General features: G+C 38.0%; 3 protein-coding genes across 9 annotated transcripts; 2 read left to right on the top strand and 1 right to left on the bottom strand.

Annotated features, from left to right (window-relative positions):
* Positions 1 to 44,175: 44,175 nt before the first annotated feature.
* Positions 44,176 to 106,701, top strand: LOC128019729 (contactin-associated protein-like 5). Its single transcript, XM_052605896.1, has 24 exons — positions 44,176 to 44,469; positions 63,016 to 63,126; positions 66,163 to 66,356; positions 73,236 to 73,383; positions 76,371 to 76,574; positions 76,771 to 76,955; positions 78,593 to 78,736; positions 80,219 to 80,492; positions 82,803 to 82,946; positions 84,189 to 84,360; positions 91,422 to 91,528; positions 91,975 to 92,094; positions 92,928 to 93,128; positions 94,322 to 94,478; positions 95,296 to 95,423; positions 95,606 to 95,776; positions 97,678 to 97,896; positions 98,041 to 98,280; positions 99,770 to 99,994; positions 101,336 to 101,469; positions 101,770 to 101,854; positions 102,377 to 102,580; positions 103,527 to 103,601; positions 104,054 to 106,701. Exons 1-24 carry the CDS (start codon positions 44,388 to 44,390, stop codon positions 104,248 to 104,250), a joined length of 3,921 nt encoding a protein of 1,306 aa, XP_052461856.1. The 5' UTR covers positions 44,176 to 44,387; the 3' UTR covers positions 104,251 to 106,701.
* A 1,142-nt stretch (positions 106,702 to 107,843) lies between these two features.
* LOC128019355 (uncharacterized) lies at positions 107,844 to 108,740 on the top strand. Its single transcript, XM_052605331.1, has one exon. The coding sequence runs from the start codon at positions 107,844 to 107,846 to the stop codon at positions 108,738 to 108,740; it is 897 nt and encodes a 298-aa protein (XP_052461291.1).
* A 10,542-nt stretch (positions 108,741 to 119,282) lies between these two features.
* Positions 119,283 to 121,483, bottom strand: LOC128019736 (zona pellucida sperm-binding protein 4-like). Of its 7 annotated transcripts, XM_052605916.1 has the most exons (10): positions 121,162 to 121,483; positions 121,036 to 121,122; positions 120,784 to 120,993; positions 120,521 to 120,708; positions 120,349 to 120,446; positions 120,120 to 120,277; positions 119,857 to 120,049; positions 119,626 to 119,773; positions 119,471 to 119,543; positions 119,283 to 119,398 (listed from the first exon to the last, which is right to left on the bottom strand). In XM_052605916.1, the coding sequence occupies exons 1-10, from the start codon at positions 121,454 to 121,456 to the stop codon at positions 119,322 to 119,324; spliced, it is 1,527 nt and encodes a 508-aa protein (XP_052461876.1). In that variant the 5' UTR covers positions 121,457 to 121,483; the 3' UTR covers positions 119,283 to 119,321. The 7 variants fall into 7 exon arrangements, with proteins under 7 accessions (XP_052461876.1, XP_052461880.1, XP_052461878.1 ...); XM_052605920.1 differs by lacking the exon at positions 121,036 to 121,122 and having other exon boundaries at positions 120,784 to 120,954; XM_052605918.1 differs by lacking the exon at positions 121,036 to 121,122.
* Between the last annotated feature and the right edge of the window lie 413 nt (positions 121,484 to 121,896).

A 121,896-nucleotide genomic window follows, 5' to 3' on the forward strand; every position in this document is an offset into this window, starting at 1 on the left:
TTCTGAAAAAAATGAGATGTTGCTCATTATAAATGGTTATACGCAGATAATATTAATAATTAATTTGTCTGATAAGTAAAACATAACACACAACATTATTAATATAAAGGGGATGGTAACGGGGATTGTGGTTTTACAGAGGGGATGCTTTTTGCCATTTTCTTCAACCAGGGGGATGTCACATGTCGAGCCCCGAAAATACTACACACCATGCTCAAATGCTAAGTTGATTTTGTTGTGTTTGAATTCATGTGAAACTAAAAACTTCAAGATTATTAAGCAGGATCTGCAGCCCTGCTTAATAATCAACTATCAAGTTGCACAGATAGGTACGACCACAAGATGTCATCCAAAACAAGCTAATATGATTTTTTTGCCTTTGTCATTGAACTCTTTTTTTCTGTCTCTCTCTCTCTCTCTCTCTCTCTCTCTCTCTCTCTCGTTGTATGCAAAAATAAAAATTAAATAAATTAAATTAAAATACAAGTTCTTGTTATGCTGTTGGACAGTCTTTTATGTTATGATGATATTAGATATGTGCATTTTGGACACTGGAATGTGTTGGATTATTTGAAATATGACCTTAACATTAATAGAGTACATGAAATTGATCACATTCAGTTGACACACTGGGCAGCTCACTTTCCCTGTAATGAATTTCTCGTAAGCCAATTGAAGTGAAATCTTGAGGTAAATGTTAATCATGTATTGGAGAATGAAAACAAAACAAACAAACAAACAAAAACTATTGAATATGTCTGTTCTGTTCAGTATTTGATCTGAATGGTCATTTTAATTATTATATGTTTTTCTCATTTGTCAGACTAAAGTTGAGCCAGCTTCTTGATCTAAAATTAGGATGTTTTTTCCCCCTAATATTTTTCATATTTTATTATAAAACTTAATTTATTTTTATTATTATTATTATTATTATTATTTAAATCATTGTTACTGAATTTGATTAGTTTGACCATGCTTTTAATGAGTAGTAAACCAAAATATAACCGATATCAACTGATTAAATTATTTAATCAAATAATTTAGCCAGTAAAACCTGAAAAGTTTTGGACCTGAAGGTATCCTAGCCACTGACATATATCTCTTGAAACAGACACACTCTTTCTGCTTTTCTTTTTAAGGGCTCAATTAATGAGCTCATTTATAATTAAAGAGCATTGATTTTGTGCAGCTGCTCTGATAATTTGAAACACTCTTTGTGAAGCCTTTATTTCACATGCTTACCTTGTCAAGCTTTTGTTGCCCTGCAAGACAGACTAGAAGAAAGCAGATCAATGCTCACTGAATATATATTATGAAATTTGAGGTCATAATATAAAAGTCAAATGCAGGTTTGGTTCTTATACCCCCTGACGGGTGTCGTTAGAAGTGCTCTATGAGAGAAAGCCTTTTGATGAACAGCAATGACTGTTGGATTATTTTGAACTCTGAACCAGAATCTTGAAAAGCATATCAACAGTGACAAAAGAATAAAAGAAAAACATTGACATTGATTGACATTTAGAGAAACAAAAACATATTAATAACTTCAGAAAAATGTGCTCCATTTCTGATAACATCTGTTGAAAGGAGAATTTTGTCAAAGTAATGAAAGAAAGACTTAAAGGGACACTGAGTAGGAATTACTCCCATCTAGTGGTGAAATTGTATTTTGCATTCAAACTAATTTTGCTCTCCAGCGCCTCGCTTTTTCAAATGCGCATTGCATCTGTGTTATTTCAAACAAACTGCAACATGACAACTAACAAACGAATGTTACAGTATGAATTACTGACTGTGGAAAACATGAAATATTGTAATTAGTAGTTATGTCTAATTTATTCGTTTTTTTTTTTAATTATATTCTTTGTTAGATATAAAAAAAAATATTATAATATAGACTGTAACACTGACTTACCTGTCGAGAAGAAAACTGGCCACTTCAGCATCTCTTTTGAAATCTTTATCAAGCATTAGCTCTTTCCACCTAGAAAAAGCTTCCCCGACATTAACTCTTGTTTTCTGTAATCTACGGTCACGTTTCCTTTTACGTTCTATTTTTTACTGTTTTGGCGACAATGTTTTCTTCTCCTGTGGCGCGGCATATGTATGGTCCATAATAAGAATGCAATCCAGACTTTTAAACTTGCCGGTGCAGTTTCAAGCGCCTCTCACTGCTCTGCACCTGCGTTTCTGGCTCTGACCGAAAACGCGCTGTGGAAACGCGTTGGCTTAGTACTTTTTGTCCCTCTCTGCTATTATAGTTTTGCAAGATGGCGGAACTACATGGAAGCCACCGTCGACCTACCCGTCCCATGTATATAAAGATAATAAATTCTTCATTTACAAGGATTAGTTTAAACATTGGCATAGGTATTTGTACACCATTGAGGGCATATTTATGAATAAAAATATTGATTTTAGATAATAAAATACCTAAAAAGTTACTTATTGTCCCTTTAATGAAATATGTACTGCCGAGAAAAAAAAAAGTAGTGGAATGCACCGCAATTGTGTGGGTAGTCAAATTGCCAGTGGGATTTGATTTCCAAGACCAGAAACCATGCCTGAACATTTATCAGCCATTTACAGAGACAGTAGTGAAATTGCATTGTGAGGTGGACTCTATTTGCTATTATCATTGGTTAGGTTTTAGTATTACTGTATGTCAGAGCAGTGTGCTTGTAATCGAAAAGAAGTGCCAGTTTCTTCTGCCCATGGTATAATAATCATAGAGTTTATTAACTTGATGCACTAATGTATATCTGTTGGCAGTAATACTCACATTATTAAATTGCACATGTAGATCCTTTCCTTTCCTTTCCTGTCCTGTCCTGTCCTGTGGGCTTAGAAAGGAAGTGATTTTCCTCACCAGATGTTAGAAAATATTCTAATCCCAATTGCTCCAATGTTGTTAATCTCTGGGGCTCTATTGTCCTCAGATGTTTTCTGCAACCATAAATGGCACCATCTGATTCATCCTTCTAGGACCAGTTCATTAGATAAATCAAGAGTACTGCTCAGTTGGAAGAAACACCTGTGGACAAACGGCACTAGTGAAACTGCTCAGGCAGGAATACACAGAGATTGATTATTACATGCCACCTTTGTGAGCAGCTGGATGTGGACGAAGGGTGGATGTATAAAGACAACTTCCTGGATGTATAAAGACGACTTCAAATATTAGTTCAGGAAACTTTGAAAGAGTATTTTAGCATCTCTTAGATACTCTTTACATACTGATGCATGTTGAGTGATGTTACAGGTGCTGCTTATATCACCTGTTTCTAATGAAACCTTCAAATGTTTAAGGGTATTTAGAGCTGACAGATCATCTTTTATTTTTTTGCTTCACAGCTGCTTAAAGCCCTATAATTTCTCCCCATATCCCAGTAATTTCTCCTCGGAACTGAACTCAACTGTAACTCAAGCCAGGTTTATTTTTAGACATTGACCTCCACTGTGTGAGGAGTCTGTAGCAAACAAAATGATTCCTGCCCCTGGGGGGGTCTGGGTAAATTTTGCTTCCTCTGAGCTGGAGATCTCAGCTTGATATTTAGCTCTCACCTGCAGCCTTCAGTAGCTGAGTAATAAAGCTCACTGCCAGACCTGTTTTACACCATAACTCAGGTGCCGGAAGAATGAGGGGGCTGAAATCTTCATGAATTTTACACAAGGCACTGTAATAAAAAAAAAAAAAAAAAAATATATATATATATATATATATATTTTTTTTTTTTTTTTTTTTTTTGCAGAAAATGCATGCAGGAAGATTTGTGCATATAATGAAACAAAGATATCCCTGTGGCTTCATAAGTGAGATTTATGGCTAAACAGCTAAATGTAATATGACAATCATGATTCCGTTTCAGTAATAATAATAAATCCTCCCACACAAGCACTGCAATCCACCCCTAAAATCTTTTGATGAAAATTAAAATCTTTTTTTCCCCCCACACTCTTTGTGCAGTGTATTTGGACAGTGATGCTGTTTTTGTTGGTTTGGCTCTGAACTCCAGCAGAGTGGAATTGAAAAAAAAAACTATGCTGGATTAACGGTAAAGTACAGCCTGTCAAATTTACAAGGTATTTACTGCTACAAACTGTGAACGTGGAAAACTTGCATTCAGAGGCCATGTCCTCAGATGCACACAGACGGCATATGAAGTAGCACTGTGGTGAGCCAGGAGCAGTGCTAAAGGTGTGAAACTGTTCTGTCAGGAGAGTACAGAAGTGAGATCAGTGGTGAAATAGCACTTTCTCAAACAGGCTTCAGGTGGTCTGAGCCATTGGCATCGCATGTGGGGCTCCTGGTGTAAGGGGAGCTGGCGAGACATGGCGTTCTTCTGAGGGGGCTGAAAGGTTCCTTAACTTCAACTTCTAAATTAAAACCATTCAAAAGGAGTATGAGATTAATCAGCTCGATCAGGGGAAAATCAAAAGATCACAGCTGATCATCAAGACAGGAAGATCACAGCGGATCATCTCATCATCCAGTCCCAGCAGAAAGCACACACTTAAGGCTGGTTCACACGGCAGGATAATTGGGCCGATTTTAGCCCCGATTCAGCCCTTCCGACAATCTTAGGATGCTCCGATTATCGTAAAATAATCTGATCAAATATTCCTGCCGTGTGTGGTGTGTTAAGACTAATCTCCTCTGCTCGGAAGAATGTCGGGACCGCTCCGATCTCAAATCGGGGATATCCAACATGTTGGATTTATTTTGCCCGATTTCTTCTCGTGTGTGGTGTCCCCCGAGGACAAACAATCACGCAGCCTGTGGACTGTGGCGTGTAGCCAATCAGAAAGCGAGGTGACGAGGCAGTGATAGTACCGGGAAACAAAATCAAAACAGCCGGCGTATATAATATAACAAATACAAATAAAGTCGATGGGCATAACTACATCCACAACTGCAGTCCACCAGAGTACATGGAAACTAATATATGAACGTTTATTTCAACGGTTATTAATCTGTGTAGTACGTAACAACATTTCTATGAGATAAAACAACAACTTATCTCCATATCATGATATAGCAAGTATAGTCCATGCTCGCGTCGTCTCCACCTCTTTGACCATCGCCTTTTCTTATTTTTCTTATGTTTTTTTCCCCGTTAAAAACAAAGCACAAACTATGGCCACTGCATCCTCTTTGTCCGCCATGATTGTTTACTCTAAAGTCACGTTTGATCTCGAGGGATTTTGCGAGATTTCCCGTCTGACCTGGGAATGCTCGGGAGTCAAATCGGTTCGTGTGTGATGTGTTGATATTGCCGTGTGGCTGCACACCACACACGGAGCGACCAAAACTGTTAGACCCGTGATTTTTTATCGCCGTGTGGGGTCTCTCAGGTTTGGAAAATCTGCCGACAATTTTAAAATCGTCCCGTGTGAACCAGGCCTAAGACTGGCACTGAGCCAGCTCAGCTGGTTAACTGGCTCAATGAAATCCTCCACATACTGCTCCAACCTCCGACCGGCCAGCTGCAAACCCCACAGCTCATCCTCAGCCATCATCATTTAATGGTCCGATCTTCAGTCACACTTCACTTGAGCAGGGGACGAGGAGACTAGGAATTCTTCAAATAACATATTTTATTGCTCCAAACACAAAGGGAACACTGGTAACACAGAATGACATTCAAAACCAGACACTGGACTAAACACAGGGAACACTATCTGTACACAGAACAGGAAAATAGGAATACAAGACATACGTGGGATCAATATAAATTACACAGGGGACACCTGGAATGAAATCAATCAACACAATGGGGACAGTTTTCATTTCTTGTTGTGCAAAAAAGCAGGTACTTCTGACAATAGTAAGGAACTGTGAACACATTTTTCCTTATATATATGTTTATATCAAAGCATTTTTTGCCCATTGTTTGGTACAAAAACAGCATTAAAGTCAATTAATTATTTATTAAATTATTAATGTATTGGTCCTTCAAATTTGTTAGCATTTCCAAATTATGATTAACCTCTGATGGGTTTCATTCAAAAGTGGAAGTCTGCGGCATTTATTGCTATTTCTTGGCTTTGGAGATCAGCCTCTCATTAAAGCAGAAATACAAAAATACAAGCTCCTTTATCGATTTAATAACAAATGGGTTATACTATTCAGTAATATTAAAAGGGTTAGCCATTATGAACTAACAATGAACAATTTTATTTATTTATTTATCTTTTAATACCAATGTTTATATTTTCTTGTTGGATCATAGTACATTATGTGACATTATGAACATTAACCTACATTGATAAATGCTGTAAAGATAAAAAATAATTGTTATTTCATGTTATAATAAACATGCTGTAAAAGTAGTATTAGTTTTTTCATGTTATTACAACTTTTCCAATAACTGACCTTTACGTACATAACCTTATTGTAAACTCATAATAAATAACCTCAAAACAGTAATTGATATGCTTTTCTGTCCATCTGTCCACTCATTGTCAAAACGGCTTGTCCTGCGTGCTTGCAAGAATGCTGGAGCCTATAGTTGAAAAACTAGCTAAAATAAAATAATAGTCAACGTAAATTTGTTTTTATAGCCACCAAGCACTTATCACATGATTTGGTCCTTTGTTCCATCTGAGTCAAGGATGTTAATAAGAATGGATGTAAATGGGCCTTTGTACTGGAGGATGTCCAGTCAGTAATGCTGCCCTGATCATGATTCAGGGCGTATTTGTACGGTCAGATGGGAAATAAAGATGGGTTCTTTTGCAAGACAATCTGTTCTGTTAAGCATTATACAAAATGAAACCTATTTGTAGCACAGGGCTTTGTTTGCATCATGAAGGGATGTTTTATTTCTTAATGGTCTTCTCATGATGGCAACTCTCAAATCCAGGAGGACAGCAAATTAGTAACAGGCTGAATTCTGTGAACAATGCTATCACTCCTGAGATTGTGCCTATTTTTCAGTCACACATTTCCTAACAATTAGTTAAAGCACTGTGACTCTCTAAGGAAGGGAGAATTCATTTAAAGCTCCAGCATGATCTCTTTGATTAATTGTTATGAGAGGCAGCAGATGCATGAAAACCCCATATTCATTTTACTGGGCAGATGAGGGTTATTTTTAGACCAGACAGCTGCTGGGACAAAATCAAACCCACCAAAGTGTCAGTATTCAGTGACACTAAGCAACATATCCTTCAAAATGATAGTTTACACCAAACGCATGACAACTGACACCATGTAGATCCGTGCTTATTAACTGACAGGATCTGCCCCCCATCAGATCCATGACTGAGTAATTGTCTACTCTGTTTCAGTCATATGTAGATGGCTGAAACAAACAGAAAGTAATTAGATGGATATGAATAGCCAATTCGACAGACCAGTTATAGTAACAGCAACGTGATTCTGTATTCTACCTGAGATGACACTAATTTGAATATTACAACATTTTTTTTTTAATAATTAGATTTTACAAAAAAATTATTGTTTATTATTTATGCATATCTTATGGCTGAATGTGTTTTAATTTGTGAGTAGTAGTTTACATATGTTTAAATATGCATAAAACTATATAATAGAAATCTTTTGTAACATTTTAAACGTCTTTCCTTTCTAAAACTTTTAATTAAATAAAAGTATGGTCCCACTTTATATTAGGTGGCATTAACTACTATGTACTTAAAATATAAGTACAATGTACTTATTGTGTTCATATTGTATTGTAAAACACTTTTGCTTCTATTGAGGTGGGATGGGGTAAGGTTAGGGAGAGGGTTGGAGGTATGGGTAAGTTTAAGGGTGGGTTAAGGTGTAAAGTATGGGTCAACAGTGTAATTATAAATGTAATTACAGAAATTAAATACAGATGTAATTACATGTCGTTTTTTTTTTTAAATATAAGTACAATGTAAAAACATGTATGTACACAATCAGTACATTGTACTAAATTATGTACTACTTATTTTTGTATACTTAAACCAGAAATTTGGATGGTTTTTACCTAATTTAAACATTGATAATAATATGGAATGTAATGTTCTATATTTTTATTTTATTTATAATTAACCCCCCCCCCCACCTTGTATTAATAATGTATAAAATGTTTATATAATTTATATTCTATATATATATATATATATATATATATATATATTTTTTTTTTTTTTTTTAGCAAGATGTTCAGTCTGTTCAGTCTATAAGAGACTGTGTGAATGTGTGTCTCACAGGGAGGTATGCCACAGAAAATACATGAATAAGCAGAGACGGGTGATAAAAAGTGTCTGCACGAGTTAAGTCAGCTAAGATGGAGCCAGGAGGCAGCCATGTCTGACCTGTTGTCAGATGTATGGAGAGGACAGCCGAGTCATTCAGGCTATTCCCAGGGAAGCCGTGACAGATTCAGATACCATTTCCAATCCATCTATTTTATCTCCATTGTTTTGGCCCATGGGGTCAGCATGCCGCTTTAGTTCTACATCAGTACTACACACAAAAAAACATCTTTATGGCGTCTATTAACCAAACATTGCCAAGAAGGAGGTAAAGAAGAACAGATAAAATGGGGTGAAAAACAGGTTACAACAGAGGGAGTTATTATGATGAGAATATATTGTTAGGGGGAGTGCAGCGCTTGTTTGAATGTTCATGCTTTTGCAGAACCAAATCTATAGTTAAAACTGTTTATCATTTGTAAATGTTTATACATGTTTACTAATCATTAGTACCTCCATGAGCAGTCATCATTACAGCAAAAAGCGTCCCGGATGACCTGAATTCACCCTATTTACTCATCTTTACAAATCATTTATTAATCATTTGTTCATGTCTTTGCTGGTTGAGACTATCACATTTCTCATATCAAGCATATCGCATAATAACAATTACTAAAATAAGAATAAATATTATATAATTATATCATTGGAAGCTTATTGGGTTTATTCATTAACCAAAGCTGTTTGTCTCTCAGTCAGTGAGTGTGTTATATTTAAGGTCAGTGAAGTATGAATCAGCAGAAATAAGTCTGTTCACAGAACACCACCACCTGGCAGATCTGTCATCTAAAGAAGTGCTGAGATGGAGGATACAGCTAATAACCCAGAGACAGTGAGCAGCATACATAACCAGTGTTCTCTAATTTATTCAGAGTACTGAGAATGTTTGCTTTACAGCTGCGTTAGTGGATTATCAGTGATATTACAGAGCTGGAGCAGATGACCTTTAATAGATCATTCAACTGATATACTTTTCATGAAGGGGAAGCAAAATGTCATTGGCTATCAAATGATAATAAGTATAGACACAGAATAATGAATGAATACTTTTATTCAACAAGGATGCATTGAAATTGTTCAAACGTACAGTAAAACATTTATAATGTACTGACCACAAACTTGGAAAGGTATGATCAACTTTTAAAATGATATATTTTTTTAGATAAACAACATGTAATCTCTTTGTTATTCATCATACAAAGAGTTGTCAATCATCTTGCATAGCTGTGTATGAACATTAGATGAGATCAACACAACTCAGTGAAGCAGATCTACAGATCTCTTTTTTTTTCATTCATAGTAACTTGTGACAAAAATAATAAAAACACACTTTACAGGATTTCCAATTTGAGTAGGTGGACATTTAAAGTCATTTGCAGTGGGATTTTAAATAAAGCCATTATGACCTGGATTTGTTTAATTCAAACATAGATAATCATTGAGTCTGTTCACATGGTCCACTGAGCAAATCCAATCATCCTGGCACCATTCATTTGGTCTTCTTTTGTGGTCTTTATCCATTCCAGCATGACAGTCTGAAAGAGACGTGAGATTAAGTGCTCTTGAAATAGTGTGTGGGTCTGAACTAATGGTATCTATGAGCCTTCACATCAGTTCATAGATGAACCTCTGTTACACCATGACTACAATAGACAATGTTAAGACATCCATCATAACATTTCTAATTTAGAAATATGCATCTTCTACTTACTGGTAACACTTTACAATGACAGTACATGAATAGTCATGAATTCATGTGTGAACACTTACGCCAAAATGTCCAAATATTTAAAATAGCGCATGAACAGTAAATTATGTGGTTTGATAAAATTTTAATGGGATTGCAAAGTCTTCACACATCAATTTCATATTAGGTTTTGCCGCTGTTTTACATTTCCCTTAAATGATGTTGTGTATATTTAAATGATAGCATGTAGACTTCCTGCTATGAACTTTAGTTTCATTTTTCAGGTTCCCTTGTAAAATCTTTAATATACAAAGAGAGTATTAGCATCATTTTTAACATATCATCTGTTGTTTTTTTTTTAAGTGATGATCAAAGTGATGCACACTTCTTACTTTAACACGTTTGTGTGATGTTAGTAATTAATTGTCATCGGTGTGCTATTTACTCACCTTTTTTATAAATATATGCGATAAAATAAAACTTGATATTATATAATTTTTATATGGAGAGAGAGAGAGAGAAATTTCCTTTTTTCTCAAGGGTGACTCATTAACACTGACTACATTTTATAGTGATTCTTGCGGAGAAAAAAATACATGAAACATTGCAGTTTATCACTTGATGACAATGGGAAGACAGGTTTGACTTGCTATTTACATATTTTGTGTTGACTGAAGGTGAACATCAGAACTATGAAATGCATTGAGAATGGAGACACTCAAAGGGTATATATTACCTGATGTCTTTAAGCAAGCAAACAGACCAAATTAATAAATCAAATCGAAATGGTCTGGGCGATTTCTGTCTCAACGTCTCAGTGCTGAATACACTTGTCATAACGCGATGGCCTCGTAATGTGTTGGGCCCCTTGTCTGACAACACTTCAACCAAAATAAACTAAGCCCAAGAGGCACAATCCATCTCACTGAAATGGTGCAATGAACTGTCTGTGTAATTTCACTCCAAACTAGCAGGGTTTCTTCATGCTCAAATGACAGAGAGATGAAGTCATACATCACTTCAATCTGATCAGAATGTGTGTGTGTACAGGTTTTTCTATGTGGAGATTTGAAACATGAATACACACCAACTCATATGGGGACTTGTTTGTTTGTTTCAATATCCATAATCACATACTGCACATCACAATCCCATTCATGGCAACATCAGTGTTAATACTGCTATAAACAACAACAACAACAACAAAAGCATTTACACCTTGGTAAAATTAGAAACAAATAAATGTGACTCAATAATCTTAGAACTTAAAAAAAAAAACATTTTATGTACCTAAAACAATGATTTAAATTTTAGACACAATGCAATTAATAGTAACATATTCTTTCCTGTTCTAAATAGTGGTAACTGATTGGGAGAATTCACACAGGACATTTCAAGAAATTGATGAGCCTCAAGATAGATGCATTTAGCTCAATAAACCAGTTTCTCAGCAGCGTAAGTGGTTATAGTTGGGTTAATTCTTATTTACTCAAATAGCAAAATGAAAAACTCTACAATAGCATTTTCACAACTTTCAATCAAAGAAAATAATCTGTCAGAGACTGATAACAGCAGTCAGAAGAGAGAACAATGTCAAATTTAGCATCCCTCCCAAAGACTCTTGGATTAGAAACACCCTTGCATTAGCATTAACTATTTTTTTCTGTAATTTGATATGAATGTGATATATTATATATATTAAATTGTCTCAAGGTGCACCAGATTGTGTGCGTGTGTGTGTTTGTGCAGTGGTGTAATGTAACAAAGTAATAATACTTTTTTACAGTACTTAAGTATTTTTTGGGAGAATTTGTGCTTTACTTGAGTTTTTATATTTCTTTCAACTTTCACTTTTACTCACTTCATTCCCTAATTAAAATGTGTACTTTTACTATTTGTTACGTACTACAAAATTAAGTTGGAAGAACACAGATTGCAAGAAAGCAGGTTTGACGAATCATTGGTCTGGCGCTTGCAAGTGTAGACTACTAAAAAACACATTTACTTATGTGCAAACAAGTGCTCGCACAACTGCTGTTGATTTTATTTTCTACTCAATTCTTAGCTGTGCAACATACAGTATACAGTATCGTCTGTGATGATAATGTAAGTGGTATTTTAATGATGTGCAATCTGACAGTATCTAGTATATCACAAAAACACACAGAGAGTACACGCATACATTACGTGATTTAGTCTATTCAAATGTATTAAGAATCATACAAATTCAAGGCATTCTTAATTGTGATGGCAAAATGCTTCTGTGTGTCTTTTAAATTTATATAATTTAATAGTGTATGAATGTAATCTATGTCATGCGAAGAGTGACATTTTTCTCCAAATATCAGTATGTTAACAAATGATTGTGGCGAGTGGGGCGGGGCCGAGAGGCGTGGGAACGAGGAGTGAGGCCAGGTGTAGTGATTGAAGATGAGCTGCACCTGCGCCCCACCGCCAGTATCGAGTCCCAGGTAGGAGATGGAAGGATAAAACTGGAGCGACTTTAGTGAAGGACGAGAGAGGACCAGGCCTGGGACATTATTTTATGTGTTTGCTTTTTATTTATGTTTTGTATTTATTTTTGAATATTAAAATTATGTTTTGATTGTGCGCCGGTTCCTGCCTCCTTCTTCCCGATGAATAGGAAGTTTGTATCGTTACAATGATTTTATACAATTTTAATAAAGTTAGCATTAAGTGACTTAGCTGCTCAATTTTATGAAAATAGTTCCACACAAAAATCACAACACTGTTTTGTGTGCCTGAGCAACACACAGGAAGGTGTTGAACGAATCTTTTGACTGAATGATTCAGTGATTCACTCATTAACACAATCAAATGATTCATTCATGAATGAATCAGCAATTTGAATGAATCAATTCTCTGCCACCTTTGCAGTATTAAGTTCACGGTTCAACTATTTATGAAATAATTTCAAATATCAGTATTCAACATTTAACATGTTTAACATGTTTAAAACAAAGCATTATTTATCCATTTGTAACTGCAAGATTTCAGAAATATTTTCTTATTTTGGAATGAAAGAGATGAAGTGGCTCTTATGCTAACCCAAAGATACAAAATGGAAGAGGGTTAAAACTGAAGTCGTTTTACCAAAGAAAATTCTACCAAAGTCATTTTCTAGTTAGAAATCTGTACTTTTACTTAAGTGTGGCTTTCAGATTATGTAAAAGTAGGTTCACTATAGTGAACACATTAATGGGATATTTCACTCAAAGATGATAATTCAGTCATCATTTACTCACCCTCATGTCATTCCAAATCTATCAAACACATAACAAGGTATACGGTGAAAGTCAAATAAAAGGTGAGTATTTTATGAACTAGTCCTTAATTGTACAATAGAACCTTGTCGTAGAGTGTTTTTTAATTGGCTAAATTCTTAAATTATTTATTTTCCTGTGTCTTAGTTTAGATGAGATTCTGCTCTCTTCTGACTGCTTGAAAAGTCGTCATGGTAGCAGTGATTTGTAATTAAAGAACAAGAAATGGATGGGTGTCACTTTCTATTTTTGTGTGAGGAGTGTAATTGAACCAGACAGCCAGAAAAAAAAACCATTATGGCCAGAGCTCAAAGTAATGGTTATTTGTCACATACTTTGATGCAGTTGTGCCAAGTGACCTTACCGTTTAATGTTACCCCTTCCTGTTTTGCTGGCACTGATTGGTTTGTGGATTTGTGTTCAACATCACACTTGTTTCAGCAATACATTTTGATGATTACTGCTGTTTGACAATGGCAGTAGCACTATATTTAGCGCAATGTAAGTTAATATTGATTGATTGTTTTCCTGCAGTAAAATAATTATTTACCTGATGCCATTTCTATAGAATTCCACTTATAAAGTAAATTAGTTTAGAATAATTTGTTATCTCTCACTTGCTCAAGGTCCATGAGGCGGATATCAGTCATAAGTGTATCTGCAGACAGTAAATAATAATAATAATAATAATAATTTGTCTTAGCCTAGTCTTGAACCTATAGAAAAGTGCTTTGAGTGGTTCGCTTGACTGAAAGTGGTTCAGTGCTTTTAGCCTCGAGCTAAAAAAAAATATATTATACCTTTAAATCAATCTAAAACAGACCTTGTCTGTCAAAATCTAAAGTGAAGTTTAAGACCAAAACTAGATTCACAAACTACAGGGCAACTTCTTCAGGCCCCAAAGTGATTCTATTACTGGGAGAGAGATGAGAGCAGACGAGAGTTTCTTGGTTCAGGTACTAGTGGAATAAATTATGCATGAGCAGCTGTCCTCTCTGGCACTTGGATCTTTCACAGCTGTGTTTGAACACCATTTATTGTTGCTTTTTCTCCATGCAACACACAGATCATTGCATGTTGTAATGGCAATTGGAAAGGACAGCGCATGCTCTGAAAGAGGGTTTTCATGTCTTGCGTGTGATCTGATTCAACGTTTCACACCTCTGCCTCCTATAACTGGCAAGGTCAGCTTGTAGACATGCCCTAAAGTCACTATATTCAATAGCCCATTGGGAAATATCAATGACACCAATAATGTAGATGAGGCTTGCAGCAAACATGCCTTCACTAGTGACTTTGGCATTTTTCTCTCATTATGGGCTCAGGGTCTGCCAAGCTCATGATTGGGTCTTGGCTACCTCGCTCACTGACATTTCCTCAACACACGAGAGAGCCGAGGTTGATTCCACACAAATAATTATTATGCTGTGCATACTAGCACCAAAATAACAAAAATGTTTAACTATGCTCAGTTGCATTGTGATCTCCATGCATTTTCCCTGTGTGTTTGTGATGACGTAAGGTGACTGCAAACGCACCTGGGTTCGATACAACGATTGAGTGTGAAAGCAGACCAATGTTGCAGGCGGCGCCGGGAACAATCGCGCTCAGGCTCGGACAGCAGCAAACGAGCCCAGTGTAAAAGCCCTCTGTGTGTGTGTGTGTGTGTGTGTGGTGAGTCCTTTTAACCAGTGCAGGTGGAATCAGAGACAGCTTGTGATTAGATGATTGGTGACAATGTGCAGGTGAGAAGCAGAAGGGATGATGAGAAATTAAGTTCAGACTAGCTGACAGAACTGGTGACATGTATATGTATGTATATATACTGTTTGTATATGTATGTATATACTCCTTTATTTTAAATTCACACAACAAATTCACAGTTTAAAAACAAACCCTCTGAAGACTCATTTTCCCTTCTCAGTTCTCAAAGTTTGTCCTTGTTCTCTGTGCACATGTGGTTGTTGTTGCTTTTAATCATGTGGGAACTTGTCATCCAGATGCTGTGTGGTGCTCAGTGGTGACACGGAGATGTTCTTGGCACAGCTGGAACTGTGCCTCTCTATGGACTCAACCAATGAACCGATTTAAAGAAAGTGACTCAAAATGAGAAAGGCAGAAGAGAACAAACCTGAGGGACTGTTCAGAACCAGCATTAGCTGTTTATTGGTACAACCAGCAACATTGTCCTGGGCCTTGTAGTTAGGGAACCCACTAAGCGATTTGCGCAGCCTAGTGTACATGTGACAGGTGGAAACTATAAAAACTTTCCCCCAGACAGTGTAAATTCAAGTGAAGAACATTATTCTGTATTAATTGCTGATTTCTGTTTTATTATAGTATTATGGTATTTGTATTATAGGGATCATACACAATTTATTTTGTTTTGGAGTTTGGAACAGCTTGACTTCCTGGAAAAATTGCACAATTTAATCAGGGGTGCACATAATTTTTCAGCCTGGTCCTCACACTGCACATAATGTGACCAATTAAATTTAAATATACAAAACAAATTAATAATAGTTATAATATTATTCCATTATATTTTTTTAGTAAATCAATAAACAAAATAATAAAGTGTGATAATACTATTATATTTTAAAATAAAAAGGGAGAATTAAATACAAATACGGTTATTTTATAGTAAACTTAAAAATAAAAATATTTTTTTTTATTAAATTTGTGTGAATTTTCACGGGTTGCCGGTAAGTAAGTATATGCGTTTCCGGGTTTAGCGCTGCCAATTGAAGATCATCAGTGAAATAAATTTTTTGCATTGTGCTTTGAAAATGACAGCCTAGATTTGTGCTTTCAATTAGAATAGAAGTCTTAGACAGTACAGTTTTTCATGGTCAAACATGTCGGTACACAAATGCGCTGTCAGAACTTATTTCTACTGTGCATTTTTTATTTTGGTTGCGAATGCGGGCCGGCAAACCACTTATGTGAACCCATATAATGCTTTATTCTTCTTCTCTGTAAACATGTAGCTAACAAAAGTTTGGCTTTATATATAGCCAATGCTTCACTATATAGGCAGTAGGACTCTTAGAATAGAAATTATGATAAATATATTAGCCTAATGGATAGAATTTGCAGGAAAATAACAACAACATTTGCAACAAACAAAACAATTTCAGTCTGTTAATATCAAACTTAGAGACATCCGAATGCAACACCCTGCTGATCTCTCTATGTGGTCTATTATGACAAATTAATTACTCTATATTATGTTATTTTGGGTTAAAATTACTCACACCACAAATGCTCCTGCATTGCTCTGTTTGAATATGAGGCAACAACTACACAAATTGATTGATTCATCTCCTAAAGGTCATTTTCCTCCATTTCCTTTTACGCAGAACTAAATATGGTAATTAACCATAACATTAGCGCTGTGTTTCTGATGGCACATTTTCAAATGCTACATCTCATTATCCTGTGGATCTGAACAGACATTTGAGGTATTACTGTGCTGAGCAAATGAGCAGTAATAGCACTGTAGACCCTCTCATCTGCTAATGGACTATCTCGTGTACCCTAATGCTACTATTATCAGTGTGATGTGTACCGATGGTGAATTAGTCTGATCTATATAATGGCTTCGTTTGTTCTTTTCTTCAAAGATGGCTAATTGCTGAAGGAGATCTTTACTGCTACTGAAGTACTGAAAGGTTTTCATGAACTTGATAAATTAAGTTAATGATTGGTGCCTTAGCATGTTCTCCTGTTTGCGGCAATTTATAACAACATGCTGTTTTCCGCTGTTTTATTGACCAAAACATCTGTACTTTACACCAGCATGTAAAAATAGCAAAGAAAAAGGAAAGCTAAGTCACTGAACATGCTGTGAACTCACAAGAGACAGCTCAGTCTTTGTTTTGCCCAAACTTCTCCCTGTGTCCCCTATCATCAAGGCAGCAGGCAGATGTGTGCTGCAGCTGGGAGATGGTCCAGGGGGGACCACCATGTTCAGTGTTACCATGGGCCTTCCTTAATCACAGCCATTGCCATCCATTCGAAGCAAAGAACACAGCAGCACTCTCACCTCCCAGCGCTTAAATGGACACAAGAGAACAATCTGCAGTTTGTCCATTAGCAGTCTGCTATTCCTTCACACACTTGCTGTGGCCTGGCTGTAATCTAGACAACTGTACTATTTGAGTTAAATCTTGGTTAAGATAAATTAAATTCTAAAGATATCCTTTATATGTTTATTTCTAGATTCTTCAAAAGTCAACAAATAAATAACATTACAAAAATTGTTTATAAATAGGCTATAAAAAAAAAAAAAAAAAAAAAAAAAAAAAAAAACATATACCAGTGACAGAGAGACATCTGGTGATTTTACCCCCTCATGGCTAACCTTCGCTTACACAAATTTCTTCCAGGGTGACTTGAAGCCTCAGGGCAGAGTAAAAAGCATTTATATTCCATTCACAAGCACAGAGCAGCTTAACGGGCTGTTGTTTTGCCCAGGGGGGTGCATATGCCAAAACAAGACACTTCGAGCCCTTACAATATGTGTTGAGCACATATTGCTAAATTAATGGTGAAACCCGTGCAATGCATTGTACATTGTACAGTCACTCTGAGCGGGGTGACCTCACAAAGCAAGACAAGGTTAATTACAGGAGCTCAGAGTTCACCTCTACATTGATGCAGGGGCACCTTTTGAGTTTTAGTCCTTTCGTTGCTTTTCTGAAGTGCTCAAGGTCAAGTATGACCCATGCTCTTTAAAATCTGTTAATCAAACTTGTGAATGTTTGTTTTCTTTTCAACAGATAAATGACAATAAATGCATGAGTAAAAAGTTTTACTCACAGGTTTTATTTGCCATTATTTAGTAAACTTAACATAAAAATAATCATGAATGTATGGTTATTTTACATATATTACATATTATACACTCTGGTGAGTGACTGCATGTTTGATGTGCCTTCATAATGGTTGACATTATCAGTATCAGCAGCTTTAGTGATGATTGACCTGCCAGGCAGCACTTTGCCTTTATGGTTACAGCCATTTTTACTCCCTTTACTGCAGGATCAAACTTTCAAACCTTACCGCTCTTGCCCTTGGGAATATATAATGCAGAACAGTATTTATTACAAAATTTCCTTTTAAAATAGAAGATGTTTTGCCTTCTTTCAAAAGCCATGCCTACACAGTGAGACCGGATGAATCATGCGCGCTTCTCCTAAGTGAACAGTGTCAATCAGCTACCTGTCAAACCTTCACAAAGTGTGTGGAAAGTTAATTAAGGTTAATTAATCTTATACATGAACAGATGGGGTCAGACTGAAAACCACAATTTTCTCATTTAATCTATCTTTGGATTCTGTTGACAAAATGTCCATCATATCACACTCTGAGCTGCGGTAGGTCTGGAGCAAAGCCTGCAGTCTCGGGCTTTATTAATAAGGCTCACAGAGGTAGGCTTTGAGGCCAACCTGAGCTCTCTGGAGACAGGAAGAACAGGCACAGAGTAAAAACACAGAGAATGGGGTGCAGTGAGTAGCCGATTTTAAAATAGTTTGCCTAAAAATTTCTTTCATAAATTATTCATCACTCATCTTGTTCCAAACCTGTATGACTTTATTCTTTGGATAAAATACAATATTTTGTTTATAATGAAAGTGGGATAAAAAAAAAAAAAACCTGAGACATTTTTTAAAAACGGTTTAAAATCAGATTTTTAGACTAAAATTTTGAACTTAATTTGAACATAATATAATTATCTGAAGTTTACACAAATAAAAGTTTGAAACTGTGTGTGTTTGCTTAAAGGAATACTTCATTACAACATTACATCGCTGTGGGAATAACACCACTCCAGTAAAAAAAAGTCCATCCCTTGTTTTCCTCTCACATCAAAATCCACCAGCATATTAGTTTAGAACTGTTTTGCACTATATTCGCTTGTAACCAGTGCTTGATCTGTGCATATTTCTCTCCCGATTCAAATGAGATTAGTTTTTCGCTGAATAATGCAATACTATGGATATTTAACTGGACTCATTTTTAGCTGAAAGCAATGCAGTTAATGTCTTGATGATGAATTAGTTTCTTACACGCATGCAGCTTTACAGCACCCATTCACTGTAGAGGATCCGTTGGTGAGCAAGTGATGCTGAATTTCTCTTAATCTGTTCCAAAAAAAACAAAAAAAAAACACATCTATTACTTGGACGACCTCATTTTTGGATGAAATGTAGCTTTAACAATTTAGCTCTCAATGAACCACAAACACATGTGCAACTAATTAAGAATATTGTCTACATTTCAAGAGTTCTGTGTTATGTGTGCATATTCAGAAAAGGGCAAATTTAATGTCACTTTTTCTTTCAGTTAATAAGCTCAAGCTAATTTACTCCATATGCTTCTGGAGTATGTTTTGTTGCTTTAAAAGCATCTTGTGGGGCTGACAGCTCTGTTGAGAAAGGTGTCTGTGACTTATTGATCCTCCTGTGGCCTCTCAAAGTCATTCAGAGTCACTCTGCTCCAGGCCTGACAAGCCAAGCCAAGGTTAGTGAAATTCTCTGTTAATTGCACTCTGTGGTTGGAAACAGAAGAGTGAAAGTGTTGTGGGAAGGTGGTCAGGGCTTTTATTTAGGAGATGACACTTACAGAAGAAAAGGTCATTGTCCTTGCTAGTGACAAATGTTGGAGCTGTTGAAGATACTGAGTAGTGCGCGTTTACTGAATTATGCTGTACCTCATTATGTTACAATTAAAGTTGAATGTAAATAATTTTTTTATAAATACTCATTTTCACAAGGTATCTAGTCTGTCGATCAGTGACTGTTCAGCTGGTTATCTTGAACCATGTGTTATTGTTTGGGAAATATCTCAACTTCAAAAACCAATCATGTGTAAGCATTGCATTACATGGCTTCTTATTTTCTCCTCTCTCTTGCTTTCTGTGTCTGTGTCAGTGTAATTTTTTTCCCTGTGGGTCTTCTTTTCTCAAAGATATCTTTTCTGTCAAACGTCAAACTATTAATAACGATTAATGGCATATAAAATAAAGGTTTTTGTTTACATAATTTGTTTGTGTACTGTATATTTGTATTATGTATATATAAATACACAATCATACTGTACTTATATATATGTATTTACAAAATATTTACATGTATTTATATACATGCATAATTTTTATTATATATAAATATAAATATTTTATATATAAACAAAATTTATTTTTCTTAAATATATTCATGCTTGCATATCTAATTGTATATACATAATATACACAGTACACACAAAATCATACTGTACTTATATGTATTTACAAAATATTTACATGTATTTATATTCATGCATAATTTGTATTATATATAAATATTTTATATATAAACAACATTTATTTTTTCTTAAATATATTCATGCTTGCATATCTAATTGTATATACATAATAAATATACACAGTACACACACATATATATTATGTACACAAAAACTTATTTTGGATACAATTAATCGTTTGATAGCACTAATCTGTTTATTATGACTTGTCAGTTTGTATCTTATTATTGTATCTGGTGTTGGTTATATTTCCCAATCAATTTAACTTTTCTGTACTGATTTGCACATGATTTAATTTCTCATCATGTGACATCGCAAATATTGCTACAAGGTCACATTTGAATGCAAATGAGCTTTGTGGTGAAATATATACGTCTAGCGACTATTAGGGGAAAAACATAATTGTAGTTATATTGTAAACTTCAGGTAATGACTCAGTGTGTGTTCTGTGCAGAATCTCTCTATCTTTTTCATCAGTGTCATTTAGTCTGAAGTCTACTGTTGTGTTGCTATATACCTGACATTTAGCAACTAGGTCAGTGCAAACTTCTTTTAGACTATTTGCAAGAAATGCATTTATGTTCACATTGCTGTAAATACATAATCTAAGGAGTGTACTTTTATTAAAATGCATTGAATAAAATGTGCCTGTGCCATGAGTAATCGCCTCCGTGGAAGAGCGCTTTTCGCTGCTTAGAGACCATGGCGCCCATGGTATTTGGATTTTTATATGACATCGCATCTCTCAAAGAAAAGTAGAATACAATAGTTCTTCAGGATTGCTTAGGACTGGAAAAGGCCCTGACTCATGGAGACTCACGGGATGTTGATGGGCATGAATTGTTTGAAGTCCTCCAGTTTTGTGAGCTAAAGAGTTGTGTGCATATGTTTAGTTTTATTCTGTACACTTTCTATTAGTGTCACACCTGGACTCATTTAGTGTGTTTTTGCCCGTGACCCAGTTTCTGTCTTTCCGTGTTTGGTTTGATTAGTTCCCAGGTGTGTCTATTCTATTCCTCATGTGTTCCATGTCCCTGTTAATTTAGTCATGCCATCCACCTGTGTTTCCCCAATTATCCTTTTGTACATAAGCCTTGTCCTTTCAGTTCTGTTTTGTCGGGTCTCCTCACTTGATACTCACGAGCTACTTACGTGTGTCTTCCTCCGTGATCCATGTTTGGATAACTCCTATGTTGGATAATAAAACCTTATTTCGTTTATCCTCTGCTCCGTGTTCCTTCCGGCAGCGCAAACCGTGACAGAAGACCCGACCTCAAAAAAGAAAGTAGAAAACTGCGTGTTTTTCCCTCCGTTTTGTTTTCGGTTGTTCTACAGTCTTTTCTTTTCGTAGTTTCTATGGATCCCCTCTATAGCCCCGGATTCCTCCTCCTCATGCTGGGGCAGGAAGGACGTTCTCTCGAGGATCATACCAGACGGTTTCTTCTATTAGCCAATGACACCAGCTACCCGGACGACGCGCTCTGCACCTTCTACAACACCAGCCTGAACTCCAAGTGCAGAGCGTTGTCGCCCGAAGATGGTCCTCGGGAGGATCTCGCCGCATACGTGGAGTGGACTCTGGCGAGAAATGGCTCATCTTTCACCGTCAGCCCCATAGAGGATCTCGCCAGTCCCACTCCCGACCCAGAGACCAGCCAGCCACCATCACGCCGCACGGAGCCAGAGCCCACCGCAGCCGCAGAGCCCGAGCCATCCACTGACAGGGAACAGGATCTCGAGAACGCGACTGACCAGGTGTGTGAGCCGGCAACACCGTGCATCGTGGGAGTCCTCGTGGAGATCGAGGGCGTGGAGGAAAGCCCTGCCCACACTCCTGCGACTGAGGGTGAGCCGTATACAGTCTCTGAAAGTCATATGGAGCAAGTTCTGGATCTGATGGACTGGTCAATGGAGGTAATACCTTCTATATCTGTTTCTCCGCTGGTTCCGTCCAGCCCTGACTCCCCTGTTTGCCCTCTCAGTCTCCCACTCCTACCTCCTCCAGTCACTTCCTCTGCTCCATTCCCGCTGGTTCCATCCAGACATGAATTTTCTGTGTCTCTGCTGGTTCCGCCCAGCTCTGAATCTTCTGTGTCTCCGCTGGTTCCGCCCAGCTCTGAGTTTTCTGTGTCTCCGCTGGTTCCGCCCAGCCATGAATCTTCTGTGTCTCCGCTGGTTCCGCCCAGCCATGAATCTTCTGTGTCTCCGCTGGTTCTGCCCAGCCATGATTTTTCTGTGTCTCCTGTATTCCCTCCCAGCCTCCCTCTCCCACCTCCTCCCAAACCTGCTGGTCCCTCTGCTCCACTTCCGCTGGTTCCGTCCAGCCCTGATCCTCCTGTCCTTCCTTCCTCTCTGTCCTCCTCCTAGACCAGCCAGTTCCTCGCCATCCCTGCTGGTGCCAGTCAGTCCCGCAGCTCACCCTCAGTTCCCGCCATCGGGGCGCGATGGTTCGCCACTGGACTGCCAGTCTCCAGCCCTGCCTTTGCGCGTTAAGGCCCTGTCTCCGCCTCCAGCCTCCGAGCCCTGGACTCCTCCTCGGTCCTTCGACCCAGCGGCTCCGCCTTGGCTCTTAGCTCCCTCGTCTCCACCGTGGCCTGTCATCCCACCTGCTCCACCGGGCTCCCTCGTCCCTCCGGCTCCACCTTGGTCAGTCGTCGACCATCCGCCGCCGCCTCGGGACTCCACTCCTCTGGTTCCACCTCGTCACTCCATCCCTCCGGCTCTGTCAGGCTCCTCCTTCCCTCCGGTTCCACCTCCATCCTCGGTCGCTCCGGCTCCACAGCGGTCTGCCAGGACCCCGCCTCCACCTTGGTCGCCTGAGCCTTCAGCTCCACCTAGGCCCTCCGGATCTTCGACGTCACCCTGGCTCTGCGGCTGTCCTGCTCCATCTTGGGCTCCTCACCCACCGGTGCAGTCCCCGCCTGTCAGCCCCCTGGTGTCGTCAACCCCTCCTTCACCATGGCTCCTCCTGCCGTCGACTCCACCTTGGATCTCCGTCCTGGCTGGTCTCTGGTGGACCATCTGGCTCCTCCTGCTCCTGGCTCCTTCCTCCGTGGTCCCTGTCTGCTGGCCCCCTCCTGGGAGTCCGTCCTCCACCGGAACCTCCTCCCAAGTTCCCACCCACGCCTCCCTCGGTTGTTTCTACGGTGCGAGGACGCACCTACCGGGAGGGGGGAGTACTGTCACACCTGGACTCATTTAGTGTGTTTTTGCCCGTGACCCAGTTTCTGTTGCATTGTGTCCCTTTTCACCTTTTTGCAGAATGAAACAAAAAAACTCTGAAAACATGCTTGCACGTTTTTATTTTAGTGTAATTTCATAGATAAAAAAAAAAAAGTTTTTTACATGCATCTTAAGGATCCCTAATTGTGAATGTGGGGTGGGGGCGGCACGATTGTGCTCTGCCTAGAGCGGCATTTGAGCTTGCGCCCGCCCTGCTTGGATGAATATAGATAATAAAGGTTTTCATAAAATTCTTCAGCAAGTTAAGAAGAAAGATTCTTTGAAAAGAAATGCTCTTTTGTAACAGTTTTCCATAGCATGTTATTGACAGAAAATTATCTTTTTCTTCTATAACATAAAAAGCTGATCCCCAGGACAACAGTGGCGGTGACAACTCAGCAGATATAATACATCTGAATTTGATTTAAATTACCCATATTCATACAATTTAACAAGTAAGTTTCAAAACAAATAGAAATTATGCGATTTTTAACACAGCTAGTCTCTCTGTTCTTTTTTTTTTCCATTCTGAAATGATAAAAATGCTTTAATCACAGTCATTCACTTTCAATTCTTTAGATGAATTCAAGTCCAAGTTTATGTTTAATGAATAAAAACACTGGGATGGTAGTGTCAGATTCTTCCCTTGGCTAGTAAAGACCCAAACCTGCTTACATATGCACATTGTGCTCTAGACTGCCGAGACATCAGCCGCTGCCTCTGATATGGGAACAGTCAGTGGATATTTAGTGTCCTTTGGCAGGCACTTACATGTTTATGAGCTATCCTGGGCACTCAGCATTTTTTTTTATGCCACCATCCAATAATCTCACATCTTATTAATAAATAATACAGCTTCACTGATGCACAAACTTTTATATGAACCACCAGTTTTTAGGTAACAGAATTTAGGTCTAATTAAAAATAAATTGAGTTTTTGTATTATGTGCCACACATTACATTACTCTGAAATCAATAGATTCATATAAAAACATAATTAGCATAAAGTCAATATTTTGTGCATAATATTAAGCCATTATCCTCTTTGTTTCACTGTTTTAAACATAATTATGAGCAGAGTGATTATCAAGACAATTTGGATAGTCTCAGGCTTTTCTCTGAACTAGTCTTCCAGGTTAAACTGCTCGTGAGTAAAAAGACATTGAGTCGTGTATGGAAATCGTCCCCTGTGAGCATCAGTTATGTTAATGAAGGGATGTTGTAAGATCAAGACAAAAGGCCGCAGACAAGATGGAAATAAATCTGGCTCAGGCTGGGTATTAAGACAAATCTCCTGGCGAATGGGAGCCAGCTGCGCAATACATCAGAGAAGATGATTAGTGGAATGTTTCAAATCGGAATTCAATTGAAGATACCAAAACTCTAAATCTATCTCTCTTTTTCTTTATGCTGTCCTTGAAACAGATGAGGTGCCAAACAGTTGCAATGAGACCATCAAAGAAACATTTAGCTCTCTCATTGTCCCTGTGGGAAGGAAGGTGACCAGCAGTGGTTTTTCATCAACAGTGAGAAATTCACATTTCAAATGTGCCTTTATGTGTTTTATGTTCCCGCATACAGTGCAGAGTATAGGCAGATTTTTTATGTAATCCTGCCTACATTTACTATTTTCGGGTTCTGTATGTTGGCAGACAGCAGCTGAGTGTCTGTAACAGTGCTAAAGCAATAAGAAGTCGGTTCTTGTCTCTGACTCCTGTCATTTATAAGTTCACACATATTCTGGTGATTGACGGTTGCCTTTTTAAAATGATCCAGTGACATTTGGCCAAAAATAGAATTTAATATTTTGGAGATTAAACATTTACTTCTCTGTAAAGGGCCGGTCACAGTGCACTTTTCATTTTATTGACTTCCATTCATACGCAAATGAATGCAGAAGGCAGAAAATGCAAGGTCATGCGAATTTCACTGCGTTCAAAATTCAAGTCTGGTGAACTCTGCCCTGCCACATCATATCATGTGATTGATATGTTGCAGCGAGATCTCATAACTGTATTAAATTTTTTTAAATCTGCAGGATTGCAGTGTTGCATTTAAGTGCAGTAGACTGCATATGTTAAATTGTATATATGTTGAATAAATACAACAGAGTGTGACTTATTATATATTACCACCATTGCAATGTCTGTGGAAATTTCTCCTACTCAAAGTCTAGTGGGAACGTGGCTTTAGCACCATTTTATGGATCCCCTAAAAAGGGATCCTCAAATCTGGCCCACGAGATCCACTTTCCTGCAGGGTTTAGCTCTAACCCTAATCAAACACACCTAAGCGTGCTAATCAGTGTCTTCAGGATCATTAGAAAATCACAGGTAGGTGAGTTTGATCAAGGTTGGAGCTAAACTCTGCAGCACATTGGCCCTCAAGGATAAGATTTGAGGAACCCTGCCCTAATGGGACGTGGTGAAAATGGTAAAAAGAATGGTTCAGAAAATACCAGATACATTGGTATTTTAATGGTTTTGTGTTCCCTTTAGAAAATTTGTATTTGTTCACAAAATTTTTGCATTCCTCAATGCGCGTTCCTCAATTTGCATTCTTCATTCACTTGCAAAAGTTTAGCGTTCCTCAAAGAAATTTTACATTCAATCTCAAAGAATGCAAAGGCATATATTTTTGGTGGAACATAAACAAACATTATTTTTACACTTATCATTAGTTCTATTGTTTTTGAAAAAATATCTCTCTTATTTTACGTTCCTGAATGCTGAATAGATTATATAGAATGTAAATGTGGGCAGTCATCTGGACCTGTGTTTAAATGTATTTATCTGTTTTTGCAAATTTAAGTTTTTTTGTACCTTGATCTTTTTCCCCACTGGAATGAAATGTCTGAAAGTTCAGAAAGTTCCAGCATATTTCCATAATACTGTACACTCAACTTTTTTGTTTGTATAACCCCTCATGGACGACTAAAGTCCAGGCCTGCTCCTCTCTCGTCCTTTACTCTCGTTACTCCTCCTTTTATTCTTCCAGAGCTCCTCCGTGGGGCACGTGACCGGTGTGTGGCGCAGGTCTCACCCATTATCATTCACTCCTCTGGCCTCTCTCCATTCCCATGGCTCTCGGCCCCGTCCCACTCTTCACAGAAACAAAATCTTCCAGCCTCATATTCACTTCTCTTTTCATGTAGCATGGCATGTCGTATTAGAGCTTTATTGACCATCTGTCAGTGCAGGCCTCAGATGTTACAGGATGTGTCTGTGTTTGACTGACAGCTCCTCTGTTGTGGTGTTTGTGTAACAGCGGTCTGTCTTCACACCCATCTGTGATCTGAGAATTTAAAAAGATCATGAACCCTCATTGATGTGCAGAACTCAAACTGCTCCACAAAATAAATGATGAAGGCCAACACTGTTATGTAACAGTGCTGCAATACAGAACCTGGTCATCGGTCATTTTGAGTTGAACACTCATCCAGTAATGTAAAATGAATGATTTGAGATTCTGGTACTCTGATGTGAATAATGTGTGCATTGTGTATGGTGGTAGATTTAGGTGGGCTTATGGATTTTAGGGTCAAGATTAGTTCACTGTGCTGGTCTTTCATTGCCACGTACTGTATATGGACCATTTTTTCACTCAGTGAGTCAGTTAAAGAGTTCTTAGGGCTAAGGTTTTTATTTTAGAGCCTCAAGATGTTGTTTTTACACATATTTTGTATTATGGAATCATTCAGAATTTAATCACAAAATTCTATATAAGAACTGTACAAGAACTTTGATGTTTCATTTAGTGTAAAAAAACGTAGGGGACAAAAGCTTGCTTATATTTTTTGCAACTTTAGGCAACTTCGCCCTTGGCATTATGGTGTCTTGAATCAATCCATGCATTTCAGTAAAGATCAGCATTGTCTAAAACTAAATCTAGACACATCCTAATTAAAATGCCCCTGAGAGCAGCAGAAATAACTTATTGTTTGTAAACATTTGTGTACAGTCATCCTGTGGAAGTATATGATAACATGGCTAATTGTTTGAGGGCATTTGTTTGGTTTAGCATCACTAACAGCCTCACAGTTACAGCAATTAAATATTACACATCCATGCATATCAGTAACAGCTTTCTCCCACTCAGCACTCATTTGAATAATTTACTTGCTCAACAAGCCAATTAGAACTTCCATGTTAAAGTTGAGTCTTTATTGCCTAAATATTACCTAATAATGTAATGTAAGAATATAAAGAGATGTGAACTATTCTTAAGTCAAAATATGTCACATGTAAACATGACATAAACTATTTTAAAGATGTGGATTGGCCTCTTAGAGAATTACAAAAAAAAAAAAAAAAAAAAATTATAATAAAACATTTTTAAATAAATAAATAATGCATGAAATATAAAATGGACCTTGGGCTTTATACTTGTAAAACACACACACACACACACACACACACAGTAATCCAGAGAGAGTAAGCATGCTTCGGTGCAGCTACTGTAGCATTTTGAATCCCAGATCTGTCACTGTGGACAGGAACAATGAATATTAATTATATTTCCTCTGCCAATAATCTAGGGCAGTTTGAAGACTACTTTAGACAGGACTGAGCCTCAGGAGACATTGGACAATGAGGTCTACTGACCTAAAGAGTGCATGTTCAATAGAAATTTAGTTACTGACATTATAAAAATAAAATTGTATGTGTGCAATGCTGAGCTAAACTAAAAGCATCTGACAAGCTGTCATGAATTTACTCTGGCTTTCTTGGAAAGATGATTTGGATTACAAATGCTAATGCTGGTAATTAAAAGCAGAATGCATTCATTCCCTTTCACAGTTCTGCATCTGGATGCACTTATAAATCCACTCAGCAGGCTTAGAAAATATCAAGATGCTTAATGAAGTGGGTTCTCATCAAAGTTTTTAACAGGCAAATCTGTTGTAGTATTTACAGTGTGTACTGTAGCATATATAATGAGTTTCTTCAAAACATGCTTGATTTTTTTATTATTATTATTTAAATGTACTAGTTTATTTGATTTGTCTATTAATGATGTTCAGCAGTGGATGCAGTACATACAATTCAGTGTAAAGATATCAAAATGATGATGGAAATGACAGAAAACTATTTGTTCACATTGTAAATATTTAAATATGTCTTTAGTTTATTCGGCTTAGATTATATCAATTAAAATGTAATGTTAATGTTTTTATAATGGATCATAATATTATAGGATATAATGTAAAACAGTCATTTTAATATTGTACAAGACTTCAGAACAATCTATAGATATTCATGTTTGGATCTCCGGATTGAATATGTAGGCCTCTGTAAAATATGTGATTTATTATTTTTATTCCAAGGTTAAACAGTTTAATTGTTGACTTTGTGATTAAAATCTAGATTTTGTTTTGTTTATCCGTTGTTGTTAGTTTATTTAAAATGCAGACAGATGTAAGAACCAATAATAATATTTATGCAATGACTTGGCACCCTTTAGCTTAATTAAACTGTTACTGGAGCATCTGTCAGTACCATGTAGTGGCATGCAGTTCATGTAGTTAAGTTAGTGCAGCAGAAACACCTACTGCTCTGGTACACAACACTTTATACTCAAAGCACAATCACTGCAGTCAAATCGCTGTCAGCAGCATGATTTATGTCTCCCATCACGTCGAGATAACACTCATTTCACATCACACTTACCACACTGACATTGTTCAGGTCTATAAAGTCTCAGTTTCCCTCCAGCCTTCACTTGTGTGGTTTCATTCCCAAAATGGCTGCAGGTAATTTATCCATTACAGTCAGTCACCCACAACACACACCTGACTCAGCAAATGTCTCTTGACGAATCTAGCTACCGGCATTTTACGCTTACCACATCCAGATTGGCTAATAGTGGCCAGAGAGGTCCTGTCAAGATTCTGACCTCTCAATGAAAGGCTAAATTGTTGCTCTCTTAAGGTTTAAATGAACTTGAAACTGGTATCGCTACCATGTCTTTACAGCATCATCTTACAGTACTTACCATATAGGGGAATAATAGAGTGGTATAATAAACATTATTCTCAAGGTCAGGCCAAAACACCATTTATAGTGTCAGTTATAGACTATGTTAATAACAATGGATGTTAATGGGACACTGTGCTGGAGGATGAAACCGTTGGGAGTCTTGGATGTGCCCCATATGTCCTGTCAGTAACCCTGCCCTGCTTTCTCTTCCCCAAGTGGCAATGAAGCCCAAGAACGAATGGTAATTCTTAAATGGTGTTTGTGAATTGGTTGTTGGTGGGCCTTGGAGCTAAAGTCAAATTATGAAGTATGTAGAGGATCTTATTCATTTTTCTTCTGGGCAAAGTTATTATTATTATTATTATTGTTGTTGTTGTTATTGCTATTATCGTCATCTATTCACTCTCTGCACTCTCAAGATAATCATGATAATTAGATAAGAAGTCAATTGCACAAGTCTTGTGAGATCCCGAGGGGGAAGTTCAATCATATTAATCATATTGCAGAACCTGATTAAGAGGCTGGTGAACTGTGGGTTGTGGGAAGCAAGATAATTGTATAATACAACCTCCTGGTCATACAAAACAACATTAAATAATGCCGCCGCTGCTGCTGTTGCTGTTTCAGATAACAACAATTTTTGAATTATTTTTCAATTAGGACTTTATAGTTTAATAATCTCAAAAGAAACATGGATGCAGTGCATAAGTTTGCAAGCACACATGAAAGTCACTGTCATTCATGACTTCATTGTCACATCTGACAGTAATTAATGCACAGTGACACCTGCAGCAACTTGCTTATCTTTCTCAGAGGAGAATGAAGTGTGAAAACACTAACGTAATGCCGTCCTGTATGATTTTATGGTTGCCTTTAGCACTGATCTCTTCCTTAGCATGGTAAAACTGATCCAATATATTTCTTTACAGCTTTGCATATAAATAAAGCCATTTGTCACATTGCAGACACTGATAGCCCTTCACGTTCAAAGGGGAGCCCTCTCTCTGAGGTGTTTAGATTTCCCATCTGGCTCTTCTGGGTGATGGCTGGGTACTGCAGGAACAGCTGGCAGCCCACCTGTCCCCCCGCCTCCAACTCAACTTCTGTGAGAGACGAGAATAGAAAAATGAACAGTGCTTTGCCTTATAATTTTTTTTGTAAAATATTTCGAAACAAATGGAAGCCTTTCACATATGTATGTTAGCAGGTGGATGAAAAAGATGGATGCTAGATTTTAGAATGGCAGTTTTGTTGAGTCAGAATATAAAGAATACAATTACATGTATTTAAATAATATCCACATTTACAAGAAGTGTTTTAAATCTTCCAGGGTATTTGAACAGAACAAAAAACAAAACACTGCATTACAACCATTTCAAGTTTTGGCCTTGTGAACAGTCCTTTTTGGTTTACTGTAACAGTCCTATCTGAAACTATCTATATATTATATATATATAATAACCTTGCCTTTTAAAATTATTTTTAATATTTTGTATAAAACTTCAATAAGCTATTCCATTAAAAACATTTCTAAACACATTTTTTTCAGACTTTAAATGCTCACTTAAGTGGGTGTTGCATCCATCAATCCAAAAGAGGTTAAATAAAAAAGAGCCATAAAAAAAGTGTCTCACACGGCTCTTGGGGGTGAACAAAGGCTTTCTGTGGGGCATTGATGCAATTTTGTAAGAAACATATCCATATTCAAAATGTAATCAGTTCCGGACAGATGACGTATGTTTCCTAATTTTTCTGCCTTTCACAGGTATCAAGGGGTAGTTTATCAAAAATTTAAATGTATTTTTTTTTATAAAATTAAAAATTTACTCTTCCTGTTGGTTCAAACTCCAATGCTGTTATTTTACTTTAGAAAACAAACATGTATTTTTAAGTATTGTTGCAGCTCTAGAAAATTCATACATGTTTGGAATGATATGAGGAGGAGTGGAATAAGTCATGGAATACATCATTTACTGAACCATTTAGTTACAGTACATCTAGAAATGAAATGTTGCTGCAGTGTTGCTCAAGGCATGTGATAGTCGATTTGAGACTTTTTGTGGAAACTAAACTAGGCAAAGTAACTGGCTATTCTGGTAACTATTTTGGCTGATTACTGGCCTCACTGTGGCTGAATCACAGTCGTGACTCGTGATAATATTTGGGATAATAGCTCTCTTTCTCATGCAATATTTATGCTATTGCTCAATTACCATATAATTTACTTTTCTTGCAGGATAAGTAATGTGAATGTTTAATTTACTGTTTTGGTAGATTTGTCATTTAATGGCAGAATTAGTCAGTGCATATTATCTAGGGTCATTCTTTTGTACAGATATAATTACAGAAAAGCAACAAGACACAGTGATGATTGTGGATGCCAGGTTTCCATAGAGTCTTTCTTTGGTCGGGGCAGCTAAAGATTAGATATTTTCTTTAATCTGGGGAGAGAGGAGAGAGAGAGAGACAACTCAAAGACATCTCTTTTGTTAGTTAATTCCAACTAATCACTTATTTCTGCAATGGGATTAGATAGCACACCGAACTCTTTAAATAATGATTTATGATCTTATGATCTTGCAGAGGTCTGCAAAATAATGTTTGCTGTTTATTATTCAGGTGGGCAAAACAGTAACAAATTTTATTGCAAAAGAAAAAAAAAAACAATACTTTCTGGAACTCAAGTATATATTCTGTATAGTTAATAAAGAAGATTTTGTTTTGCTAAAAACCTACATATAAAGAAATAAACAGCATAAACATTTAGAAGTATAATTAATACAATGCACACTTAAAAAATATGAAATCTCCAGTAAATAGTCTTAAAAAACTAATGTTTTGTTCATTTAGATGTATGTACTGTCATTTAAATATATTTTCAAAAGTTAAATTTTTCAAGTAAATTAGGGACTTTTATTTTTAATGAGGATAAAAGTACTCACCTGAGTTCACCTTTAAATATATGACCACAAAAATGTTCCTGATAATTCACAAATTCAAGTGAACTCTCTACCAGAGGCATCAGTGACTGTCTCTGAAAAACCTGAGAACACCACAATCTCCTGGACATTCATAATATTTAGTGTCAACCTGTAACAAATGTGTCTCTGCTCTGAAATAGCAAATGCATTTCAGCATTGTTTGAGCATTACTTCTTCCTCACCCTGACACTGGCCGTCTCGTGTGATGCTATCTGTCAGTAACTGCTATTTCAGAAATGATGGGTGTCACTGGAGTTGCTATAAATCAAACTGATGAGTCCCTTGCCTGAAATTTGCCAGTGAGAGTTTGATTTCTCTCCTCTTTTTTCAACCTAGAGCTACAAGTGAAGAATGGCTGGATTACGTTAGTCAACAAACTCAACCTCTCCCAATGGATTCAGTTTGTGTAGTGTGTAGTGTGAATATATGTCCATTCATGCAACAAACACACAGTGTCAGATGGAATTCAATCTAGTGCACAAGAGCCGGACGTGACTTGTGATGAAGGTAATTACAGGAGAAAGATTTGTTCCTTTTTCATCATTAACATATGGAAATATGACTTTAGTACTAAATTAAATACAACAATAATAATCAAGTCTTGGAAAATTGAGAAATGGTTCGGCTTAAATGTTTAAATCTGTGTTTTTTATTATTTATATATTATTTATTAATATTTTGAATTAGCTTTAATTTTCATACTTTATGCTTTTATTTTATTTATTTTTATTTTTGTGATTTCTTTGTGTTCTGTTGTATTTTTTATTTTATTTTATTTCTATGTGTCTTTAATTTATTTTTATTTCAGTTTTAGTTATCGTAAGTTTTATTTTTTATTCTTTTTTTTTTTTCTTTTTTTTCATTTAAGTTTTTACGTACTATGTCTTAAATTGTTTAATATCAAGATATTAAGGTTTTTTTTTTTCCCCACAGAACAAAACAATGTAAATTTCAAAATAACAAAACAAATTCTAAGACCTGAAACACGCTGTTACAAATGTTGGCTCTTTAAAGGTAGATAGATACAGACAGCTGTCTCATGAAGGAAATGTACTCTTTGGAGTAATGTCTGTAGTTCAGAGGCTCACACATACCTGACTCATGACAGGGCCAGTGAAGGTGAAGACTTGTCTGGAGAGGTGTGAGTAATGAAGCAGCTCGTGTCTGACATTGTGCCGAGAATGAAGGAGACCAGAGCAGACAAAATCCGACCCTTGCAATGGATTCCAGAGATGATTTGAGGAGACTTTTTTTATTTTTTACGTTTTACTTTTTTAACAAATATAACAGTATATGAATCAAATGTTGGTTTGACAGTATCGGTAAGTGCTTTGTATTGATCTTTAAATGTATATATAACCAACACTGTGGAATTTATTCTTTATATATTTTGACGATTTGTGCCGAAACATACGTTTTTTTATGCATAATGTTAAGCCATAGTACACTATTTGAATTTATCAAACCAGATTCCCAACCTCTGAATTCTATATTTCCAGGAATAAATGGCATATGGACAGTACCCAAGAGCTCAAGATCATTGGACATGGGAAAGGATTGGTATACAGCTTTAAGCATTCATATTCTTCATTGTGGTGAGATTGCATCTGTTTTTGAGTGTGACATAAGAGATCTTGAAATATTTAATATCCTGCAACCTTTGAGACTTTACAATAAACAATATATTTTTAATGGTTTACCATCTTTAGGACGGCGATGTTTAAAGGGGGGGTGAAATGCACGTTTTCACTCAATATCCTGTTAATCTTGAGTACCTATAGAGTAGTACTGCATCCTTCACAACTCCAAAAAGTCTTTAGTTTTATTATATTCATAAGAGAAAGATAGTCTGTACCGATTTTTCCCGGAAAAACACGACCGACTGGAGGCGTGACGTGTGGGCGGAGCTAAAGAATCAGGAGCGCCAGTAGGCTTTTGCGTTGAGAGAGTTTGGAAGCTGTGACCGTGAGGAAACAACATCATCCAAAACAAACCATGGCTAACAGTCAGATTCAGCCGTTTATTTATGATCCAGAATCAGATCCCGAGGCTGAAACTGAACGAGAGCAGCAGCAGCAACGACTCGCTCCGAGCGGGGCTCGAACCCGGGTCTCCGGCATGGGAGGCGGACGCACTAACAAGGAGGCAGAGATATTTGAAGCAGTTTTACTCACCGCCTGCGGTTCCAACACACGATCGTGACCCCTTTTCGTTGGGATTGCATCATCCTTAAGAAATAAACGATACGCAAATCCATCGTCAAACTGGGCCTTGTTTGTAAAACAAGCATTTTCGAAATGCAGGGAACAAACACTTGCACAACTCCATTGATGCTCTGTAAAAATAAACTCCATCCACTGGTCCCTTAATGCTGTTTTTTCTTTAGGTAATTTGTGCAGGGTTGTCTTGCCCTGGCAACCAAAAACACTCCTTTTGTGACATTTCACGATACTCTCGCTCTGATCAGTGATTGTCTGTGCACAGCCTCTCTCTGCTCTGCTATACGGGAGCGCGCGCTCTTCCGGCAGAAGTGCCTTAGGACCCATATAAGGAAATTCCGCTCCATCTAACGTCACACAGAGCCTGTCACGGTTGGGTTAAGGGAAAAACACAAGGAAAGGGTAAGATCCAATAGCAGGTAAGGTTTATTGCACAAACAGGTTAAATACAAAATAAAACTGTCTTGAGAGACAAACCAAACAAAAAGGGAACCGGATGAAACGGGGAACTCGGAAGAACGAGAAGGTAGAGGAAGTCTGGGGAAACGAGAGCATGAGACACATAGGGTAAGGACTCCATAAAGACGACAGAGAAAGACAGCTCTATATAGGGAGACTAATGACTAAGGATAGTCAACACCTGTGCGATCTAATTGGAGTGCAATTACTGTGACGACATGACCAGACAAGCGGAATTAAAGTGCCTATGGTGAAGTGCCTAAGGAGAAGTGCGCTCACTAGGGGACACCCAGGAAACAGAGACTGATAGCGTGACATTACCCCCTCCCCTACGGAGCAGCTACCAGATGCTCCACCTGAAACCCCGGAAAACCCAACAGAAAAAGAGGTAGGAGGGAGGTGAAGCGGAGGCGGACTAGGGGGAGGGACGGAGGGTCAGAAAACAGAGACAAACAACCAGGTGGAATGGAGAGACAGAGACAAAGACAGGACAACCAGGTAAAATGGAAGAAAAGAGACGGAACAACCAGACGTGATGGAAAGGTAGAGACAGGAAGGTGTAACACAAAACAAGGAGTCCAGGAGGGTGGTGGACCGGCGGAAGGAAAGAGGGGAGGGACGGAGGGCCAGGTCCAACGGAGGAAAATAGAAAAAACAAAAAACAAATGAAAACAAAAACATTGGTAAATGGAGGACATTAGGTGATGTTCACCCGGGCGGAACAGAGGGCCATCACCCCCATGTGGTCAAAGCAGAAGCCCCCCCAGGACGGAGCGGAAGGCCACCACCTCCACGTGGTCGCGGCCGAAGTCCCCCAGGGCGGAGCGGATGACCACCACGTCCTCTTGGTCACCGCCGGAGTCCCCCAGGACGGAGCGGATGACCACCACGTCCTCATGGTCACCGTCGGAGTCCCCCAGGGCGAAGTGGTCTCGGGCACTGCATCGGGAACGGCCTCCGGCACCGCATCGGGAAAGGTTTCGGGCCCCGCCTCGGTCTCCGGAACCGCAACGGACACCGCCTCGGCTTCGGGCCCCGCCTCGGCCTCCGGAAAAGCATCGGACACCGCCTCGGCCTTGGGCACCGCCTCGGCCTCCGGAACAGCATCGGGCACCGCCTCGGGCACCGCCTCGGCATCGGCCTCTGGAACGGCCTCGGGCACCGCCTCGGCCTCGGGAACAGCATCGGCCTCGGGAACAGCATCGGGCTCCGCCTCGGCATCGGGCACCGCATCGGCCTCTGGAACAGCATCGGGCACCGCCTCGGCATCGGGCACCGCATCGGCCTCTGGAACAGCATCGGGCACCGCCTCGGCATCGGGCACCGCATCGGCCTCTGGAACAGCATCGGGCACCGCCTCGGCATCGGGCACCGCCTCGGCATCGGGCACCGCCTCGGCATCGGGCACCGCCTCGGGAACTGCATCGGCATCGGGAACAGCCTCGGGCACCGCCTCGGGAACTGCATCGGGAACAGCATCGGCATCGGCCTCTGGAACAGCATCGGGCTCCGCCTCGGCATCGGGCACCGCATCAGCATCGGGCACCGCCTCGGCAACAGCATCGGCCTCGGGAACAGCATCGGGCTCCGCCTCGGCATCGGGCACCGCATCGGCCTCTGGAACAGCATCGGGCACCGCGTCGGCCTCTGGAACAGCATCGGGCACCGCCTCGGCATCGGGCACCGCCTCTGCATCGGGCACCGCCTCGGCATCGGGCACCGCCTCGGCATCGGGCACCGCCTCGGCATCGGCCTCTGGAACAGCCTCGGGCACCGCCTCGGGAACAGCATCGGCCTCGGGAACAGCATCGGCCTCGGGAACAGCATCGGCCTCGACCTCTGGAACAGCATCGGGCTCCGCCTCGGCATCGGGCACCGCATCGGCCTCTGGAACAGCATCGGGCACCGCCTCGGCATCGGGCACCGCATCGGCCTCTGGAACAGCATCGGGCACCGCCTCGGCATCGGGCACCGCCTCGGGAACTGCATCGGCATCGGGAACAGCCTCGGGCACCGCCTCGGGAACTGCATCGGGAACAGCATCGGCATCGGCCTCTGGAACAGCATCGGGCTCCGCCTCGGCATCGGGCACCGCATCGGCATCGGGCACCGCCTCGGGAACTGCATCGGCATCGGGAACCGCCTCGGGAACTGCATCGGGAACAGCATCGGGCACCGCCTCGGGAACAGCATCGGCCTCGGGAACAGCATCGGCCTCGGGAACAGCATCGGCCTCGGGAACAGCATCGGCCTCGGCATCGGGCACCGCCTCGGCATCGGGCACCGCCTCGGCATCGGGCACCGCCTCGGGAACTGCATCGGCATCGGGAACAGCATCGGGCTCCGCCTCGGCATCGGGCACCGCCTCGGCATCGGGCACCGCCTCGGCATCGGGCACCGCCTCGGCATCGGGCACCGCCTCGGGAACTGCATCGGCATCGGGAACAGCATCGGGCTCCGCCTCGGCATCGGGCACCGCCTCGGCATCGGGCACCGCCTCGGCATCGGGAACAGCCTCGGGCTCCGCCTCGGGAACTGCATCAGGAACAGCATCGGTCTCGGGAACAGCATCGGGCTCCGCCTCGGCATCGGGCACCGCATCGGCATCGGGCACAGCCTCGGCATCGGGCACCGCCTCGGGAACTGCATCGGCATCGGGAACAGCATCGGGCTCCGCCTCGGCATCGGGCACCGCCTCGGCATCGGGCACCGCCTCGGGAACTGCATCGGCATCGGGAACAGCCTCGGGCACAGCATCGGCCTCGGGAACAGCATCGGGCTCCGCCTCGGCATCGGGCACCGCATCGGCCTCTGGAACAGCATCGGGCACCGCCTCGGCATCGGGCACCTCCTCGGGAACTGCATCGGGCACCGCCTCGGCATTGGGCACCACCTCGGGCACCGCCTCGGGAACAGCATCGGTATCGGCCTCTGGAACAGCATCGGGCACCGCCTCGGCATTGGGCACCACCTCGGCATTGGGCACCGCCTCGGCATTGGGCACCGCCTCGGGCACCGCCTCGGGAACTGCATCGGGCTCCGCCTCGGGAACTGCATCGGGCTCCGCCTCGGGAACTGCATCGGGCTCCGCCTCGGGAACAGCCTCGGCCTCTGGGACTTTCTCCAGGCCTTGAGGGACGGTCGACGCCTGTCTCCTCCTCCTCCGTCCTCCACGATGGCGAGTCGGCGGCACCTTGTCTGGAGACTCAGGCGTTGAGTCGTCCATCTTAAGCTGTGGCTCTGGGCTGGCGACAATCCTGTGCTGTGGTGCTAGGCTGGCGGCCATCTTGTGCTGTGGCGCTGGGCTGGCGGCCATCTTGTGCTGTGGCGCTGGGCTGGCGGCCATCTTGTACTGTGGCGCTGGGCTGGCGGCCATCTTGTGCGGTGGCGCTGGGCAGGTGGCAGTCTTGTCTGGAACTTCTGGTGTGGTTGTTGCATCCCACTGAGCACGATGGTGCAGGTATTTGGTAAACCCCCAAAAGTCCAGGATCTCTAACCCCTTCATCTCCCATTGAGGTAAAGGATCATCCAGGCAATTATTAAACAAATCTTTAAGTGCTGCATCATTGTAACCTAACCCGACTGCCAAAGTCCAAAACAATTGCGCCAGGCCACCCACCTCGCTTCCCTTTTGATGAAGGGTGGTTAAGTTCCGGAATCTCCTCCTCCGTTCCTCCATGGTGGCTGGGGAACAGATTTGAAATCTCACACCGCTGGATCTAGGCATGATGGAGTCCTTCTGTCACGGTTGGGTTAAGGGAAAAACACAGCATCGGCCTCGGGAACAGCATCGGCCTCGGGAACAGCATCGGCCTCGGGAACAGCATCGGCCTCGGCATCGGGCACCGCCTCGGCATCGGGCACCGCCTCGGCATCGGGTACCGCCTCGGCATCGGGTACCGCCTCGGGAACTGCATCGGCATCGGGAACAGCATCGGGCTCCGCCTCGGCATCGGGCACCGCCTCGGCATCGGGCACCGCCTCGGCATCGGGCACCGCCTCGGCATCGGGCACCGCATCGGCATCGGGCACCGCCTCGGCATCGGGCACCGCCTCGGGAACTGCATCGGCATCGGGAACAGCATCGGGCTCCGCCTCGGCATCGGGCACCGCCTCGGCATCGGGCACCGCCTCGGCATCGGGCACCGCCTCGGCATCGGGAACAGCCTCGGGCTCCGCCTCGGGAACTGCATCAGGAACAGCATCGGTCTCGGGAACAGCATCGGGCTCCGCCTCGGCATCGGGCACCGCATCGGCATCGGGCACCGCCTCGGCATCGGGCACCGCCTCGGGAACTGCATCGGCATCGGGAACAGCATCGGGCTCCGCCTCGGCATCGGGCACCGCCTCGGCATCGGGCACCGCCTCGGCATCGGGCACCGCCTCGGGAACTGCATCGGCATCGGGAACAGCCTCGGGCACAGCATCGGCCTCGGGAACAGCATCGGGCTCCGCCTCGGCATCGGGCACCGCATCGGCCTCTGGAACAGCATCGGGCACCGCCTCGGCATCGGGCACCTCCTCGGGAACTGCATCGGGCACCGCCTCGGCATTGGGCACCACCTCGGGCACCGCCTCGGGAACAGCATCGGTATCGGCCTCTGGAACAGCATCGGGCACCGCCTCGGCATTGGGCACCACCTCGGCATTGGGCACCGCCTCGGGCACCGCCTCGGGAACTGCATCGGGCTCCGCCTCGGGAACTGCATCGGGCTCCGCCTCGGGAACTGCATCGGGCTCCGCCTCGGGAACTGCATCGGGCTCCGCCTCGGGAACAGCCTCGGCCTCTGGGACTTTCTCCAGGCCTTGAGGGACGGTCGACGCCTGTCTCCTCCTCCTCCGTCCTCCACGATGGCGAGTCGGCGGCACCTTGTCTGGAGACTCAGGCGTTGAGTCGTCCATCTTAAGCTGTGGCTCTGGGCTGGCGACAATCCTGTGCTGTGGTGCTAGGCTGGCGGCCATCTTGTGCTGTGGCGCTGGGCTGGCGGCCATCTTGTGCTGTGGCGCTGGGCTGGCGGCCATCTTGTACTGTGGCGCTGGGCTGGCGGCCATCTTGTGCGGTGGCGCTGGGCAGGTGGCAGTCTTGTCTGGAACTTCTGGTGTGGTTGTTGCATCCCACTGAGCACGATGGTGCAGGTATTTGGTAAACCCCCAAAAGTCCAGGATCTCTAACCCCTTCATCTCCCATTGAGGTAAAGGATCATCCAGGCAATTATTAAACAAATCTTTAAGTGCTGCATCATTGTAACCTAACCCGACTGCCAAAGTCCAAAACAATTGCGCCAGGCCACCCACCTCGCTTCCCTTTTGATGAAGGGTGGTTAAGTTCCGGAATCTCCTCCTCCGTTCCTCCATGGTGGCTGGGGAACAGATTTGAAATCTCACACCGCTGGATCTAGGCATGATGGAGTCCTTCTGTCACGGTTGGGTTAAGGGAAAAACACAAGGAAAGGGTAAGATCCAATAGCAGGTAAGGTTTATTGCACAAACAGGTTAAATACAAAATAAAACTGTCTTGAGAGACAAACCAAACAAAAAGGGAACCGGATGAAACGGGGAACTCGGAAGAACGAGAAGGTAGAGGAAGTCTGGGGAAACGAGAGCATGAGACACATAGGGTAAGGACTCCATAAAGACGACAGAGAAAGACAGCTCTATATAGGGAGACTAATGACTAAGGATAGTCAACACCTGTGCGATCTAATTGGAGTGCAATTACTGTGACGACATGACCAGACAAGCGGAATTAAAGTGCCTATGGTGAAGTGCCTAAGGAGAAGTGCGCTCACTAGGGGACACCCAGGAAACAGAGACTGATAGCGTGACAGAGCCATACTCGAAAAAAACTTTCCGAAACTTGTGACAAACCGGAAGGAGTATTTTTGGAACAGAAATACTCCTTCAAACATACAACTTAATTTTTGAAACTTTGTCCATGTTTAGCATGGGAATCCAACTCTTTAACAGTGTAAAAAACTCATTATGCATGAAATCGCATTTCACCCCCCCCCCAACCAAAAATCAGATTTGTATGACTAAAAGAAAGTGTCAAAAATGGCCTTGTAATTTAATAGCAATTTAGTATAGACTAATAACGTGACATCCGACAAGATAAAGCTCAGGGTAAGACCTTAGGGGAGAGTCTATTGAGCTGCTAGATAAATGGGAACTGAATGCATTCATGCAGATGGTGGAAATAATACCGTCAGTAGAAGGCAGGGCGCCTGAATCACTTTTTTTTTTTAAACATTATGCACATGACTAAATCTTTTGACGCTCAATACAACTTATACTACTAAAGTGGTTTTGCACATAGATTAGGTTATTTTTTAATATTTATAAAATGTTGTATAATGATTCAGGAATACATTTTCTAGAAACCCTTGTTACATTGAAAATCTATTTCCATCACAACCACTGGAAAAGAAAACAAGAACTAGCACGCATAGCTGAATAGTCTTCATATGGTGATCAGATATAGAATGTGTAATACTATCATCCTTGTGGCAGTGAGATTGTGAATCTTTTTGCACTAATTAGACCACAAGCATATTTATTGCACACAATTGATGCTTAATGATGCATTTAGTATTGATCCATGTAATATGAAGGAGTGCAAATATAGAAAAAAACTGTTTCAGCTCATGAATAAGATCAATTCATTGCAAACTGCAAGGGAAAAACACCCTGGGTGGACATGCATTTACTTTAGGAAACCGTTTCATGAGAAATATGTTCAATTCTCATTATCTGATAGCATCATGCATGGTGTTTGCTAATAATTACTGTTAATTAATAAGTAATTGATGGAGAGATATTGAAGTGCTGGTGACTTCACTCCTCTCTTAATGCTTCATAATGCAGGTCTTTTGTGTTTTGACACATGGGAAAATGAACATCTGATCTGAGAGGGTCATACTTTAAATATTAATGCCATTATCACTGCATTCTGTCCCTTGTGAAGCCTGTTTATATTCTCTTATGTGATAACAGGCTTATCACTCATCCCAGTGGGAGTCCTGACCGCATCATTAAGCCATCGGACTGTTGCACAAACACACTTATCATCCAACTGTCTACCACCGGCTTTGAACTTCCTTTGCAATGTTTTCACTGAGCTGTCCACATTTTTTCTCATGAGTATGAGTCTAGGAAAATAAGGTGACACTGTATTGAACAAGAATCTTGAACATCTGTGGTGATTTACTTTCGGTCACTGGTTAGTTTAAGGTTGTTAAACCCACCTAATGTTGATCTGGCCAATGATGCATGATTTGAGCAGGTAAGACTAAATTACCAATTGAAATGTAATTGATTTCATTTACATTTATGCTTTTGGCAGTAATCAAACCCATGACTTTGTTGTTGCTAGCGTCATGCTCTACTCCTTGTGCTACACAATTAAATGAGATAACAAAGCTGGTTTTATTAAAGGTTGATACTTGACTTTAAATGTATCAGGTACTAAAGAAAAGCGTTTCATGTATTGATTAATGGAATCTGAACTTTTTTTTTTTTTTTTTTTTACCACTTCCTGTTCATTTTTTCCATGTAAATCATTTAGTCCTCACTAAGGATAATGGAGCAGCATTTGAGTGAGTAAGTGGGCAGGTGTTGTCATCCCATTTAAAGCCTATGGGTGTCACCAGCTGTCTAGTAAAGTAAGATGGATGAGACCCAATTACAACCACATACACATACAATAACTAAAAAGATAGGAGCACAGGATGGGACCTACTAAAAAATAAAATAAAAAATAAAATAAAATTTTATATATATATATATATATATATATATATATATATATATATATATATATATATATATATATATGCAGAACATCCAACTTTATTCAGACTTATGAGTGGTCAGTGACACTGATGGTTAACTTCACTATTGTTTAAGGTATTACAAGTTATTACAAACTGTCCTCAAATCAGGTTTGTCATTCATAATCGAATGAAGTGGAGTTTGGCCACTAAAATTAATACTTATTAGCATCCATAAATCACATTTTCACAAATATTGTCTTGATTATTGACTATGATTAATATGATGATTGTTACAATGACATAATTACATGAACAACTGAAAAATGGTGGGAAATATTCAGAACTGTATTTAAATGGTTTACATGTCCAGCACATAGCCTTTGGCAGTCTTTCCTCCATGCTTTATAAACCACCTGGAAAAATGTCAACTAGAAAGTAAAGGTACATTAACTAAGCTTAATTCATTAAGCTTGTAGCTTTGTGCTGGAACACTAGTCATGTCTAGCTGTTCTAAGGTAAAAATTAACTGTACTTAGCTTGTCTTATATAAAAATTGAATTAAAGCGTCTGCTAAATGAATAAATGTAGAGGTCTAACCAAGTCATTAGCTGGTTATGTATACTAGCTCAACCAGCTGTTTACACTAGTTAAAGATGGTCAAGCTGGAATATGATTGCTGGTCAACCAGCTAATAAATCACTTGCCAACCAAAAAATTACCATCTTTGTCCATCTTAGAACAGCTGGAAACCAGCTACCACGTTCTCAATCATCTACAACAGTATGTCCTGGTGGAGCTGTCCATGGTGCTGAAAGCTTGTTGGCTCACAATTCACTGATGAAATCACTATGCCCCGATGAATATGCCACATACAGTTTTCCACATCGTTCGCCTCTATTACTTCATAACAAATGTATATGTCATATGGGACTGACTTCAGATGCATTTGGAACTCAACCAGTGTTTGTTTTGGAAAATGAGGGGCGCGTGGCAAAGGAGGGAGCGCGTTGTTTGTGTGTGTGCGCGTTGGAGGGATGATGATGACGGCGTTTGGGGAGCTGTGAGTGTCTTTAAGAGCTTCTCTCTGCTGCTCACTGGTGTCAGGATAGAGAGGCACGAGCCACTGAAATACTCGCGAGAACAAAGATAGGCGCGAATCGTATTGGAAATACGTTAATTTTCATACACATTTAGGATATACTGCAATCGGTAAACCTGGACAACATGCAGTTGCCAAAGTCACGGGCTTTTCATGTCAGTTTGACGCTGCTGTCCGTTCTCAGCTCGACAATGTGCGCCAGTCACTGTAAGTACCTGCAGTGCCGTTCAGTATTGTATTAAAAGTTAAGTTTTGTTTTCTTTAGGTGCGTTTTTATTAGACCAAGTGGTTTCATACAGATGCTAAACAATCGGAGATCTTGAAATCAATTCAATTGTTGAAAGAGTGCAGGGTATTTAAAGACGACTCCTGCTAATGTAAACTTTTACTGCATCAGATGAACCCGTAACAATTCACGATGAATGATTATCATGAGTGGAGATAGTGGAGCAGGTGTGAAAGATTGATCATTTCAAATTAAATCGCTGTATCAAATTGAGGCTTAAAAAGCATTCATTGAGACTAATATCCTTTCTCGATTAGGTATCTAGAGGAGTCAGAGCGATGTTGTATCATTTTATTTCAACGTCTGGTAACTCATTCTTCTTCGTCTTCTTCTTTGTTTTGTTTTTATTTATTTATTTTTAGGTGTGTGTCTCAAACTTTGGTATAATATTCGCATAATTGTCTGCTGCAAAACAGTTTACAAATCTACTAATCTGCCTAAATTAATATCAAGTACAGAGAGAGCTGTTGTGAAAATCTGTACATGGGAATGCCTGAAAGGCTGTGAAGCTAATGAAGGAAGGATTTTTTTTTTTTTTTTAAGTTTGTTTGTTCATAATTATATAATTCCCCACTACCAGCCTCATTTTGTTGAAAATATTTTATAGGAAACATTTTAAATCACAAGATTAAGTAAAATTGTAAAAAAAATTTAGAAATATGTAAAACGTAGAAAACTAATTCTAAATGCATAGGTATGTGTGTTTGTCACAAATTTTCATATACTGTCCCATTTTGTTACAATCTTCTCCATCTGTTCAGACATATTTATAGTTATTTTTATGTATATGTCAGATCTGTATATAAGAGAACCTGCTGATTTAAATATACCATTGCTGTCATTTGACGTTCATTAATCAATGGCATGCTCTTGAATTAAATACCTGGTGTGAAATTATTCTTTCTTGTGTTGGTTGCTCTTTAGTCTCCTCTGTGCTATGTTAATGTTGTACTTTTAGTTATGTGTGCCAAAAAGTCAGATTTACACTTTTGATTTCCATTGTCATTCCAACACACTTCATTATATTTTCATTACTGAGGCTGATTGTCTTTTCTCTGCATGAAGCTTGTGCGTCTAAAGCATTCTCACTCTTAGTCGGTGCATCCTCAGCTATGATTATGTGAATCAGGTACATATTCTGTACTATTAACATGAGAAACATGCGATGGGACGTATCTGTAGGTTTCACTAGACATCTGTCATTTTATGTGTTATGAGTCATTCATGGTTCTGCTCTGCATGAGATGTGCTTTGTGGACTGGGATCAGATGAAGTGAATCCTCACTGAGGACATGAAAAGAATATTCTCATATTTACCAAAGGGGTACCAGAATAAAGCTGGAGATCCATCATGCCCTTGTCATCTGTGTCAGGTAACAGATATAATGGTTGCTTCTGTCTCTCTCAGGAGCCTCTGGCTCTGCTCTCAAAGAGGGATAACAAGGGGATGTCCTTTCAGATCTGGTGTCCCTGGAAGAACAACTTCATCCCTTTTACTGTGACCCAACATGACACAAGATGAAGCCTTGTTTCACCTGGCTAAGGCAAACAGTCGGTCAGGGCCCAGGGGCTCAGTGTTTTCTGACATTGTCTTTGGACATGATTGTATTAAAAATGTCCAGCACTTTTTACTCTAAAAATAGATCAATGTAGACATGCAGAATGGCTGATTTAAGACACTTTCTGTAAGTCATGTTTGTGAATGCACAAGAGACTTGCATGCATGTTTTAGCTACCTCAGTATCTTTTGAACACACTGTGCTGAATTTCACACCAGCTGGCCAGTTAGTGAGAAGAATAGTCAAATAACCCCTTCAAGGACAGTAAACTAGACACTGACATTGCAGCACTGGTTGCCATGTATGTATTTGCTTTTACTCGCTTAAAAATAAGGCGCTGAGTAAGAATCCTTGATTGATGTCTTATAATAACAATTTCTTGGTTCCCCAAAGAACCTTTCTCGAAAGGGTATGTGTCATTATCTGGTTCACTGAACTTCCATTAATTCATCACAAGGGGTCATCGTCCACAACACAGACTCTCACACTACACAGTACACCCTAGACTACATTTCCCATGCTCCATTGCACCAATCACATTCATCTGATAACAATCCCACCATGCACCTGAGACCAGTCACACACACACACACACACACACACACACACATGCACGCACGCACGCACACACACACCAAACACAGCACAATCATCAGACACACTTTATAAGCACTGGACTTCCCCTCACACACTGCCGAGTATTGTTCTGCACATATCCATCTCTTAGCGATAGCTGTGATACGTAAGCCTTTTCCGTGTTAGTTTCTAGTTTTCATAGTTTTGTCTCTGTTTCTAGTTTTCATAGTTTAGTCTTTTTCTTGCCTTGCCCAGTTACTCGTGTTTTGACCCTTTTGCTCTGGATTATGGATTACCCACTCTTGCTTAGCCCTTTGGACATTGTATGCTCATCGCAGTCCCACACATGCCCTAGGATTACTCTTGTGTCTTGCGCTCTATATACCTGTTTGCCATTGTTTGACCCATGCCTGTTATGATCACATCTCTGATCAATAGAAACTCACATATATATCTGCACGTCTCATCAGCTCCCACATTACAGTATGTATAAGTGTGGCAAACCATTTCTTACAACTGGTATTTTTTATTTTTTTTATTTTTTGCAAAAGGAAGCTTACATGCACTCTTAAAACACTATTCAAAATAAAAGTTCCATTTTAAATTCCCCAAAGATTCCCAGTCAGTTTATTTAACAGATCTTAAAGAACTTTTTGTAAAAAATTATTATTACTTTTTTTAATCTGAAGAACCTTTTGTGCCATGGAAAGGTTCCATGGACGTTCTTCGGAACTCATGATTTAACTTAAGATTTTTAAAATCAAGAAAGGGGCAGAGATTAAGGAGACACCACGACTGGAGAAGTCTGCCATACATCACCATAAAACTAAGTGAGTGATGACATTTTGATTGAAAATGTAAATATATATATATATATATATATATATATATATATATATATATATATATAGATAGATAGATAGATAGATAGATAGATAGATAGATAGATAAATTGTTCACAATTGTATTTTAAAAAATAGACTATAATGCCTGAAGCTTAAAGTTCTTTCTAGATTTCTGTCTTTGAAGTTTAACTTCAAGAATGAAGTGCAAAATTGGTGTATTGACCCAAACAGGACACCGATATTTATTCAGTTTGAATGCATGTCCAGAGTGCTGTTGTGGTACAGAAGGACTGTTTTAACATTCTAACTACAACTCCCCTCTCAGTGGGGGAGAACGGAGCTTTGTCGGGCATTAGCATGATAGAGTCATTTATTTCAACTTTCTTATGAGGTCAAACACAGGAGGCTTTTTAAAGGAGCTCTCCCGTGGAGCTGACCAGATTTCCTGTGGGCACTGAAGGGGAGGGAATCTTTGAAGATTTTTTTTTTTTTTTTCTGTTTCCAGTATAATAGTTTGGCACTAGAGTTAAGGTAGATGAGACATGACCGTTTCATATTTTCTTTCAAATATTAATGCATAACCAACTTGCTTCTGTTATAATGTATATAAAAAATGATTAATTTGCACTGAAACACCTTGGATAGTGATAAAAAGGATGATAGAGAGAATGTCATTAACACTTCAGTGTGCAATATAAATCGCCTTGAAAGGCTAGAGGCGGTGAAGAGCATGGACAGTGTTGTCCATATTGTTAACTTGACTTCATCTCCATGCTGATTTATGCTCTGTGGATGTCAGAGCATGAAAATATTGATTAATCAAGGCTTTACTCAATCACTAAATCACTGCATCCCCTGCTTCATATCTGCAGATAGAGATACATATAAAATAATGAAATAGATTCTTGCTGAATTTCTGATGCTGACAAACTAGGCATGGCAATTTTTCGTACTGCAAGTTAGTGGATAGTCAGCAGATTCTCTCGATATTCTGTTTACAATCTTATGAAGACACATTTTCATTAACCTGTGTTTGTCCCGAAATGCTGACATCGACTCGTGTGCTCTGTCTGCAGTTATTGTCTGATGATCTTAGACAATAACAGCATCCTTATTGGTTCTCCTATGCCTAAATCATAGCGTAGATTATTGCAGACCGACATATTCTTGTAGATCATGCATCTATTATCTATATCTGAACTGAGATGAGCTGTGTCCGGTGGAGCTATGACCTCTTTGGTCATTCAGCCAGTTATATAAGAGTCATTGTAAAACATACGCTGTCTCATTCACTCATTTGTTCTGATTAGATGAACAACATTTTTGGATCATGAATTTAATCAGTGTTTTTTTTTTCTTTTTTTTTTTTGGTACAAGAATGAATTGCTTTTGCAGATATTAAAATTCAGTTGCAGTTGCAGCACACATATAGTTCTACCTTTGTTCTTACCTTTGTAATAATCCAACATGATGTTTCTCTTCCTCTTCTTCCCTCAGTGTAAACATAAATATATAACAGCTAGTTTCTCTGGAGTCAAAGCAGAGTCTGTTCTCTCGTTCTTTTTAAAATATGGCTCATGAGCGACTGAGATAATGTTTACAGCATTAGAGTGTGTAATTTTTATTCAAGGAAAGTTAAACATTATGTTTAAAGTACATGCCAGGCAAGAAAAAGTAGGTCAAATGTTATTTTATATTCTTACTTAAATGTAAAGTTAAAATAGCTACTTTAATATGATATGAAGCACTTTTAGAGTGATGCTTTGAAAATAGTTGTAATTGTCAGTTTGAGATGAGCACAAGTAAGGAACCAGAACACAACTGTGGCCTCTCATTACTTGTTTGCTTTCATCTGATCTCTTTTGATGATAGAATCTGGAAAATGATCAGTCCTAAATTAATGAAGCTTTTGAACGCAGGCTTTACTTGAGCTATTGGCAGGACAAACACTGTTGCTGGTCTACTTTCATTTATTTGAAAATAATTTATGAGAAATGCACATTAAATGGTGGTTTGCATTGCTTTACAGCTTGCGTTCTCTATTCTTCCATCCATTATTTGTCTCTAGTGAGCTCTCAGTATTAATTATGTATCTCAAATCTTCATGCAGTTGCCACTCCAATAAATGTTCTTATTTTATCAGCCATGATAATGCATGCAATCAACCTTCCTTCATGTGCATTCAATATTCCTCTCCAATTAAAACGTGATTCTTAAGCAGATAAGACATGTAGACATGAGTATGTACTATAACTTGTCAGAGTTAAGTTAGATAGTATTTCATTTGATTTCTTTGACTATAGTGCCTCAGTTTATCTGCAGCACAGGAAGAATAGAACAGAAATGTAATGCAACAATGGCTCCATCTGGATGTTAACCCTGAAGCTTTTCTCTGAATATTTTAAAATCCCTAAAAAATAAGGTTTTTTTTTTTTTCAACCACATACTTGTGTTCCCATGTTCTTCAAGGTAGGCACACCAATATTCACATGGAGGCACACCAACGTTTTTGATGTCTTGATAAATATTTATATACTATTGTTCAGAAGTGTAGGGCTGAAGATTTTTTATGATTTTGAACAAAAGACGTCTCTTTCTCCTTTTTTTGACATTGTGAACTATTATTCTAATTTAAAATAACAGTTTTGTACTTCAATATTATTTTGAAATGTAATTTCTACCTGTGATGACAAAACAGATTTTTCAGCAGCCATTACTCTAGTCCAGTGCTTCCCAAACCCGAAAACAGTTGTGTTGCTTATTTGTGTTGATTTTTTTTATTTTTTTTTTTTTATTCTTTGGTAAGTAGAAAGTTCAAAAGAACACCATTTAAGTAGAAATATCTGTATGAATTAAATATATTTTACTGTCACTTTTGACCAGTGTAACACATCCCTGCTAACAGAAATATTAATTTCTTTAAAAAAAATAAAATAAATAAAAACATAACTGACCTCGGATTTTTGACCAGCAGTGTATGTAATTATTTGATTAATAGTATATGCACTTTTAAGTGATTGTATTGAAGTGTAATATAAATAAGTGTGTTGTCTCTCCATGTGGGCGTTTGGAGAGGCAGAGATGCCGCTGTTTTAAACAGTATGCTTATGCAATATCTAAAGTATTTAGTATATGCCACTTCTGTGCTGCTCTCTCTTGATCTCTTTCCCTGCACCAAATGCCCAGTGGGATGATTTTCAAAATACTTTTTTGCCAGTTTCACTCCCTGAACCTCCCTGAGAGTGTAAAAAAAACAAAAAAACTAAAAATATATATATTCTGGGAAGGACTTTTATCCTATGCTCCTTAGTGTTAAGTTTACCAAAACATGCTTTGAAACACTGGATCTTTTTTGAAAAGAAAAGAGTCCCATGTCCCATTCCAAATTATTTAAACTTTCCCTGTTAAAACCTCATTCCATCCTGGAATCCAAAGTATGTTACTCTGAAGTTCTTAAACTGTGACATTATCATGCTCTTTGAAGGCTCACACTGAAAAACATAGATTGAAAGGCCGCACATCAGCATCTTTTTTGTCTTGCATTTTTTTTCTCCCGTCATGAACCAAATGCTGGGCAACCTTGTGACATTTCTGTGAGCCAGCTGGGGGGCAAAGCGTGTGCCCTACCATCTGGGGTGATGGGTTGGAAGGAGCCCAGCTGTCATTGTCCTGTAACAGAAGACACACTTCCCCTGATGTGATATTAACCAGAAGTTCACAAGACAATAACCTCAGGCCTTTCCTCACTATGTCCAACATAACAGGTTAATGATGGTCTAGCTCTGGGACTGGTGTCAAGATCCACTATTTCAGACTAGAAAATGTAGGAATCAAGGAATTAAGTCACCTAGCCATTGACCAACCACTTCTTCAAAAATGGTCTGGCATTTTGTGCCATTGGAGACATTTTGACTATCTGTTTTTACTATCATGATCTGTGGTCAATGGTTCATGTCTGTGCTTAAAGCTGCTCTGCATTTTTCTTCTTGCACTATGATGCTTGATGTTGCATTCTAACCGTCATTTTCATTCCTAGGTTTTCACGCTCAATGTTTATTGAAAAAAAAGGTTGATCTTGCCATCAAAAAAGGTTCATGCTTCATAACAGAAGTCTGTATTGAAATCTGCCATGAATACTTGAGCTACTTGATCTTTCTGTGTTGCAAGACACCTCATTCCATTCATTTCTTTTTCAGAGCTTCTTTAGAAGCATGCCAGTAAACGTATTTTAATCTCATATACCAAAACATCTCAAAAATCAATCTTTTCAACATCCATTTCATCATGTTCTGCATTATAACAGAGTTATAATTTCTAATCATCTTTTGTCTTTTAGAATCCAAACACAACACACCTACCTGAGACATTTGCTTTTGTTCTGGCTGAGGTACAGTAGATGCAAGAAGCAGAAATCTTTTTGCTGGGAGACAGAAAGCAATTTGTTGACATTATTGACTCAGATCTCTTTGTAGAGCAATGTTTGTTTTGGTGAGTGCAGGCTGCCTAATTAGGGACCGAGTGATGCCAGTCTCCCGTATAGCTCGGAGGCCACAGAATAACAGCTGTTCAAAAGCTATTAGGAGGAAATGCTGACCAATAATGCTGAAAAATGAGAGCTGGCAGAGTAGCCAACACAAAATACGTCTTGCAGCCGAGGAAAGTGGGGAAATTGACAAGAGACATTCATCAAAATCTATTTAATTTACAAAAATATCATGTTTTAATTTATTTAGCAATGTCAGACAGTATGTTCATCTATGGGCCATCTGACAAGCCGAGAAAGTCAAATTGAAGACATTTAGTTTAGTAATGAATTATTCTGAGATTATCACAGTAAAACCAGGCATACTCAGAGACATCAAGCCTATTCAAACCGACCTGCCCCCACAGAGTTTTGGTCCAAATGGATTTCAAAAAATAAATATTTTTACATTATTGAACGTGCAAATTTAAAAGTAACCCAAAGTTATTGCCTTTTGGTTAATTTTGCTGTTTTGATGCCAAAATGATTAAGTGATTCATGCAGATTTCGTGTGGGATGGTTAGGGAATCTGTCCAAAATGTTATAAAATATTAATCTGACAGCATACTGAATATTTTTAGAATTTAATGGTATACGTGTTATATTTCAGTTTAAATGTCACACTCACACTAGGGAATCTGTGTGGCATGTGACTCACATTAAGGACTACAGAGAACAGCCTCTGTTGCTGTTGCACTCTCAGACACCTATGCATAGATGAAAATGCAGCATACTATCTGGTAGTGATGATCACTGGCAGTCTAGTTCATTTTATTATAAAAAAGTATATTATTATCAGGATTTGAATCCAACCCCCATGCACACTATAAAATGACACCACAAGACTATCATGACTCACAGTCTCACAAAGAAGTGCCAGATATGTCACTGAAACCTCCTCCAAAAAAAGTAGGTGCATGATGCCCCTGGGCATATTCCATAGAAAACAATTATGCATTGTCTTACGAAGATTACTGATCTTACTTACTGAGATTACTTTATATGATCTTTTTGTGATATAATGTGTTGTACTGGGGCTTTGGGGAGCGTTCAACCTATCCACTTATATAAAAACATCCTCTCCTGTGTAAAATACTTTGGCATGCTGGCTGGCTGCCTTTAATTATGAGCAGTTGTGCACTCAGGGTGTAACATGCTGTTTTACATCCTTTGCTTGAGTCTCATGAACAGCTTGGGTGATGCTAAAAATTTACTCAGCTAAGTTTCCTGGTGGGTGATCTTCTCCTGATTAATTTAGAAATGATCTTGACCAAGTGGTCCCTACACTTTTCTGGCAAACATCCACATAATTAGCATGAACCTCTTTTATTTTAAGTTGCTCTATGGCTACCTACTATGGTTTTTCACATAATATGCAATGCATTGAGCTCTTTGGACTGTGCTGTGTCAATATCTTGCTGATAAGATTTTAGTCAATCGAAGTTGTCATTGACTAAGTTTACAGGCCTGGATACATATAGTTTTTCTTTGCAACAGTATTATCATGCTAACTGCTCGGCCACCTGTGTGCATGCAGAGCTACTGTTTTAGGACGTTACTCACGTTCTCAAAAGTGACCACACAAGCCACTAATGACAGTCTCCAAACTGCTGCTGAAAAGAAAAACATCTCAGAGCAGTATGGAGCTTGTTTTAGATAAGCAACACTGTTTACTTTCTGGCAAAAGCTTGCACAAGCTGTTACTGGAATAAGACAATGTCTATTACTGGCGCTGGCCGGTTAGGCTGGCTATTGTTGCAGGTACATGTAGACCCTCTCTGTAGTAATGCCAAAACCAGCATCAAAGTGGCCAAAACATAAGGCCCCCAAGCATTTTCAGTTTTAGAATGAGAGAACTGAGAGACCTGTTTCATCCAAAACAAAATCAGACTAACCAATGAGATAAGCTTTTGATCACATTTCCTGGGCTGCTGTGGCTGTATAATCCACCTCGCTGATGGCACTAATGCTATATGAGACACCAGTAGTGGAGTCTTTGTCTGGTCACTGGAAAGTCTGCTAATATTTGTGCATATATGTGTGCATATAAAATTGATGTTCATAAATATATCCTTGCAGTGGAGCTCCATTACTCGCATAATGCACACACAAAAAGGAAATATGTTTCTCAAATGCAAACATACTTTCCCCTGCATTTTATGGACTTAATTTCAAAACTATTAAAATATGTGAATTATGTAATATGCTGATGTGCCTCCTATATTTTATTATACTTGGTATATGTACTCATAATTTACAACATTCATTATTTATTTATATGATTGTACCTTGTGTACTATCATGGGATCTCAGTTATGTTTTGCAATTAATTTAAACTACACTTGTAAAATGTCGACTACCGTTCAAAAGTTTGAGGTTTATACGATTGTTTAATGTTTTTGAAAGAAGACTCTTATGCTTACCAAGGCTGCATTTATTATTCCAAAAATACAGCAATGTTGTGAAATATTGCAATTTCATTTAACTTTCTATTAAAATATATTTTAAAGTGTAATTTATTTATGTGATTAAAAGCTGAATTTTCTGCTGCCACTACTCCAATCTTTGGTGTCACATGATCCTTCAGAAATCACTCTAATATGCTGATTGTCTGGAAATTTCTTATTATTATCAGTATTAAAAAAACATTATGTTGTAATATTTTTAAAAACACTGATTTTTTTTCTTTGTCATGTCATTCTTTGATAAATATGACATTTAAAAGATGAGCATTTATTTAAATTTGAAACCTTTTGCAACATTATACTGTTTTGAGTGTCACTTTTGATCAATTGAATGCATACTAGCTCAGTGATAGCAATGGCTGAGAGAGAATACTTGTTCAACCTGCATTTAAGCCTGCTGAGATTGTAGAAAAAACACTGAGCTCAGATAGACTGTCAGTATATAACTTTCTCACTTGCCAGCAGTGTAAGTCTCAGTTGTAGGCTACACTAGAACTACACAAGCATTCAGTATTATTAGGGACTTAATACTGTCTTGCATAATTTTTTAAGCCTCAACAATTTGCGTTTTTAGCCTTAGCATTGTGCGTTGACCTCTTGATTACACTGAATGCTTTCAAAGGTCAAAAGACATTTAGATGCAGTCAGACACTTTATGACATGCTGGCAACCACAAGTGTCCTCGTTAATCTGCTGACAATTGTGAAATCTAATTAAAGCAGCCAGCATCTGTTTGGGCTGCAGTCTGTGACAGTGGGAGTCAATGGCTTTAAAGATGGATGGCTCGCTCTAGACTGATGCTGATAGAATCAGATACTGAGAGCTTTCATTTCCCAGCATGTGTCGGAGTGAGAAAGCTATGTATGCTTATCATTGAGAGCAGGATAATACAATTACATTGATACCAGATACATATTATCACAAAGGGCCAGTTTTTGACAATTAATCTTTTGCTAACACAAATACACAGACTGAGGAACAAAAACAAAAGCCACTTGAGCTAAATGAAAATGGACATTCTTTGAGAAAAGAAATGATGAGAAATGAGAGCAAAGGTCAGGAGAGACACTGAATTACCAGCTAACATGTAAATCTAAGCAAAACTATTAACTGCAAGGGCCTGATTTGAATGAAAGTGTGTGCGATTCACATACAATATTCACATGAAATTTGAAAGTCAGTGTATTTTTCTCTGGTGGATTCAAGTAAACATACATGCATTCAAGACATGCACACACTGATTAAACCATTAGAATGCTGTTAAACATGTTCACATATTGAGAAAATTGGTGTAATATGGAAAATTCTTGGTAGTAAAACATGATCAGCATACAGATTTTTGCCCACATTGCACTCTGTGATCTGGTGGTTTATTTGATGTACAGTATGCATGTCTCATTGCATTCAAAAGTCAAGACCAATTAGAAACCATACACACTTTCTAGATATTTTCTAATAACAAGCTATGATGTAGCACCCACCTCAAAAGTCGTATTTGTCTCTCTGATATGTTAAGTTAGAAAATCTGAGTCATTCTGTTGAACCAGTCCGTTTGTACGGTTTTTAGGAAATTAACAGATACACAAAACTGAGTCACTGATTTGACTCACTGTATCATGTACTATTGTTTGGATACATATTAGGGTGTTTTGTTTTATTTAGAAGCTTGTAAAATTACCTTACTTGAATAAATGCTCAAACAAAGTGTAGTGTTGTAATATGAATTACATTTCTCACAGCTAATGATACTTTTTAATTATGATGTAGAGAGAAATGAGAGGAATAGAGATCAGTCAGGAAGAATGAATGGGTTAAATCATAAAGGGCTTGAATGGTGCTGTTAGAGCGTGTGATCAACATAATCCCAGAGGAGCTATGATGCATTACGGCTGATGTGTGATAGACACGCCGGGAGAATAAGACACTCAGATGTATGAAAACAGCTTGATCCTTTTCATTTGGGAGTTAAATCAGTATTACAGGCATCTGTTCACATACATTATATGAGTGCAGTCAGGTCACTCAGAGGGTTTTTGCAGTAATATGGAATGATATTTTACCTCATCTGCACTCATCCCCTGTTTCTTCATTGAGCTGAAAACATTGTTCAGCTCCCTCCAGCCTGTCGTAGACACAATTTGAAACCAAACGGATCTGCTAAATGAACATAGCTCTCGACTCACAGATGGCTGGAATGCAGTGATTATTGTAATCGCTTGGTGGCCAGTTTTCACTGTCCTCACATGCTCTACAGCAGATTAGAGCTTCTTGCTGTGCACTGGCGTGGAGACGAGGAACAATGGGGAGAGCAAAAGAGTCCAAGCAGATCTGCACCCCTCCCTTATCCTGGATCAGTGGCCTGTGAGTGCTGACACGCTCAGATTGCTGTACTCATAATCTGTCACTCCATGCTGGAGGCACAGTATTCTTAAATGCAGCTCAATGAGCACACAGGGAGAACCATGCAGGGCCGCTACAGGCTTTCTCTAAAATGATCTGTAATCGGCCTTATAAGATGTTGATGTAATGCGAAAGGAAATTCCTTTCCTTTCATTAAAAGATTCAGATTTGTTCAATTATTTGCACTAAATTCCAAAATAACATGGATCTGTCTCTGAGGTTTATGTAAATTACACTGATACTAGTGAGTTTCAGAGAGGACTCAATAATGAATTTCCTTACATTCTGTAAAAAAATAAGCAACTTGGGCATTACCTCTTGGATTTTCTATGTCATCAATCTTTCCATCTTGCATATGCCATACCACTGTTTATGTGGTGAATTATGGTGAATGGCACAGGGTGCACTACAGGGGACAGGATCGATTAAATTTGAGCTGTGAAGTTCCTCGAAATACAGTTTAGAATTCGGCCTCCAATGACTATGAAAATACAGTAATTGAAAAAATGTGATTATTGCACCCTATTCTGCTCCCTTTCTAGCAGTGCGCTTTTGCTGTCATATAACTTTACTTTTGCAAAATGGGACGTGCTTGATTAGATTCATTCATGTTTTTAAACGCGTGAAAGATAATGCACTCCGACACGGAACAGAATTCAGACATGTATAAATTAATCTTTCAGCTTGAGGTGCATCCATAAGTGGTCAAATACAGGCAAAAAAAGTGTCAAAATGCGGCTCTAGGTGATTATTATTAAGTGAACGTAAACAGTTGAGAAAGAAAATATGTGTGTAACAGTAAATTGGATCCATGCAGATCTTAAAGTGACAGCAGGCATTTCCTGCTGTAGACTGTGATTAATATTAATCAACAATTTATTATTAAATTAAATTATTCCATATCTGTAGTGAGCTGTCAAATGAATACTTTGGACTTGCATACAATTTAAAGCACTGCTTGTTGTTTAAAGTCAAATTTTTTAGTCTAACTATTTTCAATAATATTTTAGGATATATATTTTTTTAACTAATATTAGTTACCATAGTATTCTGCTTTGGTATTGAAAATTGTGCAATTCCGCTGGTCTCTAAACTGTAGATGTCATAGCAACCTTATTTTAAAAAATATATATTATAAAAAATATATATTTAAAAAAATATATATTATATATATATATATATATATATATATATATATATATATATATATATATATATATATATATATATATATATATATATATATTGCTATCTTGTGGTCATGTGCCCCACTCATAATCGTGTTAAATATTTGTGATTACAATATTGACCAAAATAATCGAGATTATTATTTTTGCCATAATCGAGCAGCCCCAATGTAAATGTGAATTTGATTGATGTGAATGAAGTCTTGTTACACATTGTCATGCAAACCACTGCAGTGCACACACAGTCTGATCGGGTCCAGAGACAAGATAGCACAGAACGGATCATATGCGTAAGCTGGCACAGACCACAAAACATATTGGACCCATTTGATTTCTTCGCAGAATGCTATATTTTATAGCAAAATGGGTGAAATTAGGAGGAAAAACATCTAAGGTTACGGAAAGAGATGCTGCGTCGATGATGCTTTGGAGAATTGGGGTGACGTCTGTGAATGACGTGTGTAATCAGTCCAATGGATGGGCGAGACATCATAGGCGGGTGATGTCAGAGACCAGGAAGCATAAAAGCACGAGTGGCGAAGCCGGCAGCCAGCCTCAGAGGATGAAGCAAGCGCCAGCCAGAGATGCCGGAAGTGTGGCACTGCGACGCAGCGTCTCATTCCCTCGAGGAACCAGGGTTACATACGTATCCTTAGACATTCCTCTTCAGGAACTCAAGCTGCATCGATGATGCTTTGGGGAACGAAAATGCCCACGCCGCCAGACTTTCAAATCTCTGCCTAGTGTGGAAGAGTCTAAACCTCCAAGAGAGGGGAGATCAGAGGACTTGAGGCTTAGGATAGCATCCTGATCACCTCTCAGCATAAGCTTCTTCTGGCCGGAGCCGGAGCCTCAGTGAACCATGGAGGAAACATGTAACCAGAGTGTTTCTGCCCACTGACTGGCCATCAAAAGGGGAGCGGTAGGCCGCCATGGCCGCCAAGTAGACCTTCAAGGTGGAGTGGGTCAATCCTGCGTAGAGCCTGCCTGCAAGAACTCCAGCACTGTACCAACCGGGCAGTTAACTGGGTTGAGCTGGCGGTCTCCGTACCAAGAAGTGAAAAGCTTCCACTTCAAGGCATACAGTTTCCTCGTTGAGGGAGCTCTGGATTGGAGAAATGGTCTCAACAACCTCGGTGGAGAGACTGGAAGCTAAGAGTTGTGCCTCCTCAGAGACCACACCAGGAACCATACCCGGCCCGGCCAGAACGGGGCTACTAACAGCAGCCGGACTCCGTCCCAGGGCACTCTCGCCAGAACTCCCGGGAGAAGAGCAGTCAGGGGAAAAACGTAAAGATGAAGCCTCTGCCATGTCTGTACCATGATGTCCAGCCCCAGTGGAACTGGATGAGTCACAGGAATCCAGAGGGGACAGTGCAATGTCTCTCGAGATGCAAACAGATCCACCCGAGTCTGGCCAACCTTTGCAACTCTGCTTCATCACCTCGGTGTGAAGCTGCCATTCCCTGGAGCTAGCATATGCGGCGACAAAGAGCTCCCAGCACCGGGCCCTAAGACAAGAACCAAGGTTTTCTCCATATGTCTAAGGCACGTAGGCACCACCGCATGACCTTTAGCATGCGAAGTTGGTTTTCCCTCGGGGAGAACCCCATGGTCTTGAGCCACAACTCTAAGGGTCTCATGTACAGCAGGACAATAACATTCACGTTGGACGCAGCAGCCATCAGACCCAGCAATCTGCGAGACTGCTTGACAGTGAGTGACTTCTCTCACTCTCGCGACTGCAGTGTGGATCAACTCGATCCAAGCAGGTGACATACGTGCCTGCATTGTGGTCGAATCTTACACCCCACCCAGATAAGTGGTTCTCTATACTGGAGAAAGCACACTTTTCTTGGCTTTAAGTCTTAACCCCAGCTTTTTTATTTGAGCAAGAATGACACATCGATGCCGAACCGTCATCTGCTCTGATTGAGCTAATTTCAACCAATTGTTAAAGTGGTTGAGTTGTGAAAATGTGGGGTAAGAGTGCAAGGCCAGAGGAAGATCCGTATTGGTAGGCTTTTGCCCCCAAAAGCAAACCTCAGGAACCTCCGAAGAAGAAGGATGGAGATTAGTTCATCTTTTTGATAGATCGTGACACACCATTCCTCGGACTTGGCCTGTGCAAGCATGCTGAACTTCAGTCCCCTGACTGAAAGGTTCAAAAAGTGCAGATCTTAAAAAGGACACAACACCTCATCCTTCCTCGGAAACAGTGAAGTACCGGCTGCAGGACCCGTGCCTCAGCAGCAGCGCAACTGCAACAACAAAATCGCATGCACGGACACACTCCTCGGAGTGTGCCTGGTGAGAGAGCATGCAGCAGCGAGCTTCCGAACCCCTGAGAGCAGGCGCTGGATCTGGTGGTTAAGGAAGAAGATAGGCACTTGCCCGTCTACATTCCTTCCAGCAGATCCAAAAGTGAAACCCGCGAGCACAACCACCGCTCCACCTCGGCAAAAGTGGGGCTGGCACAGCAAGAAACGCCAGTGAAGGCTCCCTCCTCAAAGAGAGCCTTCTGAGAGTGAAGCAAAACGCTCGCATCGCAACCGTCAACTCCATTGAGAGCTGACACTGCACGCTTCACTCTCAAGCAGACAACACACGAGCTGTGTGTGTCCCTACTTATTTTTTTTCTTTTTTTTTTTGCTGGCAGAAAAAAAAAACAGCCTGAACGCTGACTGCTCTCGCCCAAAACTTCTCTTGATTGAAGCTTTGACAAATGGAGTTTATCAGTGGACAAACAGCACTAAATAAGACTTACAAACCGATACTTTTATCGTGCTTTTGTGCTTCTTGGTCTCTGACGTCACCCGCCTATGACGTCTCACCCATCCATTAAACTGATTACACACGTTATTCAGAGACGTCACGCTGGAGGAGTTCCCCAAAACATCATTGACGCAGCTCAAGTTCCTGAAGAGGAACTGTTAGACAGACTTGGTATTAGAAACAGCACTGTTGAGTAGAAAAGATTTGACATTTTCCGACGTTCCAGTATGGATGAGAAACTTTTAGAAAACGCTTGAAAACGCTAATGTGGATGAAAAGCGTTTTAAAACAAAAACTCAAATGTATTCGGATTAATGTAGAAGTAGCATTAAACCAATTTTCAATTGGCTCTTTTAATCAGAAGGCGGGGCTTCCTTAGTTAGAAAGGCCATATTGAGTGTTGCATTTTTTCACATTCAAAACTACAGGAGTGTCTTGGATATATTTTACATCTTTGGTTTCAAGGCACTTTAGTGGACCTTTAAGCACACTTCTTTTTTTTACAAGAGGCGTGAAGATTTCTTCTCACGTTTAGTGAAACACAAACAGACATGTCAATTAAACATGGTGAAAGAGGGGGGTTGGGGGGGGGGGGGGGGTGTTGGTGACCTGCACCATACATAAAAACCCTTAAAAAATGATTATGAGTAAATCTCATACAAGTGTACACCATCCTCTTCACAATAGATCAATTTGTTTCCTAATGTGTAAAACTTTTTCAATTAGCACCAAATTAACTGAATGCACCTTAATTGCTTACTGTGTATGGAGACTATAATAGCCATCTTTATAATAAATGCCAAATACAGTTTTTTCCTGTTAAATGTCAATGTCGTGCCTTACTTAAAACTCAAATTCCCATAAATGGATGAACGTTTATTACTTTCATCTGATAGAATTCATGCTAACTCAGATTTGTAGAGTCTGCTTTTCATTCCTTAATGATTAACGTTTCATGGCAGCCTTCACAAAAGTGGTTTTGTTCACAAAAGTGTTTTTTTTTTTTTTTTTTTTGGTTTCATCACTGAGAACCTGCATAAGTCAAGAGAGTTTGAACATAAGAATATGACAAGAAGAGATTCAGACACTGCAGCGACTTCACATATGTATGAATGTCAAAAGTGGTTAGTGCTTAGCAGGAGGGTAATAGCTGAACATATGTCACCTAAATTTAAAAAGAGGGGTTATCTGGAGCATGCAGCATTTGTCTGTGGTGTTTTTTTTTTTTTTTTTTTTTTTTTTGCTTATACATATTCAAAATGTATAGATCAGAGCCTGTGAGCTTAGAGCAAGTGATGATTGTCATTTGTGGAATACAACTCTGGTAGGGAGCAGACCGAGAAATCCCATGTGTAATTATTGGTATTCAGTTACCCCTTCATATCTCTTTCTTCCTGCCTCAAGGCCTTTGCTTGCAATGCAAAATAAATTCACATAATATCATAATATATCGCATAACCTTTTCCATCAAACAGCAAAGTCAAGACCCCTACTGAGTTTTAACCCTAATTATGACACTTTACCAAAGTATAGAGATATATTTTGCGGTTACCATAGACACAACCTTCAGAGGTTGCTTTCTTGACCCAGAAACCTATTTTTCTCTATATCTCATTTTTAGGCTTCTGACCATGAAGACATTAGTTTTATTATTATTATTTATAATTACAACGATTATACAACATTCAAAACAAGTAAAACCATGTCAATGCTAAACTTTCATGTGTGCATTTGTTTAATTATTTTCAAATAACTGCTAAGCTTAATTTCAGATTAGATCTGTAAGTAGAATTATTTATTTTTTATTTTTTTATTTTTTTGTTCTTCAGGTAATAGAATGTTGCAAGATCTGAAATTATTAAGAAAACAGTTCTCTCAGTTACTCAAACTCTCAAAATGTTGCAACTTGGTTTGATATGAAGAAAAGAGGTGCATAAATGTGGATTTGCCATGAAATCATTTTCCACACTATCGGGATTATTTGAAGGTACCATTATGAGTGAAGATATCTCACCTGTGTGTAGGACTATCTAAACAGAAAAAGATTTGTCTGAGGAAAATCTGCTACACATACGTAAGTAGAGGGGTTTGTTTTCACATTAGCTAATATTTGTCTGTTTTGTTATTGTGTTATCCAGACAGTTGTGATGGATCTCTGGCATCTCTTCTGCCTGCAACTTCCTTTCAGAGCTCTTCACATTTCTCAGACAGTCGGGCTGCGCACTTTGCCAAATTAAACAAAAGAGATGGTAAGTTCTACTTTGCATGTTAATTCATTCATGTGTGTCAGTTAAGGAGACAAAATAAATTACACTTGGGAAATTTAAGCCTTCTTAGTGTTATAGGAGCCTTTTATTTATGAACTCTTTTAACCTTTAATAGACTATATGTATGTGAATGTGACACTGACGATTGGAGCAATGGCTGTTTAAAATTCAGCTTTACCATCAGAGAATTATAATTAATGTATTAAAATAGAAAACAGTTATTTTACGTTGTGATAATATTTCAGATTAAATAAATGCAGTAAAAAAAAAAAAAAAAAAAAAAAAATATATATATATATATATATATATATATATATATATATATATATATATATATATATATATATATATATATATATATATATATATATATATATATTAGTGCTGTCAAAATTAGCGCGTTAACGCATTCGATTAATTTGAAATATTTAACGCGTTAAAAAAAAATAACGCAATTAACGCGGTTGCAGTTTTTTTTTATTTCCAGTTGTGGCCTATGTGTGTTCAACGTGCAAATAAATATGGATAAGACCAAGGAAGGACTTTTAGACGGAAAGTTTCAGTATAAAACTCTGCCGGGTTACTCTTCAGTCTGCCACAAGAAACAGCAACATTAAAATCATGAACTCAAATGTCATTGTTTAAAAAAACAACAACAATGACTGTAACAGTGCGTAAATCAGACATTTCTGTAACGCTAACGTTAATAAGCTTAAACGAAAAAACGAAATAATTGTGTAGCGGAGTATTTTTTGTACACAGTGCCGCGAACTGTCAATCACTCCTGTGCGCGTGCATCACTGTCCTCCTCGCAGCTGCAGCAACTTGCGCTCTCTCTCTTCATCAAGCTTTAAAACAAAAAGGGGACAAAAAGATCATATTGTCTTTGTGCATAGGCTATAGATTAATTAGATAAATGAATATCTAAATTTGTGCCTTGCCGTCTACGGTATTTTTTTAGAACTTAGAAAAAAGATGCTGCAGCCAATGAACAGCCAGCGGGGGCTGCAGGACGACTCAACCTCCGCAGACAGTTTTTAATGTTTATCAGACAATAAATACTCAAGATTTTGCTTTAGTATAACTCACAACGAGTTTCACACACCTTCTCCGGCCACGTTGAGTTGTTGACACTTAACAGTGGGAAAAGCGACACATGCGCTATTCACTTGTATAACTTAAGGGTGAATGGGTAATGTAGTTTCTGCTCTGGGTGGGATGAATTAGGAAGCTTGCATTGTGAAGGGCGCTCTGAAAATCGGCAGTGTAGGTAAAAGATTAAAACCTCTATTAAAACAGATGTCCAAATGAGCGTACCGGTACGCTACAAGCACGTTCTGGGTGCACGGAGAGGTTGCGGTACGCTCAAGAGCTATATTTGGAAGTAGCGGTACCAGTGCATACCGGCCCACTTAAGGCACTGGCAATTACTATACTTTGGAATTTTTTTGCAGTCCACTTAGAATTCAACATGGAAATCATTTTTGTTTTTTATTGGCATTGATTGTTTTGAAATTCAAATGGTACTTACATGCCTGTGTTTTTATTTCTGTAATAAATATGGCTTTCAAGCCAACAGTTAATTTGGAGGATATTGATGGTTTATTGCAGGTATGTTGTTTACATGAGAAAATCTGTGTTACAAGTTAAACAAAAATTCCAATAAACAATCATATTTTGAATTTAAATAGTTTCTTTGTCTTGAGTTTACATTAATTATTTACATTTTACATTTACCTATCCAAAAAGTTTCAGTCTTTTAATTGCGATTAATCGCGATTAATCGCGATTAATTTTAAAAAATTGTGCGATTAATTAGTTAATTTTTTTTAATCGATTGACAGCAGTAATATATATATATATATATATATATATATATATATATATATATATATATATATATATATATATATATATATATATATATATATATATATATATATATATATAACCATAACCATATATATATAACCAACCCCATCTGCATGTCTCTGAGCTATTTATAACTGTGACCAACCTTAACCGCATGCATCTTTAACAAACTAAATGATTCCTCTCTCTAGGGGTTCTGTTCAAATACTGCACTTTTCAAGTGAGAGGTCCCCTGTTTAAGATTCTTCTCTGATCTGCTCCCGTGGTGTCCGTAGTGCTTGAGTAATGATCTTCTCTGCCTGAGTCAGACCAATTTCTCCATGCAGTGAGCTGGAGGATTGTGGAGGCAGAAATGCATCTTTATATAGAGCACAGGTGCTGGCAGCCCTCTCTGATCCAAAGTGAATGTTGTACATGTTAAGCGAGGTCAAGAGGTTGAAGCTTTTTGGCCTGTTTTGGAGTGGAGGCCGTCTACTGATTGACAGCAGCTCACATTATGAAAATAAAACCAAATAGAATCCAAATTGAAATGAAGTTTTGATAGTTTCATGTACTTGCTCAAATGAAAGCGAGTGCCAGTTCTACCAGAAAGACTCGGAGAAGATATTGAAACAATTCATACATTTATTTATGACCCAGCAAGCTGTATGTTTGTATTTGGCGTAGGCCCCATTCGTAAATAGCTGTCCGAGGGTACGGATTCAGTATTTCCTGCCTGAAGATGAAGGCAGGGGCGCAGCCGACCCCCGTGACGTTTTAGGAGGGACCATCCTGGTGGTGGTGGGATGGTTGGAGGGGAAGAACATCCTGTGGTGGTAAGGGAGATGGAGAGAAGATGCTTGTTATTGTTGAGGGAGGAGCCAATCTTGGTGGTGGAGGGGTGGGTGGTGGCGAGTGACGTGTTCAGCATCTGCAAACTCAGACAAGTGTAAGCACAGGTTCTTTTATACTTCTATTATTAGAACGTGATTGGACGATTGAAAAGGTAATAGGTGACGCTAACAATTGAGTCTTCCTGGCAGAACTTATGCTAAAGCTTCCATTTTCCTTTCCCATTATTTTTTCTTTCAGCAAGGACATCATATGACACTCAAAATAGAAAAATGTTTTGATAAACATTGACAGAGGTCTTATGGGGTTCTCTAGGAGGTGGTGGGTGGAGCCCAGAGTTGATGGACAAGTCACCCTGGCTGCAGGTTGACCTCCAGGACCGAGTGGAGGTGACAGCGGTGGCCACGCAAGGTCGTCACGGTAGCACGGATTGGGTCAGTGCCTACATGCTCCTGTACAGTGACACCGGACGCGTCTGGAAGCAGTACATGTTAGAGGACATTGTTGGGGTAAGTGTGTGTATTTTGGTACCACTTCACCCTGCTGGGGCTTATTTTACAAAAATAACTGGCTGTCTGTGCATTATCCCACTTATTACATGGCTGCTTATCTTATATATATAAAGAAATGCAAATGAAATATGGATTTCGGTCTAAATTATTTTATTATGTGGGAGGAAATAGACCGTAGAGTAATGAGATACAACAAACTACCACAGCTATAGGAAATAGACTTTCTGGGGCAACTGTAAATTATAAAGTTTAGCGGTCATTATGCAAAATTATTATACAGTGCACTAGAATACTCCATTCTGATTGGTCATTTGTGGCCTTCTGCAGTTGAATATTTTTGTGGAATGATCTCTAAACTGTTTATTTCACTATTGTCCCTGATAACCAATTTCCTACAATGGGCTAGTTCAATGCTTCTCATATCACTCTGCAGTCTCTTTTTTCTCACATAATCATATCATTTCAACTCAAATCAATATTTTGTGTCAATTTCTTTATTTATTTGGTGAGAAGTGGTATAATGTACATTCACCCGGTCATTAAGGCAAAATAAACCCCTTCAGGGTGATACAAGAGTCTTTTGCTTTGTGTCAGGGTTCTGATCACCCTGTTTGGATTCAATTTCCAAAGAGCATGTGAAAGTAAGGTCATTATCCTTTCGATAATATCTTTTAGCGGCTGAATTTTTACTGATTTAGTTGATTACGCATCACCTATGGTGCTGCAGAGGAAAATGAGAGTCTTGTTTTTAACATCTTTAGTGCAGCTTATTTTCATGCACTGAAAAGTTCTGATCCCATTAACTGAACTCTGAATTCAGTTACGAACATATGAATTGCTGCTAGCAATTTCTGAGATTCCTGAAATAGATTGTTCTAATGATGTTGAACCTGCCACAGCCTCTCAATAATTGCCAGTGTTTGAAGAGATCTTGATGCTGCTCCACCAACGCATCTATTGTTTTTGTCCTCAGGCTTGGCCTCTACGCTTAGAATGCTTCTACAGAGAATTTTCATTATCCCCTGTTGCTGCTTTGTAATTATATACAAATGATGAGACTGCTGCTTTATTAAAGATATAATGGCATTAACAGAGTGTGTTTAATGAAAAGAGAAGATTACAGTCGAGTAAGATGTAATTAGCCTTTAATATGGAGGAAATGTGTTGATCAGAAGTGTAAAGGTAACACACTCAGCAATGTGAAGCGATGTGGGAATAGTAATGTCTGGAGACACTCTCAGCTTTATTAATATTCAAGCAAAACTTTTATTTGATACACAATAGGCTCATTATATAAAGCTCTGAATGTTTGACATGATATACAATAAGAAATGGTTTAAATTCACTGTCATTCTGAGTCATGCTTTGCTCTCATGTGTAAACGATTGATTTAGTAATCTTTATATAAATGCTTCTGAAGAACCAGTCGATTGCGTTTATTTATATTCTGTTTATTTTTATTCTGGTGTCATTTACCAGGTTTAGGGGATTGATCCTTTCCCTTTTACATAAGGACACATCGATTCTTCATATAGGCTGAAAGATATTCCCAAAATATAAGCAACAAATAGAAATATATTCCCATAAGTGAGGTTTTGAAAATATACAGACATTTTCATCAATGGTAATTAAAATTATGTGTAGTGTAGACATCCATATAGTGAGTTGCAACACCAGAATTTGTTGCAGTGCAATGTTTAGCTTTAAATCTTATACATTCTGTAAAATCTATGTATTTTCACACCAAATGAAAATTAAATTAATGTAATATTCATCAAAGAATCTTGCGGGGAAAGTATTACAGTATCCACAAAAACATTAAGCAACACAACACATTTCAGTATTAATAATAGTAAGAAATGTTTTTTGAGCAGCAAATTAGCATGTTATGAATTTTGAAGGATCATGCTGGATCTGCTGATAATTCAGCTTTGCATATCAAAATGTATAAAAACAGAAAACACCTATTTTAATTTTGTTATAATATTTCACAATGATGGCATTACTGTGTTTTTGATCAAACAAATGCAACACTGCTGACCATTTTGAAAGAAGATATTTGTTTTAAAAACATAAAAAAGAACCCAAACTTTTGAACAGTAATATATGTTTGATTCTCCAGCTGACTTAATTTTTACTTGGGTATGATGACATAATATTCCCATAGTTTTTGTTATTATTGTGAAAACCCACTATGCAAAGATGGTACATTAGGCTGATATTTTTCCCAGCAACAAAGGCAGATCAAATATTTACAGTCATCAGATCCTCATCGCTCCTGTATTAGCAGTCCTGAATGCATATTTAAAATGCAATACAAGACGCTTTTTATAAACTGTATAAATATAATATAAATGTAAAACTGCATTTCTTTCTTTCTTTCCTTCTTTCTTTCTTTCAACCCAATTTTAAAGAATAAAAGGGTATTATACAGCCTCCTTCACAAGAGTGTCACGTTCACAGTGTTAAAGTGTAAAGATTTGGAAAAGAAGGTGTCTACTAAATGAAAAGGAAAAAAGCCCTCTTAATTTGTTGTCAAGATGGTGTTTTTACTTAATGAGCGCTGTGTCTGAATCTGCTGGGGAAAGCTACCAAATGTTTTGGGCTATGAGGGTGGCCCATCCGCAGAGCTTGTTTGCCTCCACTGTATGTCAGAGGTCTTCCTGTAGGACGGTGTGAATGGGCTTCCCGAAGTGGCAGATAATTGCTCTCTCCAGTCAGGACTGCTGCTGCTGCTGAGTGTGTTGATGTGTAATAGCGTTTGCTGTAAGTCAGAAGCGGATAGAGAGTAAGGAGCAAGTACCTTTTGTAAAAGCATACATTTATTGTATCTTTAATCAATAACCAGTCAACAATAACAGTCAGTTTTATGCATTAGACAGGTGTTCGTTTTTGGTTAAGTGTTTGAGATATGAACAGCTCATGTCACATTACATGTATGTCTTAATATTGTGGCACTGGTGACCTGAAGACAGGCTAGCATTTTAAAAGCAGAAATAGCTGTTGACATGTATCTTGCTGGAATTTCACTGACACATTTCATTCTTTGTCTTCATCTTCTATTGCCATCAGCTCCTGGCGGGGAAACAGGATTCGCCTACGTTGACAGAAAAATGCTGACTGCATAAGCTTTGTAGGGGCCTCACCACGGTCATTTCTTTCGTCTTATAGCCTGTGGGGCTTCGAGCTATTGAGCTGTGTTCATGCCGTCCTTTGTCATTTTCTTTTCACAGACTGTGTGTGTGTGAGTGAAGTGTGCTAGTGTTTCTGGGATGCGAAAATGATAGCCAGAGGATTTTTTGGATTGATTCTAACAGGAAGGATCTGCTCTCTATAATGACAGGAATCAAATTGGAAAATGTTAATTTGTATTTTCTTTTTTATTGTATCTTTCTTTCATTTTCTCTTTTCACCATCTTTTTTTAATTATTATTTTCTTTCTCTGTCCTTTTTTATTTTGTTATTCTCTTCTTCTTTCATTTTCTACTGACAGATTTCAAGCTTGGATTCTCACCATCAATGTATAAAGCCTGCTTCACACCACACACATTATTTTAATTTTTCATATTAAAGGGGGGGTGAAATGCTCGTTTTCACTCAATATCCTGTTAATCTTGATTACCTATAGAGTAGTACTGCATCCTTTATAACTCAAAAAAGTCTTTAGTTTTATTATATTCATAAGAGAAAGATAGTCTGTACCGATTTTTCCCGGAAAAACACGACCAGCTGGAGGCATGACGTGTGGGCGGAGCTAAAGAATCACGAGCGCCAGTAGGCTTTTGCGTTGAGAGCGTTTGGAAGCTGTGAGCGTGAGGGAAACAACATCATCCGAAACAAACCATGGCTAACAGTCAGATTCAGACGTTTATTTATGATCCAGATCCCGAGGCTGAAACTGAACGAGAGCAGCAGCAGCAACGACTCGCTCCGAGCAGGGCTCGAACCCGGCTCTCCGGCATGGGAGGCGGAAGCACTAACAAGGAGGCAGAGATATTTGAAGCAGTTTTACTCACCGCCTGCGGTTCCAACACACGATCGTGACCCTTTTTCGTTGGGATTGCATCATCCTTAAGAAATAAACGATACGCAAATCTGTCGTCAAACTGGGCCTTGTTTGTAAAACAAGCATCTGCGAAATGCAGGGAACAAACACAAACACTTGCACAACTCCGTTGATGCTCTGTAAAAATAAACTCCATCCACTGGTCCCTTAATGCTGTTTTTTTTTTTTTCTTTGGTAATCTGTGCAGGGTTGTCTTGCCCTGGCAACCAAAAACACACTCCTTTTGTAAACATTTCGCGACACTCTCGCTCTGACCAGTGAATGTCTGTGCTCTCAGTGCTGTGCTATACGGGAGCGCGCGCTCTTCCGGCAGACGTGCCCTCAGGACCCATATAAGGAAATTCCGCTCCATCTAACGTCACACAGAGCCATACTCGAAAAAAACTTTCCGATACTTGTGACAAACCGGAAGGAGTATTTTTGGAACAGAAATACTCCTTCAAACTTACAACTTAATTTTTGAAACTTTGTCCATGTTAAGCATTCGAATCCAACTCTTTAACAGTGTAAAAAACTCAGTATGAGTTTTAACAGTTTACAGTATTCACAGTGTGAACAAAATGATTGATTTTTATCTATGCTAAAAATCATTAGGATATTAATTAAAGATCACGTATGTGAGGAGCTATTTGTTACATGGTTCCTGTGGCTCAGTGGTAGGTCGTTGTGTTAGCAGCGCAAAAGGTCATGATTTCAATTCCCAGGGGAAACAAAAAACTGATGAAAAAAAATGTATAGCCTGAATGCACTTTAAGTTGCTTTAGATAAAAGCGTCTGCTAAATGTAATATAGTTATACTGAAAATATTAGTATTTCAGTTTGAACTAGTGCATTCATTTTAGTTTACGGAAATTATGCATTTTACAAACAATATTGACTTTTAAAGACTTTTAAAGAATTTATGTTCAATGCTTTTGTATGCAGCAAAAAAATAATCTTAATTTCAGAACTTCTCTGCAAAGATATGCTAATAATAGGGAATATTTGTTTAATTAATCAGCATATTATGTAATTATGTATTAGATTTTTAATTGATTGACAGACGTAAATAACACTATTTTGCTTGTCAGTATATCTTCTTATGGTTCTCAAGCACAAATCACATGACATTGATAATGGGTATTTAAATCAACCCATTTCTTTCTATGTCCCTCTTTCTCACCCTCCATCTCTCCTCCGTACCTCTCAGGTCTCACTTTACACAGAGGCTTGAGCAGCCCCATAGCAAATCAATAGATGGACCAGTGGTTTGTTAGATTAGCTTCCTTAAAGCATGAGCCTGGTGGCCCATTTGGGTGCCATAAAATATAACTAATGTAAAAGTCTGTGGTGCATTCAGCAATAGCTGGCAAGAATTAGAATCGCAGAAGTGTGTTTGATAAAAATCACCTAGTGCGTGAGTTTTCACTTCTCTCTTACAATGATGAAATCATCACTTGCCAGGCCTTTGGATCTCTTTAGATATTTTATCTGTTTTCTGCTTCACTGAATGACTGTAAATAAAGCATGTATGACGTCTCCTAGTGCAGGCAATGCAGAGAGGGAAGGAAGAGACTTCTTGTCTGTCGTCTGGGGACAGTTTTGCTGTCTTAGCTCTCATTTAAAGATGGTCACAGAGGCACCGAGGTGCTGTCTATTTCTGACACCCTCGGGCCCTTGCTTCTCCAGGGACAGAGTGCAATTCATGCTTAGAGTAGGTCAGTGGAAGCTTGATTCAACACTTGGGCAATGAAGAAAATGATTTCTGTTGATACAAAGTTGTTAAACATTCATGGTGTGTTATTTTAAAATTATACTATCGAATCCCAAAATATTTTATTTTATTTAAAAAGTTTTTAATAGTTTTAGTTTCAGTTATACAACTTTGGTTTGCTATTTTAATGAATTGTCTCCAGTCTTTTATAAGAGACATGGCATGCATGGGTGTAATCGTTAAAGTAGGTCTTCAACAAACTCCAATGCATTGCTCTTGCTTATTTACAAATGTGTTATCCTTAGTACTTTTGGTTAGCACGGTCCTTCTTCTTCCAAGTATGTCTGCTGGCAAAACAAAACAAATGTCAGATTGTTGTTTTTGCTAGCATCATAACAGCATTTCTGGGCTGTGAGTGGCTCACCAGGGGAGGTGATGATAATGTTGCTGTTACTTATCTCAAAGGGACATGGACAAGTCTATCTTTGAAAAGAGTTGATGTTTTCTTTTTGTGATTCATCCCTAACCATGTGGCGTTTTGGCCATCGGTTCTCATGTTCCATGCAAGTCTCAACTGTGAAGTGACTCGGATGCAATTTACTGTCAGATTATGAATGCTAGCAGATGAAAATGAGTTAACATTTACATAAACTGTCATGACCTTCAAAACAAATACTGCTCTTTGCATTCAACTGGATTGGCGTATTCTTAAATAGCATTCCATCTGCACAAAATGTCTGATCAACAGGAATGTTTTAAAATATTATAGGGCACTTTCCAAAAATGTGGTGTAAAATAAGACTTGAAAATGTGATTTTACTTGGTAGTTTTTGTCAATTGTTTATTTGAAACCCCTGGTTTGTGGGATTTGTTGTCTAATAACAATAAAAAATAAAAAAATAAATGGCCTGATAATTAATAATGATCATAATGAATTAAAAAAATAATAATTTTTAAAATAATTAGCCTTATTACCTTTAATAATCACATTGTACCTATTACTTCTCACAAGAAAAACATGGATTTGTGCCCCTGATGCTTCAGAGGACTACTGAGACAACAAAGTGTACCATATTCATGAAAGGTGAAAACCATTTTCTTTTTTGTGTGTTTGCAGAGGTTGGTGGGTAACGTGAATCCAGACAGTGTGGTCCACCATAAACTCAGCCAGTCTATCAGAACCCGGTTCCTCCGCTTTGTTCCTCTGGATTGGAGCCCCAGTGGTCGGGTGGGCCTTAGATTGGCTGTGTATGGCTGTGCTTACCGTGAGTGAGAGTATTTCATGATTAAAACATAATATTACAAATGTCAAGCAGGCATTTTACTTTCTGAGATATAACAGTTACATGTCTTGCATTTATTTTTTAGTGAAAAGCACTATTTCTGTGATCAGCTTTACAGTTGAAGTTCAGATGTACACAAAAAGGTGTTGATTTTCACTCAGAAATTGCTAGTATATGTCACAATTAATTACTAAGAAACAGTGAGAAATGCACTGAATTAAACATTCAATTTAAGTAGAAAAGTTGAAAAGCTGAAATAGCGTTTTCATGTAAAACATACTCCAATATTTTTCGTGGTTGCACTTTAGGGACCAATTCTCACTATTACCTAACTAGTTGCTTGTTAGCATGCATATTACTAGCATATTGACTGTGTTTCCCCCTTTTATTAAGTACATATTAATGCCTTATCCTCCATGATCAAATTCATATTCCCTTAATCCTACCCAGTACCTAAAATTTTACAACTACCGTATTTACTATTAATAAGCAGTAATAAGGAGTTTATTGAGACAAAAGTAATAGATAATAGTTATATTAATTGTGAGAATAGGACCTTAAAATAAAGTTTGTTTTATTTATACCACTGAAAAATATTTTTTTTACACTGTAGATTTTCATATTATGCAGTTAACATGTTTTTTATCATTCCATGAGAGATCTGTAAGAACAGTAAAGAAAAGAAAAGAAAAGTTGCAAAGAGTTGCATAAGAAGGATTACAGAAACCTCCTACAGTAGATCCGATAACAGTTCACAGAGCACATTTCCACAGTCTTGGTAACAGGGACAATAAAATACTTGTGACCCAGTATGTAAGGTGATAACATTACCCATAATTCTTGCTGCTGATCTTCACATGCCCTCTGTCCTTTGTCCTTTTCTAGTCACATAGCATTGACACAGACAATTCATTGCATGACAGGAGCAGTTTTCCTTTAAATGAAGGTCGTTTGATGACTTTCTTTGATGATACTTTTCAAAAACTGAACAAAGATGTCCAAATATCATACACTTATTACACGCCTGTGTTAGCTAGGGGGGAAAAAAAGTCCCTTTAATAATATCAAAATCCTTAAAATGGATCAGTTGTTGAATTACAAAGCATTTATAGAACGGTCCCTCAGTGTGTGTCTTCATTATTCCGTGGCATGATCCATGTATTAAACCCGAATGAATGTGTGCTTTGCAGATAAATGCTGCATGAAGAATTTCATTTCAGATGTCTGTCCTAATCAACCACAGAAACTTAAATAATTCACATGCAAATCGCATGACAAATCTGAATTTATATGATGAATCTATAAGCACTGACTAACATAAACTGGATCTTGAGTGCCGAAAATAACCTTGAAAGAAGATCATAAATGCTATTTTAATTATATATGATTTGATGGCTAGTGCTCACTGGTAGTGCGGTGATTGCACCTAACACCTCAGACTGAACCACATATCGCATAATAAGCAAAATACTAATACTAATCAGCCAACTGCTGTGACATTTGAGAACTCAAGCTGAACCTGAGAATGGCGCAATACTAGATAAGTGCCATTATCATGACTGCAAGATTGCTATGCCCACACTACGTCCCTCATAGCTCACAGCATCCGCATTTGACCAAACAGAGCAGTTGCTTATTATCATCAAAAATAGGTCATTATTCAATGCTGGAATATATGCAGGCTTTTCTGCTTTGCTTCACTAGACCGAAAAAGGAGAAAAACTCCTTCTTTCATTCATTTTTCGGTAGGCTTTAGGGTTTTACATCATTATGAGTGCCAGCATACAGTAATGAACTGGAACACCAATAAAGAGATTTCTGCAAAACAACTCCGGAGACATGCATGAGAGTTTGTGTTCTTGATCCTAAATATATTTAGACTGTTTTGGTTTATCTAAAGCCACATTTTGAAGGACAACAAAGTAAAATGTTTAAACTTTTGTCTTGGGACACTGGGTCACACTGGCTCCATTGCTCAAATGGGTAATAAGGAATTGAGACTTAATAATGCTACTGTATAAGATGATCTTTATAGTTCATTCGTCGTTTCGCCAGAATTTAATATAGAATTGAGGATGGGCAGCAGCTGCTCTCATGACGTTATGTCATTCAGATACTAGATTTAAACATTAGTGAAATGTGTGATTCAATAAATATGTGCTGTGAGCTTATGAGCCCCATTAACCTCAATGGAGAACTGTACTGATATCTACAGAGATTCCAGTCATTTTTTGATGGCCTCCAATTATACGTAGCTCAGTTAGAACTCCAGTTTAAAGCTGAAATATGCTACACAACTTCTGAATGGATTTTTGTACCAGTTTGCATTCTGGACAAGTCGAGATTTGCCTAAAATTTTTTGGAAGTCAAGAGTCGACAGATTTCACAAAAAAACTGCGTAGTGTATGATGGGCACAGTTTTTGCTTTAGACTATGATTTTATCCAGTAGATCAGACATGTTTGATTTTTCAGCCTATTTTAAAAAATAATTTTTCTTATGTTTCATGCATCTCCCAGCAACCAAGCACATTTTATCATGAATCTGTTGTATTCAAATGGCATGAAAGTCTAGTAGTGTGCAATCCTGATTTAATTTGTGTATTATGTCCTTTTTTTACTTTACAAAATCAGCCAATTTAAGATGACTGACGTATTAAACATTTTTCATATTTCAAAATTTGGGGAGTTAATTCTAGCCTTGGGTTTCATAAATTACTTTTTCCTGTTATACTTGATTGTGAATTTGTATTGTCAGTTTGTAAATATGTTGTTTCCTAAAATTTTCCCAACAACAAATTCAAGGCACCTGCAAATCATGATTTTTATTATTGTAAGAAATATGAAATAACTCTCCAATTATTCTGCTATTCTTTGTAGCATTATTTTTATTTTTATTTATTTTTTTAATTTTGAGTGAAATGGAAATATCTTCAGCAGGTGTTTCACAGAAAATCTCATGTGTTTATAGGATCTTATGTGGCTGATTTTGATGGCAGAAGCTCTTTGCTCTACCGATTCAACCAGAAGTCTATGAGCACAGTGAAAGATGTTATATCGTTGCGATTTAAGAGTCGACAGGCAGAAGGTGTTTTACTGCATGGGGAAGGCCAGCGAGGAGATTATATCACTCTGGAGCTTCATCGTGGCAGATTGGCATTGCATCTAAACCTGGGTGAGTTACAGTACTGGGGGAAGTTAGCAGCTTCAAAGGTTTAAAGTATTCATTATTTAACCGAAGTTACTTTGGAATGGAGAAAGACCATTGATGGAATTCATAGTCTATTATTAAAGAAAATATTAATACATGCTAATGAATATATGTTGTGCTAGTAGCATATGACTCATGAGATACCTCTTCTGACTGGCAGATGACAGCAGGGTGAGATCCAGCAATGCTCGTATGGTGGTCACTCTAGGAAGTCTCTTGGATGATCTGCACTGGCACTCTGTTCTGATCGAACGCTTTAACAAGCAGGTCAACTTCACTTTGGACAGACACACTCAGCACTTCAGGACCAAGGGTGATGGAGACTCTCTAGAGGTCGACTATGAGGTTGGTTTCTGGGATCCTCTAATTTTCTCTTTTTTTAAATGACTTTGAGGTGGCAGACTTTATACCTGTGGAATTTGTCTGATGGAGACACAGTTGTATGCAGCTGAAAGTTGGCCTTTTAAATGGTCTGTAGTCCTTGAGATAAATAAAATAAAATAAAATAAAATGTTAAGTGTGTCATGATCCTTCAGAAATTATTCTGATATGTGAATTTAATGCTCATAATAACTCCTCTTGACTTTTTTTTATCACTAACTATGTTTAAAACAGTTGTACTGCTTAATCCATTCTATATTTTTTCCGTATTCTTTGATAAATGAAACATAAAGAACATAACTGAATTCATTTGAAATAGTAAAGAAATTTTAAATGTTTCAAAAGAATTCTGTCACTTTTTATAAATTGAATACATCCTTGCTGAATAAAAGTTAATCAATTTCTTTTAAAAACATATTACTTACCCTAAACATGTGAGAGTTTTTGTAAATCAAACATGCGGATATAAAATTGAATTAAATTGAATGGCCAATGTCCAATCATAATTAATTAATTGAACGCCTTTTGAATAGGGCTATATATATATATATATATATATATATATATATATATATATATATATATATATATATATATATATATATATATATATATATATATATATATATATATATGCATGATTCTCTTCATTACACAGTTTTAGTGTTCGTGGGGGATAGGAAAAGTAAGTACTAAATTTTAAAGACCCATGAGACGCTGAATTTCAAAACCACACACACACACACAAAAATGCATTATTGATAACTGAGGGGAAATTTCGACTTCATAAATGCACTGTGATGGAGTATCTTCCTCCCCTCGGCTACCACTGAGACGATGACCGCCTGGCCACAGACTGACCTCTATTTGCCACAGCAGCAAGGACTCCGTTGCCTTGTCAAGCTTCCTAATTTCATAATCATCTTGTTCAAGCCCCAGTGATCCTACTGTTTTTGAATGGAAACTTACTTGTGTCTTCTTTATAAAAGCACATGACTGGACTAGATATTCCCAGTGTCTTTTCAAAGAAAGTTTTGTGGACAGATGTGCTGTGTAGAAAGCAAATTTTTGCAAAATAATTAATAAAAATGTTCCAAGAAAGAAAAACATTCAAAATAGTTTGAAACTGCCCTGTGGCTGTGCAGCACAACAGAACAACTGATGGAAAAATTAATTCTGGACTGTGTCCATAAATTGTATACAACCATGTCAGATTCTCCATACGTTGAGATGGAGCTTAACATAAAAAAAGGCTCAAACAGCGTAACAATGATCCTTCACGGAATCTACAACTAAATGGCTGAGTTTGAAGAAATTTCATATTTGGAAAAGCCAAGTCAAGTCCTGACCTTATACCCATTGAAATGTTGTGGCATGATCTTAAACAAACCATGCAAGACAGCCCAGAATACCAAAGACAAAGGCATTTTGTTTACCATAACGGTGTGCTAAGCTAGTCTCAATACAATGTTCAGAAGCAGTGTTTAATTTTATGGGAGCCTGATAGATAGAAATACAAAGCAAGCACATTTGATATAGATTTTTTTTATGATTATATATGTTTAAAATGAGATATGTGTTTTATTCATTCTCTAAATCAGCTAAGCTTTGGCGGGATCCCACTGCCAGGTAAACCAGGAACTTTCATTCGACGTAACTTTCATGGCTGCATGGAGAACCTCTACTACAATGGAGTGAATGTCATCGACCTAGCGAAACGGAGAAAACCTCAAATATACAGTGTGGTAAGCAGTTGGTTTATTATGAGAAGTGGGTTCTGAACTTGTGATGTTATGATCCTCTCACTCAAAAGCTGTATGTACAGTATTATAACATGTTCAAACATATTATTACTTCTGCCATTCCGGTATCAGCAGGAAACTTTAAAGGTGTGCACAAACTGTGCCGAGATTCACACATTAGCCTTTTTTTTATTTTTATTTCTTTTCTCAGCAATTTCACGAATCATAATTGTCTGTCTCATTTGAGTTATATGTATATTTCCCTAAATCAAAATGACAAGACAACCACGACTCAATCACTTCATAGGAGGGATGACTGGCATTCGGTCTAGCTCTGTAAAATACAAACATGTGCTCATGTTACACAGCTTAGGGCTGTCAGGTTGGAGAAGGTCTGCTGAGGCCTCAGTTCAGCAGACCGGTGTCTGTACAGCCCTGTGGCACAGGGATCAATGAGGTGTTCACCTCACACTGCAGTAACCTTTTCACGCCTACGTGAGCTTCTGTCCTGCGGATGTGCTCTCTGTGCTTCTGTTGCTCTCCGTGGAGCTGTGCTGGTGACATTTATTCAGCCCGCCTTCTGCCTTTGTGAGTTTAGCCTATTTGGCTCTTAGCCTCTCCAGTTCTCTTGTAACCCTTCAGCTTGTTTCTACTTTTCCTCTTTTTTTATTCTTTGACATAATTTCCTGTGCTACCAGTTTTCTCGTTGCATCTCGTAGCATACTCTTATTTTTAGTAAGGTTTTCAACTGCAGTTTATATGTACAATGACTTGAATATATATTTTCCATGATGAGCCTGTTTTATTATCTGTACATGATTTAAATTCATTCAAATTTATTTGTAAAATAATGTTTATTGTAATTGTATTGCATAATTACAACAATTTAAATATTTGAATATTTCATGAATATTTCATGAATAAATATTTCATGAATAAATTAATAGTAAAACTGCAATGAAATTTACAGTGAAGCATTATACATAAATATATAGACTAACATGTATTCAAGATGAAAAGAAAAATGGGTTGCACTTTATTTTATAGTACGTGTACTAACATGTACTTATAGTGTACTTACAGTGTATTTATCTAAGAAAGTTCTGGTAACACAAGGTGACTACATGGGGTAGGGTTAGGTTTAGGGGTAGGTTCAGAGTTAGTACCTAGTTATTACATAGTTATTGTAATTACTATAATAAGTACATAGTATGTACATGAGGAACAGGACTGTAAAATAAAGTGCTACCGAAAAATGTTATTACATTTTACATGATAATTACACAAAATCATCTAATACAAATTCTAAGTAGAAGTAGTGAGTTTTTAAGAATGTAGCACATTTTAAACAGTTAATTATTTTTATTTATTTTTTTTTTTTATTTTTTTTTTTTTAAGAGATATGCATTTCTTTATTGTGATCGCCATCTGGTCATTTCCTGCTTGCATGTAAGCCCATGCTTTGGCGTTCTCCTTCTCTCACAGGGCAACGTGACATTTTCCTGCTCTGAACCACAGCTGGTGGCCGCCACATTTCAGAGCTCCAGCAGCAGCTTTCTGTTGCTGCCAGCACCTGCACCGATCCTGGAGGACCTTTCAGTGGGCCTGCAGTTTCGCACATGGAACCCTGATGGCCTACTGCTGTCCAGTCCACTGATCTCTGGTCAGGAACCCCGTTACCTGATTTTGCAGATCAGCAGTGGGCGCCTCCATCTCACACACCAGACATCAGCGCTGAAGATGTCAGAAGTGTCAGCTGGTGAGGAGACCCTTTCTGATTTTCAGTAGCTTGACTTTAGATGCCAGTTGTCTCAAATATACAGTTCAGAAAGTGGCACTGGGGGTGATTGGTGAACAAACCCTGCTGAAGAACCATGTTAAACCAGTCTAGGTTTGTTTGCTGGTCTTAGTCGGTTTCCCAGACTTGGGAGTGTTTCCCAAAAGCATTGTTAACCAACTATGGTTTTAGTATACATATATATATGGTAATATAAAATTGCACAAAGATCTAGAGGGGCTACAAGATTACTCAAAAAAAAAAAAAGAAGATATTTCCCACTAATAGTAATAAATTCAGAAAAGAAAGCAAACAAACAAAAAACTGTCGATTCAGTAGTATTTCAAACAATCTGACCTCAATCATAATACAAAAACCACAAACAATGGTTGTATCAAAATTTTACAAAAGAAAGAACACAACCAAATTAAAAGACAAAAACAATGGCACAGATGACATGGAACACAAACCGGATGAGCGTGTTTTCCAAACGAATCTCCGCAACCACACTCAATGTACTAATTTGGGCAGAGAAGTCTAGCACGCTGAACAATCACACTTCTTGTTTGGTTACGTTCGAGTCCTGAAGCCTCTGGCTAACTCCAAATGCATATGCCTGAAATAAGCAGAGAGAATCATTACATAATTGCACACAACAAGAGTGAAACTGCAACAATCGATCCCTTATTAGAAGAAAGAACAACCCCTGGGATAACCAGAATTGATGCGCCCTGACAGTAACACAAAAATAGATTTATACATAATAATACAATAAATAAGCTTTCAGTTTATGTATGGTTTGTTAGGATTAGACAATATTTTGCCGGATAAAACTATTTCAATATCTGGAAAATCACCTTTGTCCAAATGAAGATCTTAGTAATGCATATTACTAATCAAAAAATAAGTTTTGATATATTTACATTAGAAAATTTACAAAATATCTTCATGGAACATGATCTTTACTTAATATCCTAATGATTTTTGGCATAAAAGAAAAATCCATAATCTTGACCCATACAATGTACCCCAGCGACTTAAGACTGATTTTGTAGTCCAGTGTCACATTTATCGGCGGACGATTGCCCCAACTTCCATTCATTCAAAATCAGGGGAACTGAGTATCTGCTCACACACAAACTGAGTAAAAACAGTGGTCAACAAACCCAGTCACTTTTGTTGCTGGTGTAGTAAAGTAATTCAAATGGCATATAGTCTTTTTGACATTCATTCTTTAGCTCAACAATTTAACATGGATCAGGCAAGTTATAAAAGGTATAAAACTCTAGCCACTGAAATGACTGCTTTGAAGGAGTCTAATTGGAAATGCTGCTCAGTTTCAGCAATTATGTGCGCATAGCTATCAAGGGTATAAACGTCTGTCTTTTTCAGCTCAGCCAGCCTGGCAATGCAGAAACTTCCTATTACTTACACAGCACAGAATTGCTTTTTATCCAGTCCTCTTTCACACCACTAAGATGTGAGCATAACAAAAGCATTTGTATAAAAGTCAGCACTTACAGCTTATCTTGTCACCCACAAATGCAATAATGGCATTTTTATTTTTTGTTCAGCATTCTGGACAAAAGATGAAAGGAAACATACATGCTGGTCTAAACAAGATTAGTGTCTCAGACAGACAGTTGTGTGTTTCAGTCTAGTGAGGAAACCTGATGTTCGACAACAATCGACACGCAGCAGGGAGAAAGAGGGTGCTCTCTGTCTGTTGTGCAGGGCCAGTCTGTGTTAGAGCGGTTGTTTTATCCTACCTGAAACCAATATTTTTGGGTCTAACTCATGTCATAGAAGTGTTGGCTGAGATAGAGAGTGTTGTAATTACCGGAGCAGAAGAAGTGAAGCGCTTGAGCTCAAACTACAAACAGATGGCTGGCACTGGGGAGACTGTAGACACACAGCAGCCGAACACAGCTTGGGTGCCCTTCACATGTAATGGCCAGAATTAATTAAATCAAACCTCAAAGAGAATTTTTCCTTTGGGGACAGGGGTAGAGGAGGGCAGTTTTGGGGGGATTTTTTGCCAGGAGATTTGCGGTTTTTTGGCACTCTGTGCCAGAAATAGAAACAGTTTTCTGTTTCATCATGGCTTTGAATTGTGTGAGATTTGATGGTCCACATGATGATTGTTGTCTTGGGTGACTTTACAGTATGTGTGCAGTTTGTTTGAGATCATAATAAGGTTTATATGACCATATCTTTCTGTTTGTTGCACTAAAATGTGTTTAAAGTTCATATATGTTTATTTAAACAGTATGTGGCATTTTTGATTGACAGGTCAGAGGGTGAATGATGGTTTGTGGCATTCTGTGAGTCTCAACACTAGAGGTCTTCAGATCATCATGATCCTGGACAGTGAGCCTGCCTCCACCATCCAGCTCAAGAGCTACTTGCAACCAAAAGACAAACACTATTTTGGAGGTAAAATAAAGCACAAGTGTTTTCTGAAAGGACTAAAAGATCATTTCAGTTACAGTTGGGGTCAGATTAGCTATTTGTGGGCAGTTGTGGCCTAATGGTTAGAGAGTCTGACTTCAAACCCAAAGTGCCGGCAGGGATTTAAGGTTGGGGGAGTGAATGACCACCGCTCTCTTCCACCCTCAATGCTACGACTGAGGTGAGACCCTTGAGCAAAGCACTGAAACCCCAACTGCTCCCCAGGTGCTATAGCAATGGTGTATAGCTCATGGTGTGTGTTCACGGTGTGTGTGTTTTCACTACTCAGTGTGTACTTGGAGGGCATAAATGCACAATTTCTGAGTTTGGGACACCATACTTGACTACACCTCACTTCACTTTCACTCGCTTTTTTGCATTCAAAACTTTGAGTATGCAACTCTGTTGTTCAGTTGCCACTTATTAACAAAATATAAAAGATCACAAAGTTAATATTTAAAATAAAATACAATATATAATATAAATCAGCCTGTACTATACCATGATAGTATTTATTGATATTTTAGCTTTTATTTTTATACTTTCAGTTTTTATTTTAAGTTGGTTTCAAATTTTAGTAATTTTGTTATGAGCTTTTGCCAGTTATATCAAACATTGTTATTATTATTTTTTATTTTTTTTATTTACAATTATTGTATTTCAGTTTTAGTTTTAATATTTTTTTTACTTTTATTATTTCAGTTAGTTGCCAAGGAAGCATTTTTAATTTATATTTTATTTGGATATTTATATGTATTAAAAAAAAAAAGTTGTTATATTCTATTTCAGCTTTATTTCAATTAAAATCAGACTATTTATAAAATACTAAATAGTTTTATGTTTAGTTAATAATAACACTGGTAAGAGATAATAGTAAACTCAATAATAGTAAATTAAATGTATGTAATGTATACAGTACAATATTAAATACTATATGTACAAATCTATAATAGCAATGCTCACAATGGCCACGTTTTTATATATATTGATATATATTATTTTATTTTATTTATTTTCTGTAATTTGTTGATTGATATTTGTCAATTAAGCAACAGAACATAATGTGCTGGAGGCCTTCAAAGTAAAATTTATAACATATAAATTACATGTTTTGTTTGTGTGAGTGTGTGTGTTAGTTTGATCTTTGAAACACTTTTTTTCTCAACATTTTATTGTTTTTATAACATCCATATCTACAGTCAGGTGTATTTTCATCAATTCTTTCAGGATGTCCTGTATCCCAGAACGACTCTAGCTGCCTGAATCCCACGATGGCCTTTCAAGGCTGCGTCCGGCTCATCCGTGTCAACAACCAACCTGTTGATCTTCTCTCAGTCCAGCAAGGTCATCTAGGAAGCTACGATCAGCTACAGTTTGACTTGTGTGGCATTCGTGACAGGTGCGGTTTTCCTCATTGAGCTGAATATATGCCTGATCCATATTTCTGTTGCTGTTTTACATTTTGCAACCACAAAAATATTGACTGGATTTTATTTTATTTATGACACCTTAGAAACTTAAAAATGTCAGAGCTGTTCTTTGTCATTAAGGCCCCAGGTCGAGCTGGCTGAGCTGGACTATCAGCAGAGCCCTAATTAGAACTGGAGAAAGTTCATTTGTACTTTAATTTAGGTTTGCGGCCAACTAACAAGCTCAGTGCTTTATTTTGTATTTCTCCTCATTAGCACATACTGGAATCAGAGGCCTCGTCGACCCAGAACTGCACGACCCCTGCTGTCCCCTAGGTCTAAATTAATATAAATATAATATAAATTCTATTTTGAAGGGGTCAAATTAATCAATTTAAAGTTTCCTTTTAGTTTTTGTATTGTTTGTAGCACAGTTAAGATATTCCTCCATTTACAATGCATTGGATAGCTGGCCAATCAGAGCACACCTCACTTTTCAGAACGATGAGTTTGGAAAAATCGTCGTGTTTCAGAAAAGCGTATAGAGGAGCAACAATAATGTACAGTGTGTGGAAAATAATGTGTTTTTGAACCATAAACTGCATGAACACATTTCATTACAACAAATACACAAACTAATGTTCTTTTTAGCAACGTCATATGGCCCTTTAAGGAAGAGAGATTTCTACTCTTGTCTCCTTATTTACTCTCTTTTGAGTAAATAAGATAAACGCCAATGATGGGTAATGATATCTTGTTATAATTACCAGTTATACATCTGTTGGAAAATAAGAGGATGTACACTATTGTTAACAAGTTTTTTTGTTTGTTTGTTGATCATTATGAAAGAAGTCTCTTATGCTCACCAAGGCTGCATTCATTTGAACAAAAATACAGTAAAACAGTAATACTATGAAATATTCTTACAATTTAAAATAACTTTAAAATAAAAAAAATATGTATATTCTAAATTTCTATTATAACAAAGTATTTTAAAAGGCATTGGTAATACATGATCAGTGTTAATTATCAGTTATTTTTGTATTGCATTTTATTTATTTACATGTTTTAACATGTTTTATGTGTCCTCGCTGAATAAAGGCATTTCATTATTAAAAAAAATGTATTGACCTCACACTTCTGAACTGTAGTGTCAACTGTAGTGTTACCTACAATATTCATTATAATTATTCTAAAAGATTCTTAAACCTAAGTTATTTTAAAAATCTAATTGCTGAATAAAGGAATAGTTCACCCAACAATTAAACGATCACAACACACAATAGAACTTGAATTGTTCTGAAAGGATCTGAACTGCAGCCTACATAATTTTCACACAGTTAATGCATTATGGGAAATAAAGAGTTCCTCCACCTTGGACACAAAAAAATATTTATTATATATTATGAAATAAATAAATAAAATATACAAATGTCTGTAGGTGGTGTTTAAAATCCATATGCTGTCTGCATGTTTTGGAATTTTAATTCTACTTCCTTACATTCAAATTGCAGTTCTACATACTGTTTGCTACCTCAAGTCAAATTCAGAAACAAGCCTGAAACTATCCTTTAATTCTAGTATATTTTGCACTATTCAGAATCACCCAATTGCTCCACTTTAACTGGCTCACAGTACTTGCTTTTATTCAGTCTCTCAGTGTGTTTTTATTTAGCGGCAGGGACATGTCCCACTGGCTTGTCTGTACAGCGGGATTTTATTAATAGTGAACTTGTATGAACATGACAAGCCCCTCCATCAGTGGCAAGTTTAAATCATTCATGAGCAGCTGCCATAGTCTGAGGGACTCCGCTGTGAGCTATGTGACAGTTTTTGTGAGCCTGCCATCAGAGGGCGAATGCTCCCGGCTGCAAGACTGAACCTATCCTCCGTCTCTGTCCCCTCTGTACACAGCCTCAGACTGTGTCTCTGATAATAAAGTGCTAAAATAGCTGACCCCTGGAATGTTTTGCCCACTTTTGGATTTTGGATATTGTCAAAGAGAGCTTAAACATGGAGACAAATTTGTTTTTTTTTGTCTAGCACTTACATTTTCAAACTTAATGAAGCCTCAGTGGAAGGCTTAGTTTAATGATGTAGTCCTTAGTTTTTCCGAAGTTGGTGACACATGGGAAACAGTTTCAGGTGAGGTATCTGCAAATGAGCTACATGGCTTATCAGAAATAGTTTGGCTATCACATAAAACAGTGTTGAGGAATTACTAACTTAAAGTAACAATATTATAGTTTTGTGTCAGTTATAAATAGTATCAAAGTATTATATGTGTATATATTTATAAATAACTTTCCTTCCTCACCCTTCCTAATACCTCAGTGTCTTAGTAATGTGTAGTTTATTACAGGGGGTTTTATAATAATTTTTAATAATGGGAATAATTTTAATAATTTTATTATACTGACATCAGTTTTTAGAGTTAACAGATATGCTGTATATTTATTATGATTAAAATCAGTAAAGTAAAAATCAGTTATATGTATTTCCATCCATTCATTCCCTAAACCCCTTGTTGTTAGAATGTTGGAGCCTTTTAAAGTTTGTGTGTGGGTGTGTGTGTATCTATCTATCTATCTATCTATCTATCTATCTATCTATCTATCTATCTATCTATCTATCTATCTATCTATCTATCTATCTATCTATCTATATAATCTAAAAGAAAAGTCTTTACTGATAAATTACCCATAACTTTTTAACAATATTGTGTGTATGTGTGTGTGACACTACAGTTGACACTACAGTTCAGAAGTGTGAGGTCAATACATTTTTTTTAATAATGAAATGCCTTTATTCAGCGAGGACACATAAAACATGTTAAAACATGTAAATACACACACACACACACACACACACACACACACACACACACATATATATATATATATATATATATATATATATATATATATATATATATATATATATATTGTCACGATCATTAGATGGAGTGCCCATGAACTTCAGTAGAGGGCACTCCACTCAGGACCATTCCACCAGATGTCACTTGGACAATAGCACCTCTCATACTGTTGCACCACACCCGAACTACATTCCCCATGAGTCACTGCATCACAATCACCTTGCCACAGCTGCACCTCATTCATCAGCCAATTTCCTTGCCACACCTGCACCTCATTTACACACACATAAAAACAGCACAATCACTCTCACTCACTGCAAAGTCTTGTTTAGCCTGTCTAGCATTTCCGAGCATTTTCCCTTGTGTTAGTTTTTCTTATGTCTGATATTGGATTGTGTAACCGACCCTGATTCTCTGTTGCCTGCCCCGATCTCTGCCTGTTACCGTTAATGATTCTGGATATCCCTTACACACCTGACGCCGTTCCTGATTTCTGCCTGTATGACCATTCTCCTAATAAAATTCTGCACATGAATCCAAATGCCTCTGGCTCCTTGTTACACACACACACACACACACACACACACACACACACACACATACATATATATATATATATATATATATATATATATATATATATATATATGAAGAGTTCAGATGCAAAAGCCTCTAAGTGCCATCTGAAATTTTCATCTAAAATTAGGATTTTTATCAAGCTCCTATGCTTAGGTTGAGTGATTTTACTTAAATGGCAATGTGCAGGTCCTTTTCCAGGCTATTAAAGTGAAATAACTGAACATAAATATAGGAGCCTGATAAAAATCCTAATTTTAGATGAAAATTTCAGATGGCATTTAGAGGTTTTTGCATCTGAACTCTTCATATATTAGTGGTGGGCATAGATTGATTTTTTTTTAATCTAGATTAATCTCACTGTGATCTTGAAATTAATCTAGATTAATCTATATTAAAATGGCTCATTCGAATTCTTCCGAAGGCATTCAGAACATGTGTGTTACTCAAATAAAATTGACAAACAGTAAGTCTTTGAGAAGGGGTTTATCAAGCTAGATGGTGCATTAGAAAAGAAGCTTATCCCGTTTCCAAAATGCATCACAAAGTGCTTGAAAAAGATGTAAACTAATTCCACATTGCACAAGGTGCAAACAACCTTACGCCTGTTTCACACCAATGTTTAAGTTTTTTTCAAGTATGTAGGTGTCAAGGTACAGAAAGCAAATAATTAAACGTAAAATAGCACTGGATAGTCTTCAATGTAAAAATTAAATATACAATCAAACCTACATTTATTCAGACACATTCAACATTTCTCACATTATTACAGTTTTGCTATATATATCAAAAATTATATCTGGTGTCTGAATAACTTTTGGTTTGACTGTTAAAACTACAAAGTAATTCAGTCAAGAGCAGTGAGTGATTTTCATTTTAATTTTCTTGGATTAACATTACAGCAGCCAGTCGCTAATTTAGGTGCGGTCACTTTAAGAGACGATGAACGCATCCAATAAAATACACATCCCATTCTTTCCCTCAACTGTTTTCTTTCAATTAAAGGGGGGGTGAAATGCTCGTTTTCACTCAATATCCTGTTAATCTTGAGTACCTATAGAGTAGTACTGCATCCTTCATAACTCCAAAAAGTCTTTAGTTTTATTATATTCATAAGAGAAAGATAGTCTGTACCGATTTTTCCCGGAAAAACACGACCGACTGGAGGCGTGACGTGTGGCCGGAGCTAAAGAATCAGGAGCGCCAGTAGGCTTTTGCATAGAGAGTGTTTGGAAGCTGACATTACCTTGAGGAAAAAAACATCACCCAAAACAAACCATGCATAACAGTCAGATTCAGCCGTTTATTTATGATCCAGAATCAGATCCCGAGGCTGAAACTGAACGAGAGCAGCAGCAGCAACGACTAGCTCCGAGCGGGGCTCGAACCCGGGTCTCCGATCGGAGGCGGACGCACTAACAAGGAGGCAGAAATATTTGAAGCAGTTTTACTCACCGCCTGCGGTTCCAACACACGATCGTGACCCTTTTTCGTTGGGATTGCATCATCCTTAAGAAATAAACGATACGCAAATCCGTCGTCAAATTGGGCCTTGTTTGTAAAACAAGCATTTTCGAAATGCAGGGAACAAACACAAACACTTGCGCAACTCCGTTGATGCTCTGTAAACACTGTTCTGCTTTTCCGCGGCTTGTTTTTGGATGTTTTAATGTTTAAATCGACAAGCGGTAAGGCGTAAAAACGTGTGAAAAAGATAAGCTTTTTTGTGATGATGTGCAGCAGTGGCCCGTCAACTGTCCTGAGCATCTCTTTAGGCTCGCCTCAGCCAGTCGGTTATATAAAATATCAAGGTCAAAGGTCATCATAGCTTGCTTAGTATAGACCCAGCTCCCAACCCAACTTTGAGAATAGATTAACGGCGATATTTTTTTTATCGCCCGATAAGAGTCTCGCGTTAACGCAGCACGTTAACGCTGATAACGGCCCACCACTAATATATATATATGTATATGTATATATATATATATATATATATATATATATATATATATATATATATATATACACACACACACACACACTGTATATACACTATTTATTTCACAAGGGTATCATCATGTTTGCGGGTCCTTATTGGTGTCAGTTTCAAGATCCCAAAAGAATCTCAATGTTTCTTCTTGATAATAAGGTTATTCATTCTCATTTCACGATTACATTTTGACATATGTGCTAGTTCTCCTTTGATTTATGTCACTATATTACAGTTAGGTCTTTATATTGCTATAATATTAATGCTGTTCTAAATTTTTAATGTTACTGAAGTACTAAAGTGACTGTTATGTGATTTAATAGGACTTATATGACCAGTTAAAATCACCAATGTAGATCGTTTGTGCATCATTCATTGAAAACACACACAGTGTGTCCTGTTTTTTTTCCACGTTACAAACCTTACAACAAATTTTCAGGTCATCGACTTTTACTTTAGACAATGTCCCTTTACCAGAAACCTCGATCACTAACAGCTTTTTATTGCTGCAGAGCAGTTGCACATTGGTTGGCATCATTTTATGGTCCAGCAAAACCTTTTTTCAAGCATGACTAGAAATAGCACAGAGGTAATGAAATCATCACCTGAAACAGTATCCAGCCTGCAGATGACTCTCCCTGTAGTGGTTAATGGTTGTTTGAATGGCCGTATTGTACGTGGAAGCCTCGTAAAGTGGGCTCTTCAGAGACCAGATATGAAAACTGAGCTCTGTGAAATAATAAACAGGCCTAAAAGGCTGGTAATTGTGAAAGTTAAGCAGACAAATTAATGCGCTATTAATCAACACATCTCCAGCAAGCATATCAGTTTTTTGTATGTCTGTGTGTTAGTAGGTTTGGTATTACAGACTTTCCTGCACTGAAGAAATCAAAGGCTCATCTAGCACTGTTATTGAGAAAAACAAATGGATGAAATGAGCTGAAATTTGCTGAATCATCCTAAATCCTAAACATTTTGTATATTAATATACACATATTTCTTCAGTGTTCTATACAGGATTAAGATTACATTTCTTGTTATCCAGTATTACATTAAATGCCTCTGTTGCATAAGCTTTAGCTTTAGTTTATTTTGTTCTAACATTTGTAAGAGGTTCCCTTTGTTACAGATTATGAACCATCGTGGCTTTGTGCTTTTCATAGAAAAGCAAATAAATTCTTGAAAAGGAAATTATTTTTCTCTGATGCTCCCCTCACACAAATTCACATATTAATTTTACCCTTTCTAAATTAGATCCAGCTGCACTTGATATAAAATGTTCTGTCAAAAGCCCAGTGATTCTCTTGATTTAACAGACTGTTTGATGCCATCTGAGCAGTGAGGCCACATTATCAGTCTATTTCAATGCTAGCAACAGACAATGTAAATGTATGCTGACATACTCATTCAGTCTCAGAAAACTGATTTTGACTTGAGATGGACATGTAGTCGGTTTCTCTGTCATCTTAGGGCTTTAATTTAAAATAAACCTATTAGTTGCTGACTTCTGTTTCAAATTACTTTGTAATCCTTGGTCAGACTTGGTTTGTTCTCTTTTTTACTGTATATTTGAACTAAATATTTGCATATCTCTTTTTATGTGACAGGTGTCTGTATAATTTTTGTGAGCATGGCAGCCGGTGTTCCCAGACGTGGTCTTCTTTCTCCTGTGATTGCACTGGTACAGGATACAGTGGAGCTACGTGCCATAACTGTAGGTCTGCGCAATGGATTCCTACATTTCAAACCCACTTACTGTACATTTGTTATGTCAGCCGTACACACAAGGGATGGTTATATTTCTAGCACCTAAGTTTTAGACTTTTTAAACTAAATAGTAATTTACATTATTTCACTGTCAAAGTTCCCTTATGGATATTTGAATTTACAAAGTTTACGCTTTGAAAACACGCACACAGTATAAAAACCAACATGACATAAAGTGGTTGCATTATGAAATACCTATCAAATTATAATTTTTTTCCAGATCTGAGTTTTTTGCTCAATGTCTGTTTTTAACAGGAATCATCTTTACATAATGTTTGTTAAAAGTACAGACATCTAGACAGCACTGTTTCGTACAGATGATCTAAACTAGCCTTGATCTTGTTTGTGAAAGGAGCTTTGATGAAATCTTGTATTCCCTGTTTGTATTTTTAGCCGTCTATGAAGCGTCATGTGAACACTATAGGCTTGCTGGAAGCACTTCTGGATATTTCTCTATAGATCCTGATGGAAGTGGCCCTCTTGATCCTATTCAGGTCTACTGTAATATTACAGGTCAGTTATTTATTTCTGTCCCCAGCACAAATGTTAGATTTGACCAAACTGTTATCTCTTTCCATTTGCACTGTTTTCAAACTCAGTGATACCACTTTGTTCATTCTTGAAGTTAACTTTTGCCTGCATATTAGTGATTAGATTCAGTGTTTTTGACTGCCACCTTGGACTTGAGAATGCGAGTACAGATTGACGCATCCTGTGTTTGTTCTGAATGCATTTCACTGGAGGATAGACGTCAATGTGCTGAATTCAGTACGCTGACTTTTGTGGGGAAACAGCTGATCCCTTTATCGATTGGCATCCTGTCTGCTAATATTCAGTGTGTTTCCCATTAAACATTCGTTTTGGAGTGAGCTATATTTGGTAATTACAACAAACATGGTTTTATAAGAGAAGTCACCAGTAATTTTGTTTTTATTTCTATTTTATTTTATTTTTATGGTTTCCACAAAGAATGATTGACTATTGTGCAACTGAAAGCCATTTGATGATTTAGAATCAGAGTTAATCATAAATAATGTTTAAATCTATAGCGTGATTTTGCAGCGAATCTGGAAAATTTCTGATATTTTTGTTTTGTGGAAGTTCAGAGTGGCCAGTAACTTCATTTATTAGGGAGGGAAGAAGTAATTTTTTTGTATTTTATTTCTTTTATTTAATTGTGTTATTTATAGCACTATTCCTTAATTTATGATAATTTTACCTCACTGTATTTGTTGGAAAGACATTCTATCTCCCATTTCTGAAATGGTAAAAACACACTAATTTGTTTTTTGAGCCTTTTACATGTTCTGGAATGTTGGAATAATGCAGAGTATCAAATGTTTCAGGGGACAAAGTGTGGACAGTGGTTCGTCACAACAGCTCGAATGCAGTCAGAGTACGAGGCTCTACACTGCAGAAGCCATATGTGGGATGGTTTAATTATAGTGCCTCATCTGAACAGCTGAAGGCCCTGGTGTCTCTGTCAGAACACTGTGAGCAAAGAATTGCCTACCACTGCAGAAGGTCACGGCTGTTTAACCCCTTGGGTAAGTACTGGCCTTAGCCTCTCAGTCTTTAGTAATGTTTCAGTGCTGTAAGAACAATCAATGCTAGATTTACTAGACTGATTTCTTTGCAGGTGCTAATAGCAAAAATATTTTGCTCTTTTTATTTCTTTTGAATTATGATGAATTCTGAAATATGAAATCAGCGCAAATCAGACATGTCACTTTTGAGGAGTATTTTACATGCACACATTCTGGTCTGTCAGAGCATCATGACAGTAAATAAAAATTGTTAATGAAGTGTGATACTCCTGTAGATAATTTTATTTTGTAGATAATGGAAGGGAGAGAGAGATTTTGAAAAGCTGTTTTTTGAAAAGTGTAAAGTCTCTCACTCACTCACTTAAAGTCAGAAGCCAGGTCTTTAGAAATACAAAGGATTTGATCAAATGCTGAAATTTGAAAGAAAAATGCCGAATGTAGTGTTAATTTAAGCTGCAGACTTCTTGTGGTTCATCAGCTAGCAGAGAATAAATTAATAACCATGTTTTTATTTTCAGTCTGGCAGTCATCCCAGTCTAAAACCATAGTTATTGCCCAGATTAAATTCCACTTGGCATTAATATGCATTGCAGATTTATTGGAAGTCATTATTAACACACCTTATCACAAGTGTTTTGATTTAGTGTGCTAAATTAAGCTGTCAATTTAAAGATATGTCACACAAATCAAAAGTATCATATTTCCCACGAAGTCACTGTCATTACTGAATAAGTAATTAGTCATAGAGAAGTGAAATCAATATATCATCTGTTAAATCCCATATACAGTATACTTTATCGGTCCAATATATACTGTATGTGCTGTATGTGAAAATGCTTATTCAATTTTTCTAGATCAAAATGTCATGTTTAAATCAGTGCATTACTTTCTAGCATTTCTTCATAATGTACAACTAGCGAATTTCTGAGTGAAAATGGTTACATGGTTTTTTATTATTATTCAGCATAACAGTGAATAAAAAGCTCTATAATGTCAATGTGTTGATTTTATGTATGCATGCTATTATTAGACAACTGCATATGAATTTATGTCTCTATACCCCGTAATATTTAAATATTTATCTGTCATGAACATGGGTGTGAAACTCTGTTATTTTTGGTTTTAATATGTACTGACTTGTCTTGATGAAGATAAGCTTAAAATTAGATTGAATAAATGTGGTGTTGTTGCAGACGGCACCCCTTTGTCCTGGTGGGTGGACCGCAGAGGAGAGAAGAGGACCTACTGGGGTGGATTCCAGCCAGGGGTGCAGCAGTGCTCCTGCGGTCTGGAAGAGAACTGTGCTGACATGAACTACTTCTGCAACTGTGATGCAGACAGAGTGTCATGGTAACAAGGCAAATGCAACTCATTACGTCTGTTAGATTCCTGAGATGAACCTTACTTTTACTAACACTGGGTTTATTCACAGATACTGTAATAGTACACAAGTTGCATTATTATGTGCGCTGACAAGGCTCAAAACCAGATGAAATGCAGTAAACACCTTTTATATAACCTTGACTACTTTTATGCATAATTTATACCTAATCTATGAGTAAGACTTATTGTAGGGTCACTACATTTTTACAGGTGAATTCATAATTTACAATATATGTACTAAAAATACCGTATACTGTATAAATACATGTTTGCTGCATGAAATATTTTGTTTTAAAAATATTTTTGAAAATGTTTTTATAAATAAATAAAAATGTTAACCAAAGCTGCATTAATTTGATTAAAATGACAGTAAATATTATAAAAATAAAAAATAACTATTTTCGTTTTTAATATCTTAAAAAATAAATATATATATTCCTATGATGACAAAGCTGCATTCTCTGCAGTTATTACTCCAGTCTGCAGTGTCACATGATCCTTTGGAAATCATATGCTGATTCGGTGATCAAGAAACTATTATTATTATCAGTGTTGAATAGAAGTTTCAAAAGAACACCATTATTTGAAATATAATAATAATTATAAAAATAAAAATAATAAATTCTTTCAAGAAATACAAAATAAAATCTTACCGTCCACAAACTTTTAAATGGTAGTGTATACTGTATCTAATATATCCATTTTTGTTCAAATTCTATGTCATGTTGCATTATACTGTACATCTGTAGTTAGAGGTCTGTTGTGAATGTGTTTTTGTTTACAGGGAGAATGATACTGGCGTCCTCTCATATAAGGAGCACTTGCCGGTGCGGGAGATTGTGGTTGGTGATACTTACAGATTGGGCTCTGAAGCCATGTATGTCGTGGGACCCCTGCAGTGCTCTGATGACAGTACGTGAACTGATCTCTTCTGCTGTTTCATACATGACTGGGATGGATGTTTGAAAGAGACTTAAGAGAGAAGGAGAGAGAGAAAAAAGAAAACGAGCAGACAGACAGCAGATAATTCAGTGTATAAAAGGAATATGTAAACTGTCAAATATATGGCATTTATCTTTCTTTCTCTCTGTTAGAGTTCCTGTGGAATTCTGTATCTTTTTATCAAGCGGCATCATATCTTCAGTTCCCAGCTCTCCAGGTGGAGCTTTCCCTCGATGTCTCCTTCTACTTTAAGACTGCTTCCCCCTCCGGGGTATTCCTGGAAAACATGGGCATTCAAGACTTTATCAGGGTTGAGCTGAGCTGTGAGTCCAAGCACATCTATGAGAATGTGGCAATGTCATATTTAGGTTTCTGTAAGAAATCAAATTGAACAATATAAGATATAAAGTGAAAAAAAATAAGAAAAAATATTAAACTTTAAAATTATAATACATCCAATTTTGTTTGGTATAGTCTAACTTAAGTACCATTTTAAAATATCTGTAAATGTCTTAAAATTAGTTAACGCAATAGGTATAATGATATAATAGGTATAATGCATTTAGTTTAATTTAAAATGTGGATTTATCAGTATATTATTCATTTTCAATTCATGTTTGTTCATAATACCTAAAATAACTGTTCTTTTTTTACAACTTCAAATGGTAAACATTTATTGATATTCACTGCTGTTCAAAGGTGTGAGTTTTTTTTTTATGTTTATGAAAAAAGTATCTTATGGCTACATACTCAAGGCTACATTTATTTAATCAAAATAAATAAATAAATAAAATTTATATCTTAATATATTAAATCTTAAAATTTAAATTCATGTCTTTTGAATTTCCACATTCACAGTTTTTCTGTGATGTGGAAAGGTTGGGTGGGGGGTGTTGAATTAAGATTTAAGTTCAAGTCAAGTCAAGTTGTGCTTTATTGTCATTCCGCTATATGTGTGGATATTCAAATGCTACAAATTAACACTGTACCTATACACAACTAACCTACGGACAGATTTTGAACATGAATATACTATAAATAGATGTTTATCTATACATAGACTGAAAAAATATATAGACTATACAAATGTTTCACATAATACTCTACGTGCAAAGAGAAACATCGTAAGTCAAACAGCTGGCTGGGGAACAGTGCAAGATGATTTGTAGTACATGAGCATGTAAACACACACATTTTTGGGATTATGTAAATACAGCAGTGTGTGTGTGTGTGAAAAGTGTCTAGTGGGCATAGAGGAGAATTGCACAAAATAGATTTGAATTAGTTCAGGAGTCTCACAGCCTGGGGGAAAAACTGTTGAGCAATCCTGTACCTTCTTCCTGATGGTAGGAGCTGTAAGAGACTGTGGGAGGGATGGGTGAGGTCCTTCACGAAACTGTTTGCAGAGCATTGTGTGAGGAAAATACCCAGGATGGAGGGGAGAGGGGCACCGATGATCTTTTCAGCTGTGTTCACTGTCCGCTGAAGGGTCTTGCGGTCTGCTGCACTACAGTTCCCATCCCAGACAGTGATGCAGCTGGTCAGCACACTCTCAATAGTACCCCTATATAATGTGGTGAGGATGGGTGGAGGGAGACTTGCTCTTTTCAGCCAGGAGAGAAAGTGCTGACAATTTTGTACCTTCTTAGGGAGTGACATGGTGTTGGTGGTCCAGGTGTGGTCCTCTGTGATGTGCACCCCCAGGAATTTAGTGCTAGCCAGCTTTGCCACTTCCTCTCTTTAATGCATTTCATCTTTGTTGTTGATGAGACCTACCACAGCTGTATTATCCACAAACTTGATGATGTGGTTGGAGCTGAACTTGGTAGTGAAGAGCAGTGGGCTGAGCACACAGCCTTGTGGAGCACCTGTGCTTTCATTTATTTGTGTGATGGCAAAGCTGTAAGTTAAGAAGTAATTACTCCAGTCTTAAGTGTCACAATATTCTTCAGAAATCATTCCGATATTTGAATTTGCTGTTCTAGAAACCTTTTGAATGGTTGTGTATGTATAAACTACATTAACCAAGATAATACATGTAAAATGACAATTTTTCACTTTCAGTTCATGTTATCTGTTGCAACTAACATTAACATATAGAACCTAACTGTAACTTGTATGAACAACTTGTTTTTTATCTATGATTTTGCTTTAATCCTAGCAGTTTCAGAAGTGTTGGTTTTCACTTGTTCAGTCTGTTTTCCTCATGTTCCTGTTCACCCAGCTCCCTCAGCTGTGACTTTCTCCTTTAATGCGGGCGACGGGCCAGTAGTCCTGACCGTAAAATCTCCTGTGCCACTGAACGACAGGCAGTGGCATTGGGTTCGAGCTGAGCGCAATGTGAAAGAAGCATGCCTGCAGGTCGACCAGCTGCCCCTGCGGATCATAGAAACCCCACCTGATGGACACATTCGCCTTCAGCTTGGAAGCCAGCTGTTTGTTGGTAAATTAAACCTTTTGAAAGTGTACTGCAGAGCTGTATTTGTTTCCTCCCAATAGTAGATTTTTTCTACTATCTTTTCATGCATCTGAAAAGTATTTCTGATTACTCCTTTTTCCCCACATAATTACCTCTATCATCTCTCAGGGGGCACAGCCGCAAGACAAAAAGGCTTTTTTGGATGTATTCGAGAATTTAACATGAATGGAGTGAATTTCAACTTGGAGGAACGGGCCAAAGTGACACCAGGAGTGAGTTCAGGGTGTGCGGGTCATTGTAGCAGCTCAGCCGGGCTCTGCCACAATCGTGGGAAATGCATTGAGAAAAGCAGTGGTTACATGTGCGACTGCACTAACTCCGCTTATGGAGGACCCTCTTGCACAGAAGGTAATATTTTACATTTAACTAGTGACGACAATAAATAACTGTTAAATCAACTAATGCACTGAAAATGAATAATATTAATAAAAGAAAGCACTTCAAAAGTCTATTCATCCCGTAATAACTAATAAGATATTTAATTTGAGAATTTATATTTTACTTTGACTAGATGAATTACTTTGTCTCAGACATGATGAAACTGCCATGCAATATATAACATGAATTCATGGATGACTTAGTGATGTCTATGTCTTTGCATGATGTACTGTAAAAATAATGTAGCCATATGTCAGTGGGCAAGCGCTGCCAGTCTTTGAATAACTCTGCTCTATCAAAGGCTCTCTGATGCTGTTTTGGAGAGCTTTGATGTTGCCTGTATGAGAACTGGAGGCACAGAAGTCTCAGAGGCGTATGTGTTGAGTGGGATTTTTTAACATCTTGATGTACAGAATCTAAAACAAAGCTACTTTTTACATAAGTATCTTCAGTTTACAAAGGCTGCCCTTCCATTACGACAGAACAACAAAGTACTGTATTAATGACTTATCTTAACCTTGCTATGTTTGAAATTGCCGCTCTCCTTGTGTGGGTGGAATGTTCTAGCATCTTGTTAATGAAAGATATGCCATACTGGCAGACATACTTGAAAAGCATACCTTAGATTTTTTTTAATTTCCAGAAATATAGTGTTATACTTTCTGTCTGTAAACAAGAGGGGGGGAGATCTACACATTTGTATTCATGAAGACATCAGAAAGTCAGATGTGCGTTAAGCTGCCTTTCTTTAGTTTTATCTGATGAGCTGATCAAAGGCACCGAGGATGAGATGAGAAAGTCTGACTGTTCTGTTCTCTCGCTTCAGTCTGTCAGTCTGTCTGATAGTCTGGGTCTAATAGTGTCTGCACATTATTCAAATAGAGACAGAGAAGAAAATGTAATTATATATGTCAAATAATGTATTCTGATTCTTGCTGCAATAATCATTGTATACTGGGAGTGTTTAATATCTACAAAAAAAATCTCTCTATGTGCTCTTTGTCTGACTGTCTTTCTCCTGTTTTACTTGAAAATGTATCACATTGCGGGGAAAAAAATGGTTTGCAAGTAGGGATTCTTGTTGACTTCAGTGCTCTGCCCAGAGGACAAATCTTCTAACTTCAAACAAAACTAAAACATTTAACTTTCACACAAGGATTATTAAGCCAAAATTTAGTTTGTCACAAATTTTCTCAATTAATTAACTCTTTTACGATCACAAGGACACATTTTTGAATACTTAGGTCAGGTTTTCAAAACTCTTCACACGGTTTTCCTAATCAATTTACATTTCAGCACTTCATACATGTTTCTAATCAAGTCCTTCTTCCATAACACCAGCAAAGGTTGTCACCAACAAACACACTCTCACTCATAAAAAATGGCCTTAAAGTGCTTAAACAACACATAGGAAATCAAGTATACTGACAATATCCATTTGGTCTTTTTATGTCCACAGAGGTGTCCATGTCCTTTGAAAGAGGAGCATCGGTCACCTACATTTTTCAGGAGCCGTTCTCTGTCATACAGAACAGGTCGGCAGCAGTTCTGTCTGTCCCTTCTCAGTACAGCAAGACCAGAGACAACCTGGCACTGAGTTTCCAGACCACACAGAGTCCTGCCATGCTGCTCACAGTCAGCACCCTCAGCCAGCAGTATGTGGCCATCATCCTAGCACGGAACGGTGAGACAGCTGCGCAAGCGTATGTCATTTACAATGCTGGATAAGTTTGTTTGTGAAAGGTTTATGTCTATAATAGGGATACTGCAGTACTAAATTAATTACTGTTTTTCGGAATACTGTACTGCAAGATTACATTTAAAGAAACATAAAACTGAACTAAACATTTAAGCTAAAATTTAAATGCAAACTGACAATAAAAATAAAGATATTACTTGACTATATTACCAAAATAGTTTCTATAACATTAAAAATTGTAATTTCATATGCCAAGTCTTTTCAACTAACATGATAGTTTTGTGTCAAGCACAGGCACAAAAATTAAGCTCTAGATTTTAAGTCTCGTTTTTGAGATTTGATAGTTTGGTAACACTTTATTTTAAGGAGTCCGTGTTACACTTTAAATGTACTTACAATAACATGAAACGTATATACATTTACAGAATTTCCTCACAGAAAATATAGAGTAAGATTTAGAATGTAGAACAGAAATCATATGGACTGCTGATACTGTTTGTTATTTTGGTCACCATTTATTTTTATTGCACCGAACCTAGAAGCATGAGCTTTGCCCTGTGCTAAGGTTTGTGTTCCATGGAAGAAAGAAAACCATACGTGTTTGGAACCCAAGGCTCAGAAAATGCTGAAAGAGCTGTGTTTTTAACATCAGTCATGCCTTCACCCAGTTAACCAAAATATGGAATTTTTATTGTGCAACACTCATTCCTACATAATAGTTCCACCCACATTCTTGTTGAGATCAATCCAATCAAACAATGCTTTTTAGAAATATTGATAAAAAGTGTTGAGGGAAGTAATCCTTGGCGCACAAAGAAAGTCAAGAGATGTCTGAAATATAACTGTAACAACATTGTGAAGGAATTTGAGCATGACCAGCACCTTGACCCTTTATCTGCACTATATTTGTGTAGGAAGGACAAATAAATGTGTACTGACATATTCAATACAGAGTAAAGTCTAGAGGCTGCCAGGGAATTAATATTTATAAATTATTTGAACAGCTGCTAAGGTCCTACATAGTCTATATATAAAGACGTTGTCTCATAGACTTATGCAAGACTCTTCTTGGGAGCTGGGGCTGTGAAGTCCATCTGCTGTGCTCTCTAAGAACGCTACAGGATGACTCACAATTATATTGGAACATACATAATTCACCATGACTGGAGTTACAGGGTTTTAATTTTTGGTTGACTAATCTAAGTACCAAATGGATAATAAAAGGGATTTTACAATGATTTACAACATGCTTACAACAACATCCCTGACTAGAGCTATAAGTAACTTTTTGCCAAATGTGCTAATGCATTGATCTGTTCCTCTTAGGGAGTTTGCAGATCTGGTACCAACTGCATAAGGAGAAGAGACCGGATGTGTTCAGCCCCATCTTCAGCAGCCTGGCAGACGGACGGCTGCATAGAGTTCACATCCAGCGGGAAGGAAAGGATGTCTTTGTTCAGGTGTTATTTTTCAAAGCATAAATGTTTCATGCTATGGTCAGCCCATGTAACAACACAAAAGACATTACAGCACTGGAACGTAGTCAATTGAATATTTTTTTTTAAATACTGCATTTGTTTGAAACTTTGAACCAATATGCAAAGATGTACTGATAGTTCTGAAATAGAGTCTGTTTATAATATTTCTATAGTACATTGTCTTTTGATTCACCTATAATGCAGTTTTTGAATAAATAGAAAGTGCATCACATAATGGGTGATTTCTCCTGTATTCATTCATTTGCTCTTGATTTTTCTTAGGTTGACCATGAAAATAAGAAGTACACCCTTTCATATGATGCTTCGTTTAACTCTATGAAGTCACTGACCTTGGGAAAAGTCACAGGTAATGAAACTAATTGATCCTATTTAAAAAGACACTAACTGAATCCTTTGGTAGGTCGACAAGAGGCAAAGAAGGCATTTTTCACATTAGCTGCAATGTGGATTGAAAAATGTCTGCATTCATACTCGTGTTTATGTTATTTTGCTCTTTACTCGTGTGAAGTCCTCCCACTGCATAACACCATGATTTTTCAGAACTTGCCATAATGCTTGATGAGCCTGATATTTCCCCTTTCCTGACATTAGACAAGGGTGATTCAACAATGAAATGAAAGCTGACTGTTTGAAATCTTTTCTCTTTCTTCACTCGCTCAGAGTGTCTAGCAGTCACGAAGCACATGTATTAATGGTGAATGAGCAGGATTGTTCCTGTGTCTGAAATAGTCAGGGATTTGAAAATAGTTCTTGCCCGTCTATAATTGTAATAATCATAACAGCTGGAAGCAATGTTTTTGATGAGTAATTACTGTTAATGTGTGTGACAGAAACGATCTCCTATTTATTATTTTCTTTTTCCAAACAGGAAGTGATGTATTGGATGAAGAGGTAGCTCATGCTGGGTCCAAAGGCTTCATTGGCTGCTTCTCATCTGTCCAGTACAACCATGTTGCTCCACTGAAGGCAGCATTATTGAACCGAGGGAGCTCTCTAGTCAGCATACGAGGACATTTACTGGAATCAAATTGCGGAGCATTAGCTGACCTTTCAACCTCTGTATCTCGTTTAGGTACAGTAAGTTCTTGGAAATGAATACAAAAGTCATTAATCTGTTACGCTGAGAATTGAAAGCTTTTGCATAGCATTTAACTGCTGTACAATTTCAGGAATATTTTTGCTATTGAATGTTGTCAGACATATCATATCCATAATCTAAATAACAATTTAAAAGGAATAGGCATCACAATATATCTTAGGTTGGAAACATATCCCAGTTGCCTCAGAATTCTCTGCGGTAAACAGTGGGTCACAAGTCTGCTTTAATAAAATGACACATTTATTGCACACACCTGGTGTGCTTTTTGTGTTTTGAATTGCTCATGTGGCGTTATAGTTATTGTAGGCATAAAAAAGACATCCTGTGTTGCTGGGTTAGTTATGAGAAAAATAGATGTAATTTATAAAGCGAACACTTAAGTAATAGTTGCAGTGAGCATGGTCCAAGTCTCTTTTCATATCAAATAAATGAGATGTTAGATTTATTTTATTACATCTGACATTATTTATCTTTTCAATGATTTCTTTAAAAAAAATACTGAGCATTTATGCATATTTTCTGCAAATTGGTTTATACTACTACTACTAAAACTGCATAATAATAATAATAATAATAACACAAAATAAACAGGACATGCCTGATGTAAGATATTCTTTGTGAGAGAGATGAGATGCAGAATTGAAAAAAAACAGTTTACACAGAGTTGCCAAGCAACCATAACACTAATCTACCATGTAACTAAATTTAATAGATATAGACATAAAAATAACTTTTCACCATCGAATGTTTCAGATATTTTTAAAAGAAGAAATAATACAATGAAAAGGATGTAAAATCGGCACAGTAAAATACAAGAGGGTTGGACCCTTAAAATGTAAAACTGCATCTTGCCAACATATCTCTTTACAGTGTAAACTGTGTTGTATTTCTGTGTGAAGTATGTGCCATCTTTCTGTAGATCATGGAGAGGAGGTGGGAAAAGATAACGAGCATCGTGAAGACAACAGCCAGCCTGATTCAGCTGTAATCGGAGGTTTGTTTTACCACCTCAGTCTGCTTCATTGTTTCATTTGTAACAGTCAGTGAAGTATGAAATGAGCTTTCACTATCACACATATTGTTTATGTTCATTTTTCGTTTTTGCTTTATTTATTTCCGAAATGGGTAATGACTTTGTATTGGTAATTTGTTGTGTGCAGTAACTTATTGTAATAAAATCTCCATTGGAACTGTCACAAGAGACTGTTCACTATTAGTTACGTATTTGTTGGCAGCATACATTTTCCATTAAAGTAGAAAGAGAGAGTTTGTAGAATGTGTAAGACTGTGGGAATGTTGCATTCACTTTTTAATTGTTTGCATGCATTGACCACATTTTGGTTGGTTCCATTGTGCCTTTTATAAATGCAAGAACACATTCTGTGTGAACGGTCACATTTCCAATTCAAAACACTTTATAAGTTGAGTGTCCATTCTGATTCGCAGGTGTTGTGACAGCTGTGGTCTTCAGTACCCTCTGTGTGCTGGCAGTGATGACTCGTTTCCTTTACCTGCATCGACAAGCTCAAAGAACTGCAACACTCCAAGAAAAGGAACACCAACATAGCCTTGAAGCTGCTTACAGGGCAGAGTTTCACCTTCACAACTCCATGAGAGACCGCATGCAAGAGTACTACATCTGATGGACAATTCTGTTGCTTCAGTTCAGCTATCAGTTCCTCCCATGTCCCCTTCAGCAAACGTGTTGTGAGGCCATTTCTATCCAGTAAGGATGGTAAGTTGGAGATTTCCTCACTTTTGGAGCAGTGAAATCTTCTGATCCGTGTAAGTAGTAGCTTGTAGTTTGCCCCAAGTGTTGGATTAATCAGCATTAGGTTGTTTATGGGATATGAGTGGTGTGTTGGGAGGTGTTTGTATTAATTCAGTAATATGCCCTCTGGATAGAAACTGAAATGGAGAGCATTATCCTTAGTGCATGAATGCAGATGCAGATGCTGAAGTGTTAATCATACTGTTAACAAAACAGATCAAAGAAAACACACATATTTTAAGCCTGTGAAATATTTTAGGTTGCAAGAAACTAACAGTGGAAACATTAATTGAGAAAGTCCAGGGAAACTATTTAAATAGTATACTGCTTCAGGTCGAGGAAAGTAGCCTGTCCAAACATGGTTTATAATTTTATGATACTCTGCCTCATAGCTAAGAATGAAATTTTTCCATGTGTAAACATGCAGGACAATTTTTAATTGCCCTTGGGAAATTATTTTAGTTTCATGAAGAAGCTGCTAACAGAGACCAAACTCAGACAGTAAAGTGACTTAATTGAAAACATTTGCAGAAATATTGTAAAGTTGAACATGAAGCTTTCTAATGTAACATTACATGTCTATGTTATGATGTGTTATATCTGCCATATTGATAATGAACAAATTCTAGGTCAATCGATAATGATCCAATTTCATTGGTTGAATGTGTCAACCAATCATTTTCCTTTCTGCCCTTAAAAAACTTTTAGCAAAATAAGTTTATTTTTTATTTTTAGTAATGCTTTTATTCCATAAGGATGCATTAAGTTGATCAAAATTGACAGTAAAGACTTATGTTAATATTTTTATTTCAAATAAGTACTGTTTTTTAATCTCTTATTTATCAACTTATCCTAAAAAAATATCACAGTTTCCGCAAACATGGTAAGCAGCACAACTGTTTTCAACATTGATAGTAATAATAAATTGTGTCTCGAGTATGAAAATAATGGAAGTAAATGACATTTATTAAAATATAAAACAGTTATTCTAAATTGTAATCATGTTTCACAATATTACTGTTTTTGCTGTATTTTTGATCAAATAAATGCAGCCTTGGTGAGCACAGAAGACTTCTTAAAAAAAAAAAAAAAGATCGTACAGACCTCAAATTTTTTTTACCAGTAGTGTGAGTTTAGATTGACTTGAGACTAAGTTGTTTTAGTTACGTGGATACAGTATGTGGCTATTTTTACATGAGTTTTCTCCGGTGTTTAACCTTGCTGTGTTACACAAGCAGGGTGAATCACAAACACAGATGTGAACTGGGGTGAAACTGGCGTAGTAGGCTATCCTCCTCCCCCTGAGACAAGCTGAGCCCCTTTACATCTGCTATTATCATCTGTTTCTGGAGGGTCCAACATTAACATGCAGTGATGCAGAAGTGAAGTTTGACGAAAATACATTGAGCATTCCACAAGAAATCAGAGACCATTCCCTTTGAAATCCAATCACCTTCGAGAGCAGAGATCAGATCACCCGAGACAGATGATCATATCAGGAGTCTTTGTCGTCCCTGTCTAAAATCGTAAATGCCACTGAATCTCCCTCATCAGTTCACAGTATCTAAATAACAAGAATAACACTAGACATCCTTCAATGATCTAGATAACTGAGAATCTTCACAGACAATTCTGAGTAGGTTGTAACTGTAGCAGGTAGTGCTTTAATATTTGCCTGTAGCACAAAATCAGTATTGACTCTGAACAAAAGATTTGCTTGCTCTTTATTTTACAGTATGTGCACGTACTGGGTAATGTAAGGTAACTACATGGTTCAGGATAGGTTCAGGGTTAGTCGCTAGTTATTACCCAGTTATTGTACTATAAGTAGTACATATTATGTACATGCAGAACATCACTGTAAAATAAAGCGCTACCAAAAAGTTTGTGTACTTATATATTTTTAACTGTGGTTGTTGAAAATTAACCAATTCCTGGAAACTCTATCAAATGAACACTACAAGTGTTTACTGTTCTTTACTCCAGCACACAAGATAATCTTCGTATAGTAAGTGGCATTGTATTATTTTCTTTTTTTTTTCCAGTTGATCTTTTGTTCTTTTCATTAGCTTACACAAAGATAGTTGTATTATGTAAGACTGGACTGACAGATCTTTCTCTTTCTCTTTGGAAACTGAAGTGTCCTTTGATATATTTCTCTTTTAAACTCTTTTGTACCTCTATTGATATTAATTATTTTAGGGGCTGTTTTGTATGAATGTAAATGTACAGCTATATTGTAAATACATGTTTAATAAAAAAAGACACTTTTTTCATTATTGTGCTACATTTTTGAGCAAGTAATCATTACTACAATTCCATTTAGTGGCTGTCACAGTATAATTACTTAAATTGCTTTATTCACTATTCATTTTCTTTATTCACATAATGAGAAATAATGTTTTTCTCCTTTATTCACAGAATAAATTAAATAGCTTATCAAAGATTTAACATTTTTTTCCATGAGTAATTTGAATGATCTTTGTGCATGTGTATTTAACACAATGCGACTGTCTTTAACATACTGTATGAAGAGTCATTCAAACCATAATACAGTATGCAGCATCGTAACCAATGCAAATTTGACAAAGTTTTGCATTACCTTGGTTAAAAGTTAATTAAGCATTTTGACACAGTAGACCAGCTGCATCATGCATATGCAAAACTGAACAATGAGTAACAATGATGAACACTGTCTTGATGTTTTACAGTGATGAACACTGTCATTTCCAAGGTTTTAAGTTTTCTGAAAAAAATAAAATAAGTGCTTACTTGAGCAAAACTCCCCACTATGCTGCGGGGTTGTGGGTGGCTTGGCTTCCAGGATTTTGCTATGCAGTTGCTTTAGTGTTTTGTGTGGTTACTTTTTGCACACCAGAAAGATAATGTTCTCATGTCTGTATAATATGGCTTGGGTTCATTATTCAGTCTAAAGTTTAATAAAGTCTAATGTTTTATTGTTGCCAGCTTGGCAGAAATCTTAAGTATACTTACCCAATAGGTTATACTTCCCTATGAAAAAATCCCTATATCCAGTGATGGATTTGTTTATTACAAACACACAGCTTTTCACTTTACTTGTAGATTATTGTCATGGTTTTATCCTGTAGGGACCCATTCAGGTTGAGCGCTGCAATACCACATTGTTCCAAATATGTTCTGATTAAGAAACAAACTCATCTACACCTTAGATGGCCTGAGGGTGAGTACATTTTCATCAAATTTCTATTTTAATGTGAACTATTAATGTAAGAATGGAGTCTTAAATATAAAACTCTTTAAATCTATAAGTTTACAGTATGCAATACTTTATAAGAATGTTTTAGGAATGGAGACATTTAATTTACTAGCCTATTTTACTTTGACCTTATATCATTTATTGGTTGTAATAAAAGCCTGGCTGTATCTGGAAGAGCAGGACATTTGCAGGATTGTCAACACAACGGATTCGAGGCGACAGTGAAGATGGAGCCATGGCTATATGCTTTGCTCTCCGGTCCCCTTTGCCTCACAGCAACCTTTTTCAGCGTCATCTTCTTTTTTAGCCTAATGAGACCAGTCGCTGGAGTGATGCTTCGCAATCCACTGCGCATCTTGTTAATTGTTCTGTTATTTAATTCAACATTTCAACAACTGTTTACAGCGCTGACCATTATTATGCTTTTTTTCGATTCACCTTTCTGGCTTGAACCAGTAACCAGAGCTTTAATTTATCAGTTTTTCTGCGGCAACTTCTCATGCAATGCTTGGATCAGCATTTTCTACTACATTTCAATTGTTCCTCAACAACATCCCATTTTTGTCTGGATTAAGAGGAATATTAACGCCATATTATATGTCAGCCTTGTTCTGAATCAAATAGTGCTTCTAATTTCTTTGTCTTTTGGAACAGCAGTGCATTTATTGGTTGGGTCTGTCCCAAACAATTTCACCTCACTTGAGATGAATAAAACATCACCAGCTGACCAGGATTTATTTAAAGTATGTAAATTCACATATTTGCTATATTGCGCCTCTTCACTCTTCACATTATTATTCTCTTGGGGAAAAATCTTTGTTTATCTACGTGAGCATTTGAAAAAGATGGGACAGTGCAGTGAATCTTTTTCCCTGCCCAAGCAGAAGAGCCAGATGCGGGTCACAGTAACAGGCATGGTACAAACGGCCATATTCCTTCCTAGCAGCCTATGGACTATAGCAGTAGCTTTCATCTACTTCAAAATGGCTGATCCCAAAAAATTAATCACAATGACATTCTGCTCAATGTCCAGCTTGGGAAATCTTCTGTGTTTTGGATACTCCCAGTCTGTGTTTCGTCATGGAATTGTAAGTGTATTTAACAAACTAAAGAGACACAAATGAGATGAATGCCATGTTTTAGGATTCTGGATATTTCTAATGCATTTTCATTCTATCTGATGTAAGCAAATGTATGTTTTGAATATGTTGGCTCTAACCTATGTATGTGTATAATATATATAAATATATATTACTTTTTTAAATATATATGAAACGTTTTTGTGAACAGCAAGCCAAACTGTAAGAAAATCTAGAAAACAAGTCCAGACATTGTATGTGGTGTGTCCCACAGTCATGGCATGTTTGACAAATACTGCTGTGCCTCACTCTGATTTGTCAGGACTGTCAGTAGAGGACAGATGCCATCTTTGCATCTGAAAGATCTCCTTTATAGTACCTTTACTGTATAGCATATCCTGACATATGTCAACCTATGGATTGAGTCTAACCATTCAATTTGATTGACACATACAGTATAGCCAAATCCATGTCTTTCCTTTCAGAGAGAGGATAATTTGCATCTGATTTTTGTTTCATTAAAGGGATAGTTCACCCAAAAATGAAAGTTTGATGTTTATCTGCTCACCCCCAGGGCATCTAAGATATAGGTGACATTGTTTTTTTTTCAGTAGAACACAAACTGAGTTTTCTTTTTACTGAAACCATTGTAGTCTGTCAGTCATATATTGTAAGTGAATTACCACCACCTATCTCTCAAATGGACCATTGACACTCTATCTACAACCTCAATTAGGAGTGTCAATAGTACATTTTAAAGATAGGTGGCGGTAAAGCACATATAAGTCTGCGATCAGCTGTAAAGCAAGAAGAAGAAGAAGACACGCATACTGTTGAGAAGAACGCGCTCAGGACAGTTCGGACATTGTAGTGACAATCAGAGGTAAAAAACAATATAAATACTGTTCAGTTTCTTGCACAGACCGATCCTTTTGTGTCTTCACGCATCAGTGTATCATCACAAGTCGCAGGGTTTAATTGGGTTTTGTTTGTGTATGTGTTTTTGACTCTCAAAGCCGTGATTCCCATCCATTTACATTATATGACTGACAGACTGCAACGGTTTGAGTTAAAAATCTTAATTTGTGTTCAACTGAAGAATCTTGGAATCACCTTCATCTTAGATGTCCTGGGGGTAAGCAGATATACATACAATTTTCATTTTTGGGTGAACTATCCCTTTAACTCTGTTGAGGGTATGTGTAGCACGTTTTGCCAAACAGTCTATGATATACACAATCTTTCTTTAAATTGAGGAAGATAATTTAGGGTTTAATAAAGCTCCATAACACTGTATGTGTGTAAAGATCTTCACAGCATTAACTATAGCATGATAAAATGTGGAAGTCATTTGTTTTTTCAACGCACTGTTCGATTGGAGCTATTCCAAACAAACTGTCATGTGTGATTTATGTTTAAATTATTTACAGTGAAACATTGAATGTTTGTCAAACCAGTTCTGTACATATGAATTCTTAGGTTTCACCCCCCAGGAGTTCGTTACAATAGTGTGCAGTCATGACTTTATTTATAGTAAGCTATTTACATATCTCACACTGAGACTGTATTCATCTGGTTCGAGGTCTATGCAGTGTGTAATAGGCAGCTGTGACTGACATTATATAGCATACAATATGTGACTGTTTTGCCACAGACTAGGCTGCTGGGGCAGATTTGAACATGCCATTGGATGAAGAAAAATAAAATGTAACTTTTCACATTCTTGTAAAGCTATTTGAAAAGTTTTCATTGCACTTGACTGGGCACATTGTTTTGTTTTTATGGTTGACAGCTTCAAATTATTGAATCCTTTGCCATTTGCTAACATTCTTTCATCATTATAAAAGCAATTAAAAATCGAAATGCAATATGCTCAAAATATGTTTTACATTTCAGAAGAACATACAGTGAATGGTCCCATTTTTGAAAATTCAGAAAATGTACTTTCTCTAAAATTGTCTAACATTTGAACTCCTCAGTTAAATTAGTGCCAGGGTGATCAGCATTACTTTCTGTATTTGAAAGTAATTATTCAGAGATTGCTGATGAAGATGCCTCCATTTTACAAAACTCTGGTTATTAAATAAATACTGTAGCTTGAAGGACAATTTTGGCCTTTTTTCCTCATTATCTGCCTTATCCCTTCTCAATGACAATCCAATAAAACTCTGTAATTATTCCCTCTGGGGTCTAAAACTGAGTAAATCATTTAAACACCAAATATAATGTGGTGAACAGGAAATACCATAGTCTCTCAGTCAGTCTGCTTTAGAGTGCTTGACGAATTTAAAGGACTATAAAGGGCTCTTACTAGCTGCTTTTCAATATTAGTTACTGGTCCACAAAAAAAAAAAAATAAAAAAAAAATATAATAATAATATATATATATATATATATATATATATATATATATATATATATATATATATATATATATATATATATATATATATATATATATATATATATGAAATGTTGCTGACCTATGGATGTGTTTAAATGGATATTGTTTAATGGAAAAAAAATATATAATAATATGAAAACGAATTTGCACACCTGCTATGAAGCAGCTGAAGAACATATTTAGTTTTATCATGATCTGTCCTTTGAGACCAATAATACAATGCAGCCTAGCACCCCACAATAAAACTGTCAGTGATCACAGTGATTACTGTTCTCTCTCCTGAAGAATATCTTTATCTAATTTAACATGAGTCAGTGGCCACTAAGGAGTGAACAACCACAGCAGGTAATTATCTCTGAATGTAGATCAAGGGAAGATGCAGGTAGTTTGTTAGTAATCTGCTTTTGATGAATTGGGCTCAACCCATGCTCTGCAGTGTTTAGATTTGTTGGAACATATGCAATGATGGCTCATTCACAATAAGATATGCATTCAGAAAAAAGGGGGTACATTTTCATTCCATACTGACTTAAAACACATGGTCAGAAAGCACAGAAGTGTGTGCAACAGCATTTATGTCGGGTATTCATGAAAAAGTCACTGACACAAAACATTTTTGTATAAAGTACATGTACAGTATATTACAGCAAACAGAACTGTGAAGCCATTGCCAACCAATGTGATGGAAAATCAATCAAATGATTCTAAACAAAAACTGGTCAGTTGTGAGGTATGAAAACCACTAAACTGCATATTTGTGTCCCAGGTAAACAAAAACAATCTCCTGAGTAGCAATTCTAGTTTCATTCTCTCATATCACTGATATCTAATAATGTGTCAGATGGTGAAAGCTCAATAAATGTGAGCTTTCAGGTTGTTATAAATCACTGAAAATAAATATAGGCCCAAAACAAGCCACATATTAGGGATTGTGTTTCAGATTGAATCCGCCCATAAATGTAGGTGTGCAGTGATCAGAACATCCACAGGACTCAATAAATGGATTAAGAGAGAGACTGGTAGAAAATGGCTCAGTGGTATGATGCATATGCTATCATTTGTTCCGCTGCCTGGAGAGAAAAATGGTGAGGATGAATTGATTTCCCCCACATTAAAAAATTGTCATTGCCAAAGCTCGTGAATAGAAATGACATTTTCTAGACAATGCATTTTTCATATAATAGCAGAAGAAAAGCAACAGTTTCATATGAACCAGATACCCAAATATTTTATACATTCTCCATATACTATTTAAATTTGAAGACTCTAGACTGAATCTAAAAATTGATGGCAGAATTATAAGAATAATTACCTAAAGGAACTTGTATCGTTAAAATTTAATTTGCCTCACGTGGTGTAATTTCCAGCTGGCTTACTGCAAATTGTTTCTGCAGTAGACAAATTACAAGAGTTAAAATGATCTGTATGCAACAGCTCTTCCTCTGATTTTCAAGACTATAACGGCATAGCTTTATAAAAGTGTTGTCTGCAGCTGTGTGGTCTCACATAACCAGAACTTTGGCTAAACAACAAAAGGGTTGGTGGATACTGCAGCTTACACTGAAGAGGAAGTATTGCAGCTTACAGGAAGAGCAGTATGATTGTTATTTAAAGCAATCAATCACAGTTTGTTTGGCTCATACATGCTGTTTATGGATGGAGTTTTCTGAGTGATAATATGTGCAATAGCCTATAATTACTAATTAGCCTATAATTACTAATTTTATATATTTTTATATAATTATATAATTAATTATATAAACCTATCAAAAGTTTGTGTTCAGTAAGTTTGTGGTGGTATATTTTCAAAGGTCTACTATATGCCCACCAAAGATTGCATTTATTTTATTAAAAATAAAGTAAAAATAGTAATATTTGGGAATATTACAATTGAAAATTTCTGTTTTTACAGTTTCAAAATGTAATTTATTGATGTGAAAAACAGTGTTACATGATCCTTCAGAAATCATTCTAATATGCATTTTTATTATCGTCAATGTTGGAAAGAGTAGTACTGCCTAATATTTGTGTGGAAACAGTTTTTTTTTTTTTTTTTTTTTTTTTTTCTCAGGATTCACTGATGAATAGAAGAAGAATAGCAATTTGAAATAGAGTTATTTTTAATGACATTATAAATGACTTCACTGTCACTTTTGGTCAGTTTAAAGCATTCCTTGCTGAATAAATGTAGTTTAACAAGAAAATAAAGTCTTACTGAACCAAACCTTGTATTAATATTAATAGCACATTATACTAATCATCATCATCAATTGATTATGATCTGCAGACTGTGTATCTGTCATTACACCTAATAGAGGAAGGCTTTACAAAGAGTTGATGTGTCTGAAACTTTCTGTCGCACCAGCTTTTGAGGCACATAATAAGTGAATATTAGCAAAAGTGTGTTCATTATTACTGCACATTAAGCATTGACATTATTGCATTATTAAATAAAACCCTACTGTATCATCAAGGCAGCGGGATTTTAATTCACACGAGAGCTCCATGCAAGCATGTGATGAGCCTGTGAGTGACAGTCAATCACTCTTTAATCAGTGATGGTCCACCGAGTGTCAAGGCTTTAAAATGACCACCTCTTAGCGGGGTTTATCAAGCGTGACTCTCACGCTGTAGCCCTAATGCTGCTCAGATTTCATGTAGAGAGATGTCCTCATTTGTCACTAAAGCAGAGAATGGCAGCAGCTCCACATACAGAATCCAGATAAAGAGACACAGTTTCAACACACAGAACACAATGGACATGTGTTTTAAATAATATTTCTTTAGTTTTCCACCAATCACCCTTTACCTGCACCACCATGCTTTTCCCTCCATGTATGCTCATGTTGATTCCCTTTCTACAGCAAACCATTTCAGACAATCCACCTGGGAATCTCTAAGGGCCGTTTTCTTAGTATCTAGAGGTACGCTTATATGGAAATTTGCTGACCCATATAATCAGAATCCAAGCAAAGAACATACTGTACCAATTGTCAGCACTCACAGCGTTAAATAGTTTTGTGTCAGCAAAAATGAAGGAAATAAAGGCGAACAGAAAAAGGTCATCTGTTTTTCAGCATGAACTACCACCTGGGAGCCCATTTGAATGGATGAAAAGCCCCCTTACGTGCATAAATGTTTTGATCAGGAGCATCTCAATGGCTATAATTAAGAATAAAAAGAAATTTATTGTATAATGGCCATGATCCTTGTGTTTTATGAGGAGATTTCACTTTTTAAAGACATTCATTGTAGTCAGATATTAACATTGTTTTAATATTCTTAACTATTAATAGGTTAATAATGTATATTAATATGTGAAGGTTAGTAATAATAATGATAGGAAATATTTAACAAAAAAAGTTCTGTTGCTTAAAGAATTTTTTCTTCCCATTTTTTTTTTTTTTACTTAAATTCTTGCCATTTAGTTCATTAAATGCTTAAAAAATTGAATGTTGCGACATATCCTTGTAATATGCATCACTATAGCAGGCTTGCAAAGTATTCTCAGTGAACCAAACATTTCAACAGTATGTTCCTCTGGGTCGACAGTTCCCAAGTTCCAAAACTTAATAATGCAATGAAACAGCAAATCGTTCTCAAGGTCTCATACTGAGAGACAATTAATGAAGAATATTTGGAGGTAATGCTAGATGGAAAATCTACCCGGCCCTTTTTCAGGCTCAAGAGCTTACATCTGATTGAGACAGCGATCTGCAGACGTCTCTGCAGTACCAGTAACAGGTAAGTGACGTGACATTCAGCCAAGTATGGTGACCCATAACCAGAATTTGTGCTCTGCATTTAACCCATCTGAAGTGCACACACACAGAGGAGTGAACACACACACACACACACACACACACACTGTGAACACACACCCGGAGCAGTGGGCAGCCATTTTATGCTGCGGCGCCCGGGGAGCAGTTGGGGGGTTCGATGCCTTGCTCAAGGGCACCCAAGTCGTGTATTGAAGGTGGAGAGAGAACTGTACATACACTCCCCCCACCCACAATTCCTGCCAGCCCGGGACTCGAACTCACAACCTTTTGATTGGGAGTCCGACTCTCTAACCGTTAGGCCACGACTTCCCATAAAAAAGGGGAAAGAAGTAAAAACAACATGAGAGCCCAAGTTCCAAAACTTAATAAAAAGTGAGAGATGAAAAATATAGAGTTCTGTTGTTGTTTGAGTTTTGAGAAATAACAACAGGAGGACATTCGCACAGGGATATGATAAGCCTCATTGATGTCACATCAGAGGGACTGAGAGAATGCATCCCTATGTTGTGCTGCAGTTACAGATTTAATAGATGAGCAGGGGAATTGTTTGCTTACATTTAGTCTTTTTCAAAGGACTGTAAGGACAGGGTTGTGGCTTGAATTCATGGAGCTTGAAACAACATTTTTTATGAATCTGAACACAACTCATATAAAGACATTCATAGTGGGCACCAATCCCCATACCCGCCCCTTCCATTACAGAGCCCAGGACAATGACACATGGGTGTAAACATCACAGCAGCAGGCTTTGATATCGTTGGAAGTAAATGACAGCTGTCTAATAGAGTCTCCATCTGTTGTTCCACTGCAAACAACTGAGGTTTTATCATCTGATCCCAGTATATAGCTGTAAACTACAGAAACGTATCTTACTGCAGCACTGCAGTGAATTTATCATATTTTAAGCAAGGCACCATGAAAAATATTCTACATGCAGTACCAAGTTTGCCTCTCTTTTTTTATCTATATTTAATAATCCCCTAAAATGATATTTAATATATTTATATATTTAATATACTGTATGATATTCAAGATATTTATAGTCAGTTAAGCCTTAAATAGCAAGATGTACCTGAACACATAACTGTACTTGGATTAAACAAGCCCCAGAGTCATTAAATAATCACTTTGTGTTTACAACATGAGACCTGCAGCACAGTGTTTTCCTCTGACTCATTCTCCTCTTTTCTCATCACATTTTAAACAGTCAGAAGGGAGATACTGAAATAAATGTTTTGTAAAAGCTTGCTTAAAAAAAAAAAAAAAAAATTACAAAAGAAGTTACAAATTCTGTTGAAAACATCATTAGATTAAAATATATTTGTGATATTTTTGTTTAAAAGTGAATGATTATAATCTTGAAAACATTTCTTTTAAGGTGAATCATTAATGCAAAAAATATAGGCTAGTAGCCTGTGAGCAGAGGTGGGTAGAGTACCCAAAAACTTTACTCAAGTAAAAGTAAAAGTAATTCTAGAAATATTTACTCAAGTAAAAGTAAAAGTACTAGTCTTGAATAGTTACTTGAGTAAGAGTAAAAGAGTATCGGATAAAAAATCTACTCAAGTAGTTAGTTACTAGTTACTTTGGGTCATATATACGGAGCCTTTTTTTATATAGATATATAGACAAAAAATGTATGTAATGTATGTGTGTGTGTATAAATGTATATATTTCATCAGCCTTTAATCCAATTTATGTAATTTATTATAAAACCCTGTCTGTTTATTTAAGTAACAAATATAGGTATCATGCCATTACATATTTTTAATACGACTGACTTTATTTTAAATGTGAATTTAACATTGAAAATTAATGTGATATAAATATTGCTACTAATCTTTCATTGTTCAGAAAGAGAGCAAATAACATTTACATTATTAAACATAATTTTCACTGACAGTCTAGATTTCATTCACTCTCAGAAACTCTCATTAAAATCACTGAAACTGTTAACACTGTGAAATCAATATCTTAATTATAGATTCGTACACACATCTGCACTTTGTTGTTTCTGACGAGAGAGTTCGGCAGAAAGAGGTATTCAGTCAGTGAGCGAGTGAAGGAAGCACCGGCATTTCAGCGATGACTCATCGGAACACCTCTGATTGGCCATTGCATTCAAAAGCTCAACAGAATCGTGTGTGATTGGTTAATGCGCAGCGCTGTAAAAACGCGTCTGTCATTGGCTCAGCGCCAGCAAGCGATCACAGATCTGAATTTAGCAGCTGATGATATGACTTGCTGAACGTACTCGCACTGGTGTGATTGTATTAAAATTAATAAAATCTTAATCGGCTATTCTTTGTCTTTTGGAAGCTGCATTCAACCTGTTATAAGCCACACACGTACAACAAACTAATGTCACAGTGGTATCGTGTACTGTAATCGAATGTAGCCCAAGTTATTACCTGTTAAACAGTAGACAGCACACGCGTTCATCTAATAAGGATCTCCATCGCAAGCAAATAATAGCCTTTGCAGATTAGCTTTCAATTCAGTGCAGTTCCATAGCCCCGTTTTCAACGCTGCTAATATTCTTAAACGTTTACAACTCTGAGTGAACCGCTTCAGAGCTCAGCGCGTGCAGCATGGAACTGAACGACTCAATCAAACTGATTCATGAACCAATTCACTCGTTTGCCAGTTGGTTTGATCAAGCCTTTGAACAGAGTTGACTCAAAAGAATGAATCATTCGCGAATGGGCATCGCTCATTGTCCAGAGAAAAGTAGACGGCGCGTTTGGAATAAACTGAAGCATTTATTGCATTAAGATAAAGTAACGAGAGGGGCGTCGCCCACAGTAACGAAGTAAAAGTACAGATTTTTCCCAAAAAATGTACTCAAGTAAGAGTATAAAGTACCCATCTTTAAATATACTCCGAAAAGTATTCGTTACCCCGAAAAATTACTCAAGTAAATGTAACGAAGTAAATGTAACTCGTTACTACCCACCTCTGCCTGTGAGTAATCAGAGCTTCATATACAAATGACAATAGACAATGGACAATTTTGGAAAATCTGACCTCGCCTTTAGTTCATGTACAGTACAGACCAAAAGTTTGGACCTTCTCATTCCAAGAGTTGTCTTTATTTTCATGGCTATGAAAATTGTAGAGTCAAAACGTTTGGAAGCTGTGACATTATTGTGAGGACAAAACCAACCAAACCATGGCTAACAGTCAGATTCAGCGTATATTTATGATCCAGAATAAGATCCAGAGGCTGAAATTGAACAAGAGCAGCATCAGCAAATGCATCTCTATGTGGTATGTACTGAAACTGTATATATTTGCTTAGCGGTTTTGGAAAATGACTAAGTTCCACTTTGTCGTTTTTTTTTTTTAGCTGTACATGTGGAAAGTGCAGTTTGATGACAACAATCGCATGTTGTTTACTTGATGTGCTTACGAGCTGATAGCCAAGTTAACAACACAGAGATATTTGAAGCAGTTTTACTCACCGCATGCAGTTCCAACACATGATCGTGACCCTTTTTCATTGGGACTGCATTATCCTTAAGAAATAAACAATGTGCAAATCCGGCGTCAAACTGGGCCTTGTTTGTAAAACAAGCATCTTCGAAATGCAGTGGAACAAACACAACTCCCTTAATGCCGTTTCTCTTTTGGTAATCTGTGCAGTGTTGTCTTGCCCTGGCAACCAAAAACACACTCCTTTTGTGACATTTCACAACACTCTCGCTCTGATCAGTGAACGTCTGTTGTGCTCAGTGCTCTACGGGAGCGCGCGCTCTTAGGACCCAAGGAAATTCCGCTCCATCTAACATCACACAGAGCCATACTCAGAAAAAAAACTTTCCGAAACTTGTGACAATATTTTTTGGAACAGAAATACTCCTTCAAACATACAACTTAATTTTTGAAACTTTGTCGATGTTTAGCATGGGAATCCAACTCTTTAACAGTGTGAAAGAGCATTCCACCCCCTCCCCCTTAAATTCACTTTATAAAAAAAATGCACTTTATGATATTCTAATTAAGTATTACTTATTACTGTATTTTAAGTACAATTATCAATATACAAAAGCACATGTAAAAGCTGATTTTAATTTCAACGTGTTACTGCACGCACTTTAGAAGCAGTGAACACACCCAATGCAGTTTGCAATCAGTCACTGGTGTTCAGCTCAATTTCCACAGCTGAGGTGCTTGAGCAAGACACCAGACCACCAATTGCTCCCCCACAAAATGTGTATGTGCACTTAGATGGGTTAAACATCCTTTCAACAATTAACCCTTTAAAAGGGGGAACCTTGTGCTGCTCCAGGTTAGCAATTGGATGGATAAAGGGCTCAGAATGCACAACCTTACAAAAAGGTTGTGGAACATTGGTTTAATAGTTGGAGAGAAAAAAAAAAACAAAAGACCAAAGGGGCATTTAATACCGGATTCTGCAAAGTTTATTAAAAACTAGATTTACATGACCAGAGTAACTGCTCCACTAGAAACCACAGTCTGCTCCCCAGAGACAGCCTTGATACGAGTATCTCTTCCTGAAAGAGAAGTGTTAGAAGTGAGAACACTTATAAAATGCTCAGTTCCTCTTGTCAAAAGTGAGAACTCACGTTTCCTGGTGCACCTTTGCTCACAAGAGCCAGATGATGGATGGCACACCTCTGTACTGCAATGGATGAAGATCTGACAGGGAAGAAAGAGGCTCAAGTCATAGAACCCACAAGTAGTAGATACAAATATGTTCAATTAAAAGGGGGGGGCTTACGGTTTCCTGAAGAGCAGCCAGTGAGGCTGGGTCTACAAATGTGAACATCTTCACAACAAAGCGTTTGTAGTGGGTTGGGAACTGAAGACCAGATGATCCAGTCACTGGAACCAGTGTGGTCAGATAACGGTCGTCCTGGTAAGGGCATCTGAGAAAAAAAAAAAAAAAAAAAAAAAAGTTGGAAAGGGTCTCCCAGCAGACTAACGGGATAAAGATCAGCTGTACACTCACCCATCAATCAGAAGGTCCCACTGGGGGAGACTGAGTGGACTGGGGGTTGAAGTCGTCCAACAACGTCCCAGCATCAGGACAATGTTGGGGTCGGTCCTCTCCATAATGTGCACCTCAACATACACAGGCTCTCGCAGGACTTTTGTGATGGGATAATCAGCGTCACTGTAGTAGGCTGTGTAGGCCTCATCACCTGAGGAACACTGGGGTTTAACCAGACTCAAGTTTGAAAGGCTTTAGGCAGACACAGGACAAGACCTTACCTTCACCACATCCTTTGGTGACACATTGGCCATTGGCCAGTCTGAGCGCCACCCTGAGAGGCCCAGGAGCAGCTACTGGTAGAGGTGGAGGAACGGAGTTGACCTCCACAACCAGAGCTTCCACAGAAGTTTCAGAGTATCTACACTGGAAGAGGAACCTGGACAACACACAGCAAGCTTGTAGCATTTATTAGGGACTAATGTTCACACCAAGTCATAGATCACCTACTCAAAATGACTGTCCCTTGTGATGGAACCATATGGTCCAACCCCCACTTCATAGGATGAGGTCATTCGGTTTTCATACACCACATATCCGCTGTCCTCCTGTGAACAGAAACAGTGGCAGAATCCAGGCCATCATAAGCAAATGCAGGATAAAACCAGTAGCAGCTGCTCACCATCACACTCGTGCCACATGCGGTCACAAGGAACTGGTATATGGCAAAAGAAGGTGTGGACCCCACAGGAGCACAAGGTGGGTCGTTTCCACCCAGTAGATAAACCGAATCCAGACTCAGTCGAGGCAGTGTAACATCTCTAGACACCACTACCACAAACTGACCATCTCGAATACACTGGACAGTTACTAGAACAAGGTACAAGAGCAGGTTAATGCAGAGAACCGGTTTAACACAAACAGAATAAGATAGAGAACACTTACCCGCCCTCCCATAGAAACACTGCTGTGCTTTAAAGCAGCAGTTGATAGCTTCACACTCAGCACCACTGATCCCAGGTAGACCACATTGGATCTGTTCAGAATCAGCTACAGCACATTTATCAATAGGATCCGTCTGCACTACTGGCTTCTGAAGCGGAAACTGTGGTTTAGGTTGTTGAACCGGCTTCTGAAGCGGAAACTGTGGTTTAGGTAGTTGTTGAACCGGCTTCTGAAGCGGAAACTGTGGTTTAGATAGTTGTTGAACTGGCTTCTGAAGCGGAAACTGCTGGTAAGTTGGTTGTTGAACCGGCTTCTGAACCGGAAACTGCTGGTAAGTTGGTTGTTGAACCGGCTTCTGAACCGGAAACTGCGGTTTAGGTTGTTGAACCGGCTTCTGAAGCGGAAACTGTGGTTTAGGTAGTTGTTGAACTGGCTTCTGAAGCGGAAACTGCTGGTAAGTTGGTTGTTGAACCGGAAACTGCTGGTAAGTTGGTTGTTGAACCGGCTTCTGAACCGGAAACTGCTGGTTACTTGGTTGTTGAACTGGCTTCTGAAGCGGAAACTGCTGGGTCATCAGAGATTGAACATCCTGAAGCGATTTACTCCAGTGTGGAACAGCATGACAGAAAGCACAAACCAGCAAAATCTGAACCAAACACCAACTTCCAGCCATTGTTTAACAGCTAAACACAATGTGGAGATACTGCCCTTTGGTCTTTTTGTATTCTACAGATTTCAGCTAATTAACGATAGTCCCTCCCTCTTCATTAACACTCATGGTTCTCATGTGTTGCAGAAAGGGGAGCTTGTGCTGCTGTGTGATTCTGAATGTTTTTTTTTGTTTTTTTTCGTGATGCAAGCTGTCAATTAAGCATTGCAATTGTGTGTTTATTGTCATTCAAAGTTATCCACTCTTTAATAGTGTTCTCAAAATGTTGGCACAAAAACATTATTCATAGAATCTTTTTTAATTTTACCATTTGTTTCACAATGTTCAGAGAACATTCAAAAGTAACGTTTCCATAAAGTTTGGAAAATGTTCCCTTAACATTCTCATAACCAGGAAAAAACATAATTAAAAAAAAGCTGGATGAACAATGAACATTCAAAAAT

The sequence above is a fragment of the Carassius gibelio genome, chromosome A9, assembly GCF_023724105.1.
Source record: "Carassius gibelio isolate Cgi1373 ecotype wild population from Czech Republic chromosome A9, carGib1.2-hapl.c, whole genome shotgun sequence".
NCBI lineage: Eukaryota > Metazoa > Chordata > Actinopteri > Cypriniformes > Cyprinidae > Carassius > Carassius gibelio.

Excerpts from the sequence above, each read along its gene's own strand:
- LOC128019729 (XM_052605896.1), top strand. The coding sequence starts at position 44,388 with ATGCAGTTGCCAAAGTCACGGGCTTTTCATGTCAGTTTGACGCTGCTG. Across the intron at positions 80,493-82,802 it reads GATGTCAGAAGTGTCAGCTG|GTCAGAGGGTGAATGATGGT; the intron begins GTGAGGAGACCC and ends TTTGATTGACAG. Across the intron at positions 95,777-97,677 it reads TATCAGGGTTGAGCTGAGCT|CTCCCTCAGCTGTGACTTTC; the intron begins GTGAGTCCAAGC and ends CTGTTCACCCAG.
- LOC128019355 (XM_052605331.1), top strand. The coding sequence starts at position 107,844 with ATGGAGCCATGGCTATATGCTTTGCTCTCCGGTCCCCTTTGCCTCACA.
- LOC128019736 (XM_052605913.1), bottom strand. The coding sequence starts at position 121,456 with ATGGCTGGAAGTTGGTGTTTGGTTCAGATTTTGCTGGTTTGTGCTTTC. Across the intron at positions 119,774-119,856 it reads TGGGACCTTCTGATTGATGG|ATGCCCTTACCAGGACGACC; the intron begins GTGAGTGTACAG and ends TTTTTTTCTCAG. Across the intron at positions 119,399-119,470 it reads GCAAAGGTGCACCAGGAAAC|GAAGAGATACTCGTATCAAG; the intron begins GTGAGTTCTCAC and ends CTTCTCTTTCAG.